This window comes from Cibotium barometz, chromosome 52 (assembly GCF_041138505.1).
Source record: "Cibotium barometz isolate CiBa-2024 chromosome 52, ASM4113850v1, whole genome shotgun sequence".
In the NCBI taxonomy this organism is placed as follows: Eukaryota; Viridiplantae; Streptophyta; class Polypodiopsida; order Cyatheales; family Cibotiaceae; genus Cibotium; species Cibotium barometz.
Window position 1 is genome coordinate 39,354,811 of NC_141097.1, and position 144,179 is coordinate 39,498,989.

General features: G+C 45.5%; 1 protein-coding gene across 1 annotated transcript; it reads right to left on the reverse strand.

Annotated features, from left to right (window-relative positions):
* Positions 1 to 6,864: 6,864 nt before the first annotated feature.
* LOC147609100 (cleavage and polyadenylation specificity factor subunit 3-I-like) lies at positions 6,865 to 109,862 on the reverse strand. Its single transcript, XM_086788249.1, has 5 exons — positions 109,663 to 109,862; positions 74,270 to 74,367; positions 9,363 to 9,408; positions 9,135 to 9,284; positions 6,865 to 8,970 (listed from the first exon to the last, which is right to left on the reverse strand). Exons 1-5 carry the CDS (start codon positions 109,813 to 109,815, stop codon positions 7,342 to 7,344), a joined length of 2,076 nt encoding a protein of 691 aa, XP_086644375.1. The 5' UTR covers positions 109,816 to 109,862; the 3' UTR covers positions 6,865 to 7,341.
* Between the last annotated feature and the right edge of the window lie 34,317 nt (positions 109,863 to 144,179).

Sequence of the window (144,179 nt, forward strand, 5' to 3'; positions counted from 1 at the left end):
ATTTTCTAGCTTATGCTCTCGAGCTCCACGGCCTTTTTCAATTAAACTTCATGATGTCAGTAGATCTCCCACCTACAAGCTCAAAAAAAACTATCATTCATGCTGCTCTCAAACTTCAAAACTTTTTAGATTTCTTGGACACATCAACTTCAAAGGCACACTCACATATGCATATGCCATTGCAAATTTAAGCGCATCATTTTCCTTAATGAATCATGATACATGTTTTATAAGAATATTTAAAGACCAAGACAAGTAGACGATATAAAAAATTTTGGAGAGATTATTGGCTAACTATTCGACAAATAAAAAACCACGTAATCTATTTCACATTAGCTTTAAATGTATTGCCTTGACACGCCAACCCCTCTCCCCCTCCCCTCCCCGCATGCCTCTCTCCCTTCTTTCCTTCCCCTCCTCACAACACACACACACACACATGCGCACACCCAGAGAATTTTACCATTCAATATATAATAATAAGTATTGAATAGCTATTTTGACCATTTTCAAATACAAAAAAGGAATGATAACAAAACAAATAAGTGAAGTTATTTGAGTAAGATTTTGTTTTTTCGATTCATAAAATAACGTTCATAGCTATTTTATTGTTTTTATTTTATCACTTATAGATGTCTATTTCCTTTGTTACACAACTGCCTTACAAAATATGTGCCAACTTGTCTTTCTTTTATAGTACAAATAATAGTTTGCTTACAACTTGTCACACTTTACGAACTGTAGGCTTCTCAAAAAAGGACCATACACAAGATTCTTTTTTATTGAAAGAAATGCAAACATGCTAAGACTCTCATTATATCTAAAGTTTGTAGATAAGATAAGCATTTGAAGCTAATTTCTAAGATCTCAATGCATACAAGTATTAAACAAATATAAAGGTGTCATCAATGTCATGATGAAGAGAAAATTCTTCACCCTTTATAGCATATTCATAATGGAAATGTATTGGATGATTTTTTATTTTCTCTTTCTTATCATGATTTAAATGAGTGGATCCCATGATTACCATTCAAAGCACTAAAATTAAGTCACCTATATAATAGTTTTATGATTTTGGTTACTAAGATGCATATTTTCTTTATGATATCACATTCTTTACTCATCCTTCTTAGGGAAGGTGCACTCAAGGTGCATCATAAATAAAAGACAATTGTGATTTATTAACCGGGTTTCCAAAGCTTCACTTTGTGTGTTAAGCACTCATGGTATCCATTGAGAGAGAAAATAACTTTGTTTTTTGACAATCTTTAGGCTAAAAGAAACTCAATGCACATTTGAGGCTATAAGAGCCGTTCACATTGTAAAAACTATGCAACTTTTTTCCTTTTTAAAATATTGTAAGGTTTACATTTTGGTAGAATAAGTCTTCACATACAAAACTTCAACTTCAAATGCACACTCACATATGCATATGCCATTGCAAGTATAACCGCATCGTTTTTCTTAATGAATCACGATACATGTTTATAAGAATATTTAAAAACCAAGACAAATAGACTACATAAAAATTTTGAGAGATTATTGGGTAACTATTCGATAATAAAAAACCACATAATCTATTTCACATTAGCTTTAAATGCATTGCCTTGCCACGGATTAAACCCGCCTCCCTTCCCTGTGCCTACCTCTCTCCCTTCCTTCTTCTTTCCTCCCCCCTCCTCAGACGAGTCCTTAGAACACATGCACATGCACACACCCAGAGAGTTTTACTTATAAAGAGATTTGAAAAAGTTTCATGGCCTAAGCAATGCTAGAAAGCACTAATTTTTCATCAACATATATGTCATTGTGTGCTTATACCAACGTTAGGGATTCTTTTAGTTGTTTATAAAATGAAAACACGAATATACTCTCCAAAGCACGTTTGGCTAAAACACGATATACGAAGAAAATGTATTAATTAACAAAATCCCCAAAGGCCAAATACAAGTATGTTCATGTAAGCAAAAGTTTATGTATATAATCCAAAATTGCCATGAAGGTAAGTTATATAGATTAAGTCTCTTTATGTATCCAATTTATCTTGGTGTCTAATTGAACTTGAGTGCATCTTAATTAGCACACACTGATGATGATTTTTCTTCATTTTTATCCACCTTAGATTAGTGTTCAATGGTCATTAGTGTAGGATTAGTTTCAAATTGGATAGATGTCTTATCATCATGAGAGCTTCATCCATGATTGTTTACATGGTATCAGAGCTAGGGTGAGGCTCTCCATTAGCTCAGTTTTCATTTCAATAGTAAGGTGATTAGGGTTACCTTCTTGTTTAGTTAGGGTTTCTCAGTTTGCTTTTTCATTTCTCCACATTTAGGGTTCCATTTAGTGATCCTTGTGTTTCAAACCATACCCTCGATCATCTTCAATTCATAGGGATAAAACAAGCAACCATGATGGCTATCGCGATGCTGTAGCCTCAACATGGAAAATTTCAAGTACAAAGTAGAGGCTGGATAGGAGGCTTGGAGCAACTAGCAAAGCTCACAATCATAAATGGAAACTAGAAGAATGGCTCAAAAAATAAAGGTAGCACAATGAAGCACAAGCCAAACATTAAGAAGGGGACACAGGTTGTGAAGCCATTGTGGCCGCAATAGAAGCCCTCAGAAAAGCCCAAGTCTGAAGGAGATTGGATATGGCCTTGTGAAGCAGTGCAAAAGAAACTAATATTTCATCTTATAAGCACACTCATAACAGTGTGCAAAGAGAAGAACAAATGGCTCCGAGTAGCAAATGCTAACTACGGATCAGCAGGGCAGGTAAGCTATAGACATAGCAAATAGGAAAATGAATAGGCAATTCTATGTTTTTGGAAGCACACTTTACCACCTAAGAGAAGCTAGAGAGTACTTAGGGGAATTGATGCAAATGTAAACACTCCTGACCACTTGAGACTAGCTAGTCAAGCACCCATGGGGGGAGATGTTCCATGTCCAACTCTAAATGTCAATCCACCTACCACCTACATTCAAGGGGTGTGAAGTATTTATAAACCTCACATCTTACCACCTTGCAATAACCTTAAAAAAAAGCACCAAGGGGGGGTGTTGAGAAATGTGGTGCCATTGAGCACAAGAAAGAGGTAGAGAGTGAGTAAGACTCAAACATCTAGCAAGTAGCCACATAGGCAAAGAAAGAATAATCCCACATATGAAAGTGCATGCACCCAACTTCAATAAAAGAGAGCCATTTTCAAGCAATGAACATATCACTTGCACTTATCTCAAGTCTCTATATGTATCCAAGCTAATTTATCTTAGTGTCTAATTATACTTGAGTACATCTTAATTAGCACACACTCATGATGAGTTTTCTTTATTTTTATCCACCTTATATTAGTTTGTCATTAGTGTAGGATTAATTTTTAATTAGCTAGATGTCTTATCATTAAGAGAGCTTGATTCATGATTTTCAACATAAACTTAAAGCATAGAGAGAACCATATAATAAAGTAAATACATGTAAAATATTTGAATACTTACAAATTGTTAAAGGAAGGATGATCTTTCACCCGATCCAAAATAGATTAAATTAAAGAGGAGTAAAATATACAGTTACAAAACATGCAATAAAGGAGGATTTTCCTCCCGACCCAAAGTGAGAAGCTCCTCACTTCCATAGTCTTGAATGCCAATGCTTGTTGTTGATGTGCACCTGGATGCTTCCTCACACAAAGCTCCACACGTGCCTTCACTTCTAGTGAGTAAACACAAGGCTTCTCTAAGTTGGATTTGGCTGCTCTCATAATGTTTGCTCTCCTATTAGAGAGCATAAGCTCCGTCCTATTCTTCATCCGATCATTCAAGAAGCCGAGACTCAAAAGAAACTCAATTTTAAGCACATCAATGACATATTGTTTTGATAACTCATCTTGTGCTTTCCATCTTTTCAAAGATTTTGTCAACTCTAGGTTCACAAGTACATGCATTCAGTTCATGGCCTACTTCCCTCTACTGTCCATGACAACCGACCCATCTACATCTATGCCATATGGTGAACCCTCCCTCTTGTGTTGGGAAGATCTTGTAGAAGCTTAGTGATGCTTCTCCCAAAGCAAAAGCACCCTGCTCCCCCACCACTACTATGTCTACACGTCGATGTGGTGAAGATGGACGTAAGGGAGCGGGAATTGGTCTAGCCGACGTGGGTCTACTAGATTGTGGTGTAAGCTCATCACATACATAGCATGATGGACTTGTAGCACCACTTGGGCATGCACCCTACAATGGAGTAAACTGGCCATGTGGAGTAGATTGACCAAATGGAGTAGACTGGGCCAATGGTATGTTGGCCTGCATATTCCAGTGCATGAAAAGACTTACTCAATGCATAAACACATAAATAGGAAAAAATATATAATTATTAATGAAAAAAAACATACATGTATATGCAAAAGTTATGTCCATGCTTGCTACCCATAACATTTGATGATAGCGAGCAGGTTCATGACATCTAGGTCCTAAGAAGGGTCCATGATTTCCTACATAATACATACATACATAGAAGCCTTATAAGACATGATTAGAGTACTTAAGCTGTTTAATAGCTGCATAAGCATATGTTTTATGCATGAGCATGAGCTTTACGGTTTATGCATAAGGCTTATGCTTATGCTTTATGCTTTTGACTCTTGCAATGCATTGTTTTTGTCTAGAAGCATGCAGGCCTTTGAAAAAAGATTTTGACGATGAGCAGCCTTTATCAAGTAATGGCTTGTCTTGCCCTAGTTTGCCATTTATTAAGCTTACGTTCATCATTATGGCAAAGACAATTTTCAGCTTGTTAACAGCTAATGTTCATCATTATTGAGCTATCTAGAATGGCTGATTTCACTGTACTCTTGTATTGCAATTTTTGCTTGTTCGATTTTGTCTTCCATTCTCTCCCATGTACCATCTACCATAGTTCTATGTCACAACTTGCATTTGTTGCACAAAGCTAAACCAAGCGAAATCTAACAGCATTTGTTTATACTTAGATTCAGTGAGAATCACCTTATAAAAACCTCTTACTGCATAGTAAACCCCTTCCACAATACATCCACCAAGCATGGCTTTTATCCATTCACCAACATCTACCGTCGCAAGCACTTTACCAGGGAAAAAGAGAATCACTGCTTTCTGAGATAGTCTTGTTACAGGGTCGAAGAGAACATGACCTGAGATTTTCAAACGAAAATTCGGCACATACACACCCCATGGATATCTGCAAAACCTTCCTCAAGAGTGTCACAAAATTGATGCACAAAACAAAATGCAATTGTTTGCATTTGGGATCAACAGACAATTCCCTTGTATGGTAAGTAGCTACAGATTGGGCCATGAAGAAAGAGAAAAAAACACAAGCAACAGATACAAGAAACACAAAAGACGAGTAGACACAAGCACACAAAACTAAAAGAGAAGACGGACACACACAAGAAGAAGAGAGAGCCGAAGTAAGCAAGAAAAAAAAAAGGCAAACACAGTCGGATGAGGAGAGGCAAAGAAGCTGACATGTGACAGAAGCACCCGGAATAAGGGAGGGCATACCAAATGAGGATTGACAAAACAATAGTGACAACAAGGGGCTAGATAGATGAGCAACGAGGCCAACAAAAAGCAACAGACACTTGCCAAGGCAACAACGACCAACAAGCCAACACTGCAAAAGCAGCAAAGGACAACAGGCGATGTTGCACGAGCGACTTACACTCGCAATCTCCTCACAACGGTGTTGCACCGACGGCTCTTGATCTCACAATCCATCACACACCCACACACGCATGCACACATCAATATGGAAATTTGTATCATCCATTGGTCTCGTATACCCTTTTGATTTTTTGAGGACATTAGTACAACTCCCTCGACCCCCCCGTCGGCCACGATCACCTCATCAGCTCCAGATACAGGACATACTCCACCGCTATCGAGCTACCTTTCCCCATGACATAGTTGAGGGAGACCTCTCAGCCATACTCATTAGCCCCATGCTTGATATTTTGGAGAGTGGTATACCATCTACTCGGAGCTGATGTTGCTCACATGTTTCTATGTTCTTAGTATTCCATGATGAGTTTCCATTGACAGTTTTTTATCACCCCAATGAGATAGCTATGTTTATGTTTTCTTTCTGTTTTATTTTCCATTCCATGAGATATGCCATGAACATTATCGTATCACTTTGATCTCATAGGCCCATTGGGTCTTTAGTAAACGCTTAATATCTCTCTCTCTCTCTCTCTCTCTCTCTCTCTCTCTCTCTCCACAAGGATTCCAAGATCACCTAGGACTGTTCATGACAATGAGATAGTTTAGTTAAATTTAAATGCTTTCAATCGACATTATTAGTATGTTAGTAGAGTTGAAAGTAGGATTAACTCGAATTACAGACCAAGCTACAAGTGAAGGTTAAAGTTGGGGGGCAGGGCCTCCCTCAGGTCGATTTCTGGTGTACGACGTGGGAAGTTTTTTCTTTTCATCAATCAATATCTCCAGTCTACTCGCTTCTCCTCAAAACTTTAAACGCTCAATTTTCATAGAACTGTCAACACACCCTCAATGGTCGCAGAGAAGAGCATATTTAAAGCATCTACAGTGAAATGAATGCGTGGCTTGGATGGTGCAATCAGGTGGATGTCTTATCTATAGAAGTGTAGGAAGATCAAAATGCTTGGTAGAACTCAAAGCTTGACTTACACAAAGTTGCCCAAATGAAGACATGTGCCTAAAATGGGTTTCTACTCAAATACCAGCCCACAAAAATGTTTATAGAGTCTAGACCTTGAAAAACTCTTCCATACTAGCTAAAAGCTTCTCTAGCTTTAGGTACAAATAGACTTCTCCACTTTTATTCGATATGATTAGAAACACGAAGCATGATTAGAACAAGCATTAACACATGTACAAACTTCTACAAAGCCAGATCTGCAATGTTCAAAAAAGTGAGTCCTTGGGTGAATTTCACAACGGAATTCCTGACTGGCATTGTACAGCATCAAAGCACAAAAGCTGTCTAGAGGAAGCAAACTCGCTCATACTTCCCAGTATCTCTGCCAAGTTCAAAAAGGACTCTTTAAAACACTTTCTGAACTTGCAAAGGCCTTTTGCATGAATAGTCAAAATTGCCGTTCCATGCTCATCAGTAGCCAAAGTTAGCAAAATAATCTATTGCTTCAAGCAAGCAATTCAATTTACCTAAATTCATGTGGATTGCAGAAGAAGCAAGATACAGAACTGAATACAGCCTGTGGCTCCTCAACAAACATATTCATATTGTGATTGAATAAAAAAGGCTTTCGATCTCAATCTTGCTATGAACAAGCCCATAGATCTTTTGTTACAGATTCAAAGGATGCAGTGCCGTTTGTATTCTTCCAAAAGATAGCTTAATACGCTCTTTCAGACTCTCATTATCACATTCAATGCCCTTTTTGGCATAGTCCACCGTTGCTGTTACTCCATCCACAGTCACTGTCAATTTCTGCTGCTCCTTGTCCAACTTCACATCCCCAAACAAAGAGATGAACAAGGAATGGACTATTTTCAAACCATTTTGGTCAGATACTTCCTCCTTGAGACCAACACCATTAGGCTCCAGTCCAGCTGTTGGACAAGAATTCAGCTTCAAGATCATCGCAACAATGGAGTCAGCTACCATGTCACTGATTGGATCTGAGATCCACTGCAAAACCACAAAATCTCCACCTTCTTGAGCCACAGTAACTTTATCGTGTACTTTTAGAGATGGAATTTCTGCCTCTGGCAACATCTCTACCCTCTCATACATCTGCTGTATCCGATGCCTAAGAACTGTCAAGGCTCCTTGATATGGAACTGACTGGCGCTGCATTACACTGCCTGTAGTCAACTGGGTGTACACATGCAGGTCTTCTGGAGCCATAAGCTGGTAAGTGAATCCCTTCCTTACTAATAAACCACTCACAGAGTCTCCTTCTGTTGGAAGCTTCTCTGCCAAACAGCCGATTGCCTTTGCTGTTTTCTCCCCTTTAAAAAACATTTCCACTGTTTGACAGTTTCTAGGAGACAAGACATTCACATTCTGCTCAGCAAACTGGGTCTGTAGCTTTGCTTTTAGGCGGCCCATCTCATTCGCCTCGCCATGAACTAGAATAATGTTGGGCGGCCTGAGCTCATTTAGAAACGTACTTGTCTGATTGAAGTCTGCATGTGCAGAAAAAGATATATAGCGAACACTCATATTAAGCGGAACCACCAGCCCACTCATCAATGTCACCTCCTTGGGTTCATTCATGATCGTCTTGGCAAGCGTACCCTCAACAACATATCCAGGTAGTACACAAGCATTTTTCTTGTCTTGGCACCATAAGTCAAAGAGTTGTCTCGACAATCCGCTTTGAAGACCTCCCGGGCTAGCCATAACCACGGACGGTCCAACATCGTCAAAGCTGTCAATATTCTTCAGAGGGTGTATGTGTGTGAAATTGAATGGATTAGAAATTCCATACTGAGTGCGTATTCTGTCATTCATGGCATTGATATATGTTTGATACACAGACATACATTTCTTGGCAAGCGGTGATGCATAATAAATTGGAATGTTATGCAGCTCTGGGTGGGACTTCCAGTATTCATCAAGAATCAAGAGGAGTTCCTGAGCCCTGCCAAGGGCAAAAGCAGGAATAAGGACACGTCCCCCTTGGGCAACAGTTTGATGTACTGTTTCAGTGAACCTTCTTTCACGCACAGCACGTGGTTGATGGACTTGAACACCATAGGTTGATTCAATAACACAGACATCAGGTGAAAACTGAGGCAGCTCAGCAGCTCTAAGATGGCGGTCTTCCTCACGGGAGTAGTCACCAGTGTATAGAACTCGGACACCAGCGATATCTACCATAAACATTGCGGCACCCAATACATGTCCAGCAGTGTAACACCAAAATCGAATACCATTGACCTCTACTGTCTGATGAAAATCTATGACCTGCAAATTTTATTTTATTTTTTAAACCATCACATATAACAAATGTACAGCTTTGACAGCTCTGAAAACGAAATTATGACGATACGGTCATTGACATTACAAAGTGTTTCCCTATTATTTTTATTTTCATTGTTCAGGACATGCATCATGAGGAAAAGATAAACCTCAATCTTATCCATCGTTCGAGATATATCGTGCTCATCATAAAGCATGTCTTCCACAGAGACCTTGCTAATCTTCACATAATCTGAGAGTAAGAGCTTATATATTGCCTTGGTGGCATGAGTCATGAACACCCGGCCTTTGAAGGTGGTCTGTAATAACACAGGGACACTTATCAAGCTGAGCAAGGACACAAAATACAAAACAAATTCTTGGAGAAGTAGTCCAACCTTCTCAATGAAATAAGGAAGAGAAGCGCAGTGATCCAAGTGAAAGCTGTACATGCCAAAAAAAACATATGGTTAATATGAGTGGACTGTCTTCACCAAAAGATGTAAATTTCTAGACAAGTTGCAAGCCCTCCCCAATTTCACATGAAAAGGAATTGACCCCTGTTATGTACTTGGACACTAATCTACGGATTATTAGGGACCTAATCCAGCAGGGTTAGGGGCCCCGACATTAGGGATTAGGATTTGTTAGCGTCAAAGTTGCATGGTTGTTGCATCTCAGAGAGATGGGAGAAGAGTGCTGATTTTATGTGTGTTGGGCTTGAAGCAAGTACCCAATTAAGCTGTGAGTTGGGGGAGAGCCCTAAGATTAGGGTGGCTGAAGGTGAGATGGCACACATGTCACGGGGGCTGGACAGACAAAGGCCCATGGCGACCCGCCTAAGGGCAGCCACGCAAGACTAGCCTAGGTGGGCTGCCTTGAGTAGCAGCCTGGCAAAGCCGGCAGCCAAAGCCAGCAGGCGTCTGCGCCCGCCCGCACCCCCCCCCCCCTTCCCCTTTTGGGTACTTCAGAGTTAGTTTGGAGTCTAGTCAAGTGTCCTTAAGTGGTGTGAACACCCTCTTATATAGGGTCAAAAGATAAGGCCTTGGTGCCTATAAAAGCATGTACTTAGGTCCTTCATTCAGATATATTGAGTAGCATTCAAGTTGTGCAAAATCTTCATATTTGAGCTCTACTACTTCTCTCCTAGAGGATCGAGATATGCCATGACAGCAGAGGATGAGAGTAGAGGCGAGGAAGAGGACACAAGGCCATTGGGAGAGTCACCATATGCAGCCCTTTCAGATGAGATCATACACTGCTCCAACCTAGGGGAAGTCCTCCTTATGGGGGACTTCAATGCACAGACAGAGCCGACAGTGCGACATTTATGATTTCGAGCACCCCGAGGTGATGCAAACACTAGAGGTGGAGGACACGGGAGGACATGGGGCCGGATAACACTAGATATGGTCATCACTTACTTGAGCTGGGAGCGCGACACCATCTCGTTATTTATAACGGGATGAGACGGTGGCAGGATTCATGAGCACTGACATGCTTTCCACGATCGGGAGGGGAGGGGGGGGCAGGAGCATAGTGGATTACATCATGGGGTCCATGGAGACCACACAAGCAGTGACATCTTTCACCATCCCCCCCTGTGCTATTGGTGCGGATCACACGTACCTCTTACTGTCATTGGCGAGCTCCACGCAGCCCACACAGGCATCGCATACAACTTTCTACTTCACCCATAACTTGGCAGACATATATGAGCATCATGTATATGACGGGCTATTCCAGATGGATCCCCTATCACCCACATAGCCCACACAGGCATCGCATACAACTTTCTACTTCACCCATGACTTGGCAGACATATATGAGCATCATGTATATGACTATTCCAGATGGATACCCTGTCACCTCTAGACACACTCACCACCCAGCTATCATCTCTACTACATACGGTGCCACCCGCAGCTTCCCCCATCATACACACATTGCAAACACGGATAGATATGGGAGCATGCCCCAGAATCGGTGGTATGATGATGAGTGCAAAGAGCTATATAGACACCTCCGTGCCCAAAGAGCACTGGGGACCATTACACAAAGACAGGCAAGCCGACAGATGAGGATCCTCACACGCAGTAAGAGGCGTGCATATGAGGAGGCACAATACTGGGATATATGCCACCTACACATATGCAAAGAGCTTCTACCATATCCCTTAGCTACCCATACCACAGCCACAGGAATCCTGCCCTACCACCTCTACTTTCTTTACCGCCTTGATGGTAGAGAGAGCTATCCGCCGGTTACAGCATGGGAGATCGGCTGACCACATTGGTATACACAGTGAGCATCTTATTTATGCAGCTGACACACTGGGACCCTTTGTTGCTCACCTCTTTAATAGGGCACTAGTGGACGGCCTACCAGCTGAGTGGACTATGCACACCATCGTGCCTCTCCACAAAGCGGGAGACATGCTAGACCCCATCAACTACAGGACTATCATGATTGGTCATACATTGGCCAAACTTTATGGCTCCGTGCTCGAGGTAGAGTTGAGCTCATACGCAGAGAAGGAGGGACTGCAGGCGCAGGAGAAGAGATTATACTGCTGCTTTGTGGATTTCCGCAAAGCATTTGACACGATGCCACAAGAGAGACTCTTCCAGCGCCTACAGTCATTGGGGATCCCATTAGAGATGGTTTGGAGCATCTATGCTTTATAGAGCAGGTCTTCCTACGCATACGATGCACCGAGGGGCTATCTGATGTTATTGCTAGCACCATAGGTGTGAAGCAAGGATGCCCACTCTCTCCTACACTATTTGGGCTATACATCGACGAGGTGGCTGACTTCATTGGTCACGGTGGTGGGGACGGGGTAGACGTCTTAGGTACCACAGTCCACATTATGCTATATGCAGATGATATTATTCTGGTCTCTGAGTCGCGGATGGAACTACAACACCATCTCCATGCACTCAATGACTTCTGCACACAGAGGGGGCTTACAGTGAACCTTGGGAAAACCAAGGCCATGATTTTCCACACCTCAGGGCCAGTTCGACGACAGGCCATCTTCACACTAGCAAGAGGACAAGTGAGGTGGTAGACTCATATGTGTACCTGGGGATTCCATTTACAACTCCGTTAGGAAGATTTACTATGGCACAGGCAGCCAGGGATAGACTCACACGAGAGTATGCAGATCTGGCCATACTAGAGAGACAGTGTCACCAGGCACACTTCCAGGAGCCCCGCATGAAGGGGTGGTTGTTTGACACACAAGTCACCCCTCCTTTGATGTATGCTGCAGCAGTATGGGCACCTGGGCTCGCCACCTCCACATGGTCTCAGATAGAGAGGCCTCAGATTCTCATGCTCTCACGGATGATCCGCAACAAACCCGCCGTCCCACATGACATTATCCGGACAGAGTTTGCTGCACCTCCTATGCTAGTAGAGGCCCTCTTCCAGACGATCTGCTTCATACAGAGGACCAGAGATATGCCATTAGATCGACTCTCACATAGAGCTTTTGAGGCGTCCAGGCAGCTCGCAGAGAGTGGAGATAGGAGATCATGGTATTCACAGATGATACAATGGCTCACTCAACATGGTCTTGACATAGATCACCTGCCACCTTTCCAGTACGCCCCTTAAGTGGGCTTCTTGCCACACATCTCTCAAGTTTTCAAGCTCTCAAGCTCTCAAGTTCCCTCGCACTTTTATTGTGCAAAGATCGAATTTTCTCTCCACTTGCCCTCTTCACAATGTCGACCCAAGAATCGGAGTTGGAGCCCCTTGTCGAACGCGAAGGCTTGCCGGCTATGGAAGATACAGATGCCGATCTTTTTGACGATTATGTGTCAAAATCAGATTTCCAAGAGTTCAAAGTTGCTCTCGAAGCTTCTTCTTCGGAACGTCAGGCACAAATCGCCGCTCAAATGCAAGCTTTGCAGAACTCCATCTCTCTCTTGACCACTACCCTCTCTACTCTTTCGGGTATGGATACCTTGGCCTCTACTTTAGGTCCCAACATTACTCCGGAACAGTTCGGAGGCGAGCAAAAACAGCGTACCAAGGAGATCGTGCACACATGGCAACATAAGTGGCAGGTCCATTTTCAGTTTCATCCATATGATGATGGAAAAAAGATCCAGTTAGCAGCAAGTTTGCTCTCAAGCAAAGCTTTGCTTTGGTGGAAGGAACTCAACCTTAAGCCAACAACTTGGGCACAATTCGAAGACGTCTTCAAGAAGGAATTCCTCAAGAAAGAGGATGATTATGATGTTGCCCGGTTTACAGCTTTGTCCATGACCTCGCAACACCTCACTTATGAGGTCTACCTCCAGAAGTTTAGTGACTTGCAAATGAAAGCTACAAAGATGGATCCCACTACTCTTTTGGGGTTCTTCGTAGCTGGTTTACCAGACTCATACCGTTTATAAGTTAAAAATAACAAATGCAAAACATTGGACGAGGCCATTCATTCAGCTCGTATCTATGATGATACAATGATCTCTTCCAAGTCTAAACCCGTTACCGAGCAGGGGAACAAGCATAAAAGAAAGTTCTCCACACCTATGGCTGACACGACTGAAGGAAAGTCTTCGGACCAACCTTCGAAGAATTCAAGTTCGACACCAGCAAAAAATAAACGACTCCTTAAGGCTTTAAAGCTCAAGAAAGAGGGACGTTGTTTTATCTGCGAAGAAAAAGGACACATGCGTAACGAGTGCTCGAAGCAAAAGGATACAAAGACCAACGCAGGACCCAAGCCAAAGACAGCTAATCAGTTGTCTTTGACAGGTACGTCAGTTACTGTACTTTCTCGCCCTAGTACATGTTCTGATTGTCTATTCAAAAGTATTTGGCTTGCATGATCTTCTCCGAGTTTATGGAGAAGTGAATGGCCATAGAATTCACATTCTTCTAGACCCTGGCAGCTCACACAATTTTGTTAACTACAAACTTGTGCAGAAATTGAGTCTTGATACGACACCCAGCGATCATACCTATGAGGTATGCCTACCTGCGGAAAGGCAGGTATGGGATCGAAAGGTGGAGATGCTTCCAATCCAGATTCAGGACTACAAAGATACTCTGGAATGCTATGTTATGCACCTAGAAAGTGTAGACTTGTTATTAGGGATTGCGTGGTTTAAGACTCTTCAAGTCCAGATAGATTGGTCCAGTCATATTTTTTCTTTTCAACATAAGGACACCCAGTATAGTATTTTAGGTGATTGTATACATCCCTCTCAGGGACCACTTGTAAATACAGTTGATTTTGGAAATATAATAGATTCTTCTTTGTATACGGCTTTCCATTGTGTATTGATTCCACTTTCTTCATTTCTCATCCCTTCCATGAAAGTCAATGAATTAAGTGTGTTTGAGAGCAAAGAATTACAGAAGATACTTGATTCGTTTCAGGATGTATTTCCTAAGGAACTGCCATCGGGTTTACAACCTGAAAGGGCAGTAGATCATCGTATTGACTTGATCCCTGGTGCCCATCCTGTCAGTATTCCACCTGACAGGATGAGCCAAGCTGAGGAAGATGAGTTGGTTAAACAACTCGAAGATTATTTGAGGATGGGCCAGATCCGTCCAAGTAAATCACCTTGGGGTGCACCTATGTTGCTTAGGAGAAAGAAGGACAACACCTGGAGAATGTGTATAGATTACAAGAGATTGAACAAGCTGACAATTAAGAACCGTTATCCTCTCCCTAGATCAGATGACCTGATTGACCGGTTAGCAGGAGCGAAATATTTCACGAAGATAGATTTACGTACTGGCTATCACCTGATACGTATTCATGAAAGGCATGTCGAAAGAACCGCCTTTCGGACTAGGTATGGCCATTATGAGTTTCTTGTATTATCTTTTGGGTTAACCAATGCTCAAGCCACTTTCCAACAAATGATGAAAGATCTTTTTCGTGAACATTTGAGAAAATTTGTGGTGGTGTTCCTAGATGATATTTTGATATATAGTCGTACTCTTGAGGATCATGTTAGACACCTCACGATTGTCTTATCTATTTTAAGACACAATCGACTATATGCTAAATTAAGTAAATGTGAGTTTTTTATGACACACATCGTTTACTTGGGACACAAGATCACTAGAGATGGATTGAGCATTGACTATGATCGAGTTCAGAAGGTTCTGGACTCGCCTATACCGCGAACAGTGAAACAACTTCGTTCTTTTCTCGGTTTTGTTGTTTTTCTTCGAAAATTTGTGCAGGAGTACTCTCAGCTCACACTACCAATGACCGACTTATTGAAAGGTCGTGGACGTAAGTCAAATCAGCCTATCACTTGGAATAACGATTTGGATATGGCCTTCAGACTTTTGAAAGATAAAGTCAAGGAAGCACCTATCTTAGCATTACCCGATCCTAGTCGGCCTTATGTTCTTGAAACTGATGCCAGTGACTATGCCATCGGGGCTGCTCTATTTCAAGATGGTAGACCGGTTGCTTTTGAAAGCAAAAAGTTAGACGACACTCAATCTCGTTGGCCAACCCTTGAGAAGGAGCTTTATGCTGTGATTCATGCTCTCAAGGTTTGGAGACATTATTTATATGGCTCCAAGTTTGTGGTATTGACTGATCATCAATCAATCAAGTATGTGTGTGATGCGGATGATTTGAGAGGAAGGAAAGCTCATTGGGTTGAGTTAATGCAAGATTTTGATTTTGAGATCCGTTATCAGAAAGGGTCCATGAATAGTATTGCAGATACGCTTAGTCGAATTAGAGAGGTGAATACTTTGTCGTTCACCGAGATTTCTACTGACGTATTTCACTCATTAAGAGGGCTTTGCAGGACTAATAGTTATTTTGGTCCATTTTGGCAGAAGATCCAGGACGGGAGCTCATTGATTGACCAAGACTCAATGACTGAGCAGTCTACCATTCAGGCTGCAGGAGGCCAGTGGATGATTCGGAATGGTTTACTATTCCGTAATGACAAAATTTGTGTACCACAGATCCCGAACATTAGGTCCAAGATTCTTAAGGAGTGTCACGACGCTCCTTCTGCTGGACACCCTGGGTACATAAGACACTATCATTAGTGAAACACACTTTTTATTGGCCAAAGATGAAAGAGTATGTAGAAGATTATGTTCTCAAGTGTCAAATTTGTCAGGCAAATAAAGCTGAATGCTTTAGACAAGCTGGGTTGTTGCATCCTTTGCAAATCCCATGTAATAAATGGGAAAGTATTTCCATGGATTTTATTACCGGATTGCCAAGAACACATCAAGGCCACGATTCTCTTTTTTTTTTTCCAAGAAAAGATCCTTTCATTAGTTATAAAAAACGCCCGTAGGGCTACAAAAGATCCTCTCCTGCTCACAAGAAAAACAGAGCAGAGAACAAAGCAAGGCAACCAGGGAGACTCTCCCTAGGTACTGAAAAGTACAAGTATCAATACAAAGAACTGAGGGGCTATATCATACAATAGGAGGGGGTAAAAGCCAAACAGGTGGCCTGTAGTGCCAACGGGGGGACCCCGCGTGTAGGGTATAGAAGGGGCCGCTGCGCCAGGTGGTGTGAAAGGCCTGGCGCCACAAGATCGCCTCATCCGAGTCGCCCTGGATGCGGTCATACTGTCCTCGCAAGGTGTGGATCAACTCCTGCCAAATCCCCTGAACAGTCTCTGCTGGTGGCTCCAGTCTCCCCTCAAAGGCCCTGAAACACCGGGCCCTCTAGGTGAACCAGATGGTGAGGCTGCTGAGGAGCTCCCATCGTAGATCCCTCTCCTGTGTCCAGCTGGCGGACGAGAAATCCGGTGAAGGAACAAGGCGAGGCTGGCCCCTAATGAATCTGATGGCCTGGCTGTCCTGCTCTGTGTTATAGCCCATAGCAGGCCCTGACGAAGTCGACCAAGCAGCGGCACCCCACGTATACATACCCTCTGGAGAGAGGGGGGCCAGAATACGCAACATCCGCAGCCAAATCTGCTGCGCCTGAGGGCAGTCCCATAGGCAATGTCTTTGTGTCTCCATAGGGTGGCCGCATCGGATGCAGGCCGCCGGAAGACCGCTGTAGACAAGCCAGGTGCCAACTGCTCAGTCCCTGTGGGCGACCAGCCACTGGAAAGTCGAGATCCTGCGGGTCAGTCGACTAGCCCAGAGCCGGGCCCAAAAATCCTCCACGAACTCCTATGAGAGTCCCTGTAGCCGCCAGTGCCCCGCTGCAGCCGGAGAGACCATCCTCCTCGCCGCCAAAATATGCCGCCCCAACCGAACAGTATACTGAAAAAAGGTGATCTCTGTGGCCTCAAGGGATGCATAAGGATCATGCCACTCGTACTCACCAGGGTCCCACTGGAGCCGGGCCAACGGGCGCGCTGCATATACCCATATGCGCCAATCCGGGAGCACATCTGCAAGGTCTGGGTCAATATGCCACTTCCGAGAAGCGACGGCCACTACCCGTATCCTCTGAAAGGTGCACTCTGCAACCAAAGGCGACTCCACCTCCACTCTCTGAAGTTTGCCCTCATCCTGAATCTCATAGTAGAGGCATCTGCCATCCTCAGTGCAAGCTCTGACAGCAATCAGGATCTCCAACTGTGTAATGGTCGCTAAAAGCACCTGATTTGCCACCACCACCCTCCCAGCCAAGGATAGCCGAGCTGTACTCCAATACAAAAGCTTCTTCTGAATGCTCAGAAGAAGCGAGGCAATCTGCTGCTCAGGTGACAAATCTAGTCCAATCTGGCATCCCAAATATCGCACTGCTGTGCCAAGAGGAATCCATCTAAAACCGGGGTCCGGACTCCATGCCGGAGTGGGAGCGCTACTGATCCAAAAGGCCACTGTCTTGCACCAATTGATCAATGCTCCCGAAGCTGCACTAAAAACCTGGAGCGACTGCTCTGCCCGAAGAAGATTGGCCTGCTGGCCATGCAAAAATAAGCCCGTGTCGTCAGCAAACTCAGCATCGAGCAGGTCCTCCCCCCGGACTGGGAGCTGGAGTCCTCTCAAACCAACCTCCTCTGCCGTCAAATACATGCTCATAGCCTCAGCAAAGAAGAGAAAAAGAAACGGGGCAAGAGGACACCCCTGACGGACTGATCTGGTCAGCTCAAAACTCGGCCCCCGTCCTCCTGCAATCAACACCTGGCTACGAGCTGTAGAATACAGAGCCGCCACCCCTCTAATCCAACCTGGCTCAAAGCCCAGGCGAAGCATAGTGCCCTCTAAGAAACCCCAATCGACTCTATCGTATGCCTTCTCAAAATCGAGAAGCATCACGACCAAGTCCTCACCAAGAAATCTAGCTCGCGCCGTCGCCTCCCAGTAGGTGAAAATGTTGTCAAGGATACTACGCTCCTTGACGAATCCTGTCTGGGTAGCATGAATCAACTCCCCCAGGAAGGGCTGGATCCTCAAACTCAAGGCCTTTGCTAAGACCTTGTAGACAGTATTGAGGATCGTAATAGGTCTCCAATGCCGAATATCATCTGATACTCTCTCCCCCTTGGGGATAAGAAAGATCAAGCCCTCTGAAAACCTCTGTGGCATCACCCCAGTGTCCAAAACATACTGAAAGCCCCTGCGGAGGCCTGGCCCCAAAACGTCCCAATAGCGCATAAAAAAGGCAGGCGTCAGTCCGTCCTCCCTTGGGCAACTATGGCGCGGCAGGACCCTCAAGGCCTCAGCAAGCTCAACCTCTGAAAGAGGCTCACCCAGAACTGTACGCATACGATCTGTGACCCTCCTCTGCACATGGGCCCACACAGTCTGTCTGCAAGCATCCCGAGCCTCAGTGGCTGGCTCCGCTGAAAGCAGGTCTCTATAGAACCCAGTGGCAATGGCTCTGATCTCCCCGGGCTCAGTAGCTACCGATCCGTCCGGCCTCCCAAGCTGACGGACTCCTGCTCGAGCATGGCGGGGTCCAGTCATCTCAAAAAACTCCCCAGTCACTCTATCACCAAGCTGTGTCCACTGAGAGGCCTGGCGACGATAGTAAAACTCATGTCTCTGCTCCTCTGCCTCTCTAACCTCCTGGCGTGCCTGGCTCAGCTGGGACGCCACCCACTCACATGCAGGCTGCTGCTCCTGAAGGCGCTGAAGCGGAGCAAGGCTGCGTCTCAGCCGATGCTCCCGCTCGCGAATCTCTCCCAGCCGTGTCAAAGCTGCAGCGTGCAGAAAAGAGCTAAGCTCGATGAGTCCCTGGGCACACTGGCCTGCTACATCCTGGTCAGAGCACTGACTATCATGCCAAATCCTCTCAATGTCCTCAACGAGACTAGGATCTGTAAGTACCCTCTCTGGGATCCTCAACTCCAAGCTAGGCTCCCGTGTCCTCTCCTCAAGTGTCAAAATAACTGGCGCATGGTCTGAAAATGAGGTGCCAGCGAGAATGCCAACAGAGCCCCCTCACTCCCCTAACCAGTCGCCCACATAAAAGCGATCAATCCGTGATAGATTAGTCCCTCCCTGCCGGCGATCCGACCGAGAGAAACTAAGACTGTCCTGAGAGCGGGAGAAGGCCCCATGCTGCCATGCATCACTGATCCTCAGTGACATGCAAAACCGCTCCCAAGCTGCAAGCTCCGTGCCGTGCACTGTAACATGACTGCCTGCCACCCTATCGGCCGGGTCCTCAAGCATGTTGAAGTCTCCCCCGACACACCAATGTGCGGCCTCTGGCAATGCATCTGTAACCTGGGTCCAAAACTCTGCTCTGGCACTAGCATGGTTGGGCGCATAGACGTTGAGCACGCCTAATAGCTCATCATGCATCCTCAGAATGACATACTGTGCTCTACCAGGCACAATGATCCCTCGATCCACAATGGCCTGCCGCCATACATCTACAATGACCATGCATACTCCTCCCTGTCCACCCAAAGGACCAAACCCTGCAGACCAAAAGGTGTCCCATCTACCAGGCATCACCGAACCATATCCCCGGATCCTGCTCTCACCCAAGTGGTGCTCCTGCATCATCAAAATATCAATGCTGCCACCAACCAGGCATCTCTGAAGCTCCTGCCTCAAGCAACCACGATAGCCTATATAATGTGCTCCGCCAAGGCCCTGTACATTCCATGAGATGATCCTCATGGATGACCTGCTGAGGTGGATGCTCTCTCAGTCGTACGGCGGACCTTCACAAGCGATTTGGATGGAGAGTAGTCCCCATCTGAGCGGCTACGAATCTGCCCACCCGGTGTGCTGCAAGAATCACGGATCAGGCGCCAGTGGCTGTGTCCCATGGCGACTGCCTCCCGCTCAGACAGAGCAACCTTGTGTATACATACATATCCAGGGTCGCGTGCTAAGTCTGCCACTATGCGAACGACCAAATGACGGATCCCTGAGGCATCCACACTCCCGGGATCCAAGAAAAAATGAGCCAACTCCCATAGTCGGCCTATCACATCTGTCACCTCCAGATCGCTCACATGGTGAGAAAACTCAACTGCATGAGTCTTCAAAGTGCTAAGAGCGAGCTCCAGAGCCCACTCCCGGTCGCATGGGCCACAGAGAGGGAACGAGAAGGCCACCGCTGAATCAAGTGCCTCTCCTCCCCGCGGGCCGGAGGTATCACTACATGAACTCTGAGGGGTGCTGGCTCATGGGGGCCCTCTGCTCCAAAAAGCCGTGTGAAGGAGTAATCAAAAGCCTCCGAGCGCTGTCTAGTGCCGAGGCGACTCAGCCGACTGCGGATAGATGATATCCGTGAAGCCCGAATCGGCATGGTAAGTCTCCTCTGCGGTGCTTGAGCAAGGTCGGTGCTCAGAGCCCTCCGGACTGCAGGTGAACCCTAGGGGACTGCCAGGGCCTCCCGGAGAGCTGAGGCGGGCGGGGGGGGAGGAGGGAGGGGCGAGGGGCGAGGGGGGTGGAGAAGGAGCCGCTGCCGAAACCGGAGCGGGGACGGGAGGAGGCGAAGGTGGAAGCGAGGCGGTAGGGGGGGACGGGGGTGGGGGGGGTGAAGGAGGGGGTGCTGGCATCTCCTGGTCCTCAGTCGTCGCAGGGGTCTCCACCTGGAGGGGAGCAAAGCTGTTCCTCACGGGAACCCAGTGATGTTGAAACTGTGGCTGCTGCTGCATCGGTCTCTGGGCGTGCTGCTGTGGCTGTATCCCTCGACGGCGCCCCTGTCCAAGCTGCCACTCCGAGGTCTCTGTGGCCTGAGAAGGTGTCCCGGAGGCTGCCTGCCGAGCCGCATTTGTGGGCGGGCCATCAGGGGCCTGCTGCTGCGGTGAAGGACGGTGTCTCCTGCGAGGGCAAGCCTTGGCCAGATGGCCGACCTGCTTGCAAATAAAGCACTGGTTCGGGAGCCCCGAGAATTCCACTCTCTGATCAATCCATCCCCCCCCCTATCCTAGGTACCTGAATGACCTTCGGAAGGGAGGAGGTGTCAGACACCAAAACTCTGACCGAAGGTAGCCCAGCTGCTCTGGCCACCACTGAAGCTGCTGTGGGGCCAGTCTCTAGTACCGAACCCACCAATGCTCCTAGCCTAGAAAGGAGCAGAAGGTACTCCCGGCGGAGTCCAGGGAAGCAAACTGTAACATGGAAAAGGCGCTCTCCCTGCTCGGCCGCTGCTGGGTCAAAGCAATGCTGCCAAGGTCTGAAGAAAGCACGAGCACCCCTGATGTCAAGGGGACTCATGGCTAGGACCTTGGCCACGCTCTGGGTTGTCTTGAACTCGATTTGGTAGTGTCCACGGCCCAGTAGCTGAACGTCCAGGATCTTGCCCACATCTGCAAGAAAGCGGGCCTAGAGAAGATCCCGGATCTACCCTCTACTGGGGCGAGTGCCGACTATACGGCAGATGGTGGAATGTGCCTGGAGGCGTTCCACCTCTGCGGCGAGGCTCGCTTCCTCTTCTGGCGAAAGAGATAGCCTGATGGGGGTGTCCTCAGGGGCGGGCGAGGGGGCTGCGGGGGAGTCCCTCTGAGGCGGGGCGGGAGGAGCCTCCATCAGTGTCTAAAGCTATGTCGAAGGCGGAGCGAATGCAGAGAGTCCTGCAAGAACCGAGCTGCACACAAAGGACGGAGGGGGAAGGCGGAAGGCAAAAAGAGAAGAAAACCCCAGGGGGGACGGAAAAATCAGAAAAGGAAAGGGGAGGGGGTAAGGCGACGAAGACAAAAAGCCCTAGGGGGAAGGCGGAAGCAGCGCGAAAAAGGGGGCGGGGGGGGAGAAAAGGCGACGGCGGCTAAAGGGGGGGGCGGGGCGCTGAAGAAAGACGGGGGGGGGGCGCGAAGGAGAGGAGCAAGAGCAGGGGACGGCAGCGCTACAGCACTGGGGCGCGCAGAACAGCCAGGCAGGGGAGGGGGGGCAAACGCGAGGGCAAGCGGGGGGGGGAGCAGACGCGAAGGCGGGAATGGGGGGAGGGCGTGCAGTCAGCGCGAGCAGGGGGGGGGGGGAGCGAGAGCTTCAGCGAGCCGATTGGTTTGGTTCCTTCTTCAGGTCAAGGCCACGATTCTATATGGGTATGTGGTAGATCGCTTGACAAAAATGGCTAGATTTTTACTGACCCGAAAGACTATTACAGCTACGCAATTAGCACAGCAGTTTATCGAGCAATTGTTTAGACTGTACGGAATACCGTAGGACATAGTCAGTGATAGGGACTCTAAGTTTACGAGTGATTTTTGGAAACTTATTTTTGAGAAGTTGGAAACAACTTTGAATTTGAGTTCCTCAGATCATCCTCAATCTGATGGCCAGACTGAAAGAGTGAATCAAATTTTGGAGGATATGCTTCGAGCATATGTATCCAAAAGACAGAGTTCATGGGAGGATTATCTTCCTATCTTACAATTTGCATATAACAGTACTAAGCATACGAGTACAGGTTTTAGTCCTTTCATGCTTATGTATGGTTTTCAACCTAGATCACCTGTTACAGTGGGATTCTCAGGACTTCAGTATGATGCAGCACGTAATTTTTTTGCAAGATACGCAAGAAATGTTACAAGTTGCGAAGGAATCTATTAGAAGTGCTCAAGACCGAGACAGATTTTATTCTAATAGACATCATTCACCCAGAGAGTTCTCTGAAGGAACGATGGTGTATTTGCGAGTTCCGAAAGATTCCGCGACTTCACGGACAGGTCGATCTCGGAAATTATCCCCTAGATACTGTGGACCAGTTCGTATTACACGAAGCATTGGTTCAGTTGCATATGAATTGGATTTGCCTTCTCATGTGAAAGTTCATCCTGTATTTCATGTCAGTAGACTTAAGGAAGTACTGGGTGGAACAGACCAGTTAGTTACTCCTCAAGAAATTATAGATATCGAGGACATGTCATTTGTTCCGCACGAACCTGAAAAGATTCTTGGATTTCGTGAAAGAAGATTGCGTAATACACTTATCACGGAATACAAGATCAAGTGGAAGGATCGTGTTGAGGAGGACGCTACATGGGAGACATTGACTCCTCTTCAGAGAGATTACCGTGGCTTTTTAGTGAGCTCAGGAGTGAGCTCTCCAACAGGAGGTGGAGACTGCTCCTTTCCATCGCCTTTCTCGTCATCCACCAGGTCATGTGCACAGTGTGTATCTATCGTGTGCTATACGCACACAAGACTAGCTTCGAGGTTTGGGGAAGCTTGGAGCTAGGCATGCTAATTGGCGAGCAGAGTTAGGGATAGACTAACCGGCGGGCACCCAAGTATGGACGGACGGGCGCCCAAGTGTGGACGCCCGATGACCGGCCAAGAGCCTATAAAAGGGTGGCCAAGGTTAGTCATTAGTCATATAGAGTCTCGCGTGATTTGTGAGAGCTCTATGGTCTGGAGCCTGGATCTAGTGCAGACGTGCACCTGCTTTATGCAGCCGAGGCCGGCAACAATCTCGAGGCCCACGAGGGTAGCTTCGTGGCAGTATGGGATGTCGCGAGGAGGAGATTGGTCGGTACGTGAACCTAGTTAGCTCAGCTCGTGGCTCGGTGGGGACAGCCAAGACTGTGGGATTGCCCACGGCTGTCGTGGTTGGGAGGTGAGTCAGGCCTGCACCCCCCTTGTTGTTTGTTTGTTTGCAGGTTTCGAGTCTCGTACTAGGAGCGTTCCACGAGGAGATCCGGTGGGGATTTGACAGACTCCATGGCAGATCATCTCACCAAAGTGAAAGATTTGCAGGAACAATTGCTCAACATTGATAAGGTTATCCCAGTCAGACAGCTGGTCACCAACACTCTTCATTCTTTACCACCTTCCTACTTAGGCTTTCACGCCTCTCTCAACCTCTCTATGAGAGGAGGTGGTGATCCCGTCACTTTTGAAGAGCCGGTGGGTTTACTCTTGCAGGAAGAGCAAACAAGAGCAAACTTATCTAGCAACCGTGGTGGAGACAAGGCATTGACAGCCAAGGATAAGGGTAAAGCAAAGAGCTTTAGGCATGGGGGACAACAGTCTAGCAAGGCTGGTCATGGACAGCCCTCCTCTGGTGGTGAAAAGTCTGACAAAGGGGATGCAAACAAGCCTAAAAAGAAGGGCAAATGTCACTACTGCCATAAGCCTGGACATTACATCAGTGAATGTAGAAAGCGGATTGCAAAAGAGAAAAGAAAAGAAGCAGGCAATGTAGTAGCAGACTCTTTTGATGACAAAGCACAACAATCCGCTAATGTAATTCAGGAAGAGTACACTTTTTTGGTCACATGCACTAGTGACACACCAAGTGCTTCAGACAATGATATGTCTTGCATTGCATCTGACAGACAGGATGTATCATGGTATTTTGATAGTGGTGCTTCGAGCCACATCACTTCATGCAAAGATGTATTTCAACACTTGGTTTATGCTTCAAATGGCCGCACTGTATCATGCGCAGATCATACCACATATCCAATAAAGGAAATTGGCAATGTCATACTTATTGCAGCCAATGGTGCCAATATATGTATGAAAAATGTATTGTATGTTCCAGGGATAAAGAAAAATCTGCTCTCCATCTCAACCATAAACGACCAAGGTTAAAAGGTTGAATTTGAAGATGGGAAGTGTTTGGTAAAAGACCCATCAAAGGGTTATGAAATAGTCACTTCTGGAATACGATACAAAGGCTTGTATAAGCTGGACAGCTATGACAAGTGTACTTATGATGCAAATACAGTGGCTGCCCACACTCTTGCTATGCATGATGCAGAGCTATGGCATGCTCGTTTTGGGCATGTAAATTTTTAGAGTTTGATGCTTTTGCAGAAGCATCATATGGTTGATAATATGCCGCCTCTTGAGTCTCCAACAAGACATGTATGTGAGGAGTGTATTTTGGGAAAGATGCAACGTAAACCATTCCCCAAAGATGGAGCTGTTAGAGCTGAAAGTAAATTACAACTCATACATAGTGATGTATGTGGTCAAATGCGCACACCATCCATAGGGAGGCATCTTTACTTCGTCACATTCATTGATGACTACTCCAGGTTTGCTTGGGTTTACCCCTTGAAAGCGAAAGCAGAGGTGTTTACATGCTTTCGACACTTTGTAGCAATGGCTGAAAAAATGTGTGGATGTAAAGTCCAAACACTCCGCTCAGATAGAGGTGGAGAATACATGTCAAATGCATTTAAGGATTATATGCTTTAAAAGGGCATCAAACACCAATGTACTCTGCCTTATACACCGCAACCGAATGGTGTAGCTCAGAGGAAAAATAGATCTCTCATAGAGATGGCAAGATGCATGATGAAAGCACAAAAGTTGCCTCACAATTTTTGGATGGAAGCTATAATGTGTGCAACTCATGTGTTGAATAGGTGTCCAACAAAAGCTTTAAAAACCATAACACCATTTGAGGCTTGGTATAGCCGAAAGCCAACAATGGATTATATGCGTACATTTGGGTGTTTGGCATATGCACATGTGCCAAAACAACTCCGAACAAAGCTAGATGATAAAGCAATGAAATGCATTTTTGTGGGCTATAGCAATGAGAGCAAAGGATACCGTCATTATAATCCAACAACAAGGATTTTTGCCAGTAGAGAGATATGGTATTTGCTGAAAATTCAGTACAACACATGTACAGCTGGTATAAAAGTAATGATACAAGCATACAGGACATGTTTGATGGGCTATTACCCATTGCAATTAGGGGGGATTCAGATCAGCCAGCCCCTACACAAGAAAATCCTCATGTAGAACATGTGGAACAGCCAGCCATTCAGTCCCCCCTTCTACGGGAGACGTAGAAGTCTTGTCAGGGAAGAGCAAACAACCATAGACACAGCCAAGTCGGTGCCAAGATGGTTGCTGAAAACTTTGCAAGAGAGCAAATTTGCAGCTCCACTCACAGGTAGAACAAGGGCTAGTTCCAGCCATGCATTGAATATGCATATCATGGGGAGTCTGCATTAGCCATGGGTGGTCTCTTTGATTCAGAAGAGCCTTCTTCTTATGAAGATGCACATGAGAATGAGCATTGGGTGCAAGCTATGCAAGATGAAATCTCTTCTATCATGAAGAACATTACTTGGGATCTTGTAGAATTGCCGAAAGGCAAGCATGTCATTGGAACAAAGTGGGTGTACAAAGTCAAACGGAAGTCTGATGGTACTATTGACAGGTACAAAGCAAGACTTGTGGCTAAAGGCTACTCCCAGAAAAAGGGAATAGATTATGAGGAGACTTTTGATCCTACTTCGAGAATGACTACAATAAGATCAATGATTGCATTGGCTGCACATAAAGGATGGAAAGTGCATCAATTGGACATCAAAACTGCATTCTTAAATGGGGATTTATTGGAGGAAGTATATGTATATCAGCCCATTGGTTTTGTAGTTACTGGTGAAGAACATAAAGTATGCAGGTTACACAAACCATTGTATGGGTTAAAGCAAGCTCCAAGAGCTTGGTATGATAAAATACATGCTCATCTAACTAGCCAAGGTTATGTGAATACTCCAGCTGAAAGCACATTGTATGTGAAGAAAACCGGTGCCGATATTCTCATAGTCATCTTGTATGTAGATGACATGCTCATTACAGGTACTAGCAAAGCACAAATTTCAGATTTCAAAGCTGATTTGAAAGCTGAATTTGATATGTCAATTTTGGGGCCTTCACACTAATATCTCGGCATACAGTTTATGCATACAGATGATGGCATTGTTATGCAGCAAACTAAGTACATAAAAAGTTCGCTAAAAAGGTTTCACATGGATGAATGTAAGCCCATTTCTACTCCAGTAGAACCAGGTGTACGGCTTACTATGCATGATATTGGAGAGCCTTTTGAGGCCGGCATTTACAGCCAGGCAGTGGGATGCCTCATTTACTTGTGTAACACGAGGCCTGACATATCTTTTGGGGTGTCTTTGTTGAGCAAATTCATGCACAATCCAGGCACAAAGCATTGGCAAGCAGTCAATCGCATTTTTCATTATCTTCAGGGTACCCTGGATCTTGGTTTGTTATATCCCAAGGGGAGCAGCTTGCAGCTTTATGCAAATTGGGCTGGTGATTATGATTCCATGCAATCCACCAATGGGAATTGGTTTTTTCTTGGCAGTTCATGCATATCTTGGTTGGGCAAAAAGCAACCCACTGTTGCCACATCTACTTGTGAGGCTGAGTATAGGGCAGTCTTCACAGCTACAGTAGATTGTGTATGGTTGAGGAGATTATTGGCTGATCTTCGTGAGTGTCAACAAACACCCACCACCATTCTCACTGATAGCCAGAGTGCTATGGCCGTGGCATGAAATTCCGTATTTCATGCACGTACCAAGCACATTGAGATTCATTATCACTATGTCAGAGAGAGGTTACATGCAGGGGAGATCGGTTTATCTTACTACCCTACACAGGATAATGTTGCAGATCTTTTCACAAAGGCTTTACCTCGAGAAAAGTTTGAAGCTTTCCGCAAAGCTTTAGGCTTACTCTCATACAGAGAGTGATCTGCTACCTTGTACAAGTTCACACTTTCACTACAGGGAGGATTTGTAGGCATATGCTCACTTATGGTAGTGCTGTGTGTGAACAGGGCTTAACCAAGGGCATTTTTTCCCATGTGGTTTTTCCCCTTGCATATCAAGTGTGAAAGAACGCTCTACATATAATATTTTGTACTTCTATATTATATGGATGTGACACACATGTAAGGGTTGACTTGCATTTTGTGGCTACCACACCGTTGTCTCTGTCTCTCTCTCTCTCTCTCTCTCTCTCTCTCTCTCTCTCTCTCTCATTTCTGTTTGAGCTTCTTTTTCCTGCACACATGTAAGGGTTGACTTGCATTTTGTGGCTACAACACCATTGTCTCTCTCTCTCTCTCTCTCTCTCTCTCTCTCTCTCTCTCTCATTTCTGTGTGAGCTTCTTCTTCCTGCACCTACCACACCATTCTCTCTCTCTCTCTCTCTCTATTCCCGTTTTGCCCTCCCCGCAACAACCATGGCCAACCTCATCGTATGTGCCTCAACCAACTCAACAATTCCAATTCCCACCCATTGTACCACTCACCTTCAAGTGACCTCACCACCTCTTTTGCCTTTAGCACCCTCACCTTCTTCTATTGTCGTGGCTCCCCTAACCTCTTCACAAAATCATGTTCCTACCCCTCATGCTCCATCACCGTATGTGACTTACCCTAATTCTACTTCTACCACTCCACCACCAGCACATCACAAGGGGGAGGATGGGTATGAAAGCACCGCGTCTAGTATTGGGGATTGGAAAAACATGATGACAAATTACATGAACCAACTTAATGAAAATGTGAAGGCTGTGACTCTTGATGTGAATTTTCTAAAGCGCCAACAAAACTTGTTGTCTACACATCACCCTGAGCCTAATCCCACACCAACATGGTGTGTCGAGCTTGTCATGTATCCGGCCATCTTTCCAAAGATTGCTCCACTATTATTTGCACTTATGAGAAATGTTTGGGTATGGGGCACACAGAGGATATGTGTTACATTAAGATCGCGAACGAACCTACTTGGAAAGGCGAAGAAGGAGTTCTTGAAGAGACGACCCACTTTAAAGAATACAGGCATTTTTCTTGGTGATGATCTTACTCTTTCACAGCTTGCACATATGAAGGAAGTTATGCCAGAGATTAGAGCGGCAAGAGAAAAGGTAAAGATAGCATTTTATAGAGAAGGGAGGGTGGTCATCGTGGAGCGACGCTCTACATGACGGTGCGAGACCTATGGGACCAAATTAAAGCTGGCAGCCTGGAACTGCAATGGATCCCTCAGACTTGATGTAGGTGCCTTTGAGGACAGCTTTAGAGATAGAGATATAGTCTTCTACTCGGAGACTCACCAGGCTCCTGGTCAGATGATGCCACAGGTGACAGGATACAGATGGGAGACAGCTTGCAGAGTAGGTACGAGATCGGTACACAGTAGTAGAGGATCAGGAGGGGTGGCAGTTCTTTTCAGGGAGGAGCTGCAACCGCTTCTACACATCGTTCGGAGAGATGATCAGGCCAGATATATGTGGGTGAGACTGAGGGCCGACACAGGCAGATTCCTGTATATTGCCATATGCTATTTTGCTCCTAGTACATCGACATATGCAGCACCTAGAGGGCAGTCTCCTTTCTCTGTGCTAGATGATGACATATGGGAGTTCTCTAGGGATGGAGACATCATCCTGTTAGGGGACTTTAATGCCCGGACGGGCAACCGCCAGACAGCCTTTTATGATACCTCGGAGGAGATGCTGAGAGAGCTGGACACTCAGCTGGATTTACTTGCTTTCCACATAGACATGGTGCTAGCACAGTGGATTATGTTATGGCTATGCCCAGCTTTGTTTCATGCATTGAGGACTTCACAGTTGGATCTCGGCCCATTGGGGTAGTAGTGGATCATGCATTGTTGACATTGACTATCTCTTTTCACTTTACCACAGCTCAGAGGACACGAGGGGCAAATCACACTCGATATACTTTTACCTCAGAGACTGATGCTGTCTACACAGATGGGATTTATAAACGTCTGTACACAGAGGAGCCAGGGAGACCTTTGGAGGAGTTGACCCATATACTGACAGAGACTTTACATGATGCAGCGAGAGAGGCATATCCACATACTCAGCCTGGACAGAGACAGCGTTCTAGATGTATGCCCCAGAACAGCTGGTATGATGAGGAGTGCAGAGAGACCAGAGCCCGACTGCAGCGGGAGGTTGCTTTGGGAGTCACTACTCACCGACAGTCACGTATTGCCTTCCGACGTCTTGTGCGAAGGAAGAAGCGGGCCGGCCTTGCTCAGCTAGAGCAAGAATTATACCAGCTGTTCTTGAGCCAAGACTCGAGGGAGGCTTGGCGTCTGTTTCATGAGTCCTCCCCTGCTTTGGCCATCACTTCTACAGAGGTCTGGGGTAGTTATGCAGCATCTCTATATACAGTTCCTGGACAGACACCTTTTCCTGACCCGCCAGCACCATGCCCACAGACATGTACTTTCTTTACCGCAGAGATGGTAAGGAAGGCCATTGATAGGATGAAGACTGGGAGAGCATATGATCATGATGGATTGGTCGCTGAGCACTTTATTCATGCGAGAGACATGCTGGCAGAGCTTCTAGCAGTGATGTTCAATCGTGCTATGTGCAAAGGCTTACCCGAGACTTGGAGTAGGTCCACCATCGTGCCTATCTTCAAGTCAGGGGACCCTATGGAGCCAGGGAATTATCGCACTATTATGATTGGTCACACACTAGCACGATTGTATGCATCCATTCTTGAGCAGCAGTTGAGTAGATGGGCAGAGAGAGTTGGCATTCGAGCAGAAGGACAGGCAGGGTTCAGGAGAGGTTTCTCTACTCTTGACCACATCTTGACTCTCCGGGCCATTATTGAGGAGGGCAGGTCGCATGGGCGACGGATTTATTGTAGCTTTGTGGACTTCCGCAAAGCATTTGATACAGTGCCCAGAGCCAGATTGATGAGGCAATTACAGGAGATGGGGGTACCCACAGAGCTCATATGGGGGATTATGGCTTTATATAGATCAGTTGCAGGACAGGTACGCACCCCAGAGGGGGTCTCTACTTTGGTTCACTCCACTATAGGAGTGAAGCAAGGTTGCCCGTTATCTCCTTCACTGTTTGGTATGTATGTGGATGAGGCTTCTGACTACATTGAGAGATTGGGGGACAGAGGAGCCCAGCTAGCAGGTACATGGATCCCACTATTGTTATATGCTGATGATATTGTGTTGATCTCTGATTCCCCTGAGGGTATGCAGCGTCATCTGGATGCTTTACATGAGTTTGCACATGATAGTGGATTGTCTGTCAACCTTGGCAAAACCAAGGTTATGGTGTTTAACACCACGCCACAGTGGGTTAGGCGATCAGCTTCCACATTTACATATGGGCAAGAGATTGTGGAGTATACAGATGCATATACATATCTTGGGGTAGTATTCAGTGGGCCAGTGTTTTCGATGAGGAGAGCAGCAGAGACTAGATTGACTAGAGCACATGCAGCCCTGGGTGGTTTGGAGAGGATGTGTTCGCAGGTTCAGTTTCAGGAACCTCGAACGAAACTTTGGCTTTTTGACACTCTAGTGACATCAGCTATGCTTTATGGAGTGCAGATATGGGGACCTTCAGTGGGCCATCATAGCGCAGGCGGGTGGAGAGGTATGGAGAGGCCTTTGGTATCTATGATTGCTAGGATTATAAGAGCCAAGGCCGTGGTACCTCATGAGATTATTCGAGCAGAGCTGGCGGCTGCCCCTCTGGTGATTGAGGCTCTTACGAGATCAGTCTCCTACATACATGGCTTGTGGGATCTCCCCCGAGACAGATATGCACGCCTCGCCCTGGAGTCCTCCCGACAGTTAGCTTTACAGGGAGACACGGCTTGTTGGTATGGACAGATGACATCTTGGTTCCAGGCACATGGTTTTAGCATGGACAAATTGCCTCCCTTCCAGTATTCTCTCGAGGCACCCTCTCTCACTCTCACACGGACAGAGATTACCAGACTCATCCGTCAGGATTTAGTTCAGCTGGACATTAGGAGAACATGGATACAGCCGACTGAGGAGCTGGGCACGAAGATGGCTTTCTACAGAGAGCATTTTCTTCAACTCACAGCAGATGGTTTTGTGATCAGACCCAGTTACATGGATGTACACTTGTCTCATGCAGTACGATGTGCTATTGGTCAGATTCGCACATCCTCACACCAGCTTGAGACTGAGATTGGCCGATATAGAGGTATACCAGCTGAGGCCAGGATATGCCGAGTATGCCATGGGGAGCCAGAGACAGAGCTGCATTATATATGCCATTGTACTGCATACTATGAGATACGTGGTCGTTTCCACTGTTTATTCAGAGAGGGTTTTGGACCACTTTCCAGAGTCATGGGGTACCAGGACCAGAGGTGTTTGGGATTGTTCTTGCTTGAGCTGCGGAGACATAGAGATAGCCTGCTTAGGCACACAGAGAGAGCCAGACTCAGAGGCACATTACAGATTTCTTTAGTCCAGCCATCACTGTGCCAGATGGACCACAGCAGCAGCAGGACATGGATACTGCCCACACCAGGGGTACACTGATTGATCATGCGATTGAGCTTGGGTGGTCCAGACGCCCACGACTACGGAGGGGGGCATCCCAGCATAGACGGAGGTTGCAGTGGCAGATTCGGATTATTCTTGCGAGGCATGCGGGACACCCAGTCAGGGTGCTGACCACAGAGGATATTGAGGAGATCCGCCAGTGTCCGATGCGGCACATACTATGAGATGGAGGCACCTCCATAGTGTACCCCTCCGTCCCACATGATATTGTATCCCTTCACTATATTCCACTCACCTCCATAGCGTACCCCCCCCCTCGCTATATTCCAGTTCCAGTTTCATTTTCTAGGTACCAGTAGTATCATCTTTATTTTTCATTTTTCTGGGTTTTTTTATCCAGACATTGTATCAGATCCACCATGATGTAACTTTTGGTCTCATAGGTCATTATGGCCTTTTGAAGACGTTAATATTTCATTTCATTTCATTTCATTTCATCTCTCATCTCTCATCTCTCTCTCTCTCTCTCTCTCTCTCTCTCTCTCTCTCTCTCTCTCTCATCTCTCTCTCTCTCTCTCTCTCTCTCTCTCTCAACACCAACAAGGGAATCCTCCTCAATTTTTAGCTTCTATTTTATGTTGAGTCTTGGATTCTCTGCCCAGGTAGTCCCCCAAAATCTGAGTTATATATTTTGAATCCTTTTGGATTTTGGAACGCCTTGTTTCTATAAAAGGTTGCTCTCCATCATTCCCTTTTGGCCCTGCTTTAGGTGAGGGGGGGTTGTTTTGGTATGCCAATGTAGGCTGTCTTTGTCCCCCTGGCATGACTTTACCTTTGAGTCTTTCACAAATACCATGCTTGTTAAGCCTCTAAACCTTGCTTGTTGAGCCTCTGAGCCTTTTGAGCCTGGCCTCAGAGCCATGCTTACTAGCCTTTGAAGCCGGTACCATGTCTTGTTGCTTTGCTTGTGTTGACTATTGAAGGTTATGCATGTCACTCCACCATCACTCCCAAGGGGGGTTTGTTGGGTATTTTAGAGTTAGACTAGAGTCTAGTCAAGTGTCCTTAAGGGCAGTGAACACTCTCTTATTTAGGGTCAAAGATAAGGCTTTGGTTCCTATAAAAGCATGTACATGGGTCCTTCATTTAGATACTATGAGTACCATTCAAGTTGTGCAATATCTCTCATACACTCGCTCTACTCTCTCTCTCTCTCTCTCTCTCTCTCTCTCTCTCTCCCCCCACCATGATGATAATATTTCATCCTCCATAGCTCCATGTGTGATCTCTTGTGATATCCCCCCCAAACCCAAAAACACCCACCCCAAAGGGCACATCAAAGGCAGGCAGCAAAACCCTGGTGCATAGAACAACAGCATCTTGCTAGCCAGGGCAGCATGCACAAAAAGAGAAAACAGGGTACCTAAGAAAAAGTAGGCCGCCAGATTTAGAAGAAAAGTACTCTCGTTTTTTTTAGTGTCGAAAGCAAACATTGTTGTCACTATGAACATTCGATGGCTTTTTTTAAAGGGAGTGGAAAATATAAGTCAAGTAAAAGCACATGATGTTTTTTTTAAAATAAAACTAAATAGCACATTAGTTTTTTTTTATAACAAAAGCAAGAGATCGCTTTGAACTTAGGTATAAAAATGGGGACTTGTTTGTTAATTCTCCACATCAAAAGTGGGAATCCTTGAAAGAACTCAGCTAAGAACGGGATTTGTACTTGAGTTCATGGGAGAACGAAATTTTTGCAGCACTTCATCTCTACACTTGACACCCAAGATTTACCTTGAGCAGCAGGTTATCATTGCTAATGCTGGCTCGGAGCCCCATTGCCCTCCGCTCATCCCGGGCGTTCCTTGCGCGATGGACTCACGGTTTCGACCCCGCTTCTGACCCACTAGCAGGCGCGACAGGTTTCCCCATCACTATCTACTTTCCTGGACTCTGCAGGGAGTACTTGCCCCTCTTGTCATCCATTGGCAAGGCGTTCGGACAGGTGGTGGAGACGCCTCAGACAGCGGCTTCAGTGATAGCTCAGGCAGCAGGACTCCCGGCCATTCATGTTGTGGTTCCGTCACCGGAGGCCCTCCCGAAGACGATCCTCCTCCCTTGTCTTTCTGGAGGACATCTGATACAGCGCGTGGAGTATTCGGGTCTCCCCGGCCAGTGCTACATCTGTCGGGAGATGGGCCACCTCGCACGCGCCTGTCCCCGCAAGGGGGTTCATCCTTCACGCTCTGCCGCCTCTGGACCCCCTTCAGGAGGCCCGAGGGGTGGCCATCCACCTCAGAGACCGGACATCCCTGGCTCGTCTCAGCAGGCGCCATCATCTGACGAGCAGGCCCGGCGAAGGATGCCGCGCAGACCCAGGAGGCTGGCGGATGGCAGGAGGTTCGCCGGCGGAAACGCCCGACCCGCAGGGACCGTCGCAGACGCCAGCAAGCAGCACAGGCTGGCGGACAGGCGACTCCGGCTGGCCTCCAGGCACCTACCCGCACTTATGCTCCAGTCAGGGATAGGCGGCCAGCAGGTCCCACTCCGATGGACGAGGATTCAGACTCAGTGCCCGTTGAGGCCGCCTGTGGAGCCCCCCACGTGGAGACCCCGCTCCCGCCTCCCCCCGCGGGGGGCCCCGCCCCCTCCATGGAGCAGATTCCTGAGGATCCCGGGCCGCACTCTGCGACCCTCGGCTCCTCTTCCCCTCACTCGGAGAGCACTCCTTCCACCCCCCCTCTCCCCCCCAGACCCCCCCCTCCCACCTCCCCCGCCGGCCCCCCTGACACCTCTCCTCTGGCAGATGCCTCTCCATCCTCTCCTCGATCTCCCCCCTCCTCTCCGCGAGCCACCATCCCTCCCTCGGCCTCTCCAAGATACTCCTCCAGACCACCCACTGCCCCGGGGCAGCGCAGCTGGGTAGGCCAGAGTTCAGTCCAGCGGCTGTTCCATCGCCACTCCGGGCCAGTGGAGATGGCGATCCTAGCTTCGCCCGCCACAGAGTTCTCTCCAGCCTCCCCTGGGGGGCCCCCCCCGAGTGATGGGACTCCCAGTGGATTACGGTTTTTTCAGGTGTCTCCAGCTGGATGCTGGCCCATTCGAGACACTGGTCGCGCCCTTGCGAGTTTGCGTGGTGTGCCATCCGTCTCGTTCTCCTTTTGTGGTGAGCAGCATGGTGGCCTTCTCCTTTCCTCTCAGTGTTGCCCCAAACATAGCATGGGATTGCAACTCTGTAGAGGAAGTTTTGCGTGATCAGATACTGGAAAATACTAACCACTTCAGTGACTTGGGGCTCACGGACCTATTGCAGACCCGATTACACTCAGCCCACATGAGCTTGTTTGGTATAGGAGATTGGCGGGCGGATCCGGTCCACACCTCAGTTGAGGCGGTGCTACTGATTCTCCTCCATGCCGCCCCGAGGGTGCAGCCTACCTTTACCTCTTTTTGGAGAGACTCCGCACCCGGACAGACAATGACTATTCTCCCTCCAAGCCGGCGCCCAAGACTCACAGAGTGGAGGGCAGATCATCCGGGCCGGCTGAGAGGGGTGAGCCAGTGGCGGCTGCTTCACTTGCCATAGCTCATCCATGAGGATCCTCTCATGGAACATCCAGGACATCGCTGCTACATTGGTCGGGGAAGACTTCGCCAGGAGATCCAGAGGGCTCTCATTGGAGGACCCATAGATATCCTTTTCATCCGTGAACACCACCTTTCTGCCGGGCGTACCCGCACCTGCGGGAAGATCTTGCCACGCAGGAGTCACACTTTTTGGTCACCGGCATATGGCTCCCAGGGGAACCAGGGTGGAGTATGCATCTCAGTCAGCGAGCAGCTTCTATCCGAGGTTGTGGATTCTGGCACTCTAGTCCAGGGTCGAGCGCAGTGGATCATCCTTCAGGTTGGGGAAGCCCGCATTGGCTTCCTCAACTTCTACGCCCCTAATGGGGCGAACGGGAGAGCCGAGTTCTGGAGCACCATTAGGCAGTCCCTCCCCATGGCAGACCATTGGTGCCTAGGGGGGGATTGCAACATGCTGGAGGATGCAGAGGACAGGATGGGGGGCAGCCAGGAGACCATTCATGGGCCGGAGCTCGCTGCCTGGGAGGAACTAGTGCTGCAGGTGAGAGGCCAGGATCCATTTACTAGCGACTGAAGGAAAAGATGCATCTTGTGAATTTTTTGACCATTGAGATTGTGGAAGTCCATTTACCACATGCCTTGATCTCATGACGCAGTAGTATCGGGGACCCAAACCCAAAGCTTCGATAACCATGGCCAAGCGGACATTGTTACGAAAGTGCTGCTGACCCCAGGGTGTTACCCTAGTTATGTCTTGATAGGTCCGCCGTTTGGTCTGAGCTACAGAAGTTCCCAAGTGAGGGAAAAGTGAGCGCTCATACTGTTCTATAAAATCCTTCTTCATAGACTCACTTGCGTCTTGAAGGTGAGGAATCATTATGGATAAAACTAATTCTTGTTGCCAAGCCATGAAGGAGATTAAGAAAGAAAGGAGATCGATGGGAGTAAGATTACTGTGAACGACAAGTAAAAGTTACTACTCTCTCGGAGTTTGGCAGGTTGCAGGGGAGTTTATCTTTCTCGCGCTCGGATAGACGGGCCACAGGAGTTAACCTTTCCCGCATCGACAGGTTTTACATTGATGAGTGGGCTTGCGATAGAGGTGGCACTGTGGGTATACTTGCAGGCTCCTCGTTTTCAGACCACTTTCCAGTGCTTCTCCAGATCGAGGACCCTACGAGAGGAGAGCGAGGCCAGAGCGTCCGGATTCTAGATTGTCTCATAGAGGAGCCCGAGATTGCGACTCGAGTTGAGCAGGTCTGGCAGGAGCTTCAGTTCAGGAGAGGATCGGCAGCCAGCGATCTTGACAAGAGTTTGCAGGAGATCAGTAGGATGCTCAGACAGGCTGCCCTGGACCGTCTGGAGGCTTTCAGAGAGCAGGAGAGGAGCCTGCAGAGGAGTCTAGCTTCCCTTCAGAGACTCCAGGAGAGGGATCCTACGAGCCCTTGGATTTCAGAGCAGATGGAGTCCGCTCGCACAGAGATCAGATCCATCGAGGAGATCCGATTCCATGCTCGGGCTTCTTTTTGGACACAGGCTGGAGACAGAGTGACTCGAGATTTCTTTGAGGCGACAGGGCCTCGCTTCAGACGAGAGGGTCTCAGCGTCTTCGGCAGGCTGATAGCCAGGTAGTGGTGGATCCCCCCAGGGTGCGGGCGATAGCCACAGATTTTTACAGGGATCTGCTCTATGCTGAGCCAGCAGATGACAGGGTGAGAGAGGCTCGGGCGGCAGTCTGGAGCTTCACGAGACCGGTTGTGCCGGCCCATTTGCAGCACTCCCTTCTCTCCCCCTTCTCGGATACGGAACTGGAGGAGGCTCTTCAGGCACTTCCTCGGGGCAAATGCCCAGGAGAGGACGGTCTCTCAGTGGCTTTCTTCCAGAGGTATGTGTGGGAGAAACAGGAATTAGGGTTAGGTTAATTCATGTGTGAGACATACACAGAGAAACAAGGGAGAGAGAGAGAGAGAGAGTTGTGAGGATAAGTCAACTCATGAGGCATGAGTGTGTGACTCCCCTATCACACATGTATATTGCACTAGTACACATAGTGCACTTAGTACATTAAAAGTACTAAGTGTACTATGTACTATAACTTATGGGCTTGTACACACTATAAGGGTGGGCATAGTGCCTTTACCCCAACAACCTCCCACTTAAAGGCAAAGTGCCCTTAAATGAAGGAAAAGAAAAATCAGCATGTACATGATAATATACAAGGCCATATCGAGGCTGAAATTGGCCTCATCCAATGCCCATCAAGTGTCTGCAATGAGCAAACCGCTCCGGAGGCAAACTCTTTGTCAACAGATCAGCCGGGTTGTCATCCGTGTGAATCTTAACAAGCTGAATTTGCTTGTTCTCTATCACCTCTCTGATGAAGTGATACTTCACATCCACATGCTTCGTCTTTGCATGAAAAACAGGGTTCTTTGCCAACTGGATGGCACTCTGACTGTCACAATGCAACAATGGAATATCCCCTGTATAACCCAAATCAACCACTAACCGAGATAGCCATAATGCCTCCTTGCAAGCCTCAGTGGCTGCAATATACTCGGCCTCTGTAGTAGATAAGGCTGTGCACTTCTGCATCCTGGATATCCATGACACAGCACCTCCTGTGAATGTAAACACATAACCGGTAGTAGACTTCCGGTTATCTGGATGACCGGCATAATCCGAATCCGTGTAACCATGCACTAATGCATCCTGTTTGCCAAAGCAAATGCACATATCCTGTGTGCCCTTCAGGTATCTCATGACACCTTTCACTGCTTCCCAATGCTTCTTGCCAGGGTTGGCCATGTATCTAGAAACCACTCCCACTGTAAATGCAATGTCCGGCCTAGTAGCAACCATGGCATACATGAGACTGCCACAAGCTGAAGCATACGGAATCTTGGCCATATCAGCCCTGATTCTATCTGACTGTGGGCTGTCCATAGCACTGAGTTTCACATATGGAGGCAAAGGAGTACTAGTCTTCTTCCCCCCGTCCATATTGAACCTCTGCAAGACTTTGCCAATGTATTCCTTCTGAGACAAATACAACACATGCTGATTTCTGTCCCGAAGTATCCGCATACCCAAGATGTGATTTGCATCACCCAAATCCTTCATATCAAAGGTTTGATGCAGCCTCTGCTTCAAGGTATCCATCTCCTTACGAGATTTCCCGGCAATCAACATATCATCAACATACAAGATGAGGATCAATAGACTGCCATCCAAAGCTTTCTTGGTGTACAAGCAGTGATCTATGTCACTTCTCCTGAATTTCTGGGATTTCATGAATGTATCAAATTTATGATACCATTCCCTTGGTGCCTGTTTGAGCCCATAAAGACTCTTTTTCAGCTTGCATACAAGCTTCTCCTTTCCACTCACTGCATAACCCTCTGGCTGCTGCATATATATCTCCTCATGGAGATCACCGTGAAGAAAAACAGTCTTCACATCCATCTGAATCAAGTCCAGATCATCATGCGCAACCAAAGCCAAGACAGCTCTAAGTGTGGTCATTTTGACCACTGGAGAGAAGATCTCATCAAAGTCCACACCATATTCCTGCTTGAAGCCCTTAGCCACTAACCTGGCTTTGTATCTTGGCTTTGCATCTGATGCAACTTTGAGCCTGTATACCCACTTGCATGGCAAAACCTTCTTGCCTGCAGGCAAATGCACCAACTTCCAAGTTCCATTTTTATGCAGAGAATCCATCTCTGACTTCATGGCACGCTCCCATAGAGCTTTGTCTGCCCTCTGTAAAGCCTCCTTATAACATGAGGGCTCCCCACAGTCAGTGAGCATCAAGTAGTCAACCCCTGGAACAAACCTGTCAGGGGCTCTGGAGGGTCTTGTGGACCTCCGTACCCAATGACCATCATTTGCAGGTTGCTGTCCAGCCTGCATATCACCCATTGGTGGCTCCTGTTCCATGCCATAAGGCTGAAAAATCATGCCCGGTATCTCCTCTAACTGTGGTATATCCATAGGGATATCTTCTGCCATCTCTGGCTGTCCATTTGGACCATTTTCAGCACCATTTAAGGGCTGGTTTTCCTGCTGTAATGGCTGATTTACAGCCCTTGGTTGTTGTCCATGATGTCCATCATCATCAAAGATGACTCTGCCAGGCTCCTGTTGCCTTGCAGGCTCCTTATACATGCATGTTTCATCAAAAATGACATCATTGCTGTGTATAATCTTTCTATTCATGGGATCCCAAAGTCTATACCCCATTTCACCTCTGTCACCATATCCTAGGAATATGCATTTGTGAGACTTAGGATCAAGTTTGGTGCGCATTTCCCTGCGTATGTGCACGTACGCAACGCAACCAAACACTCTCAAGTGCTTGTATGACGGAGGCTTCCCTGTCCATACTTCTTCTGGCACTTTCCCACCAAGCCTCGTGTTAGGTGACCTATTTATAAGGTGAACGGCTGTCATAACAGCTTCAGCCCAAAAACCATGAGGTAATGCAGCATGTGACAACATAGAACGGACCTTCTCCTGAATGGTCCTGTTCATCCTCTCTGCTGTCCCGTTTTGTGGAGGATCATAAGGAGTAGAGAGCTCCCTCTTGATGCCTTTAGCATCACAAAAGTCCTGAAACTGTTTGGACATATACTCTCCACCATTGTCGGAACGCAAAGCCTTCAGTGTTTTGCCAGTTTGATTCTCAACAAGAGCAACAAACTTCTCAAACACTGAGAATGTATCACTCTTCAAACGAAGAGGATAAACCCACACCTTGCGTGTGGCATCATCTATAAAAGACACAAAGTATTTTGCCCCTCCCAAAGAAAGCTGAGGCATCTCACATACATCTGTATGCACAAGCTCTAATTGAGCATCTTTCTGTCCAAGAGCTTTCTTGTGGGGGCACTGCAGTTGCCTGCCATATATACAATGCTCACAAAACTGAAAACTTGAAAACTTTAGAGAAGGCAAGTAACCCAAACGAGACAATTGCTCCATTCCCTTGACACTCATGTGTCCCAACCGGCTATGCCACATAGAGATTTCCGGCAGCTCGGTTGCATTTACATTAGCATGGTGACAAACACCTGCATGTATGAAATAAAGAGTGTCCACCTTAGAGCCTCTGGCAACAACCAGTGAGCCCTTACTAATTTTCCACTTTCCACTACCAAATGTGGTAACATAATCAGCATCATCAAGCTGTCCAGTAGAAAGCAGATTCTTCTTGATCTCAGGCACATGCCTGACATCATGGAGCATAAGCTGTGAGCCATCTGAAAACACAAGCCTCACATCACCTCTGCCAAGAATTTTGCATGCATGGTTATCACCCAAATAAACCACTCCTTCATTGCCAGCAGTATACCTGACAAACAAGTCTCTGCAACCTGTGACATGAAAGGAGGCACCTGAATCAATGATCCATGAGTGCATACCATGACCACCTGTAAGAAGTGAATGGGCATCAAGTGAAGAAGTAAATAGGACCTCATCCTCACTGCCACCTGCATGTGACACATTGATTTCTTCAATCTTGACTCCACTTTTGCCCTTTGGCTTTACATCTTTGGCTTCATCTTTCTCTTTGTCTTTGCCTTTTCCCTTTTCCTTTTGATCATTTTTCCATTTGTAGCATTGCTTTTTAATGTGTCCCTTCTTGCCACAATAATGGCATTCCAAATCCTTTTTGGAGCGAGACTTGCTCCTTCCCCGTTCTTGGCTTTTTCCCCTTTGTTGGGATCTCCCACGTGCATTCATTGCATTGGACTTTCCAACAGAGTTGTTTTTCCTGTTCATCTCTTCTTGAAGAAGAGCACCCTCAACATCTGCATATGACAGCATAGCATGCGAATTGCTAGTGGCTGTCCTGAATGTGTCCCAACTCTCTGGCAAAGTGCATAACAAAAAAGTGGCTTTGAACTCATCGTCCATTGCCAACTTTTGATTAATGACCTGGCTGACAATACCATTAAACTCATTTAGATGGGCTGTCATAGACGCCCCTTCCTTCATCTGAAGACCTATGAGTTTCTTCAACCAATACACTTTGCTTGAGGCACTTTGTTGGGCATACAAGTCCTGCAATCTCTGCCACATTCCCCAAGCTGTCTTCTCTTCACGAATGCTGAAAAGTAATGAGTCTGACACAGACAACATGATAGTAGATCTTGCCAGCTCATCCATATCTTCCCACTCTTCAGCAGTAAGAGAAGCGGGCATAACACCCCTTTCTTTTATAGGCTTGTGCTGCTTCTTCTGGAGCAACACATTGTAGCACCGGGTTTGCCAAATATCATAATTATGCGAGCCTTCAAGCTTCTTGATATGAAGCAATGAAGAGCTCTCACCTGTGGTTGCCATAGCAAAATGCAACCTGTCAATGCCTGACTCCCTGCAAAATGTGCAAACACTGCACCAAAAGCACACAAAGTGCTCACAGTTTTTCTCCCAAGCTTTATCTCCCACTGCGGAAGCACAAATGCAACTTTTCTCCCACTTTATGTGATGAAATCACCAAAATCTGGTTGCTGCAGATTTAGGACAGCACCTTAAATGTGCTCTGTTGCCCTTCCAAAGTACTGTACAGCAGTACTAAGTGCTCACCAATGATGTACCAAACCTGTACCGGCAAGTATAGCAACTGAAATTGAACCTTTTCCTTACTCAAATCAGTGTACAGCCATGCCAAAACTTGCACAAAGCTGTGCCAAATCTGTACCAGCAGGTACAATAGCAATAAATGCTCTCCTGGCTATCCAAATGAGTGAAAATCAGACTTTTACAGTCCTGTACACTGCATACAACAGTCCCGAACAGAAATTGGGCAAAAGCCCCTTGACTGCAAGCTGATTTTTGAGGATTCAAGGCATAAATGTCTTGCCTGCTGCTTTGCCAAGCTCAACAAGCATACGAACTTGAAAAGCCCCTTGATTTAAGATCAATTGCTGATCATACATGGTACATTGACGCACATAAAGACATCCAGAGTGTTCACGATGCTTTCCCCTGGCCACATATACATCCAATACATGAAAGCCCCTTGATTTACAGGCACATTGAGTGCTTGTAAGGCATCAACACATTATCCACAGCATCAACTGCGATTGCCTGCATGCAAATCAACTCAATCGGCACAAAAGCCCCTTGATTTGCACTGCAATTTGCTGCAATTCGCTGCAATTTGCTGCAATTTTGCCCAAATGTGCGATTTTTCACATCATACAGCATGTATGAGTGCTTAATTGCACAATTACATCAAAAGCCCCAAATTTTGACATTCAATTTCCTGCAAATTGATCCTGATTGTGACCAATTTCCTGCAAATTGATCCTGATTGTGACCAATGTCACCCAATTTTGCCAATTTTGCTCAAAATTGAGCAATTCGACACCTGTACCTGCTCAATTGTTGATTGTACTTGCTCAATTGCAAATCCCAAAAAAAAATTGAGGCAAATACCTTGTAATTTTCTGATTTTTCTTCAATTTGCTGGCTGAATTTCTGTTGATGCTGTTGCAGAAAAGGAGGCGTCGATTTTTGCTGTTGATGCTGCTGTAGCTGTAGCTGATGTACGGATGGCTGCTTTTGTTGATGGAGAAGCGCCTGCTGTGCTGCAGTTTGACGTAGATACCAGGCAATCGTGAAGAGCCTTTGTGCCTTCTAGTCGCCTGTGCGCCTGTGCGCCTCTTACGCCTTGCCTGCTGTGCGCTTCACTCGCCTAGCACCAGTATACATGACGGGCTGTTGGCTACCTATAGCCTATGTATGGGCGTGTCGAGCTTGCCTTCTCTCCACGTCACCTAATTTTGAGCGCCGCCCGCCTTGTGGACCAGCCGACTCCTACCGCTGAAGGGCCAGTGATTACGCCTTCGCTCAACGCTTCTCGCCCACGCCTGGCGCTGCTTTCGCTTCAATGGCTCGAGTTGTGTGAGAGCTTTCTTGTACGCAGCCTTCTACGAACGCTCACAGTAGGCAGCCTGAGCTTCTTACTCGCTCGTGCATTCGCCTAGGTACGCTGCCTGGTTCTTGTACGCAGCCTTCTACGAACGCTCCCAGTAGGCAGCCTGAGCTTCTTACTCGTTCCAAATTTTGCCACCATAGCCTCTGCGCCTGGTCTTCGCTACAAGCTTGCCTTCACGATTGCTGGCTCGACTGTGTGCTCCAGTTGATGGCTCTGATACCAGTTGTGTGGGAGAAACAAGAATTAGGGTTAGGTTAATTCATGTGTGAGACATACACAGAGAAACAAGGGAGAGAGAGAGAGAGAGAGAGTTGTGGGGATAAGTCAACTCATGAGGCATGAGTGTGTGACTCCCCTATCACACATGTATATTGCACTAGTACACATAGTGCACTTAGTACATTAAAAGTACTAAGTGTACTATGTACTATAACTTATGGGCTTGTACACACTATAAGGGTGGGCATAGTGCCTTTACCCCAACAAGGTACTGGGGTCTCTTGCATAAGGGTTTCAGATTGGCATTCCAGGAGATTATGGAGTCGGGAGACATGCCGGACAACATGGCAGAGGGGTTGATTCACTTGATCCCCAAAGAGGGAGGAGACAGACTGGAGATTAGACAGTGGAGACCGATCACCTTACTAGGCACGGCCTACAAGGTCCTAGCTAAGGCGATCAACAGGCGGCTTCAACCTCACCTTCCGGACATCATCCACTCCACGCAGACAGGCTTCATCCAAGATAGGAGCATCCTAGATAACATCTTCTCTTTCTGGGAGGCTACGGCTTTGGCTAGATTTCGGCAGGAGGATCTAGCAGTGCTCCTTCTCGACTTCGAGAAGGCATATGATCGGGTGGACTGGGCCTTCTTGGAAGGCACTATGGAGTGGATGGGCTTCCCCCCTCAATGGATCCGTGGGGTCTCTGCACTCTACACATCGGCTCATAGCCAGGTGCTGATACAGGGCGTGCGCGGAGAGAGGTTCCAGCTCTCGCGCTCGGTGCGGCAGGGGTGCCCCTTGGCGCCCTTTCTTTTTCTTTTTGTGGCGGAGGCCATGAGCACTTTCTTGACGGCACAGAATACAGGTTTGCGGGGCCTCCAGCTCCCCATCCGCACCTCGGAGGAGCTCCTAGACTCGGAGTTTGCGGATGACACTGCTGTCTATCTTCAGGGAGGGGAGGAGAACCTTCGCCGCTTCGCCTCAGCCATGGACAGGTTTTGCAGAGCTTCGGGCGCTTTGATCAACTGGCACAAGTCGTGTAGGTTGTGGGTCAGTTCTGTGCCCCCCCGACTTGGAGGCCAGTTGATGGGTTTCCGTGGCTGCCCCCCGGCACTACAGTGCGCTATTTGGGATGCTATGTGGGCATTGACATATCTCCGGAGCAGCAGATAGCCCCCCTTCTTCTGAGCATTCGGAAGAAGCTTCTGTATTGGAGTACCGCTCGTTTATCTCTGGCTGGCCGAGTGGTTGTGGCCAACCAGGTTCTGCTTGCTACCATGTGGTACATCACTTCTTGCTGGGCCTTCTCTCGGGCGTGCATTGGCCAAGTGCAGAGGCTCATCAGGAACTTTCTTTGGTCCGGTGGCGACGGGCGGCCCGCCAAGGCCCAGGTGGCATGGGCTGTGATCACTCAGCCGAGGGAGAGAGGCGGCCTGGGCATAGTTGATCCTATTTGGCAGAGCCGAGCTTTGCTTGGCAAGTTGGTGGTTCGTGGCCTCCTACCAGGCGTCGCTGAGCCGTGGAAGGAGTTTCTTGTTTCCAGGATTCTCAGCCGCACTCCTTCTCTTAGTGGCCCCTGGACCCCCAGCATCAGGTGGATCTCTACAGAGCAGCGATCCAGAGGAGTGGGCCTTCGCTTCGAGGAGCGTTTTGCAGCTAGCCTTCTGAGGGCCTGGGAGCATCTAAGGCCGTCACTCTTCCAGACTCCCCCGGGCACCGATGAGGAGCGCCTGAGGCAGCCATTGATCTGGAACCCCTTGATCCGACCTCCCAGTGGTCATATGGTTGGATCGCGATCTCACGTGTCGTGGGGCCCGTTGAGCTCCGGCCCAGCCCAGTCCCTGGACGACTGGATATGTTTTCAGCAGCTGCCTCTAGAGGTTCAGGAGAGGAGACTCAGCGGGATGAGGGGCAGAGAGTTGATTGATGAGGCAGGACATTGAGGCGGCCATCCCCCGGGAGTGGCGGACTCCAGTACAGGACCCTCCACCTCCACAGTGGATGGGCGTCTTTACTCGGCATGAGATCCTTCTAGCGGTCTGCGGCTCAGCAGAGAGAGTCGCCCCACTCACCTTCGAGGTGGGAGAGGGAGGCCAGCTTCAGAGGACCCAACTAGATTTGGATGAGGTCCAGGGTTGCATCTTTCAGAGTGTGCGGGTGGTCGGCTTTCATCAGAGATAGTGGCATGTAGACCCATCACCGGCCTCGATAGGGGAGGACTATTCTTGGAGATTATGGGCTTGGGACAGCAGGCCTCTTATTCGCCTTCAGTGGGATCCAGGCGAGTGGCTTTGGCGAGATCCCTACTCGGCCCCTACCAGCCCAGGCACCCCCTTTTTTCAGTACAAAGCGAGGCTGGGGCGGCGAATCCAGAGGCACAGGATAGCGGGCACCCCGGCGGCGGCCGAGCATTGGCGGCGAGGGCTCTCCCCTGCCTTCCTTAGGGACTTTTGGCAGCGCCTTTGGGCCAGCTTCCGGCCCCGGAAGGTGACGCTTTTTCTCTGGCTTACAGCGCATAGAGGACTGGCTGTGGGGGCTTGGCTAGCTTTTGGCAGAAACCCAGCGTCCTGCCCTCGGTGCGGCACTGCTTATGGGATTGCCCACAGGCACAGCAGGTCTGGCAGCGCGCTCTCAGGATGGTTTTTGCAGGCTCACCAGGTGAGATGATGGTGACGTGGGGTGCGGTGGCTTGGGCCACGGACAGCGGCCCGGCCCTTGGATACGAGGACGTCCCTGGCAGTGTGACCATCCAGGTCTCTGACAGGGCAATGGCGGTGGTTCCAACGCCAGACTTCTCTTCGGCAGTCTCCCAGGAGGGGGACGGGCACAGATGGGAGATGATCAGCAGCATGACGGCTTGGCACATATGGAGAGCCCGATGCAGGGAGGCCATAGACCGCCAGGCGACTCCACCGGCGGAGGTCATTCAGGCCCTCTGGGTGGACATCATTCACACCTTGAGAGGACACTGGGGAAAACTTCAGGGCGACTCGGATCGCATGAGAGGTCGCCGCAAGGCGTTCCTCCGCACTTGGCAGCCTGGCCCTTTCCTCATCGCGAGGTGCGAGGATGTCACTTGGCACTACAGGCCTCCAGTTTGGCTCTTCTCACCTCCCGCATGTACTACTAGGTAGCCCCCCCCAAAGAGCGGCCAGCCACGGGGGTGGAGCTCCGGTGTTCACTGTGTTTATTATCCCTCCTTGTGAGGTGAGCTTTGTAGCCTTATGGCGTTTTCTCATTAACTAATAGAAGGATCGTTTTTCCAAAAAAAAAAGAAAGGGACACTGGCCAAGTTTTAAAAATTTATGGAATCTCCTTGCCCTAGCCTCCCGCCAATGCCCCTAGCCCCCTCGCCCTCACCACCCGCCTATCGCCCTTTTCCCTCCCCTCCTTCCTCTTGCCCTCGTTGTCTTCCACACCCCCCCCCTTCTTGCCTCGGCATTTTCTTTTCCCCCCTCTTTTTCCGCCACGCATTGCCACAACCACCCTCGCCTCACCTTGCCCAGCTATCCAAGCTCCCCTAGCTTCTTCCCCCCCCCCCACCCCCCCCGCCTTTCCCTCTTCCCCGTCGAGTGATACTTGCTTTTGCAGTTTTTTTTTCCTTGCGGCAAGTCTCGGCATCTTTTGGTCTCAAACCCCTAGGAGGACTCCATGGCAGCCGCTCCGTCATCCCCGACCAAGGCCACCATCCCTTGCCTTTTATTTTTAGAAGAGGATCTCCAGCTCCTCACTTCAACAGTTGCCTTTTGGAGGCCTCCACCTCAGTATGCAAGATTGTGAGCCGCCCAGCCTACGGACAATTCAGGAATCTATTTCACGCAAGCTTTCTCCGCACGCCTGGAAAGATCAGAGACATTCATCCTTTTGGGCATGGTTACTACTAGGTTGAGTTCGATTCGCCTGGAGCCTTTACTAGAGTCATGCAACAGAGCCCCGTCGCACTGCATACAAACCAAGCCTTCTTTGCAAGCTGGTAGCACGACTTCAACCCGACGTCCGATCCTTTAGCTGGCGTCTCAGGCTTTCCTGTGATAGTTTGCTCCTTCCTCTCCTCCCAGTGATAGGTGGTGCTATCAAGAGGGTGATGGAATCCCCCCCCCCAACTGCCGCTTCAATTCTTGCGCAGACGGCTGGGATTTCATCCCTTCGTATCTACATCGCCTCCCCTTACTTAGTGCCTCACATCATTTCGCTCCCTAGCTAGTTTGCCCCCGGCGGGCGGGGAACACGATTTTGTAGAGAGTTGAGTACTCTAGCCTCCCAGGCCAATGTTTCATCTGTCACCAAATGGGATGCCTCGCTAGAGTCTACCGTCGTCAGCAGTCCAAGGACCCCCCCCCCCAAAAAAAAAAAAAAAATCAGACCCTCCACAAGGGGGCGAGCGAGACTCAAGTCCCCATGTACCAGAGCACCAGGTCCTGGCTGAGGCAAAAGCCCAGGACCGCTGGCCTGAGGTGGGACCGCCGACCGACATCGAGCGAGCGACTTCAGCAGGCACGCTAGGCTGGCAGGATCAAGAGGATACAGTTTTGTCAGAGAACTGTTTTGAGCATTCATCTCAGCAGCCCCCTGACGGTGATGGGTCCCCCACATTTCCCTTGCCCTTCTGGAGACTGTTACCTCGTGGGGACCCCCCTCTAGGTTTTCAACCCATGGAAAGCGTTGCAACACCCCCCCGCCCCCCCCACCCACCCCCCCCAGAGCGCAGGTGAACCCTTCTCCCTCCAACCCTTGTCCCTTCCCTGCAGTCTGCCTCGACTCTCCCCCCTCCAGCTCCCTCTTCTCCGATTGTTCCAGATCCTCCTCCCCCCCAAGCCTCTCTAGAGCACTCCCGCCACCCTCCGGGAGCGACAACAGCTGGCCAACTCTGTCCGCCGCTTGATTCATCATTTTTCGGAGCCGGTAGAGATGACCATTGCTGCCTCCCCCCCCAATCCAGGCTCTCCTTCCAGAGTCGCCAAGCACCCCCCAAGGTGTTGCCACAGCCAGTCAACTACAGTTTTTTTCCAATGCCTTCCCGTTGATGGAGCTGGCATGTTTGAGGAGACGATAGCTCCCATCCACGTATGTGTCGTATTATACAGCTCAGGGCCATCCACCCCAAAGAGTTGAGCAATGACCTTCTCCTTCCCCCCAAGTACAGCACAAGGGACGAACTAGAGCATGGAGTCAGTATCCACCGCTACACAAGGGCAAGCCATAGAGCTTTCGCATCACACATGTGCTTGGTGGGGGCTTCACACCCCCCCCCCTGCAAATACATGGAGGGCAAGGAAGGATATGACACAGGAGTGGCCCCTCATACACAGATTCCCTGCCACCAGCAAACAGACCTTAGACAGACGGGCTGCCCTCAAGGGCACGCAGGTGTACATGAGAGATGATCTCACCCCAACACAAGTAACAAACCGGCATGAGACGATGGTATCAATGCATGAGGCCCGTACAACAAGCAAGTGGGCTGTCTACAGAGATGGCAGCCGATATTACTAAACGTCGTCCCAAATAGGGACGCGGGGTCTATGAGACCCAAACACCCGAGGTTAGTAGTATGGAAATGCAATGGTGCCTTGTGGTCAAATCCGGGAATTTTGAGCGAGACTCTCACAAGCACGGATGCCATTTTCTATACAGAGGCTCATCAAAGCCCTAAGAGGGATTGGATTTACCATACATCCTTGGGTTCGAGTGGGAGTAAGCTTTCCAAGGTGAGACCCACACATCGAGAGGAGTAAGTGGCTCGGGAGTGGTAGCTCTGCATACAGCTCTCTCTATCGATATGACATCTGACTTGTGTACCATCAAGCTTCTTGCTTTCAAATGCCACAAGTCAGCCATCTTGGAACAATGTCGCGCCTATCGCGAAATCACTAGCATCAACCTCCACCAAATATGGTCTGCTAGGATCCAGCAAGTACTTCCTTCACCTTAAGCTTAAGAGCTCAAAAAGTCTCATCAAGCTTCTTGTTCCAAGAGATCGGGTTGTTGGATTTATGACCTCTTTCCTTAAGGAGGTCTATGAAAGGCACGGTTAACTGCGAACAATCCCTCACCGACTTCTTGAGAACTACGGTGAATTCCAAAAATGACCGAAGTTGCCTTACAGTGTGAGAAACCAGCCAATTCCAAAACCTTGTGTGTCTGCTCAAGATCTATGCTCATCCCATCTCGAGAAATCCGATGTCCTAAATATATGAGTTCTATTTTGAAAAACTCACACTTTGTATACTTTGGCATACAGCTTCTCCCGTCTCAAAATCCTCAAGACAATCTGGAGATATGACATTTTCCTCCAGAGTACGAATGTATATCAAGATATCATCTAGAAACACAACCACAAATTTCGCTAAATAATCTCTAAAGAGATCATTCATCATCCACTAGAAAGTAGCAAGAGCATTTGTGAGCCCAAAAGGTAACACGAGAACCTCGTAATGGCCATAACATTACGAGAACCTCGTAATGGCCATACCGTGTGCAGAATCCTGTCTTAAACACATCTTCCTCAGCTATCTGTATTTCGTGATAACCAATATGAAAGTTAATCTTCATAAAATAGAAAGGTCCCTACAACCTATCAATTAAATCATCCGTTGTGGTAAGTGGATATCTATTCTTGATCGTAATTTTATTATCCTTTTTATAGGTGACACTTCTTGTGCTTCACGAGTACCTGTGTCCCGCAAAGAGATTCACTCTTACGACTCTGTCCCATCTTGAGATATTCCGACAACTGTCGGGCAATTTGATCCTCTTCCAAGTGGCTCATCTTGTAAGGCGCAATGCTCACAGAGGGTGAGACCCTGGAACTAAGTCTTATGATCAAACGACCGACCGGGCAGAAAACCATGAGATATTCATTAGTTATATAAAAACGCCCATAGGGCTACAAAAGATCCTCTCCTGCTCATAAGAAAAACAGAGCAGTGAACAAAGCAAGGCAGCCTGGGAGACTCTCCCTAGGTGCTGCAAAATACAAGCATCAGTACAAAGAACTGAGGGGCTAAATCATACAATAGGAGGGGGGAAAAGCCAAACAGGTGGCCTGTAATGCCAACGGGGGGATCCCGCGTGTAGGGAATATAAGGGGCCGCTGCGCCAGGTGGTGTGAAAGGCCTGGCGCCGCAAGATCGCCTCATCCGAGTCGCCCCGGATGCGGTCATACTGTCCTCGCAGGGTGTGGATCAATTCCTGCCAAATCCCCCGTACAGTCTCTGCTGGAGGCTCCAGTCTTCCTAGAGCTGGTAGGGTGTTTGGGCTTTCGTTTGTGGCCCTGAACAATCTCCCAGAGTCCCTTGTGTGTGAACCAGACCTTCATCCGTAGCTTCCAGTGATCATAGTTTGAACCACTGAGCTTGTCCTCCTTGCTCGTGCAGGGGGGACCCATGTCTGCCTCAAAGAAGCTATGTCTCAAAAAACCTCTGTAGCTAAGCAATCCACGTGCTCTCTCAAGCACCTTTCCACACGATCCAACTAGGGACTAGTAGCCCCTTCTGAAGATGCAGGCTGGACAGCAGCAAAAGAAACCCAAAACACACCACCGGGAACCTCCTACCAGAAGGGGGAAGGGATCTTGGAGGGAGAAGAGATGATGTCACACTTGTCTGATGCACTTACTGAATTTGAAGCTAGAACTCCTCCACTTGCCTCTGTAGAAGAAAACACAGCCTGGGGGCTGGCCGACAGCAGTAGGAGGGCTTGTAGGTCAAGAAAACGCAGCTAAGAAAGAAAACGCAGCCACTGTTTGAAGGATCTACAACCTGGAGAATCTAGGGAAGCAGAAAACGTAGAGAAGCAGATTGTGCAACAGCCAGAGCCTAAGCGTATGATACCATGAAAGAATGTGCACAAGCGGCAGCAAATAAACATGAGAGAGAGAAAGATTGCAAGCAAGAACAAGAGCTTTATTAGCTTGAGGTTACATAGTACAAGAGCCAGCAAATAGGGCAATGTAAGATGATTGAATGAATAAAAGAGAGAGACTCTTATATACTCGTGCATGAAGCAAGTCGGCTGTAGAAACAAGCCGACAGGACCTCCACGACAGCATTAAGAAGATGCAATATTTTAACAATTACATGGCAAATTAGAGAGATCAGAGCACCCCTTGGAGGATTTCAGAGGGTGCACCTTGCAGAGGGTAAGGGTGATTGGTTTTTGGACACGTGCATGGCACAAAGATCCAGCACCGACCAAGGTGGCCAGAGATAGATTTTGGCAGTTATGGATTTGGGAGTGCCGACCTCTTACCCGGTTGCAGTGGGACCTTGGAGAGTGGACGTGGCATGATCCCACAGCTCGGGTGGAGACTCCGGATGCCCCTTTCTTTGCATACACAGCCCGCAAGATCTAGATGTCGGAGATAGATGACACACCGGCAATAGCAGCACACTGGCAATCACAGGGCCTATCACAGCGCTTCCTTTCAGATTTCTGGAAGAGGCTTTGGGACAGCTTTCGGCCGAGGAAGATCACTCTCTTCCTCTGGTTGACGGCACACAGGAGTCTGGCAGTGGGTACTTGGCTGGCAGTCAGAGGGCGGTCAGCAGCTTGCCTGAGGTGCGGCCACCCCCAGGAGTCTAAACAACATTGCCTTTGGGATTGCCCAAACGCTCAACAGATTTGGCAGCGGATTCTCCGCATCTTTGCTATGGACAGGGCATCAACCCGGATTATCGCTTGGGGTACTGTCGCTTGGGCCACCGAGGCTAGAGCGGTCAAGACTTATGAGGAGGATGGGGGATGCCATGCCCTTCAGGTCTCCCACCATCATATTGCAGTAGTACCAATCACAGCCCCACCTGCAGGTGTTTGGCATCCAGGCTCGTGTCAACACTGGGAGATTTGCAATAGCATAGCAGCCTAGCACATCTGGCGTGCTAGATGTAGCGAGGCGATCGAGGATACCCACACGCCGCCGGCTGAGACCATCACGAGCACATGGCTCGACATCATTCACACCCTCTGCGAAAAGTGGGGGAAGCTACAAGGAGGTTCTCACCGCATAAGAAAGAGGCGGAAAGCCTTCCTGAGACTTTGGAGGCCTGGCCCTTTCCTCACAGATCGAGGCGGTGACCCCATTTGGCACTACAGACCACCTGTGTGGTTGTTTCCCCCCGTCCCCCTTATGAGATAGCCTTCTCCTCATAGAGCGGCCAGCCGCCGGAGAAGAAGCATCTTCCCCCTTATGATCACTTGTTTCCCGCCCTTATATGAGACGAGTTTGTATTCAGCCCTTCGTGGTTGTACTTAGCTCTTTGTGGTTGTTTTCTCTTTAACTAATTGAAGGATCTTTTTCCCAGCAAAAACCATATATACATGCCATAATTATATGCTTTAAAAAATTAATGAATAATAAACTTATTTTAAAAACTTCCCCAAAAATAAAAAACGTTTTTAAAAGTATCAAACTCATATAATACTTCCCGTTTTAAAAACGTCTGGCAACTATGCTCCATTGTGATCGATGGAGTTCGGAGTATGCATACTCTCGCGCTTGGACAAAGTAGTGTCACATGGAGGACAGGATCCGTGCCCACTTGGCATGCCCTTGTTGTCCCAAGACGGATTGTGATTATTCCCCAACTAAACCACCCAAGACTCTTGGAGTGGAGGGCAGTTTCGCTAGTTCCGCCTCGCACAAAGATTGATATGAGGATAGTCTCATGGAACATTCAGGGTTTAGGGGGACCTCAGTGCTTTCAAAGAAGAGGCATCCTCAGAGGAGAGCTTTAGAGAGCTACGGTTGGGGGACCTATTGACATTCTTTTCCTTCAAGAGTATCACTTTTTTGAGGGGCGCACCCGCCAATGCGGGAAGATTTTACCAGGCAGGAATCACACTTTTTGGTCTCCATCCTTCAGCCCTTCAAGGATGTAGGGAGGAGTTTATAATATTTATGCCAATGAGTAGTTTTTGTCGACAATGAGAGAGACTCATGAGTCATAGTTTTTGGCCAGAAAATAGTGGGTTACCATTTTGATTGGAGGGGATTGCGTTGGCTTCCTCAATGTCTATGCCCCAAATGCAGCTACAGGTAGAGCCCTCTTTTGGAGCACAGTCCGACACCAAACCCTTCTCCAAGGCTGACTTTTGGTGCATGGGTGGAGACTTTAACATGATAGAGGCAGCAAAGGACAGACTTGGAGGAGGCACGGCCACAGTCTCAGGAGCAGAGTACTCTACCCAGGAGGAGATGATACTGGCACTTAGGGGACAGGACCCTTGGCATCTTCCAGAGTTTGGACGCAACGTTGGGAGCTTTAGCTTCTCGCGATCGGATAGGAGCACCGGCCACAACCTCTCTAGACTTGACAGGTTTTATGTTGATGAGTGGGCTTGCAGTCGTGGGGGCATGATCGGTATCTTGGCGGGCACTACTTTTTCTAGAGGCAGGACAAGCATGCGAGCTCTAGCATTCTGGACAACCTCATTCAGGACCCCCTGCAACAAGATAGAGCAGATATGGGCGGGACTGGACTTTATTTCAGGCTCTGATGTGTGCACATTGGATGTGGGCCTGGGGAGATCAGCAGTTTCTTACACGAGGCAGCCCATAGCAGATCGGAGGCATTTCGAGAGCTAGAGAGGAGTCAGAGGAGCGGTCAAGCTTCCTTACAGCGGCTCCAGGAGAGTTTCCCAGATAACTCGTGGATTAAGAATCAGCTTGTTGCCGCCCACACGGAGATTAGATCCATAGAGGAGAGGAGGGTGGAGTACAAGTACCATGCTAGAGCTTCATTCTGGACCTAGGCCGACAACAGAGTCACATGGGCTTTCTTTGAGATAGCCGGCCCCCACAAGAGGAGAGACGACATTCGCAGGTTGTGTGGCCAGGATGGAGCTATTGTTTCAGATCCCCCCATGTGAAAGCCCACGGATTTTTTCCGCTCTCTTCTCACTCGTGCCCCATTATCCCCACAGGTGATGGACGCACGCGAGAGGGTCTAGCGGCACATGAGAGAGGTGGTTTCCCCCCTCTTCGGTCCTTTGTATTGACTCCATTTATTGCTGAGGAGCTGGAGAAGGCATTCACAACACTTCCCAGGGGCAAATTCCCGAGCGCAAACAAGCACCCAATCTATTTCTTCTTTCGTCACTTGGACCTCATGGAAGGCCACCTTCGAGCTGCCTTCAATGAATTATGCTCACAGGTGCCATGCCAGAAAGGCTCTCAAAGAGTTTGATACACTTGATTCCTGAGGAAGGTGGTGACAGATTGGAGATCCGACAGTGAAGACCCATCGCTCTTCTAGGGACCGCCCATAAGATCTTGGCCAAGGCCATCAGCAAGAGACTTCAACCTTTCCTCCTTGACTTGATTCATGACACTCATATCGGCTTTGTTCAAGATCGGAGCATTCTAGACAACATCTTCACCTTCTGGGAGGCGACAGCTTCGGCCAGGATGCGGCAAAACAGGACCTCGTAGTGCTACTCCTAGACATTGAAAAAGCTTATGATAGGGTGGATTGGAGCTTCTGGAGAGCACGATGAGCCGGATGGAGTGGATTCATGGGATTTCAGGACTACTCAACCTCGCACAGCCAGGTTCTCGTTCAAGGAGTCCGTGGCGAGAGATTACCCCTTTCTACCTCGGTACAGCAGGGCTGTCCTCTACCACCTAACCTCTTCCTATTCGTCGTCGAGGCCATGAGTAGTTTTCTCTCAACCTAGGAGACCAAGCTTCAGAGGCTGCGTCTCCTCCTCCGCACTCAGGAGGACCTGCTTGACTCAAAGTTCGCAAATGACACAGCACCTTACCTTTCAAGAGATGTGGGGAATATCCAAAGATTCGCACAGGCGATCGAGATCTTTTGTCGTGCATCAGGAGCACAGATCAACTGGCACAAGTCGTGTGGTTTTTGGGTAGGCCCTGCACCCGCCTCGACCTAGCGCCCAGTTGAGGCTTTCCAATGGATCTCGAGGGGCACTCCAGTTCACTATCTTGGATGCCATGTGGGCATTGATATCCCTCCAGAGCAGCAGCTCGCCCCTCTTCTTCTGAGTATTCGAAAGAAGCTTTTATCTTGGAGTTTTGTGAGGCTCTCCCTTGCAGGTAGAGTGGTGGTGGCAAACCAGGTTCTTCTTGCCACCATGTGGTACATCACTTCGCACTGGGCCTTCTCTCGAGCATGTATTGGCCAAGTACAACGGTTGATCCGGAACTTCTTATGGACCAGTAGTGATGGGAGGCTTGCTAGGGCCAAGGTGGCATGGAGAGTGATCATTCAACCACGACATAGGAGGGGGGCTAGGCCTCATTGAGCCCGCTATTCAGAGCCGTGCCCTGACCGGCAAGCTGATTGTTAGAGGACTCCTTCCCAGTGGTGAGCCTTGGAAGGACTTAGGCAAATAGCTCCAATAGCCTCAAAGGAGCAACTTCGACAGCCATTGGTCTAGAACCCCTTGATCCGTTTAGCCAGTAGCCACATGATGGGGGCCCGACCTCATGTATCATGGGGTGCGTTGAGCATAGGACCTACTACAAGGCCCCTTGGAGATTGGATCGCACACAAACAGTTAAACTCGGAGGTGCAGGAGAGACCTAACAAGGATCCGGGGTAGAGATAGGCTCCACGTTGATATCGACTCACCTATTCCTCAGGAGTGGCTAACTCCTATCCCAGACCTGACTCCCCCTGTGTGGCTAGGCATGTTTACCAGGCATGTTATTCTTGTGGCAGTCCATGGAGTGGATGAGGATACTGGTCTGCTCACTTTTTCTATTGGATCCCATGGCAGATTAGAGAGATCCGAGCTCCCCTTAGAGGATTTCAGCGGCTGCACCTTACAGAGGGTGAGGGTGATTGGATTTCAGGCACGGGAGTGGCACATAGACCTACCACCGGCCAAGGTGGCTAGGGAGAGATTCTAGCGGCTATGGATATGGGAGTGCCGACCTCTCACACGCCTTCAGTGGGACTCGGGCGAGTGGACTTGGCATGACCCCACTGATCAGGAGGAGACTCTGGATGCCCCCTTCTTTGCATATACAACGCGGCTAGGTTGCAAGATCCAGATGCCAAAGATTGATGGCACCCTGGCAGGAACAGCACATTGGCAATCACAAGGCCTCTCACAGCGTTTCCTCTCAGATTTTTGGAAGAGGCTTTGGGACAGTTTTCAGCCTAGAAAGATCATCCTCTTTCTTTGGCCGATGGCGCACAGGAGCTTGGCAGTTGGCACTTGGTTGGCAGTTGGAGGCCGGCCGACCGGCAACTTGCACGAGGTGCGGCCACCCTCAGGAGTCTCAACGACATTGTCTTTGGGATTGCCCAAAGGCTCAACAGGTTTGGCAGCGGATTCTCTGCATCTTCACTATGGACACGACATCGACCCAGATCATTACATGGGGCACTATCGCTTGGGCCACAGAGGCTGAGGTGGTCATGGCTACAAGGAGGACGGGGGAGGGCTAGCCCTTTAGGTCTCTCACCACCGCATTTTGGCAATTTTAGTCACATCCCCACCTACAGATCACTAGCGACCAAGCTCATGCCAAAGATGGGAGATTTACACTAACATTGCAGCCTGGCACATATGGCGAGCTTAATGCAGCGAAGCCAGTGAGGGTACCCACACGCCGCCAACAGAGTTTATTAAGAGCATTTGGCTCGATATCATACATACCCTCCGCGGTCAGTGGGGCAAGCTGCAGGGTGAATCTGACTACATGCGAAAGCGGCGGGAAGCTTTGTTGAGGCTCTGACAGCCTGGCCTTTTTATCACTGGCGGAGGTGACCCCACTTGGCATTACAGACCACTTGTGTGGTTGTTCCCCCGCCCCCCCCCCCCCCCCCCCCCCCCCCCCCCCTTGAGACAGCCTTCTCCTCATAGAGCCGCCAGTCGGAGGAGAAGCGTCTCTTTCCCCTCCTTTGAAGGCATGCCACTTGTGCAAGCATGTCGTGCAAACAAGGACTCGACAGAGGAGAGACCTCTCCTTCTCAAGTATAAGATATGTGTCACCACTTCTCTGGTAGACCTCTAGAATGATGTCATGATTGAATACATGTGGAAGGGCTTAAAGTGTGGGCGGACACACTTATAATTTTATAAGTGAGTTCACATCAGGCTGGACTATTTTTAATGAACCAAGGCCAATGATGAGAGATGAGCACCCGGGCACTCCCAAATAGCTCCACGAGTTGCTATTCTGGGTGTGGGAGGGCCAAAGTGGGCAAGCCTTGACTTGTAGAGCACTCATCTGAAAAACGTGGGCTGTTAGGAGCTGTTTGGACAGGAAAAACAGCAAGTTTACTCATTTGCATGAGCTACAGGTGGAGTACATGCCAAGAGCAAGAGTCCCAGGGTTGGCTGGCTGCTATTTCTCTCTCTCTCTCTCTCTCTCTCTCTCTCTACAGGGCTGGCCGACTGCATCTACATGGCTGCAGGCTGTTAGATTTGTTTCCAAAAGCTGGCGCATGGCTGTTGGGACTGTTTTTGTGCTACTCTGCTGAGAACAGAGCTTGGAGGGAGTGAACAGAGCCTCAACAGGAGCTGGCCGACTATTATAAGGGCCATTATTGGCTGTTTTTACAGGTTTGCAGGAGGTTTCTCGCGACGAAACTTGAGCAAACATGTTCCTAGACAAGTACCAAGCCTGGGGATGTGATCTGGTGGAACTTGTGGGTGGCCAATGAGCCAAAACCATGGCTGGTTACTGTTTTGCAAGTTTGGGACAGCACTTTGTTAGAGGGTTGGTGACCGCTCTACCAAAGTATAGGAGTGGTTGGTGATCACTCTACCCTGGTTGGTGGCTGAGGGTATTTCTCCAGGAGCGTTTGGTGATCGCTCAACCTTGGTTGCTGACCGAGGGTGTTGCAACAAGAGTGGTTGGTGACCACTCAACCTTGGTTGGTGACCGAGGAGTAGCAGGAAATGTGTTTACCTATGTTTTCACAGTTGGATAAATTTGGTGTCGGCTGGATGAGGTGCACTCTCCGGGCACCCGCATCTTGTACATATAAATACTTCTGTTGGTAATAAAGATACCTCGCGGGGGGGGGGGGGCGCTGGCCCAACTTCAGCCCCTAGTGCTGTGTCACATGCAAGTTGGTTTATGTTTGCAGGATGTATATGCTCATGTAATGTTTCACAATGATGGTAATCATGTATATGCCAGGAATGGTTGATGTATGTATGCTGTTTTGGTAGTGAATTGGTTCCTTATACACGTGCCCGTTTGTGACAATATGGAGTCCCACCTTGCCTTCCTCAAGGAGTGAGCAACCCTTAGGGGCTTGAAGATCTATTTTGGGGATGATCTTACAGCCCTAAAGGTGGAACAAAGGAAAGTCAACATGGTGCAAGTGAACGCCACCAGGGATGCTAGGAAATGGGTTGTCTATAGGAACAAAAGAGCCCGATACAATAATGATAAAAAATGTGAAAGGAGAGGAAGATCCCCCTCTCAATATGCGGAGGGTGATGGTGAAGGGCCGATGCCGATCCGGTCGCAAAGACGCTCGAGGATGGCCCGGTTGACGGACTTTGTAAGGATGTCTCCATGGTTGTCCGCCGTAGGAATGTACTGGAGTCAGACGGTACCAAGCTCAACCTGTTCCTTGGTAAAATGAAAATGGACACCCACATGCTTGGTACGATTCGAAAAACTAGGATTGCCAACAAGGGCAATCGCACTCTGACTGTCGACGAAGATGATAGAAGCGGTGACAATGGGAACGCACATCTCCGTAAGAAGCTGTCAAAGATACATAGCCTCTGTTGTGGCGTCATAGAGGGCCCAGTATTCGGCCTCAATGGAAGAACCTGCAACGATATCCTGCTTTCTGCTAGACCAAGAGAAAGGGGCAGATCCGAGGGAGTACAAATAACCACCATGAGAACGTCAGGAATCGAAATCACCAGCCCAATCACAGTTTGTGTAACCATGCAAGGTGTCCCCACAACTGTAGTAAAGTCCATACAAATAGGTACCTGCTAGATAGCGAACAACCCTCATTGTTGAACTCCAATGTGGCCCCTTAGGAGCATTGAAATACTGACTTAAAATGGATGTGCAATAGGAGATATCAAGACAAGAATTTGTGAGCCAAATAAGTTCCCCAACCACTTGGCGGTAGGCTCGCTCTTCATGTGGAGGTAAGTCCACTTCCTTTGATAGTTTGATGGTGGGATCCAATGGAGTAGCCACAGGGATAGCACCATCAAGAAAGTAGGAAGTAATGAGTTGGAGACAGTACTTCTGTTGGGACACAAAAATACCATCAGGATGTTGGACCACCTCCATGCCAAGAAAATATGAGAGAAGACCGAGATCAGTCATCTCAAAAGTTCGTCTGAGCTGTGCCATGATATTAACCATTTTGGCTTGATGTGAACCAGAAATAATGAGGTCATCGACATACAGCACTAGGTAGCAAACCATCCCCTAATCAGTGTAAATTTAGATATTGGGGTCACAGTGAGATGGTTGTAAACCTTGGCTGCGAAAAAATTTATCGATGTGATGATACCACGCTCGGGGGGGCTTGCTTATGCCCATAAAGAGCTTTACGCAAGCGAAAGAATTTGTCCTCGAACCCGGAGAGCGGGAAGCCCGGAGGTTGGTCAATGTAGACCTCCTCTTCGAGAATGCCATTTAAAAAAGCACTCTTAACATCCATCTGATAGACTGGCCTTTGTGGTGAGCAACTAGATTGAGTAAAAGACGGATTGTCCTCATTCGAGCAGTGGGTGCAGGTCTCGTCGAAATCAATGCCTTCTTTCTGGCGAAAGCCTTGCACAACAAGCCGAGCTTTGTATTTGTCCAAGGGACCATCGGCTTTAAATTTGGTGCAGAAGATCCATTTGGTTTCAATGACATTATTATTATGAGGGCGATCCACAAGGGACCACGTGCCATTACGGTCAATGCTTTCGAGTTCTAGTTCCATAGCCCGTTTCAAGGATGGAAGTTTGATGGCATCTTTCCACGATGTTGGCTCATCATGCGCCACATAGTATGCGGAAAAGACAGAGGCAAATGAGGCAGGAGGAGCAAGCCTAGTGGACCGACGAGGACCATACAAAGGGCTATCATGGGGAAGCATGCCAAAATCACATATGGTCTATTGGTACCAACGAGGTAAAGGATCCCTGGGTGGCTGTCGGGAGGAGGAAGCCTCCTCGAGAGACGAAGTTGTAGGTGACTGATGGGGTTCATGTGGCACACTCTAAGATTCTTGTTTGGTTGGTATGGGCAGCGGAAGGTGAAGTAAATCTCACTCATCAAAGACAACGTCTCGACGAACGAAAACTTTGTTTGAACTTGGATCAAAAATTTTGTAAGCCTTTGATTCAGAAGAGTAGCCCACAAAAATGAGCAACTCACTCCTTGGCTCAAGCTTGCCCCTTGTGTCATTCGGAGTGTGAGTGTATGCACGACACCCAAAGACACGGAAATGGAAAACGGTTGGTTTTTCGCCCAAAAATGCCTCAAACGGGGTCCTATGGGGAACAGCGACCATGGGGCAACGGTTCAGAAGGTACACCGCAGTGTTGACCGATTTTGACCAAAGGCGTTCAGGCAGCTCAACTGCAAAAAGCATGGAGCATGCCATATCCATCACAGTTCGGTTCTTGCGCTCGACCACTCCATTTTGTGAGGGAGAGATGGTGGAGGTGAGTTGGCATTGAATGCCCAAGTCTTGCAAGAACTTAGTAAATTGATGGGAGATAAACTCACCACCATTGTCATTGCGAGCAATTCCAATTGAGACGCCCATTTGATTAGTGACTAACCGAACCCACGTGGAAAAGTATTGGAAGGCGTTGGATTTATGCGTTCGAAAATATACCCACATCATACATGTACCTTGAATAATCATCAACAATTAGCATGTAGTAGAGAGATCCATTGAAGGAAGGGGTTGGGGATTGGCCACTCAAATCGAAATGAATCAACTTGAGGATTCCCGGAGCACGATGAGTAGCATGTTGTGGGAATAGTGAGCGATGCTCCTTATCCATTTGACATGGCTGGCAGACATCCTTTGTCAGTTTGAGGTTGGGTATGCCTTCAACTAACTGGTCTCGAGATAACTCGTGGAGTGTGTCATAGGGTAGATGACCATAGCAAAAGTGCCATAGTCGTTCAATGTCAGATGGAGCTCAAGTCACATAGGCACGAACCCGATGAAACTCCGAACTATCGGAAGATGGCTCAGATTAAAAAAGTAGACATCCGGTACAAACCCTCCTTCTAAGCGTGACCTCTAGCAACAACAAGACCAGCAGTCTCATCAATTACCTCGACAACTCGCTCGTTGAAGTAAACTCCACGATCGAGTTGGGTCAGCTGGGATACAGAAAGTAAGTTGAGGCCTAAATTAGGACAAGATATACATTGTCCAAGGTAGCCTAGTTGGGGCCTGTGTTAGTGTCAAATAAGACAGTGCCAACAGATTTGATGGGCATCATTGTGTTGTTGCCACATCGAACTTCTCCCTTAGCAGGATGCTCAGAGATGAAAATGTCAGCATTGCGTGCCATATGGTGTGTAGCTCCATTGTCAACTACCCAAGTGACCGGATGACCTCACGGAATAGTTGGGTGGGCCTCAATGATGGGCACAAGAGGATTGTCAAGTAACTGACAAATCTAAATAAAGGCAGAGCCTTTCACACACATATGGCCTCGTCTAGGCCTTTGTTTCTTCTTCCTTCTGGAGGAGTGGCCAGAGTCAACCTTAAATGTGACCTGAGCGATTTTGGCCGAGGGGCCGGGATGAGGTCTAAGGGAAGACCAATCAGACATCCCTTTTGGGGTGGTGAAAGAAACTGACTCGGAAGGGGGGGGAGGGAGGGGGGGGGGGGGGGGGGGGGGGGGGGGGGGCTTGATGTAATATGCGGAAAGCTTCGGAGAAGGATCGGTACTTCAAAACTCAGAAAACAGCACTCTTTTCGCGACGGAATTAACGCACAAAACTGAAAGACGATGTGCAGAAAATAGAGAGAGAAGGGGGAGATGGAGAAGGACACAGTATTGGGTCCCAATTACCCTCTGTAGGGCCCCCACCACGGATGGTGTATTTGCTTTATTAGAATGATGTAAATCTGAAACAAATACAAAGTACTTGACCTTTTCTTGGCTGGAAAACCTGCCCTTGACCTTCAGTCCTTCACCCCTTAGCTTTAGCAAACCCTTGGCTGTCCTGGCCCTTGAATGCTTGGAGCTCTTGGTGAAATATGAGATGGATGAAATGAATTATGACTTGGGCTTTTATACCCCTCCTATCATCCAGTCGGCCTGCTCATAACAGCCCCACGACTGAGTCTTGTAATAAAATGTGTTCACACTTTTAATAAAGTGTTTTTCACACCTGTCCAGCCTGCGCATGACTCTGGGACAGCCCCTGGCTGCTGGGCATGCTGCGCATAGGTGTGGGACTGCCCCCCACACCTGGCCGCCTGCTGTTCTAGGGTTTTTACCCTCTGTCGGCTGCCTGTCCAGAGGCTCTGGAGCTGGCCGCCTGCCCCTCCAGCCCTTGCCTTGGCTGGTGGGCAAAGTCTTGGGCCCCTCCTGGCCCCTTGGGGGTGGTTCTACACCTCCCCCATGCCCATCTAAGTATGCACATGCAAACCCTTGTCTGGGTAGCCCTATGGGCTGACCCCATCTCTACATGCAAACTACATGCCTACAGATGTCTGGCATCCAGTTGCAAACCAGATACACAGCACATCCGACATCATTCCAGAGGGAGACTCACAGCGCGGACTGGCACTGCTTCATGTGCAGGACAATGCACACCTGACCTTGGACTCATGTGCAGGACAATGCACACCTGACCTCGGACGACTGAGATGGATCCCTGGCTGACTCGTCCCGGACTGGGCTCACATGGGACCAGTTCACCATCCCAGGTCCTGCACCTTCTGTACAGAATGTCTACGTGGCATCCAAGTGCGGGATGCACGTGACATCCCCTTCTGCTTAACTTGACGGAAGCTGCATAGCCTCCAAATAATCCGTCAATAAAGCCGGATAGTCTTCAAAGAATTCTTTGTCGAGCCATACCGCTTCATGAGTTCCTCGGTCCTGAAACTTCGTGAGGAACTGTCGTAGTCTTCGGCCTGAGCCATGCTTGAAACGGTGCAGAAGGATCTGTTCTGGAACCATTACCTCAGCTTCATCAATGATGTCTGGTTCCGCTTCGTCTTTGACCTCTGAAGGGGGTGGACCTGCATATGGCTTTAACCAACTAACATGAAATACATCGTGCATAGTCCAACTCGGAGGTAGCTTTAACTGCATAGACACCTCATTAATCTTTTTCCGGATGGGGAATGGTCCGAAGCTCCTGAAAGACAACTTTGGGCATCGCTTGCCCACCTGCTTTAATCTTTGCTTCATAATCCGAAGATATACCCAATCTCCTTCCGAAAACTTCATGTCCCTTCGGTCTTTATTGGCCTGTCGAGTGTAGGCCTCTTGCGCTTTAGCCAATCTGTCTTTGACGGACTCTAAGATCTCCTGGTAAGACTCCGTCACTCTGTTCGCCTCCGGTACTGAAGACGACGTCCTGGTTAACAACGACTGGAAAGGCCTTCCAAACGCTGCCTCATATGGAGTCCTGCCAATAGCTGAAGAAAAAGAGTCATTTAAAACAGCTTGAACTAAAGGCAAAAACGATTCCCACTTACCTTGCTGATCGTGGACATAACACTTCAGCACATCAAAGGCCAACTGGTTGTATATCTCTGTCTGGCCATCTGTCTGTGGGTGGAATGCACTGGAAAAATTCAACTTAGTACCAAAATTATCAAACAATGCCCTCCAAAAATGACTGGTAAACTTGGCATCTCGGTCTGACACTATGGTTCTAGGAATCCCACCAATCGGGTACCAATGCCGAATGAATAGCTGGGCAACATCCTCGGCGGTCACATTGGCCCTGCAAGGAATAAGCATCACAAATTTGCTGAACCTGTCAACAATAGTCAAACACTGTGTATTACGCTTACTCGGACTGGGAGGCAGATTTGTGACAAAGTCCATCGAAATGTCTTGGAAAGGACCCTCAGGAATTGGCAAAGGCTGTAACAACCCTATCTTCTTTCCACGAGGAGCTTTCACCTTTTGACAAATGTCACAGCGTTGTACATAAGTAAACACATCACGCCTCATCTTTGGCCAATAGTATTGCCGTTCTAACTTCTCCAGAGTCGAATTCATGCCCCTATGACCACCTGTAATGGCGTCATGGGCATCATGGAGAAGAGCTGCCCGGAATGATTTCATGACACACAGTCGGCCTTTGTAGTAAAGCCAACCATCGCGTATCAGAAAATGGCATGGTCCTGTGGCATCCAATGCCTGTTCCCACTGAGTACCGAATTCCTCGGAATCCGCGTACGTGTGCTTCATGTCTTCTAGTCCTGTACCAACAAGGTCCAGTCTAGTGGTCTGAATCGCCGATACTTGTCCCTTCCTGCTCAAAGCATCGGCCACTGGATTGGCCTTTCCTGGAAGATACTCAATCATACCACCGAACTGCTGGAATATCTGACTCCAGCGGTGCTGTCGATCACTCCACTGTGCACTGGGCATCGTCTGAATCCAGCGCAATGCCTGATGGTCAGTGCGAACCTCGAAGTCACGGCCATACAAGAAATGTTTCCAATGTTTCAAGGCCTGAATGACTGCTAGGAGTTCACGATCGTAGACTGAGTAATTCTTTTCGGCGGGCAGTAACTTACGAGACATGTAAGCTACTGGATGACCATTCTGTTGCAATACACCTCCAATTGCGATGTTACTCGCATCGGTGATCACCTGAAATGGTTCGTCCCACGAGGCAAGGGCTAAACAAGGCGCTTCTGACAAAGCCACCTTGAGGTTCTGGAATGCCTCCAACGCTCGTGGAGTCATTCGAATCTTTTGCCTCCTTGTTTTCACTCCCTTTAGCAGATCGGTGAGGTCTGCCGAGAGATCGGAAAACTTGTCAATGTGGGTGGAATATGCCTGGCATATACCCACAAATGATCTAATGTCATAAGCAGTCTGAGGTACTTCCCAGTTAACAATCTCGGCCACTTTAGCCGGATCAAGTCGAATGCCTTCGGCACTGATTATATATCCCAAGTAATGTACCTGGAACAGATAAAATTCTGACTTCTTTTCATTGATATAGAGCTCGTTGCTTTCCAGCAACTTAAGGACTTTCTCCACATCAATGTCATGCTGCTCAACTGTAGCTGAAAATATGAGTATGTCGTCCAGAAATATGAACACACACACTCCGATCAACTCCCGGAAAATACGCATCATCATGCGGTTAAATGTAGCTGGGGCGTTCGTCAAACCAAATGGCATGACCACAAATTCATAGTGGGCCCGTTCTGTACGGAAAGCTGTCTTGGGGATGTCCCCCTCAACAATCCGAACCTGGTGGTACCCACTCTTTAAATCCAATTTAGAGAACACCTTAGCTCCATTCAGCCTCTCGAGAATGTAGTCAATTCGAGGCATCGGGAATCGGCTCTTGATAGTCAGCTTGTTGAGTGCACGATAATCGACACACAACCGAGAAGACCCATCTTTCTTCTTGACAAATAAGATCGGTGCTGCAAACGGCGACACGCTGGGGCGGATGAAGCCAGCTTGCAACAATTCTTGGAGTTGGCGGTCCAACTCCGATTCCATTGCCTTCGAAAGGCGATATGGAAACTTGCTCAGGGGTTCCGAGCCTGGGAGGAGGTCAATCTTGTGATCCTCCGGTCTGGACGGGGGAAGCTGGGGAGGGAGACTGTCCCGAAGAAAAATCTTCTGGAACTTTTCATGGAGAACCGAGTACTTCTCGGAAGCACTGGCCACCGTCTGGGCTGTCTGGACGTAAATCATCGCACACTGTGCGCCTTTCCTGACTGCTCGCTTAGCCTGCAAGTGGCTTATGAGCGGAAAGTTTGGAATACCTGGCTCACACTTAATGGTCACAGGGGTGTTTGACACATTCCGATCAATCTGGAACGTGTGCTTGTCCCACTTGACATCAGGAAGGAACTTGTGAAACCACTGGATACCCAAAATTATGTCTGCTCCTACAAGAGGGGCAACCATAAAATCACGCACAAACTCTATGCCCTGAATGACTAATTTAGCACCTAGAGCTTCATACTTGACGCTCGTAGTCATACCTGTGCTAAAACCCTCAACTTGTTTGTCCACCGGAGTGAGCTCGAAACGGGCACGCCTAGCGGCCTCTTCCGTGATCACATCCTCCGTGCTGCCGCTGTCAAACAAGACAACGACTCTCTGGCCACCTATGTAGCCAAAGGACTTGAGCAATTCGTTGCGCTCATACTCCTGGTCATGGGCGCCCTTCTGCTTATCTTCGAGCTCCCGGCTAATAATTGCTCCAACTGAAGCACCGGGGGTTGAAGAACTAGGGGTAGCCACTGGGGTCTGTGTGGGAGCTGTGCTCACCACGGAAGCTGTGGAGGCGGCGGCGGGCTTTCGAGGCTTCTTCGGACAATCCCGAGAAGTATGTCCTTTTGTGTGACAAAAGTAACATCTACCCTCCTTCCTGCACTGAGCAAGCTCCTCAGCACTCAACTTGCCACCTGTCTTGCCTGCCTCCGCTTTCTAGTCTGGAGTAAGCTTAGACGCATTGTTCGAGTTCTTGGAGCCAGAGGCTCCCGGGCTCTGTCCTGGGGAAGACCCCGTCTGGTTCTAGCTTTTGCCCCCCGAGGTGTTAGCCTTGGGAGAAGCCGACTGGGAAGTCTTGGGCTTGCCACCATTGTGTTTCATTTCTGCACTCTGCGCAAGCGAGAGTGCGTCCTCAAAGGTGGCTGGTCTAAACATACGCACCTCCCATTGGATGTGCGTGTCCAAGCCATACAAAAACTGCCCTTTCTTGTCCGCATCAGATAAGCCTAATTGTAGACACAAGGTCGAAATTCTATTGGCAAACTGAAGGACTGGTTGCGCATTCTGACGCGCACCCCTGAACTCGTCTTCGAGTCGCTCAAGGTAGTGGGGCGGTAAAAACCGCTGCTTAAGGTCACGGACGAACTCGTCCCACCCATAAGCTGCCATACCTGATCTGGTGTGGGCGTGAGCCCACTGAGTCCACCAAGGAATGGCCTCACCTTCCAAATACCAACTGGCTAATATCACTTTGTCAATATCTGATTTCCTAACTGCGGCAAAGTAAGCTTCAAATTGATGTAACCATGAATACAGAGTAGTGGGATCGAGTTTACCATTATACTTACTGAAGTTCATTTTCTCGGGAAAATGATTCGAGGGCGCCGCCGGTGTCAATCTGGCGTCCAAAGCTCGGAGGTAACGCTCGTGTTCCACTCGTCGCATGGCTTCGTCTTCTCGTTGTCGAATCTCCAATGCCCGTATCTGCATCTCAAGCAAGGAGCTTGACTGCGGCTGTGACCCCTCGAGAGGGTCCCTGTGACGAGGATCTGGTATCTGGGGTACGGAAGGAGAGGGAGGAGGAGATGGGAGACTTCCGGAGGCTTCCGGAGGCTAAAAACCAACCGTCCTTCGAGGGACAGGAGTCACTCCGAAAGGGGTAGTCCACCGGTGTCTAAAAACCAACCACACGAGCGAAAAAATTTTCTGGTTTTCTTTGTTGAATCTTCGTCCTTGAAGTAGGCTCTGATACCACTGTAATATGCGAAAAGCTTCGGAGAAGGATCGGTACTTCAAAACTCAGAAAACAGCACTCTTTTCGCGACGGAATTAACGCACAAAACTGAAAGACGATGTGCAGAAAATAGAGAGAGAAGGGGGAGATGGAGAAGGACACAGTATTGGGTCCCAATTACCCTCTGTAGGGCCCCCACCACGGATGGTGTATTTGCTTTATTAGAATGATGTAAATCTGAAACAAATACAAAGTACTTGACCTTTTCTTGGCTGGAAAACCTGCCCTTGACCTTCAGTCCTTCACCCCTTAGCTTTAGCAAACCCTTGGCTGTCCTGGCCCTTGAATGCTTGGAGCTCTTGGTGAAATATGAGATGGATGAAATGAATTATGACTTGGGCTTTTATACCCCTCCTATCATCCAGTCGGCCTGCTCATAACAGCCCCACGACTGAGTCTTGTAATAAAATGTGTTCACACTTTAATAAAGTGTTTTTCACACCTGTCCAGCCTGCGCATGACTCTGGGACAGCCCCTGGCTGCTGGGCATGCTGCGCATAGGTGTGGGACTGCCCCCCACACCTGGCCGCCTGCTGTTCTAGGGTTTTTACCCTCTGTCGGCTGCCTGTCCAGAGGCTCTGGAGCTGGCCGACTGCCCCTCCAGCCCTTGCCTTGGCTGGTGGGCAAAGTCTTGGGCCCTCCTGGCCCCTTGGGGGTGGTTCTACACCTCCCCCATGCCCATCTAAGTATGCACATGCAAACCCTTGTCCTGGGGTAGCCCTATGGGCTGACCCCATCTCTACATGCAAACTACATGCCTACAGATGTCTGGCATCCAGTTGCAAACCAGATACACAGCACATCCGACATCATTCCAGAGGGAGACTCACACAAGGACTGGCACTGCTTCATGTGCAGGACAATGCACACCTGACCTTGGACTCATGTGCAGGACAATGCACACCTGACCTCGGACGACTGAGATGGATCCCTGGCTGACTCGTCCCGGACTGGGCTCACATGGGACCAGTTCACCATCCCAGGTCCTGCACCTTCTGTACAGAATGTCTACGTGGCATCCAAGTGCGGGATGCACGTGACACTTGAGCAACCTGCGATATTGGCCGAGGGGCCGAGATGAGGTGTAAGGGAAGACCAATCAAACATCTCTTCTGGGGTGGTGAAAGAAACTAACTGGGAGGGGGGGGGGGGGGGGGGCGCTTGAGCAACCTGACCAGTGGATCGCCACTCAGAGGATCTCCGCCAAGTCGAACCATTGCCTTGTTGCTGGGTCCTTGGCGGGGAGCCCTGCAGAGTAGGTGTTGGATTATTACCCCCTCTTGATCTCCAATTTGAGGCATTGCTACCACCTTGGTTGTTTTGGCGGTTCGAGTTAGTGGTGTTGGAGGTGTTGCCTCTATTTTCCTTGGCTTTAAAAACACACTCATCATCAATATGTCCAGGCATTTGGCAATGAGTGCAAAATCTATTCTTTTTGGGAATATTTTGTCAGTGGGGAATGGGTGTTGAGGCAGGGTTTCCGGAATCAATATTGTTGCCGGGAGGTTAGCCCTAACTACCTGAGTTGCTGTTCCCCTTCCCTTGCTGTCCTTTTTGAGTAGAGGTGGTATTGGACACAAGGGCCCCCTCTTGAGTAGAGGAGGAAGAGGATGACTTCTTGGGATGAAATTGGTCATGCAACCGAGCGAAGCGCAGGAGTTGGCACTCACACTCATATAGGTTAGGCATAGGTTCTAAACGAATGGTCTGTGTGACAAAAGTAAAGAAATTGGGCCGCAACTTGTTTAGTAAAGTGATAACCTGGTCTTCCTGTGACTTGGGAGAACCAGTGGTGGCATACTCGGCGTTAAGGCGCCGGTATTCAGCAACTTTGACGGTCAAGTCATCCCCTTCTTTGATAGAGAAAATTTGAATTTAATGCTTGAGATCAATGCGACGCGTGCGGTCACGTGCGGCATCTCTCTCTGCAAGGTGTGCCCATCTGTCAGAGACATAGGGGAACTGCTAGAGTTGAGAATGAAACTCCAACAGAAGGCCTTGCATGAGCTCCACTATGGCAATGGCATTTCTAGCTTCCCAATGCCTGATGACTTCAAGAGGTGCTAGGGAAGGGTGGGGTTTTGGTTCAAATCCCTTTACTAGATTCCGGGAACCTTGGGAAGTAAAAACCTGTTCCATGAGATTAGCCCAGGTGGTATAATTAGACCCGTTAAAACGATTCTTTTCTGTGAAAGCATTTCTAGACATAGAAACATGAAAGGAAGATGGTGGGGGAGTCCAAGATGGCTAGTGCCTATATTCGAAGTGTAAGGTTTGAGGAGGAAAACCCAAAAATCCACCAAGACCGTCTTAGGTGAAGAACCTATCGAGAGTACTCCATAAGATGGAATATAAGTTTTGGCACTCGGCATAGGTGGAATACCTAGCTGAGGCACAAATCCTTGAGAGGGCAAATAATTAGGAAAAACATTAGCGCCAGAGATGTGTTGGTAAACCACCTGATACCCCGGAATGCTAGGTGGCACCGCAGTGCCAGAGGGCATAGTGCTGAAAGATACCTGGGATGGGTAAAACCCATACGCAAGACCCAAAGGAGGTGCAGTCGGTCATGACTGCACACCAACACTAGTAGGAAAAGACATGGGTTGGGTGGGAGGGTTTTGTGCTTGAAGTTGAGCAGTATTCCAAAACACATTAGGAGCAAGAACAGAAAGTGAATCAGAGGAGAAAACAGTATTACCTCCTTGAATACCAGAAGTCTGAGAGTGAATTGTACTCCTAGACCCTCCTCTATTTGGGTTCACAAAATGCCAAAGATCGAGGGCAGTTGATGGTACCATATGTTGAACTTGTGCTACAGAAGAAGATACCCAAGTAGAGTTAGGAACATACGTACTAAAAGGCACATACGAACCTGACGTGGTCACCGACAGGGTTGATGATGATGGATCTCCGAACGACCGAGGAGGTACGCGTCCTTCCTGAGAAAAAGTCCCATACCGAAGTCCAAGCTGTCGGCTAGAATGAGAAGCAGGGCTCTCCAAATGAGGCTAAAAACCTAGGACCAATGCTGGCACACTGGTTGTAGGCATGTATCCTCCTTTGGAAGTAACGGCTGATGAGCTCGGAGAAGAAAGACCATATGCCAAGGGTGTAAAAGGTGAGTAGGTAAAAATAGGTTGGTCGTCTCCCAATGAAAGACCTCGAATGGGGCTCTCCAGTGAATAAGGAGTCCCATCCTCCGTGTGATCTATATCTAAATAAGGAGAATTAACATCCGGTAAAAAAGGCTGATCCTCCAGAATCATGGGTAGACGATCCATGCTGTGTGCTCTCAAGGTCTTCAATCCTTTTGCTCACGATAGCTCTGATACCATGTGAGGGCAAAAGAGACCAAAGGACCAAATATACAAGAGATCAGAGCAAATCATACAGCATGCAATGGGGATATATATATGTGTGAGATAAAATCCAGTACAGGAGCTCTATGTAAGACTCTGAAGGAGCAGAGAGGGCTGCTGTCCCAAAAACGCAGATAACAGTGCTGAAGCAAGCCTGATGTAAGCGCCGATATACACCTGATGTAAGGCTGACGTGAGCTCAGATGATAAATGCTGAGGTAAGCCTGATGGTGTGCTGAAGTAAACGCTGAAGTACTCCTGATGATGAAACGCTGAGATCAGCCTGATGGTGTGCTGAAGTAAACACAGAAGTACACCTGATGATGAAACGCTGAGATCAGCCCTGATGTAGGCGATGGGAAAACACTGAAGACAGCCCTGGTGTAGGTGACCAATCGAGCAGCAGAAAAACACTGAAAACAGCCCTGGTGTAGGCAGCCAAACCTGCAGCAGAAAAACACTGAAAGTACACCTGATGTAGGTAGCCAGTCCAGCAGAAGAGAATGCAGGGTTTGCACCTGACGTAGGCGGCCTGCACCAGCAGCAGCAACCCAATAGGTAAACGCTGATAGTAGCCCTGATGTAGGTGACCAGCAGAGGAAGTGCTTGTTGTTGTGCTGGCTGCATAAAGATGCGCTTCATATATATAGGTAGAGTGGGTGCTGGTCGGTCAGGAGAGGCAACACGTCGGCCAGCAGATAAAGTTGAATTAAGATGACAAAATAGCCCTTTTAGGCTGGGTAAAATACCCTTTTGGGTATATTTTCACACAAGACTTCAATGCCTGGAAAGCTAGTGTGCAGATAGACCCAAGGGATCTGGGTATTCGAAGCACAGTGAATACATCACTCGATATGGTAGGACCATGCAAGATCTAGCCATTTACAATGGCATGTCTCAGTGAGCTCGGTCCAAGGGCCTCACATGTTTCTCCTACAAAGGAGGGTCAAGCACAATGGAGGTTACTCACATTCAGCTGAGTCCACTTTCATCATGACCTCAACCACATTTACGAGGCTCACCTCAACCAGCCCATTTCCACGCTTGACCTCTCAGCACCCTTTGCCAACCCTCACCTCTCAACTCACATCTCTCCTCCATAAGTCGGCACAAGCCTGATGCCCATCCACAGTCTGTTCCTTGGCTACAGCACCAGTTGGCTTCACAAAGGACAAGCTAGAGACTATGTGGACCTCCGCACCGAGCACTGGGCAAATGGATGGAGATCCTTGACTCCTATCCTAACTCATCTCTTTAATAGGGCTCCTTGTGAAGGTCTTCCCCCTTCCCTGACCAGCCTTACCATAGTCCATATCCATAAAGTAGGAGACCCCCTAGATGCAATTAACTACTGGACAATCATGATTGGCCACACTATATGGGGCAGTTTTGGAGGCTCATGTTAGCTCATGGGTGAAGGGACACCAATTGAGAGCCACCAACCAGGCAGGCTTCAAGAGGAACTATATCACATTTTCACCTCTGGGCAATCATTCAAGAGCCATGAGCACGCAGGCAGCAAGTCTATTGTTCTTTTGTGGACTTCAAGGACACCTTTGACTCAGTTCAACGTCCACGGCTAGTTGCTCGCCTACAAAAGTTGCAGTTGCCCCTGAACAAGGACAAAGGGAAGAAGGTGGCAATTTCTCGCTGCACTTAGCACCCCACGAAAAGGAGGAGAAGAAAAAAAGTGACCATGATGGGGTTCAAGACGGCCTACAGTAGTACTTCAAGCAGCAGAACAAAACACCAGGACAAGCATGTAGTTCAAGAGTAAGGTAGGTAAAACACTTGCCTTCTGCTAATTTGAACTTAGGAATCAGTACCAAACCACCCTTCATTGAAAAAGAGAAAGATTCACTCACAAAAAATATTTGCAATACAAAGAATTATAGTTTTAAGAGAAGATTTTCTCATACACAATATGTGCAATACAAAGGCTTAAAGTTTTAAGGGACTCTGTAAAGAAAACCTGCTATGTTGCTTCAGCCTTTAATAAGTCCAACACGTAGAGGGTAGAAGAACTAGTTGAGATATTAGTGATAAAGCATAAATCACTTACTGAGTAACTAAAAGCACATCAATGGTCGATGGATCAATTTCATCAAAGTAAGGCAATGCAGCCATCCCAGAATATCCCGGATGGATTCCGCAGTCAAACTGGAAATATCACACAGACAATACAGTTAATGCAAATCAACAAGCTGAAATTTATAAAAAAAAGGATGGTCATTAGAATAGACTTCACATTATCTCATAGTTATAACCCAAGAATGTGGGTAAAATAACAATGAGTTGAAGTGAATGCTCCCGGCCTCTAACATAAAAAAATAGCTTTTCTTGAACATCTCCCAATCAAGGTCAACCTTTTGATTTTTCTACTTATCACGTATGTAATTTTTCATTATACAAACACATTAAAAATTCAAGAAAGCCTTTCAACATTGATGACCATGACAACCAACAATCTGGTTCCCTCTGATGAGACCTTAAGACATTTCTTCTTTTTTTTCCAAGAAAAGATCCTTCATTAGTCAAAAGAAAACATGTGTGTAATGCACACTGCAACCTTCGAGAGGAAACTAAGTACAATGGACCCTCATGTAAGATCTAAAAACCAGTGAACACAAAGGAGGGGGAGCTTCCTCTCCATCTGGCCACACTCCGAGGGAGGCTCCTTTGGGAGAAGGGGCAGATAAAGCCAGAGAGTGAAGAAAGAGCCCAGGCTCCAAGTGTGCAAAAAGGTTGTGTGACGCTACTGCATTTGATCCAAGTCACTGAGGAGGTGCTCTCATCGCCCACAAAGGGTGTGGATGATGTCTGTCTGAATGAAGTGGATAGTCTCCACCGGCAAGAAGGTGACAAATCCATGCTGCATCAAGCATGCCAAATGTGCCAAGCCACCATGCTGCTGATAAATTCATGTCTCTGGCTCAACGGGCTTTTTTGATCCACTGCAGCATCGAAACCGAGGAGGCAGGGATGGCCAAGATCTGAGAGTGAGCTCGAGGGCAAGACCCGTGCTATCCTTGTGAGTAGAGCTGCCCCCACCTCTATAACCCAAGAAATCACAACCCACATAACGAAACAGGGAGTGAACCCTCCACCAAACCTGCCTTCATGCAATCCCAAAGGCAGTTGCGCTATGGCTCCCAAAGGGCACCACACCAGTGTCATGCAGCTGGACAATCGCCAATGGCTAACCATATGCCCGCCGCACCGCTGAAATGAGCAAGCAGCCATGGAAGAGGGTAATTTCTGAGGCTGAAAACTATCCTAGAGGCCGATGCCAAAAGTCCAAGAGAAACGAGAGTAGATGCCCTTGGCCTGCCTATAGGAGCAGCTGCTGAGGTGCCATCTATCTCTTACGACAAAATGCGGTGGCTAAACCTCACTGAGTACTGAAAGAAGTAGACGCCAAAAAGCCTATGGCCAAATGGTTGGGCCCTGCCATAACCACTCCCTTGACACTGAAGTTGGGCAAGGGGGCAATTCTCCCAAGACCATAGACACCACGACATATCCTCAGCCACCTCATAAGGGGAGGGATCAATGTGCCATCTGCGATCGAGGAGAGCCATATCCTTGCCTGCTTAGAACAGGAGGGATGATTCTCCAAGAGAGATCCAAGCTAGGCTATAACCAGCTCTAGTTGCAAACTACAAAGGCCATGTGTTGTTTTTGGGGCTTGGGGGTTGGGTTGTTGTTGTTGTTGTTGGGGGGGGTGGGGGGGGTGGGCGGGGGTTGTCTCCTCTCCCTTGGCACAGGTTGCCAAGGGGATGCCATGTCAAGAGAGGCGACGGGGGTTTGTCTCCTCTCCCTTGGCACGGGTTGCCAAGGGGATGCCATGTCAAGAGAGAGGAGACCCCTGTCAGATCCGGAGGCAATGTCAAGGCTATCAATGAGCACCCCACTGAAGGCCTACAAGCCTCTCTTGATCTAAGGGAGGAGGTGTCAAAATGCGCAGCGGAATACTAACGCACGTAGGAGACGCATCACCATCAAGCTCCACGAACACCCCCAACGGGCACTGCAGCATCCCTCCACTGGGCTCCCATCTCCCGGTGAGCTACCTCCCAAAACACTGGCCGGAGGAGATGATTATAACAAGGTGCCACTCTAGCCTATATATGGCTCTTCAACTTCCCATGCTTCCACTTATGGGATAATCCAAGGCACCTTCTGGCCATAGATCACACGCTCGAAATCGCCAACCTTCCAACACCCTCCCTCGATTCGAGCTCCGCAAGCCACCGAGGCGCGAGGGGGTCGCCCAGGACCACACACGCCTGAGCCGCCCAGGACCACACATGCCCGGGCTCTGATACCATGTCAGAATGCGCAGTGGAATACTAACGCATGTAGGAGACGCATCACCATCGAGCTCCACGAACACCCCCAACGGGCCCTGCAGCATCCCTCCACTAGGCTCCCATCTCCCGGTGAGCTGCCTCCCAAAACGCCGGCCGGAGGAGATGATTATGACAAGGTGCCACTCTAGCCTATATATGGCTCTTCAACTTCCCATGCTTCCACTTATGGGATAATCCAAGGCACCTTCTAGCCATAGATCACATGCTCAAAATCACCAACCTTCCAACAGGAGGGACCTCGTGGAATGAATTGTAGCCATGAGCCTAACGTATGGGCCAGACCCGGGCAGAAAAGGCCCCAAGAGATGTGTGAACGGGCTCTCAAATAGTAACCTCAAGGAAGAAGGGTGAGCATACTCCACATCAAAGACCGGCGAACACACTCCTCATCAAGGAAGGAGGGCAACTAGAAGAGAGCCGACCAAAGAGCCTTCCAAGTGCCGAAGCAGCAAGCCACAAACTTGTCCTCGAATGAGCTACTCGGTTTGCGGATAGAAGCAACACAGAAGATCCATCTGGTGCCAAAGGGCCAACGTCAACCACGAGCGGGGGTGCAGGCCAACCTGTGCACAAGAAGAAAATCCTTCCTCGGCTCTATCTTGAGATGAAGGCCACGGACAATAAGCTTGCCGAGCAAAGTGCTACTCGGTACTGCCACAACCCCCCTTTGTAAAGGGTTGGACAATGTCTCTCCACCCCACCTGGGTCCACGCGACTCAACCGCCACTGCAAGCCCCAAAAAAGTTTTGGATGAGGCCAATGTATGATCCTGAAAAAGCCCAACAAGAAGTGATGTGCTCTATTGGATAGTCATTGGCAGGTGCTGTGGTGGTGGCCAACTGGGTTCTTTTGGCCACCATGTGGTGCCCTCCGAATGCTGAAGAGGAGGGTTGCAATCTTCTGCTCTAGTGTAATGTCAATGCCCACCTCGCATCCAAAATATCAAAGCCATTGTGCCCCCTGGGAATCCACTTGAAGGCATCAACTGGTCGGTGATTCGGTGTAAGGGAATGTCCCATCTAGAAACAATACAACTTGTACCAGTTGTTGATGCGAGCAATCGGAGCATGGCTTCAAGGGCAACCACAAAAGAAGCAAGGAGCTGGAGGTCCTCCATAGAAAATTGACAGCTGATAGCGACCTCGAATAAGATAGATGGAGCAGCTCTTCAAAGATAAAAAGCCAAAGGGCCAACCAATTGCCTAAAAGTAGAGATCTTGTGCCTATGTGCAACAGGACAATATGTTACAACTGAATTTCAAGCACAAAAGGCGACTGAAAATGTAGACCACGATTCTCAGCCCAATGTTCTGCTGTAGTTTCTCCTTGACCAGCCCATGCTTCAAAGGATCGCTCTGTAAGGCTCCAACACTTGAGAGTTTGCAGATGGAAATGATGAAATTCCTACGTATTATATATAGCACCTCCACGTGCTGGTCTGCCTGTTTCTAGTGTTGTTGGCTTGCTGAGGACCTGCACACCATTCATTATATATAAATGCTGGTCGAGACTTGCTATCCAGTGGCTAACTTCCACATGGCACCTACGCTGACAGTTTGCTACCCACAGCCGTGCACTTTGCCCAGCTACCGATTAATGTTGCTGCAGGCTGCTACACGCTTTGGCGAACAAAACTGCTTGCTGGATTCGATAGCAGTACGGTGGAACCTGAGTTGAGTGCTCTGCCGGATGAGGATGAACCAGAGTTGGTGGATGACGGAGGGTTATTGGAAGTCTTGGTACTAGAGCAGGTGGTTTTGCACCAGTACAAGTGACGATGCTTATCAGCTTCTCGAACTTGTTTTGCTTGTGCCTTTTGCATTTCTTCCCGAACTTGTTCCAACATCTCATCCAAGCCCTGAACCACCTAATCTTGACCATAGTTCCTTGTGGAAGATTCAAGAGCTAAGGTCATCTGATTGATGACCAGACGACCATATACCACCTCAAAGGGAGTCTTCTTTGTCAATGTCTACACTGTACTATATCATTGATGGCATGCTCCATCAATGGCAAGAACTCCGTTTGATGCTCCTCACAATAACACCGCAACATCTTAATCATATACCTTCATAAGGTCAGAAAAATCTGAACTTACGAATTGAGAAATTTGAGAAAGAAATAATAGTGAAGAAGGACAAAGACAAAAACAAAGCATTTGAAAGATCAAAAATAAATAAACTAACAAACCTAGCTACTAAGGAGAGGAAATCAAAAGATAATATCAAACGAAGACTTTTAATTAAGACTAAACATCTTGATCATAGTCTTTTTCATGCTCTTGGTCTGGCTCTTTTTGGAGATGGAACACAGTACTGAACTGTAACTTCGTCCCTGAACCATAGAACAAGGCTCTCCACAAAGCTCCAATGAACTTTGGATCCCTCTCCAAGACGATCCTCTTTGGAAGTCCATGTAAGCAAAACACCTCCTGGATGAAAAGCTAAGCCACCTCTTGAGCATCTGCACTTGGCTTGCAAGAAATAAGGTAGGTTTGCTTACTCATCGAACCACCAACGACTGTAAGGACACAATCATTCTGAAACCTCCGGCACTTCGGCAATCCAACCACAAAGTCCATAGAAATGGCTTCCCATGGCAACTCTGAAACTGGCAATGCATGAAGCTTTCTATCAGCTTTCTTGGAGGCTTTGACTTCTGACAAACCTCGCAGAACCGTAAATACCCATGCACATCTTGCTTCGTGCAAGGCCAAAAGAATGTGGTAGCCGACTTGCTTCCAGCATCAAGAGAACGCAACGTCCTGAAATGGGAACATCATGTGCTTATCATGCAAAAGCACTTGGCAAAAATCATATTCCTTGACGACACAAAAGTCAATCCTCATAGCACAACCACCCATCCCAAATGGCGTACTCTCAAGCAATGCCAACGCATTTGCTCTAGGCTCCTAGAAGTCTAGGTTGTCCACATTCATTGCCCTCATCGGCACGAAATAGTCACTATGGCAACTCTCAACAGTATGCATGGGATGTGGCCTTCGACTTAGCGCGTCGGCTACCACAATCTCTTACCTTGCACATAATTAATATGAAAGGGAAACTAAGAAAGAAAGTGCCACCACTGAAGCTGGTGGGGAGACAAATCGATCTGAGTGATTGGTGATCAGTACAGATCCGAAACTCCGACTCAATCAAATAGTGACGCTACTTCCGAAGGGTACTTCCGAAGGGTGTGCACCACTTCGAGGAACTCCTTGTCATACGTGGAACATCGTAACTCAGCACCACAAAGCTTCCAGCTCTCATAGTGTAACGGGAGGCGGACGCGTGTATTGGAGTCGTATAAATGTGAACAAGATTCTGAGCACTTAACACTTGAGCATTACAACCACAAAGCTGAAAATGACAGTACACCACATAAAGGGGCCGATGACAGGCTGACCCCTCCCCCCTTTAGGTTATATTACCAAAAGAGTCTGCAAAGTACAAGATTACGGGTGCCTGGGGATTCACCACCAGCCTGCACCTGATTCTTCCAAATACATTATGAATGAATACATTTCAAACAAGAGAATTTGTAGGTACATCCGCCCTACACACAGGTACATCCGCCCTGCACAAGCCTCTTCACAGGTACATCCGCCCTGCACAAGAGTATCACAATCCTCATAGGTACTCCGCCCTGCACAAGATGTAAATGGATCTTTAGGCCCTGTTTCCACGCGAGAAACTGATCCAAAAACCTGTGTTCTCCGCGAGCAAGTGTCCCCAATGTTTGCCCTAAGCACCTGCTATACCAGGAATCCTTTAGACACATCCATGCTCACATATTCCATTGCTGTCCAACCTGTTTTGTGCAATAACCAGTCCAAAACAGCAACTTTCTGTCGCGAGAAATCCACCTATAAAGGGTCCTACAACCCTGTGGAGGTCCCTAGAGCTGTCCTGTACTGTCCAAGTTGACTTTGGACACCTGTAACCAGCCCAAAACTCGCAATAACCAGAAATTGCAGGTCTGAAATTTACCAACCAGCCCTTTAGAAGAGTGTGGGGATCGTTGTCCAAGCTTGTGTGAGTCCGGGAAGCAAGCAACCAGCCCTGTAGCAACTCCCAAAGCTCCAACCAGCTCTCCAATATGTTGAATAATCAGTAAAACAGCCCAAAAGGGCCTCTTGAGGGAGGCGCCTTTTTCAGGTGCCACACATGCTGGCTGACATGTGTCCCCATAAGGTGTCCAGGTAGGTGTCCAGTCCATAGTGCTCCATTTGTCCTGTTTCTATAAGTTTAGGTCCAACCAAATGGGAAATGGCCATAAGCTGTCCGGACTTCATTAATTTTCGTCCAACCAAATGCGAACGCATTATAAGTTGTCTGGCCACTTATTAACAAGTGTGGACCTGCAAACCAATAAACCTTAGTAGTAAATGAAGTAAGCTGTAAATTGAGTGTGGACGCACTTACCACCTGCAAAACCCATAAGCCCACAGTTTTAGGCCCAAACAGGAGTGCACACACGTGTCCACAAGGTGCCCGGGCATCCCCGGTCCCTCGGACTTCACAAGCCAAAATAACAAGCATTGTCCAGGCAGCAAGACAATGTCACACAAAGTAAAATAAAGTTATGGCATGCATCATTTATGCATTGTGCACATGTAAACTTGGAGAACCACCTATCATCATTCTTGTACTTGAAAATATTCCGCCTGCCATCATAACACACCATGTGTGCATGGCCGGAATCCACACGGGCACCGCCCGAAAGTCCACAAATGTCCTGCCATGTCCTTGGACTCATATGCATCCACTCATATGATCCATACACATGCCCAGGTATATACCATACATGCATCCGCATGTTTCTAGGCCTGACACGCATCCGCATGTCCCTAGAATATAGGGGTTTGTGACATTCCCCCCGGCTTCTAATCAGTTGACCGCAACTGAAAAGCCTCCAGATAGGCCTTCAAAAGATCTGGGTAATCCTCGAAGTAGGCCTCATCCATCCATTTCGTATCCAAAGCTGAATAATTCTTGAACTTCACAAGGTACCTACGAACAAGTTTGCCTCCCGCAAGCTTTCGTTCCTTGTGAAAAACAATCTGTTCAAGTTGAAGAATCTCTTCCAGCTCATCCACCTCGGGTGGGTCTTCCAAAACCGGCTCAAACGGTGTCGGTCCCACATAAGGCCTCAATAGGCTCACATGAAAAGCATTGTGCATGTTCCAATGATCTGGGAGTACAAGCCGAAATGCAACATCATTGATCTTCTCCAAGATCTGAAAAGGTCCATAGTACCTGTTGGAAAGCTTAGGATACTTTCCCTCTTTCCCTGACCTCTTCCAAAGGCGTGCTTTTTCAGACCCAATCACCTTGTTTGAATTGTACATCCCTTCTATGCTTATCAGCTGCCTTTTTATTCTTGGTTTGAGACCTCTCTATGGCTGTCCGTACCTGTGCAAATGCAGTATCCAAGTCTCTGACATACTCATCTGCTGCAAAAATCTCATCCTTTGTACGAAGGATGGGTGGTAGTACCACCTTGCCATAGATAATCTCAAAGGGCGCCTTGCCCGTAGAAGTATGTACCGTATTGTTGTAGGCAAACTCCATAAGTGGTAAATACTTCTCCCAATCTGATTTGCGGTCGGATACATAAGATTTCAGCAAGTCGAGGACGGCTGAATTTGCTATTTCACTTTGCCCATCTGACTGTGGATGGTAAGCTGATGAGAAGTTCAGCTTTGTACCCATATTGTCCAACAATGCGCGCCAAAATAAGCTTGTGGTTCTAGGATCTCTATCCCCCACAATAGATTTAGGCATGCCATGGTGTTTGAATATCTGTGCCAAAAACATCCTAGCCATATGATCTGGCTTTATTGTCTTGCGCACGGGAATGAAATGTGCCTGCTTGCTAAACCTATCAATGATGGTCCAAATAGCATCATTTCCCTGTGGCGTCCTTGGCAAATCCATAATGAAATCCATAGCAACGCTTTCCCATGGTTCATTTGGTATAGGCAAAGGCTGAAGCAATCCAGGTGCTTTATGTCGGTCAAACTTGACCTTTTGACATACCATACATTCACGTACATATGCTTCAATATCCTTGCGAATATCTGGCCAAAAGAAATACCTCTCCAAAGCTTGTGCTGTGGCCAAAATGCCTCTATGACCTGCATATGAGGAGCATGGCAGTCATCCATAACCTTATGGCGAAGGTTCTTTACCACACACATACGATTTTGCGTCATGAGATATCCATCTCTTATGACATAAGATGGGGCAGCAATACCCTCTTGCAAATCAGCCCATACATGTGCAAAATCCTCATCCAGATGATAAGTATTACGCATATCCGATAAGTCCTCATGGTATGCAACTGTAATAGCATGAACCTGTGGTCGTCTAGATAAGGCATCTGCCACCACATTCTTTTTCCCTGTAGTGTGTAAAATCTGAAAATGAAACATTGAGAGGAAATTTGCCCATCTCATATGCTTCTCTGAGAGCTTACTTTGAGTCAAAAAGTATCTCAAACCTTGATGATCAGTTTTGACCATAAAATCAGCCCCTAAAAGATAGTGTTTCCAAATAGTAAGGGCATGAATTACAGCCAACAACTCCTTCTCATAAACCTGTAAGTGAAGCTCTGCATGTTGCAAGTGTCTGCTCTCATAGGCAATGGCATGTCCTTGGTTCAAAACAGCCCCTATGCAGTCCCCACATGCATCACATTCCACCACAAAAGGTTTGTGCAAATCCGGAATAATGAGTACCGGTCCCGAGATGATTGCACTCTTCAACTTTTGAAAGGCATCTCTCTCTTCTTGTGTCCATTTAAAGATTGCTTTGTTCTTCGTTAACTCATGTAACGGAGCAGCAATGAAAGCAAAATGCTTGACGAACCTCCTGTAGTAAGCACATAAACCAAGGAAGCTCCTCACTTCATGGACTGATTTCAGCTCTGGCCATTCTTGCATGGCTTGTATCTTTGCGGGATCCATGCGCACACCATCCTTTGATACAATGTGACCAAGATAGTGAATCTCTGGGAGGAAGAATTCACTCTTTTTTGCATTTATGTAGAGCTGATTTTCCTTGAGCTCTTTAAACACAATAGCCAGGTGCTCACGATGTTGGGCTTCATTCTTTGAGAATACAATAATGTCATCAAAGAATATACCCGTGAACTTTCTATGCTTTCTGAACACCCTGTCCATCATCCTGTTGAAGGTAGCGGGTGCATTTGTAAGGCCAAAAGGCACCACCAAAAACTCATAAAGACCAAAGGCTGTCCTAAATGCAGTCTTGTGTACATCTTGAGGTGCCACTCTCACTTGTTGATACCCACTCTTGAGGTCTATTCGGCTGAAACATGCCGAACCTTCAAGCTTGTCCAAGATGTCATCAATGCGCGGAATCGGAAACTGATTCTTGATGGTTATCTTATTGAGGGCACGGTAATCAACACACATCCTGTAAGTACCATCCTTCTTTTGAACAAGAAGTACCGGCGAGCAATATGGCGAGGAACTAGGCCGAATCAAACCCTTTTCCAAAAGTTCATTCACCTGTGCCATAATCTCTTCTTGTTGACTAGCACTCACCCTGTATGGTGGCCTATTAGGTGGAGAGCTACCGGGAATTAGATCTATGCAATGATCTTCCAGCCTCTCGGATGGCAACCTTGCTGGCAAAGCATTCGCAAAACAATCTTTGAACTCATTCAAAAAGTTAAGCTTGTCTTGATCTAATGTACTAACATCAACACTAGAATGTTCAATGGTATCACGTACAAAAACCAAGTAAGAACAGGCTGATTTCTTTATTGCCTTATTAATTTGTACATGACTTACAAGAGGTATGGTACTTCCAGTAGTACCAGCATCTATAGAGTGCTCACAGCCTCTATGTACAAAGCTGATTTTCTTCTCTTTGTAAGCCTTAATAGGCTCTAAACGGTGATGCCAGGGCATTCCCAACAAAACATCACAACCTGTAAGAGGAGCCACTAAAAAGCTCTCATGGTCGAGGTAGTCCTGTATATGTACACGGAGCTTACCAATGACCGGAATTACATCAACCTGTTTGCCCTCAAAGGCGGCATCTGCATTCATTTGCATTCCCATAAAAAGAAACAAAGCGGGCTGATCCTTCAATTTACCCCAAGCCTTGCATATAACTCTACTCTTGGGCTCATGCCCTGTATTACCCTGCACATCGGGTACAACATTCACAAGAGGCTTTTCCACATTAGGCTCAGCATTCTTAGGATTCTGTGGGCATTTAGGATATATATGATCTTTACTGCCACACTTAAAGCATTTTCCAGCCTTCCTGTACTCCTCCAATTGCTGTTTTGAGAGCCCAAAATTGTGGTGTTTACCCCCCGGCCTCTTTTCGGAGTCATCCTTTGCATCTCGGCCATCTTTGGGAGCATTCTTAGGTGGCTGTCCACCCTTTTTCTGGTCATAACCAGCCCTGAATTTGCTCTTGTTTTGACCTGCAAATGGCTTATTTGTGGGTGCTTTCATGTGCAAGTTCTCCGCAATCATGGCTGAGTGTATAAGCTCTTGTATGGTCTTATTTGGGTACACTCCCAAGCTTTGTTGGATGATGTGATGGAGCCCCGATTCAAACTTTCTCTTCTTCTCGTCCTCTCCAATCTTCATGAAGGGAGTAACCTTGAGAAGGACTTTCCAAAACTTTGCTATGTATGAAGCAACGGACTCTCCCTCATCTTGGGACAGCCAATCCCACTCCTTGCGTACATCCTTTGCAAAGTTTGGTGGTAAGAATTGATCATAAAACTGAATTTTGAAAGAAGACCAAGTTGGGGCAGCACTTCCATCAAGTATTTTTGCAAGCCACCAATCACTTGCCGTATCCTTGAGATGCATTCCCACATGCCTGAGCATAGACTTTTCCGTTTTCAAACTTTACATCCTTGTCACCGGACTTGAACTCTCGAGGCTTCTTCCTTCTATGTGCATCCCTATCTACATCCTGTTCATCTCCATGGTGATGATGCCGCGATGAAGATTCACGATCCCTCTTCGTTCTCTCTTGAGCCACACTCTCCGAATGAGTGGAAAGCTCAACACGAGAACGGATATGTCTTCTTGGAGCAAAGCGGGAATGAGTAGAGGATCCCTCATCCTTACTCTTCTCTTGACCTGCATCAAGCCTAGCACCACGGACTCTTGTCCTTTCAGCATTTGGCACTTGCTGTGCTCTTCCTACTTGTTGTGCATCATGTGCACCACCACGGGCAGCCATGAGGGGTGGCTTCTTGAAAGCCAATCTACCATCTGCTTCGGTGTATACATCACCCTTAACCATTAGGTATGCAAGTGCAAGCTCTCGGGGTTTCTCAACATCCATTTCCTTTGCAATTGCTTCAAAAGTGACTTCATGGACCGAAGCCTTCGCCTTCACAGCCAACACCTTTTGTACATCCCGGTCATTTTTCAATGACCTGAGCTCTTCGGTTTCAGCCCTATAGCATCGCACTTGACGCCTCAAAGATTCCAAATCAGAATGCATAGTGTCATGAGTACCTCCATCTCCATAGACATCATTGCCTGCAGCATCTCTTGCATCCCTTGTACCATGAAATTCACGATCCTGTGTGTTCTCCACACTGTCAGAAATGTGGCTGTCCATGACACTCAAATCAGGTCACCAGTAATGATTCCAAGCCTCAGACCGTTTTTCCAATGAGGGGAAAAACTAAGCTCTGATACCAATGTAACGGGAGGCGGACGCGTGTATTGGAATCGTATAAATGTGAACAAGATTCTAAGCACTTAACACTTGAGCATTACAACCACAAAGCTGAAAATGACAGTACACCACATAAAGGGGCCGATGATAGGCTGACCCCCCCCCCTCTTTAGGTTATATTACCAAAAGAGTCTGCAAAGTACAAGATTACAGGTGCCTGGGGATTCACCACCAGCCTGCACCTGATTCTTCCAAATACATTATGAATGAATACATTTCAAACAAGAGAATCTGTAGGTACATCCGCCCTACACACAGGTACATCCGCCCTGCACAAGCCTCTTCACAGGTACATCCGCCCTGCACAAGAGTATCACAATCCTCACTGGTACTCCGCCCTACACAAGATGTAAATGGATCTTTAGGCCCTGTTTCCACGCGAGAAACTGATCCAGAAACCTGTGTTCTCCGCGAGCAAGTGTCCCTAATGCTTGCCCTAAGCACCTGCTATACCAGGAATCCTTGAGACACATCCATGCTCACATATTCCATTGCTGTCCGGCCTGTTTTGTGCAATAACCAGTCCAAAACAGCAACTTTCTGTCGCGAGAAATCCACCTATAAAGGGTCCTACAACCCTGTGGAGGTCCCTAGAGCTGTCTTGTACTGTCCAAGTTGACTTTGGACACCTGTAACCAGCCCAAAACTCGCAATAACCAGAAATTGCAGGTCTGAAATTTACCAACCAGCCCTTTAGAAGAGTGTGGGGATCGTTGTCCAAGCTTGTGTGAGTCCGGGAAGCAAGCAACCAGCCCTGTAGCAACTCCCAAAGCTCCAACCAGCTCTCCAATATGTTGAATAATCAGTAAAACAGCCCAAAAGGGCCTCTTCAGGGAGGCGCCTTTTTCAGGTGCCACCTCAGGGGCCTGCTGGGTTCACATGCTGGCTGACATGTGTCCCCATAAGGTGTCTAGGTAGGTGTCCAGTCCATAGTGCTCCATTTGTCCTGTTTCTATAAGTTTAGGTCCAACCAAATGGGAAATGGCCATAAGCTGTCCGGACTTCATTAATTTTGGTCCAACCAAATGCAAACGCATTATAAGTTGTCCGGCCACTTATTAACGAGTGTGGACCTGCAAACCAATAAACCATAGTAGTAAATGAAGTAAGCTGTAAATTGAGTGTGGACGCACTTACCACCTGCAAAACCCATAAGCCCACAGTTTTAGGCCCAAACAGGAGTGCACACACGTGTCCACAAGGTGCCCGGGCATCCCCGGTCCCTCGGACTTCACAAGCCAAAATAACAAGCATTGTCGAGGCAGCAAAACAATGTCACACAAAGTAAAATAAAGTTATGGCATGCATCATTTATGCATTGTGCACATGTAAACTTGGAGAACCACCTATCATCATTCTTGTACTTGAAAATATTCCGCCTGCCATCATAACACACCATGTGTGCATGGCCGGAATCCACACGGGCACCGCCCGAAAGCCCACAAATGTCCTGCCATGTCCTTGGACTCATATGCATCCACTCATATGATCCATACACATGCCCAGGTATATACCATACATGCATCCGCATGTTTCTAGGCCTGACACGCATCCGCATGTCCCTAGAATATAGGGGTTTGTGACACATAGCCACACTGCGTCAAGGTTGCCTCCACTAGCGTCACTAGAAAATATTCAAGGTTCATCCAAATCTGACAAAGCTTCTAGCTCTCATAGGCAAACAAGATGTCAATGTTGATTATGACATCTGGACTTAAGAGACTGTTTTGTCTCGCCCCTATATTTGGGACATGATTATGATATCTAGACTTATGGGATTGATTTGTCTCGCCCATTTTGGGACATGATTATGACGTCTAGACTTATGGAATTGTTCTGTCTCGTCCATTTATTTGGGACATGATTATGATATCTAGACTTATGGGATTGTTTTGTGACTAGTCTCACCCATTTATTTCGAACATGATTACAATATCTAGACTTATGAGAATGTTTTGCCTCACCCATTTATTTGGGACATGATTATGGTATATGGACTTAAGGGACCGTTTTGTCATGCTTGCAACATGATTTTGATATTGGTATTATGGAGACTTATTTAGTCTCGCCCATTTATTTGGGACAAGGAATTTTTTAGTTATATTGGATTTTTGAGATTATCCCACTTGATGGGACATGATTATATCTTGGATTTTGTCTTGAAGATTAAAGTTGCAAACAACTTTTAAGAAGCTCGAGAGGATGTCACTAGCCTCGACATTTCCCAGTATGAAAGGGGGTCTCGTGGACTCCAAGACGCCTAAATATTTAGAAAGTACAAGCTTTGGAGATGGGAGATTATTTATTGTGGAATACAAAGGATCACACTCCTAAAATTTAGGAGAGTTGCTATTTTTGATCCGACTCCGATGGAAATTCTATTCTCGTCATTACGTATGGAATTGAGCAAACACCAAGAGTTGCCGAAGTACCTATGACGAATGGTCTACCAGTTGGGATATTTTTAAAGGTAAAAATTATGGCAAGACCCATCTCTTAGATTGAAACATGTGGCAAGAAAGTGGATCAAAGTGAGACAAGTGGCCTCACACTTGTTAGAAAGTGGATCAAAGTGAGACAAAAGAACTCACACTTGTCACCTCAACTATTGTGTGGCTCTCCACTTGTCATTATAGCCTTCTCTTGCCATTTTAGCTCATCGGAGGCACAAATCTATAAATTGGAGCCCTTTCTCTTCATTTTGGAGGAGGCTCTACTGCTGCAAGCTAGCCTCTACCATGTTGGCAAGTCCTCTCTATTCTTGGTGGTTCTCTACTCCAAGGTTATGGCTCTCTGCCACCGTTACAAGCTGCCCTAATGCAGGATGCTCTCTTTCTCTCGCTTGAAGGTTGCCCATGAAGTATACAGGCTGTTGGGGACTACTTTGAAGGCTTCCATCACGAAGAAATACTGAAGACAATAATATTTAATCACTATATTATGATTTCCAGCCACTATACTTGCTATACCAACCCTTGTACTTGTTGTACCAGCTCTACTTTGAAGGCTTCCATCACGAAGAAATACTGAAGACAATAATATTTAATCACTATATTATGATTTCCAGCCACTATACTTGCTATACCAACCCTTGTACTTGTTGTACCAGCCATTATACCTACTGTACCAGCTCTATTGCATGAAGACTCATGGTTTTTGGGGAAGAATCAGTACCCACATGGAGGTATATGGATTATATTGTTGTCTAGGCATTTCTACAACTTGTGTCCGGCTGAATTTTATGGTTGCTGTGTTATGGCATTTGTATTTGGATAATCCGGCATCTCTCGTGGGGAAATTAAGGCCCTCAAAGCTTGTACATGAAATTTTCTCCTTGCGTAATAAAATACTCCAAAGGGAGGGTCGGCCCACTCCGGCCTCTATGCAGTGTCAGTTGTGCACATCTCTTTTACAATTTTGTGGATTAAGTGGCATATGGTTTAAGGTTGTGGCCAATTTTAGTGTTTAATTGCATTAATGGTCAAGTGTTTTGTGAAACCCCCGAGCCCTCCCGGAAGTTATAGCCATAGCCCTCTCTGACTGTCAGTGAGTATGGTGGTGGGTGTCTACACACACTCCCAGAGATCTGCAAATAACCTCCTGAGCCATACACACTACCATAGTAGTGAAAGTTGCCATGTACTCGGCTTCACAGGTAGAAGTGGTAACAGCGGGCTATTGCTTACTCAACCAAGATATGCATGAGTTTCCAAGAAAAAAACAATTCCCACAGATAGATTGTGGAGTATCATAATCTCCAGCCTAGTCTGAATCACTGTAAGCATATAATTGCAAGCTGCCTCCCCTTGCATAAAACAATCCAGGATTCCAAGTGCCCTAAAGATAGTGAAAGCTATGCTTCACTACTTTCCAATGCTTACTACCTGGACTATGCATAACTTTGTTGACTTGGGATACACCAAATTGAACATCTAGTCTTGTGTTGAACAAGTAGATAAGACACCCAACAGCCAATGAGGTGGTAGCTCAAGTGGTGAAGTGTTTGTCTTGGGACCGGGAGGTCCTCGGTTCAAATCCCCACTAAGTGCTCCCTCGACGGCATCACCTACGGGCAAAAAAAAGCACCTACGAGCGATGAAATGCGCCTATGGGCAAAGAAATGCAATAACTATGGGAGGATCTTGGACCTAAGGCTAGTCAGGGCGGGGCGGGGTGCTGTCAAAATATGCAGCAGAGATGAAGACAAGATCTAAAAACACAAGAGCAAGTGCACTGCAGAAAAACACAGCAATAGAGAGGGAGAGAGAGAGAGAGAGGCGTGTAACTTTGCTATATACACAAGGAAATCCCGAAATACTGAATACAATGTGTGGGGGGCCAAGGGACCATTTTATATGGCCCCTATCAGCCAGTCGGCCAGCAGAAAGACAACCAACAGCACTCAAAAGGTCCACGACCCGCTCCTCCAACAGTCGGCTAGCACACAGAGAAGGTCGGGGAGCAGTAGAGCCAGTTGGCCATCATCTAGATGAGCCAACAGCCACAGGACAGCCTCCCACACCTAAGGAAAAATAGGGAAAAAATAGGGAAAAATATGGAGAGTGGGGAAAAATGAGAAAACACCTAAATCGGGCGGGCACACACACAACAGAGGCCTTGGTGTAGATATACAGACAGGAGATGACTGCTAACACCCCCGCTCAGCTCCTGGATGTGGAACAAACCCCAGTGCGCTAGAGTACCGCCAGAGCATAACTTAAGGTAGAGACTTCATGAAGAGGTCCACCGCACGATCCTCCGTCGAACAGAACTCTAGCAAGATGTCATCAGCAACAATCTTTTCACGAACAAAATGCCTCTTGATGACCGCAGGTTCCACCAGTGGAAACCCAATCCCGCCAAGTAACCTCTGCAACCTCACCACCTCGCAAGCAGCACCACAAGCAGCCCGCTACTCTGCCTCTGTCGATGACAAGGCAATAGTTGGCTGCCTCTTACTGCTCCATGAAACTGCTCCTAAGCCAAGGGAAAAATTGTAGCCTGATGTCAAGGTCCTCGTGTCTGGCTCTCCTCCCCAAACTGAGTCACTCCATCCTTGGAGTCTGACTCCATCCATCAATCCCCCTCCTATGTAAAAGAGTCCAAGATCCTTCGCATGCTGCAGAAACCACAAGATACGCAATCCTGCCTCCCATAGAGTCATCTGCAAACATGAGCTCAACAGCCTCATCAAGAAGCTCCCGTCCAATCCAGTATTCAGCAGCCAGATCAATGATCCATTCTGCTTCCGAGTCAAGGAGGCATCATACTACTCACAAGGATCAACAACTGTTACGGTGGGATGCCAAGTCCTGGAAACCTGTTGAAGACCACTCAAGGCCTTCGAAAACCTATAAACCACCCCCTTTGAATCCGGAACCACAAAGCCTGGAGAATGTGCAACATCCACCTCCTTCTGCAAGTAATCAATTGTCACTTGTCTGGCCTTCCAATAGGTCCCCGTGGAAAGAACTTCCTCATCTACACGAGTTTCTTTGTCCCGAATACTACTAGACATCAAAGCGTAGGTTATATATAAAGTTTCCTCTGACTAACAAACACAAGAACTACCATCATCTGTACTGGGAAGTTCTTGCCAACTGCTACCATCATCTGGCAACCATCCACCATCTGGTCCGGGAAAGCCTGCAATGTATCCACACTGAAGTGGCCATTACCAGACTGCCACTCATCACAAAACTGAGGACCTTGGAGAGAGAGTGTGGAAAGTCTGTAAACTCCATTCTCCACTCCGCCTTCCCAAACTACCTGGCCTGTTGTCTTGTCCCGAAGAGCAACAAAATGCTCATCAAACTCCACCCGTATGCCAGTCTTGCAAACCTGATGCACTGACAACAGATGAAAACCAAGTGATGGAACATACAACACCTGGGAGGAATGCTTCCCCCCTCTGCCATCGAGAACTATCTCCAACCTGCCCTCACCGTGAACTGGGATAGTGGATGTATCCCCAGTAAGGATGTGACCAGAATACCTACAAAGATCCTGAAAAGCCGAACGGGAAGGAGTCATGTGCCTGGAAGCACCACTGTCTAGAATCCACTCCCGAGTATCCGTAGCGGAGAGTCCTCCAACCTCCTCCCTGCACGAAGAAAATGAAACATCGATGTCCATAACCTCCTGGTGCACAAAAGCTGGAGTCTTCACGATTGCTACTGAGGATTCTGCACCCTTCTCGGTGCTCCGCTTGGGACACTGCCTCCAATAGTGACCTTTCTCGCCACAATCATTACAGGTCCTCTCTCCCTTCAGTTTCTCGCGGTCTGAGTCGGACTTCTTCTCAAAAGACGTCTCCGGTGAAGCCTTCCCTTTGCCCTTGTTATTACGGCCTTTCAACCGTTGGCCAATTAAGGCCTGCGAACCTCTGCCCTGTGGAGGATTCGTGAATCTTTCCTCCTGGTCCAAGACCATGGGCACAAGCTCCTCCCATGTGATGGTGAGGAGCCTGCCACTAGTAATCAACGAAGAGTAAAATGTTGAGTCCTGAGAGGGCAAATGTGACAGCAACGTTATGGCCATATCCTCCGATGATACCTCTTTCCCAACCTGGAGAACTTCTTGCTGAAGGGCCAGCAGCTTGTTGATGTGCTCCCGCATCGTCGACGACTTTGCAGGATTCATCACCCGCATCTGAACTTCCAATGAGATCCTCTTCATGGGCGATACCCTGTTGTAGAGAGAAACCAAATGCTACCATATACCTCTAGCCAGCGTCATATGCTTGATATGATTGATTACCTGTGGTGTGCAATTGAAGAAAATGAAAAAACGGACCCTGGCATTGACACGATCCTATAACTGTGCCTGTGCCTCACGTTCCTTCTGAATAGAGGGTAACTCCCCTTCCTCTAACTCCGACCATGGAACCCCAACAACAATGAAATCATCAAGGTCGTAAGACTCCAAAACATATTCCATCATTACCTTCCATATGCCGCAGTTGTTCATGTCCAACTGACGGTCCACTGGGAACGTGGGGAGTGTCGGGATCTTCACGTGCTTCTCAGCCATCTCAAGTAAATCTGCCATTGCAGGGGTGTAACTGAAAAGGGTGGGTGCATGGAAAAAATGAAGAACTAAACCTGCAAGTGGCTATCCAGCAAATCAGCCCGCCTTCCTCTTGCTCCTCCTCTTCCCGTACGGTCCAAAACAGTCCACCAATCAGCAACAAAACAGCCCCCCTCTTGCTCACACAGTTCCCAAGATCTTCCAAGAGCCTAGAGCTCTGATACCATGTTAGAATATGTAGCGGAGATGAAGAAAAGATCTAAAAACACGAGAGCAAGTGCAGTCCAAAAAAACACAGCAATAGAGAGGGAGAGAGAGAGGCATTTAACTCTACTATATACACAAGGAAATCCCGAAATACTGAATACAATGTGTGGTGAGCCAAGGTGCCATTTTATATGGCCCCTATCAGCCAGTCGGCCAGTAGAAAGACAGCCGACAGCACTCAAAAGGTCCACGACCTGCTCCTCCAACAGTCGGCCAGCACACAGAGAAGGTCGGGGAGCAGTAGAACCAGTCGGCCATTATCTGGATGAGCCAACAGCCACAAGACAGCCACGGGCACACCCACAACAGAGGCCCTAGTGTAAATATACAGATAGGAGATGACTGCTAACAAGAGCCCGGGGGGGGGGGGGGGGGGGGGGGGGAGACACCCAACAACCTGACTGTACAAACTCATGTCGAAGGGCTCACCAGCATGGAGTAGAAATAGGCTTGCAATCCTAAAACCCAAATTTATGCAACAATTTCTGAATGCACTTGGATTGAAGCATAAAGATGCCCTCATTGGTCTGCACAAATTGGATGCCTAAATAATAGTGCAATAGACCCAAATCCAACATTTCAAATGATGTTCTCAATTCAAATTTAAAAGATGAAATTGCATCCTCATTATTTCCAATCAATAACATAGAGTACGAGCACAATGAAAATCCCATGATCCTCTTTAACATAGAGTGTGCTCTCAATTGTACTATTCCTGAAGCCGTCACCAATCAAATAGGAATGAATCTTCTCATACCAAGCTCTAGGAGCTTGTTACACACTTTACTTTCTTGGCCAAGCATCACAAAACCAATGGGTGACTCACATAAACCTCTTCTTGCAAGCCCCAATTGAGAAAGGTTGTCTTGATATACAACTTGTGCACCTTCCATCTATGATAGGCAACCAAAGCAACAACACATCTAATAGTGGACATGCGAGAAGTAGATGCAAAAGTCTCATCATAATCTATGCCCTTTTGGTGGGTATAGCCTTTGGCAACAAGTCTAGCCTTGTACCTGTCAATGGTACCATCATGCTTTCTCTTAACTATATAGACTTATTTTGTACCAATTGCCTTCACATACATCTAGCCATCTCCATTAAAGACCTCTTCTTTCTTTTCGCAACACCATTCTGCTATGGTGTGTATGGCATAGTGCATTGATGCTTGATGCCTTTTTCAACCAAGTATGCTTTAATAGCATATTACTTATCCCCTCCAACTGTACATAGGGCCTCATAATAGTGAACAACTCAGATTTTGCTTTAAGAGGATACACCTAAGAAAATCTAGAGTAGTCATCAATGAAAGTCACAAAGTAAAGATGCTTTCCAAGCGATGGTGTCCTCATAGGACCACACACATCACTATGTACGAGCTGTGATTTCCAAGTAGCCCTTATTGAACTATCTTTTGGAAAAGCATTACAATGCATTATAACAAAAATACATCCCTCACATACATGTCTAGGAGGTAGCTCAACATGTGGCATATCATGTACCATTTTATGCCTCTACAAAAGCATCAAACTGTCACCATTTGGCCACCCAACTGGTCCACCCGTCCTTTCTCATTATGTATATACATTGGACAAACATCCATGGCAGTTACATATGCCAGGGATTGATGCCACTCGTGTGATACTATGGACTTGGCTTTTCGTTGGGACTTGTGCCTATGAGTACATGCCTGGAAATGCCTAGAGGATTGGTGTTCCATTGGGTCTGGTACATCATGTACTTGCCTGGAACATGTCTATTTTAGTAGTCTCATGAACGGGCATACCAATGTTGTATTGCATAGCATCTTTATGTGCTTGCCTCCAAATTGAATTTACATACTGTTTTCATGCCTGCTTGACTAATATGTAGTTTAAGGTATGGGAACGCCGGCCCGTGAACCGTACATGTGAAACTGTCTGTTGACATGGTTATGTGGGATGTGACAGGTGGTAGGAACTAGCATTGATTTAGAAGTGAGTATGTACACACTTCATTAAGTTTTGGGCAACCAAAACTCACTTATAAATTATAACCAGCCTTGTGTTCTCTCACACTGATGTCCCAAGGTGGATAAAGCTCAATGCCCACCGCCCAAACCTTATCCCCTTTGTTCAAAGAGAGCAAACCAGCCATGTGTCCATCCCACATTGCACCACAAGTCACTTGTCCTCTCTACATAACACCCAGCATGGACATCTCATCATTTCTCTTCCTTCTCTCTCTAGAAGTTGGCAGTCTCCTTCATGAGTGTCACATGCATCCCGCACTTGGACGCCACGTAGACATTTCTGTACAGAAGGTGCAGGACCTGGGATGGTGAACTGGTCCCATGTGAGCCCACTCCGGGACGAGTCAACCAGGGATCCATCTCAGTCGTCCGAGGTCACGTGTGCATTGTCCTGCACATGAGTCCAAGGTCAGGTGTGCACTGCCTTGCACATGAAACAGTGCCAGTCCGCGCTGTGAGTCTCTCCCTCTAGAATGATGTCAGTTATTCTGTGTATCTGGTATGGTACCGGATGCCAGATCACTGAGTAGTTAGTGTTTAGAACAAGGGGCCAGCCCATAGGGCTACCCTGGATCTTAGTGTGGGCATGGGAATGGTGTGGAACCACCCCCATGAGGGCCAGGAAGGCCCAGGCTGAACCCACCAGCCATGGGGCAGCCCATACAAGCTGCCCAGCCCTTGGAATGTGGGCAAAGGCTGTGCCCAGCACTCTGGAAGCAGGCGCTTCACCTCCAAGCCAGTTAGTAATAATGCGCAACATTTTATGGATTTAATTCAGCATTTATTGCTGTATTTTCAGCAGTCGTGGGACATTTAAGGCTGGCCACCTGGGTTTATGCCGGCCGACTGCTCATGAGGAGTAGTATAAATAGCCTAGCCCACAATCCCATTCAATCATCTCATTATTCACCAAGAGCTCAAGCAAATCAAGGGCTAGACAAGCCAAGGGAGTTGCTAAGCAAAGGGGTGGAGTACTGAAGGTCAAGGGTAGGGATTTCCCAGCCAAGAAAGGTCAAGAATTCTGTATTTTCTTTTCAGATTCACATCATTCTAATAAAGCAAATACACCATCCGTGGTGGGGGCCCTATAGAGGGTAATTGGGACCCGATACTGTGTCATCTCCATCTCTCCCTCTATTTTCTGCACATCTCCTTTCAGTTTGTGCGTTAATTTCCGTCGCGAAAAGAGTGTTGAATTCTGAGTATTGAAGTTACCGATTCTTCTCCGAGGCTTCCGCATGTTACAGTGGTATCAGAGCCTACTTCAAGTACAAAGATTCAGCAAAGAAACCAGAATTTTTTCTCGCTCGTGTGGTTGGTTTTTAGACGCCGGTGGACTACCCCTTTCGGAGTGACTCCTGTCCCTCGAAGGACGGTTGGTTTTTAGCCTCCGGACGTCTCCCACACAGATAGTGGATGGTCAAATTGCGTTCCGGAAAGGAAGTGCATTTTCCTGCTATGGCAAGCTTCGACGACGAGAGAGACCAAGAACCATGGGACCAGAGTGCACCAGGCATCCCAACTAGGGCACCAGTCTTGAGTGTCACAGACATGTTCCAGCAAGCCAATGGGAGGTGCGTATGTTTAGGCCAGCCACTTTTGAAGACGCACTCTCGCCTGCGCAGAGTGCAGAAATGAAACACAATGGTGGCAAGCCCAAGACTTCCCAACCGGCTTCTCCCAGGGCTACCGCCTCAGGGGGCAAAAGCCAGAACCAGACGGGGTCTTCCCCAGGTCAGAGCCCGGGAGCCTTTGGCTCCAAGAACTCGAACAGTGCGTCTAAGCTTACTCCAGACCAGAAAGCGGAGGCAAGCAAGACAGGTTGCAAGTTGAGTGCTGAGGAGCTTTCTCAGTACAAGAAGGAAGGTAGATGTTTCTTTTGTCATACAAAAGGACATACTTCTCGGGATTGTCCGAAGAAGCCTCCAAAGCCCGCCGCCGCCGCCTCCACAGCTTCCGTGGTGAGCTTTGCTCCCACGCAGACCCCAGCGGCTACCCCTAGTTCTTCAAACCCCGATGCTTCAGTTGGAGCAATTATTAGCCGGGAGCTCGAAGATAAGCAGAAGGACGCCCATGACCAGGAGTATGAGCGCAACGAATTGCTCAAGTCCTTTGGCTACATAGGTGGCCAGACAGTTGTCGTCTTGTTTGACAGCAACAGCACGGAGGATGTGGTCACGGAACAGGCCGCTAGGCGTGCCCGTTTCGAGCTAACTTCGGTGGACAAACAGGTTGAGGGTTTTAGCACAGGCATGACAACGAGTGTCAAGTATAAAGCTCTAGGTGCTAAGTTAGTGATTCAGGTAGAGTTTGTGCGTGACTTTATGGTTGCCCCTCTTGTAGGAGCAATGGTTTCACAAGTTTCTTCTTGATGTCAAGTGGGACAAGCACACGTTCCAGATCAATTGGAATGTGTCAAACGCCTCGGTGACCATTAAGTGTGAGCCAGGAATTCCAAACTTTTCGCTCATAAGCCACTTGCAGGCTAAGCGAGCAGTTCCCGCACTTGGATGCCACGTAGACATTTCTGTACAGAAGGTGCAGGACCTGGGATGGTGAGCTGGTCCCATGTGAGCCCAGTCCGGGACGAGTCAACCAGGGATCCATCTCAGTCATCCGAGGTCAGGTGTGCATTGTCCTACACATGAGTCCAAGGTCAAGTGTGCACTGTCCTGCACATGAAACAGTGCCAGTCCGCGCTGTGAGTCTCCCTCTAGAATGATGTCAGTGATTCTGTGTATCTGGTATGGTACCAGATGCCAGATCACTGAGTAGTTAGTGTTTAGAACAAGGGGCCAGCCCATAGGGCTACCCCGGATCTTAGTGTGGGCATGGGAATGGTGTGGAACCACCCCCATGAGGGCCAGGAAAGCCCAGGCTGAACCCACCAGCCATGGAGGGGCTGTAGGACAGCCCTAGGGCAAGAATAAGGCAGATTCCACGAGTTTACAGCCTTTACATGGCTGTAGGGCAAGTATGGGGCAGCCCATACAGGCTGCCCAGCCCTTGGAATGTGGGCAAAGGCTGTGCCCAGCACTCTGGAAGTAGGCGCTTCACCTCCCAGCCAGTTAGGAATAATGCGCAACATTTTATGGATTTCATTCAGCATTTATTGCTGTATTTTCAGCAGTCATGGGACATTTAAGGCTGGCCGCCTGGGTTTATGCTGGCCGACTGCTCATGAGGAGTAGTATAAATAGCCTAGCCCACAATCCCATTCAATCATCTCATTATTCACCAAGAGCTCAAGCAAATCAAGGGCTAGACAAGCCAAGGGAGTTGCTAAGCAAAGGGGTGGAGTACTGAAGGTCAAGGGCAAGGATTTCCCAGCCAAGAAAGGTCAAGAATTCTGTATTTTCTTTTCAGATTCACATCATTCTAATAAAGCAAATACACCATCTGTGGTGGGGGCCCTACAGAGGGGTTTCAGTTTGTGCGTTAATTTCCGTCACGAAAAGAGTGCTGAATTCTGAGTATTGAAGTTACTGATTCTTCTCCAAGGCTTCCGCATGTTACAATGAGCCTCTTTGGCTGTGTATTTTCTTCACTTTCTCCTTCCCAATTCCATATCCAAGCTTGCTAGGGTGTCTTCCAAGCTTCCAAGAGTGTTTCCATGTGGTATTCACTCTCCTACACACTCCCAATGACTGAAATTCAACAAAACAGCTCTTATTTTTGCTGTAATTTTTGGTCTTTTGACTGAAAACCCGAATTTCAACCTTCCTTTCTTAAGTTGACCCATTGGGGAAGCTCTCCCCGGATTTCCTTCATCCTCTTGAAGACGCTTTTGTCGCAAACGATCGCGACAGATTGAAGTTTTCAACACTCCAGATGCTTCCATCGCGAAGACTTCCGTTGTCATCGACTCTACTTGCAATTGGTAAGCTTTAATGCTCGATTATGGAAGCAAGTAGCAAGAGGGAGGAGTAGGACTCCATGTTCACATACCCTGTGTAGTGTTTGTTCTCTTGTCTTACCTGCTCTCTTGCACATTGTTTCAACCATGTGTTGGTAAAAAATGCAATTCGAAATTGGTCTGAATTGAGATCGATGCATAAGATCCGTAGTTTTCTTGGATTATGCTCTTACTATGGCAAGTTCATTCAGCACTTTGCATAGACTGATGTAGAGAGATACATTCCTCAAATTAAAAGATGCAACTACACGTGGTCCAGTGTTCATCATTCTGGATTTGCAAAAGCCACTCAATGTGAAATGTGAATTGCATAGAAACTATCCTAAATCAAGAGAGACATGTCGTGGCTTATGAGAGCCGTAGATTGCATGATGCAAAGCTCTCTCTTGGCATTTATGAGAAAGATCTCTTGGTTGTAATTCATATACTAACTATATGAAAATATTATCTTCTTGGAGCTGATTTCACTCTGAAGACAGATCACCACAGTTTGAGGTATTTTCTTACCCAAACTAAATTATCTAAGAAGCATATGAGGATGGCCGATTTCCTCTCTATGTTTCATTTTCAAATCTTACACACCTAAGAAAGAAGAATGAAATGGCAAATGCATTGTCACGAAAGCCGTATGTAACAGCTATCTCGATTGCCTCTTATGGAGATTTGTCTGCCATGAGTGATTTGTATCATACGGATGCTAATTTTGCCACTATTTGGGTTCATTTGATGGTTGGTTATGCACATGCCTCATTTGCGATCAAAGAGAGTTATCTTATGAAAGATAATTGCCTATGTGTGGTGTCTGACACGAGGCAAAAAGTTTTGGATGAGTACCATGCTCCTCCATATGTTGGTCATAGAGGCATAATGCCTACTACTCACATAATTGAGCGGTGTTTCTTTTGGCCAGGTATGCAAAAGGACATAGCGGCACATGTACGTGTATGTATCACCTCTCAGAAGGTGAAATTTAATAGGCAAAAAGCACCAGGTTTACTTCAGCCATTGCCTATTCCCACGCAACCATGGGAAAGTATAACAATGGATTTTATTATGGACTTGCCACGGTCCCAACACGATAATGATGCTATTTGGACAATTGTGGACAGGCAAGCTCACATCTTGTCGGTCAAGAAGACCATCAAAGCTAAGCATATGGTTAAAATATATCTTACATAAGTGTTCAAGCATCATGGAATGCCGAAGTCCATTGTAGGGGATAGAGATCCCAAGAATACAAGTCTCTTTTGGCGGGGCCTTGTTTGATAATATGGGCACCAAATTAGACTTCTCATCAGCTTATCACCCTAAAACAGATGGGCAAAGTGAGGCTGCAAATTCAATCGTGTTGGATCTCTTGAAATGTTATGTAGCAGATCAAAAGTCTTCTTGGGAGAAGTATTTTCCGCTTGTAGAATTTGCATACAACACGATGCATGCATCAACGAGAAAGGCCCCGTTTGAGATTGTTTATGGTAAGGTGGTTTTTCCACCCATCATTCACACAAAGGATGAGATGTTTGCAACTGATGAGTATGTAAGAGACTTGGAGATTGGCTTTGCTCAGCCGTTGTAAGGTCACAAGACAAACATATAAAGACTGTCGATAAGAATAGAAGGCAATTTCATGTCAAAGAGAATGATTGGGTATTGCTAAAAGTCGAGAAAGTAAGACTTGCAAAGAGGCCTGGCAAAGAGGATGCATACCCTAAGCGTGCAATCAAGTACTATGGGTCTTTTCGAGTGATCAAGAAGATCAATGAAATGGCTTTCAGGTTGGCATTGCCGATTCATTGGCATATACACAATGCTTTTCATGTGAGTCTCCTTGGCAAGTATGCAAGGCCGGAGTCCACTGAACCGATCATTGAGGATCCACCAGAAGTGGATGAGCTTAAGGAGATTTTGCAGCCAGAACATATTGTGTATCACAAGGAACACAAGCTTGCAGCCTACAAGCAAAGTTGTCGGGTGTTACCTTATGAAGTTTAAGAATTATCGTCCCATTGATGCTAAATGGGAAGATGACGTTCTTTAGAGATTGCCCGCACGTGCTTCAGTCATACTTGGATGCTTTTCAGCTGCTGCAGACAACTGTTTAGAAGCCGGGGGTTTTATATCACCATTTGGCTACCCAGCTGGTTCACCTCCATGCTTTCTCATTATGTATATACATTGGACTCGCGTACATGGCAATTGCATGTGCCAGGGATTGATGCCACTCATGTAATATTGTGGACTTGGATTTCCGTTGAGACTTGTGCTTGTGAGTACATGCCCAAAAATGCCTAGAGGATTGGTGTTCCATTGGGTCTAGTATCTTGTGTACTTGCTTGAAACACGCCTATTTTAGTATATACCAATGCAACATTATGCAACATTGCATAGCATCTTTATGTGCTTGCCTGCAAATTGAATTTGCATGCTGTTTTTATGCCTACTTAACTAATGTGTAGTTTAGGATAAGGGGATGCCCGCCCATGAACCATGCGTGTGAAACTATCTCCTGACATGATTATGTGGCATGTGACGTGGTGAGCATTGGTCAAAAACCTAGCCTTAGGAATTAGCATTAATTTATGAGTGTAAACACACTTCATTAAGTTTTGGCATAATCACAAGGGACGGAGGGGACGGACCCTTGGAACGGGGGGACACCGTCCCGGGAACACTGTGGGACGGGGACGGACGGACGTCCCCAGCTGGGCGTCCCTCACAAGGGACGGCGTTCCGGGGACGGATCCAGGAGGGGACGGTTGTGGGGGACGGCTGCATGGGAACGCCGCAGGTTACTGTTTGGGCAATGGTCACATTTTTGACCTTTTTTTTGGCTGTTTGGGAGGGGTTTTTCATGGGCCTTTAGCCTTGGCCCATAGGCCTTGAGCCTTTGAGGCTTTGGCCTCTCTCTTGCCTCCCTCCCTATAAGAAGACACACACACACACACACTCCCTCTCACACTTCAAGCTTTAGCTTCACACACACGCACACACTCTCTCTCCCTCAAGCGGAAAGCCTCAAGAGCCAAGGTCTCAAGTTTCAAGCTCTCACACAAGCAAAATGTAGCCTCTCAAGACACTCTCTCCCCCTCACACACACACTCTCTCAAGCTTCACACACACACACACACACACACCCACCCTCACACTCAACTTCTCAAGTTCTCCCTCAACTTTCAAGGCTCAAGCCTCACTCCCTCTCTCTCTCTCTCAAGCTATCAAGTGACAATCATCCATGGCATCCTCCTTGTGGTAGTGGCTCTTCAAGTTCCAACTACCCGTAGAAGGACGATGGGACGGACGTGGTGGGATGAGGTCAATCACACCCCATCCCCTCATGGAGGTGGTGCAAAGCCATGGGCATGCAAGCTTTGCCCGTATAGGCGAGTGGGTGGTACTGACAAAGTAATTTTTAAGTGCTACCCTCGTCCCCGTTCCCTACATATGGTCCCGTTCCCGTCCCCCGTCCCGTTCCCATCCCCCGTTACCGTCCCCCGTCCCCCGTTACCGTCCCCCGTCCCCCGTTACCGTCCCCGTCCCTTGTGACTATGAGTTTTGGGCCGCCAAAACTCGCTTATAAATTATGACCAGTCCTGTGTTCGCACAAGCTGATGTCCCGAGGTGAACAAAGCTCAATGCCCACCGCCCAAACCTTATCCCCTTTGTTCACAGAGAGCAACCAACCCTGTTTTCCATCCCACATTACACCACAAGTCACTTGTTCTCTCTACCTAACACCCAGGGTGGACATCTCATCATCTCTTTCTTCTCTCTCTATTCTACACTTTCTCCTTCCCAACTTCATATCCAAGCTTGCTCGTGTGTTTTCCAGTGTCTCCACATGGTATTCACTGTCCTACACACTCCCAATGACTAAAATTCAACAAAACAGCTCTTATATCTGCTGTAATTTCTGGTCTTTTGGCTGAAAACCCAAATTTCAGCCTTGCTTTCTCAAGTTGAACCATAGGGGAAGCTCTCCCAACGTTCCCTTCATCCTCTTGAAGACTCTTGTCACGAAGGATCGCGACAGATTGAAAATTTCAACCCTCTCGACGCTTCCATCGCGAAGACTTCCGTTGTCATCGACTCTACTTGCAATTGGTAAGCTTTAATGCTCAATTATGGAAGCACGTAGCAGGAGGGAGGAGCAAGACTCCATGTTCACATACCATGTGTAGTGTTCTCTTGTCCTACGTGCTCTCTTGTAGATTGTTTCAACCATGTGTTGGTGGAATAATAGAGAGCAGATGGTAGGAAACATGGACACTACATTGCAAATTTTCATCAACAACCATATTGTTAGCAATCATGTATTCATATGCATTGGTATGGAAATTTGGTCAGAAATACCCATGGCACTCTGTACTTGATTCTCCCAAGATTAATATACACTATTTGAAGGAGGGGTTGGCCAATTCCAATTTCTGACTAATTGTACGTCTCTTGTCAATTCAACAAATTAAATACTTGTATTGTGCTTGTTGTCCATTAAATCTTGGTGTATTTAAGTGTATTGATTAGCATTGTGTTCATCAAAGCATTCCACACCGAGCGGTGGAATTACACAGACTGCCATAATTTACATGCCCAAATCTAGTATGCCATAACTCTGCCTCTTACATGGCAAAAGTGGTACTAGAAACCATCCATACATCATGTACTCTCTTCTCAAATGAGTCTAGCTAATACAAGCCCTGGTATAATGTCCCAAAAGTGACTATCTAATAGTCTTTTCTATATTTTATTGTGCACTTGGCATCCTCAAAGTGGACTCCATAGGCTCTTTTAGCAAAAGAGGAGACTCGACAACAAATTCTTCTTTATGCCTTGTACATAGAGTAGATTAATACTGCATATATCTGAACCATCTATGGCTGTGAGTATGATCTCACCAATCCCTTTGATAGGATAAGAAGAATTATTAGCAAATGTGACCTTCTTTCCTTCTGGGGCAACCTTCAAAGACATTAAAAAATTCCTCAGAGATGATATGCGCAGCTCCACTATCAAAATACCAAATGACATGTTTCTCATTCACATTGAGAGACATCCTCCTGTGATGCATCATAACTGCAAACCAAAAAAGCCCAATCATCTTGCACAAAATTAGCCGAATCATCAACTTTGCTTGCAAGGGCATTACACTACCAAACCAAGTTCTTTCTTTTTGTCTTTGGCTGTTAGAAGTCATCTCCTGTCCAGTTTCATACACCAGGGCCTTTGTTGTGGGTGTGCCCGCCCTTATCAGGTGTTTTATCATTTTTCCTCACTCCCCGCATTTTTCCCCTATTTTTTCCCATTTTTTCTGAGGCTTGGGAGGCAACCTGAGGCGGCTGGAGGATCAGTAGCTGGCCGACTGCCTGGACATCAGTCGTGGACCTCTGGGATGCTGGCCAACTGGATGTATGCAGTCGTGGGCTTGATCTGCTGCTGGCCGACTGTTGATGCAGTCGTGGAGGCCTCTTCAGCAGGCCGATTGCCTATCTGGGGGCATATAAATAGGCCCCCAGTCCCCATACCTTATTTGTATCATATTCGGGATCTTCTCGTGTATATCAGAGCAGAGTTACACGCCTACATCTCTCTTTCTCTTGTGCTGTTTTTTTGCCTGCGTTTTTGCTCGTGTTCCCAGATCTGGTCATCATCTCCGCTGTGTATTCTGACATGGTATCAGAGCCCTAGGCTCTAGATAGTTCTTGGGATTTGTGTGAGCAAGAGGGGGACTGTTTTGTGGCTGATTGGTGGACTGTTTTGGGCTGATCGGGAAGAGGAGAAGCAAGAGGAAGGCAGGCTGATTTGCTGGAAAGCCACTTGCAGGTTTTAGTTCTTCTTTGTTCCCACCCACCCACCCTTTTCAGAGTACATCCCCGCAATGGTAGATCTGTTTGAGATGGCCGAGAGGCATGTGAAGATCCCGACACTCCCCACGTTCCCGGTGGACCGTCAGTTGGACAGGAGCAACTACGGCATATGGAAGGTTATGATGGAATCTGTTCTCGAGTCTTACGACCTCGCTGATTTCGTCATTGTTGGTGTTCCACGGCCGGAAGTTGAGGAAGGGGAGTTACCGTCAACCCGAAAGGACCGGGAGGCTCAGACACACATGTGGGATCGTGTCAACACCAAGGTCCGTTCGTTTATTTTCCTCAACTGCACACCACAGGTAATCAATCATGTAAAGCATATGACGCTAGCCAGAGGTATATGGCAGCATTTGGCTTCTCTTTACAACAGGGTATCACCCATGAAGAGGATTTCCTTGGAAGTACAGATGCGGGTTATGAGCCCTGCAAAGTCGTCGACGATGCGGGAGTATATTAACAAGCTGCAGGCTCTTCAGCAGGAAGTTCTTCAGGCTGGGAAGGAGATATCGTCAGAGGACATGGCCATAACATTGCTGTCGCACTTGCCCTCTTCGTACTCAGCATTTTACTCCTCTTTGATTACCAGTGGCAGGCTCAGCACCATCACGTGGGAGGAGCTTGTGCCCATGGTCCTGGACCAGGAGGAACGATTCACGAACCCTCCTCAGGGTGGAGGTTCGGAGGCCTTAACTGGCCAACGGTCGAAAGGCCGTAACTCGGGCAAAGGGAAGGCTTCATCGGAGAAGTCTTCTGAGAAGAAGTCCGACGCTGACCGCGAGAAACTGAAGGCAAAGAGGACCTGTAATGATTGTGGCGAGAAAGGCCACTATTAGAGGCAGTGTCCCAAGCGGAAGACCGAGAAGGTGAAGATTCCTCAGCAGCAATCATGAAGACTCCGGCTTTTGTGCACCTGGAGGTGATGGACACCGATGTTTCATTTTCTTCAGGCGGGGAGGAGATTGGAGGACTCTCCGCAACGGATACTCGGAGAGTGGATTCTCGATAGTGGTGCTTCAAGGCACATGACTCCTTCCCGTTCCGGTTTACAGGATCTCTGCAGGCTTTCTGGTCATATCCTTACTGGTGATACATCCACTATCCCAGTTCACAGTGAGGGCAGGATGGAGATAGTTCCGGATGGCAGAGGGGGGAAGCATTCCTCCCAAGTGTTGTATGTTCCGGCACTTGGTTTTCATCTGTTGTCAGTGCATTAGGTTTGCAAGACTGGCATACGGGTGGAGTTTGATGAGCATTTTGTTGCTCTCCGGGACAAAGCAACAGGCCAAGTGGTTTGGGAAGGCGGAGTGGAGAATGGAGTTTAAGGCTTTCAGCACTTTCTCTCCCAGGTCCTCAGGATTGTGATGAGTGGCAGTCTGGTAATGGCTACTCAAGTGTGGATACGCTGCAGGAGCGGGCTTTCCGAGACCATGTGGTGGATAGCTTGCCAGTAGATGGCAGCAGTTGGCAGGAACTTTCCAGGACTGATGTTGGTAGTTCTTGTGTTCGTCAGTCAGAGGAAGCTGAACAGGTCACTTATGCTCTGATGTCTCGTCGTGTTCGGGACATAGAACCTCCAGTAGATGAGGATGTTCTTTCCACGGGGACCTTTCGGAAAGCCAGGCAGGTGGCAGGTGCTTACTTGCAGAAGGAGGTGGTTTCTCCAGGCTTAGTGGTTCCAGATTCAGAGGGGGTGGTTGACAGGTTTCATCAGGCTTCCAGGACTTGTTTGTGCATCGTAACAGGTGTTGATCCTGGTGAGCAGTGTGATGTCTCTGTGACTCAGAAGCTAAGAAGCTGTATGGTTCATTGATCTGGTTGATGGACACCAGATTGGACGGGAGCTTCTTCATGAGGCGGTTGAGCTCACGGTTGCGGATGACTCTTTGGGAGGCAGGATTGCGTTTCCTGTGGTTTCTGCGGCATGCGAAGGATCATAGACTCTTGTACACAGGAGGGGGATTGTTGGATGGAGTCCGACTCCACAGTTGGAGTGACTCGGTTTGGGGAGGAGATCCGGACACGAGGAGATCTACTTATGGCCCAGGAGCAGTTTTACGGAGCAGCAGGAGGTTACATTGCAGGTTTGGGCTTCCACTGGAGGAGCCCATGGTCATCCAGAGGCACTTTGTTCGTGAACAGATCGTTGCTGATGACATCTTGCTGGAGTTCTGTTCAACGGAGGACAATACTGTGGACCTCTTCACGAAGTCGCTCTCTCAGGATTTGCTCAGGCGGCACCCCAACTCCCAGTGGTTGGTTACACAGCCAGGAGTTGAGAGGGGGTGTTAGAAGTCATCTCCTGTCCAGTTTCATACACCACGGCCTTTGTTGTGGGTGTGCCTGCCCTTATCAGGTGTTTTATCATTTTTCCTCACTCCCCACATTTTTCACCTATTTTTTTCCATTTTTTCTGAGGCTTGGGAGGCAGTCTTGAGGCGGCTGGAGGATCAGTAGCTGGCCGACTGCCTGGACATCGGTCGTGGACCTCTAGGATGCTGGCCGACTGGATGTATGCAGTCGTGGGGTTGATCTACTCAGCTGGCCGACTGTTGATGCAGTCGTGGAGGCCTCTTCAGCAGGCCAACTACCTATCTGGGGGCATATAAATAGGCCCCCAGCCCCCATACCTTATTTGTATCATATTCGGGATCTTCTTGTGTATATCAGAGCAAAGTTACACGCCTACATCTCTCTTTCTCTTGTGCTGTTTTTCTGCCTGCGTTTTTGCTCTTGTGTTCCCAGATCTGGTCATCATCTCCGCTGCGTATTCTGACATTGGCCTATCTCTTTTTTGCACCCAATAATCTAGTGCCTTGGCTTTTTACAATAATGACACTTGCCCTTCCTCTTGGATTGATTTGCATCACTTTTTCCTTTATTTGATAGCTATCTAGAATCAACCTTAGACTAAGATAACCACCTTTTGCTTTGCCCTTGCCTTTGCCATGAGCTGCAAAGGCCTGATCACTGGCATGAACAATGAAAGACTTATTTTTCCCAATTTGCTCTTCTTGCAAAAGCAAACTCACAAGTCACCAAGAGTCACCAACTCCTCAAACTTTACAGGCTCTCGATTAGCCCTCATAGACAATATAAGAGAAGTTTGGAAAGTCAAATAAGATTGTGGCAATAACTACGAAGTCTTGGATATGAGTTCATTCTCAAGAATGACCTCATTTATATTGCATAGCTGCTCCCAAAGATCTTGGATCTTTGTAAGATGATCAGCCATACTATCACCATCACTCATGTCCAAGATCTCAGCTTACAAAGACCTCTCCTCAACCCTCATCTTACCAAGACCTCTCCTCAACCCTCCCCTTTGGAAACCATACAATTCTTGGCAAAGTGCCCAAACGTCCCACACTGGAAACAAGCACTAGCAAAGGAGCCAAAGGAGAGTTTCACCTCTACAACTCCAAGGGAGTCCAGATTGACCATCATTGATTCGGGTGTTTACTTAAAAGTATTCCACAAAATACAAACACGCACCTTATTAGATACCCTGGAACATAAAGAGGCCTACCCAGCTAGGTAACTAGCAAGTTCCCCAATTGCAAGCCAAATTCATCAACCCACATTGGACAGGATTCTATGAAGCTCTTATTGACATCAAACATTGGGTCCCATGGCAACACATGTATAAAGTTTTTCAGCATGAACAAAGGTGCTTTTAGCCAAAAGCTTGGAAGCCCAAGAGGGTTCCACCATCAAAACATTATAGAATCCCTTCCCTCGATAGAAAATCTAAGAGACTAACCTGGACTGTAATACCTCCTTTTCAACCCAATATATTAGGTCACCTTCCTAGTATAGAATAAGATCAAACTACAAGAAGCAAAGAGCCCAATCTTTTCTTTAACAGATTCTTGTGACAACCCGACTCTTGTGCACAACATTTACATTTATGTCCCTCCTCCTCCACCAGTTGTTGGCATCTAGCTCTGGAGCTCTCTACTACTCGACCCTTAGCCCAGGCCACATGCTCACTTGCCACCGGATCCTCTCCTGCTCGGATTCGCTTGACCGGAATGGCCTCCCGCTCCTCCCTCAAATGAACACTTAACTTCGTGGAGGAGTTATACTGAAAATGACTAGGGACTCTGTAGGACAACTATACGTTCCCATAATATGCGTACAGTTTCTCTTTAGGTAGCTCGGCGAACCCCACCGACCCCGAAAACAAGAATCATGTGATTCAGCGTGGGCAGGGCTTTTGCAAGACTACGGGAGAATTTACCAGCACCGTTTTGCCTTTGTATGTCATATATACGCAGGAACGCCCGACTTCATTGCCGGCCCCCAGTGGCGTAATGTCCAGCTTGTCGCCTGTTGTTGTCGTCATGGACTCCTTCCTTTTCAGTTGATTCGCAGCAACGCTCATGGCGCTCATCCTCCCTCTCTCTCTCTCGCAAACTTTACAGTGGGTTAGGTTTTGGCCGTTGCTCTTTTTACTTGTTCTTTAATTAATTAATACTAGAATATGCCAGCATAAAATATGCACCCCAAACCTTTTGTGGGTTTGCATTAATTAATTATTGAATTTCAACCTTTTTACTTGTTCTTTAATTAATTAATACTAGAATATGCCAGCATAAAATATGCACCCCAAACCTTTTGTGGGTTTGCATTAATTAATTATTGAATTTCAACCTTAATGAAAACCTTTTGCATACGAACACTTGTAAGTCCTTTGGTTTGCATGTGTTTTGTTCTGTTTGCTCGTCGTCGTCTGTCTTTCCCGTCTTCTGGAAGCAATGCATGCTTCATGGCCGACTTCCACGATGGTATGGCCGACTATCACCGAATCTGCGATGGTATGGGATGCAATACACGTGTTTTGTTCTATTTGCTCGTCGTCGTCTATCTTTCCCGTCTTCTAGAACCTGTGCTCGCGTTTGTTGCTGTTCGATATGCTTCGCGGCCAACTTCTACGAAGGTATGACCAACTTCTGCGATCTTATTTACTGATTCTGGCATGGTATGGGATGGTCACGTGCTGTTTATGGATGGAGTTGTGGAGCGAGTCGTCAGGTGGTTCATTACATTGCTCTTCTGGAGAGTTCATCGACGTTTTTCCTGGTTGTGGCTCTTCTCGAATGCTATAGCCAACTGTTTTTCTTCACGTCCTTATGGACTGGCAGGTTACATTTCTTCTGCCTATTTAATAAACTGTCTGTTAGTCTTTTCGCTGCATCTGTTTCCTAGCTATTTAATGAACGCTCTATCAGTCTTTTTCGTGCATCTGTTTCCTATCACTGTTTTTCTGTTCGATTTTCTTAATTATATTCTGTAAAATGGCTCCTAAAAGGAAACCCATGAATGATATAACAAACTATATGTGTGTTGATCGTCGTCCGTCCCCCATCACGTTTTTCTGTTCGATTTTCTTAATTCTACTCTGTAAAATGGCTCCTAAAAGGAAACCCATGAATGATATAACAAACTATATGTGTGTTGATCGTCGTCCGTCCCCCATCACGTTTTCAAAACAACAACAAGAAGACTACAAAACATCATTTCTTTGTGTATGGGAAAGGACTGCAAACTTCAAGAGATCTATTGTGGAAGGGCATAATTTTGTACCTCTATCACGTGAAGTATGTAAATATGTGGGCCTCAGTGAAGAAGATGGTTGTTTTCTATAGGTTTTTGATAGAAAGGCACTTCTATAATATCAAATGTACAGTGTCCCTTTTGTAAATTATCCTTTCCGTTTGATGTATCGTCCGAGTAATGTTTTTCTCTAAAATGTACATCTCTCTTTTCTTTATAATGTATATAGTTTACTTGTATCAAATTTGTATATATAAAAATCTTTTTTTTCTACTGTTTAAAATTTACGTTAAAAATTAATTGTTCTAAAAATTAATACCCTTACTCAAATACATCTAAGGTTCCTCTTTTTAATTTTCCCTCCCGCCTAAACCTTTTAGCCTTAATACATCTTTAAATTTTTAGACCGAAAATTGAAGCACCACCAACAAAAAAAATAATTAATAGTGAAAGAGTGAATAAGCACCACTAATAATACTAGAATATGCCAGCATAATAAGTAACTTTTGAAAGGTTTTTGGGCGCCTTTTTCTCTAATCGGATCATCCAATTTTGCTACTTTCCTGGGTTCATTATAGGGTCTCTCTCTCTTTCTCTCTCTCTCTCTCTCTCTCTCTCTCTCTCTCTCTCTCTCTCTCTCTCTCTCTCTCTCTCTCTCTCTCTCTCTCTCTCTCTCTCTCTCTCTACGTAGTAGATTGGCTCATCTATGTCTCTGTAATGTGCACAATGCTGAATTGTCGTTGCTTCGGAAGCCAATTCCCTGAGGTTTGGGGGTAGGTCCTTCTTCCTCCTTTGAAGCCGACTTCCATGGCGCAACTAGGTTGGGTGTTGAGTTATCATTGCTTTGGCATCTAGTTCCTCGTGTTTGGGGGGTAAGTCTACTTCTCCTCCTTCGATGCTAACTCCCATGTCACACGACAAGTGTCTCTGAAGTATCCAAAGTTTTATGGCCAAAAAAAAAAAAGAACGACCTTAACATGTGGCCAATTTTGAAAATATATGGCTAGCCAATGGCATGCCATCGAACGCCCACACCGTTCAAAAGCGTAATGCTTTTCCTAGAACCTTTGATGGGCATGCAACGAATTGGCATGCACAATATGGGCCCAACCACTTCCCCACGTATCTTGCTATGCGGGACGCTTTCCTCCATCACTTTCGGAAGGATAAAACCTCTTCCCAAATGCTAGACAAAAATAGGAGCTTAAAATAGAAAGATTTATCTGAGGAATATTATACGGTAAAATTTCAGACGCTTCAAGTCCAAGTGGACCACACAAACCCAGTATTAGAGGCCATGCGTGGTTTGCTCAAGGCCTCGAAAGAGTTTGAAATCAGCAAGTTGCCTCAATAGATGTAGCAACTAGTGGTTTTGATGGATTGGTGGAAGCTGCTCGAAGGTCGAAACGAAGTTTAACAATAAAGAAGTTTAAGAAACATAAGAAAAATGAAGATTTTGATGGATCGGTTGAAGCCTCCCAAAGTTTGAAGTGTAAGAAACATAAGAAACAAAAAGTTCCTCCAATTCAAACCAAGAGGATGTTGATTCCTCCAAAACATAAGAAAAAGAAAGATGATGGTTCCTCTTATTTAGACCAAGAGGATGATTGTTTGGATGGATGAAGAAGACATGGATTCAGATTTGATTTGGGACTCCAAGCACAAGAGCGGAAAGAAGAAAAGCGAGAAGCCCGAAGAAATAGTCGAGGATTAACCATCATAATGGCTAAAATCCTTGGTGGGTCTATTGAACCAATACTTGATTATAATGCAGCCCGGAGGTTATAGTGAAGATTAAACGCCACCACATAGTGCTCGGGTATTATTGGATAGAGAGTCATGAGTAAATATCTTGTATGAATCAATGGCCAAAATACTTAGTATTACAAATATTCGGCCTACACCAATTGCAATAAAAATGGTAAATTAGTGGATGGTGGAGGGGCAATAGATAAATGTGGTAGGAAGTGACTCTTCGATGGTATTTGTAGTGTTTAAAATGGAAGAGATTACTGAATTATATCCCATGTTACTGGGTTAATCATGGCTCCCGGCACAACAAGATCAAACAAAATTGGAAAACAGATTAGATCACAATCTAGAAGGGGAAGAAGAAATTCAAAGTGTATGTAGTAGCTGCCAAGAGATGGTTAGATCTATCTGCCCATCCTCTATATGGTGAAGGTCTTAACTGGTTAGAGGGCATGGAGGAAGACGAAGAAGAGTAGATACTCAAAGATAATGTCCATGTTTGATGTAGATGTGAGCTGCATCATCTCCTTGTATGAACCATCAATATTGACAATCCAGTTAGAAGATTTTGACAAAACTTCAGTTGTAACCGAATCTGAATAAATGAAAGCTTTAATTGACACTAAAGAGGTTCATGAGAAGTCCATATAAAAGAGAAGTTGGGTAAAGGAGGATGAGCTTTAAGACATGAATTTGGGTGGTGAGCAGACTCCCGAGATGGTGTGAGTAAGTGTTGAGCTTATGGAGAATGGCGATAAAGGCTACATTAACTTTCCACTTGCAAGAATGTGTTTGTTTGGAGCTATACAAATAGATATACAAGGAATTGACCCAAGTTTCTATCAGCATAAGATTAATTTAAAGGAGGATGCAATCCCAGTCCGGCAACAACATTACCAAATGAGAAATCCAAATTCTACCCAGAAGATCAAGGAAGAATTAGACAAGTTGTTTTAATAGTGTGGGGTTTATTTATATGGTGGATAAGGCCAACTGGTCTCACTAATTGTTATAGTGCTAAAATATAATGAGAAGCTCCGAGTATGTGTGAATCTCGAAGCTCAAATCAACCATTGTTTATAGAGTCGTTCCCATTACACTTCATTGACTCATTACTAAAGAGAATACGGGAGAGAGGGAGAGCTTGAGTTCCTTGTAAGCAAACACATACACACAAGAGAGAGCAAGACACAAGAGAGAGATGGATGGTTAAAATTATTTTCGTATATCTTCTTCTTCTCTCAATCTAGCATATCCGAAAGATAAGAGTACATACTATAAGGGAAAGTACTCTACTGCGAAAATATACAAGGTGTGAACCCAACTGTATAAGTTGGCACTATAACTATGCCATACTCTAGTAATCCAAATGTGGCTATCGCACAGCCATCTATTGGTGACATATCCTTAGACAAAGGCACTAATTCTGATGTCACATTTGTATCTAATTTTATCATCTCCTCATCTATGGCATCTTCCCATTTCTGATTTCAAAGTGCATGCTCAAAATAAGTAGACTATTTCTCCTATATATGCTTTAACCATGGGCTATATATTCATCATCATTGAAAAGGTATTCTCCTCCACCATTGGATCTCATGAATTTTAAATACATACCTTTTTTTCTTATAAAGCAAGGCTTTAAATCTTTAAAAGTGATCAAACACCTCAATTTTCTTCTTCATGAAATAAACCCACACTTTTTTAGTGTGGGCATCAATGAATGTAACATAGTACCTACAGTTTATAATTGTTGCTGTCTTAGTTGGTCTCCATAGATCATAATGTACAACATCTAATGGCCTTGCACTGACGCACTTTTCATGATACGGGAAAGCGTGTTTGGCCTGCTTACCAAGTTGGCATGCTTCACATACTTTGTGCATATCATCAACCTTAAACTTCACAAACTTGCAATAATATTTTGAGCCCGCATAGGCTTCAATTGCTGTATATTAACATGACCAATGCACTTGTGCCATATGTCAATATCTACAATGACACTTACTCTATGTACAAACATGGCTACTTTAACCTCAAGCATGTTAACATCCAAAGTAGATATCCTGCCATTTCTGATACCCTTTGCAACTAAGCGACAATGATTTTTGAAGTCTTTCATAAAACTTCTTTTAGGGAAAAAACTCACTTGCATACCTTGCTTAACCATTTGTCCAACTAAGTTCTCCATAATATTTGGAGAACTTAGGGAAAAAACTCACTTGCATACCTTGCTTAACCATTTGTCCAACTAAGTTCTCCATAATATTTGGAACATGAAGTATATCTACCACAAGTACTTCATTTTACTATTCTGCATAAACAAATGGCACTTTACTAACATGTGTAATGGGAGGTGTGCAATATCATCAACTATTTCTACATAACTTAGTGTTAACCACTCCGTTGGTTAACATGGTTTCGCCTGCTTGACCTACTAACCCACGTGAATGGGCACTTATCTTTTGTAAAATGGTGTTGGAACATATAAAATAGCTTTACCATGAGCCTAATGTCAAATAGGAAAAGTTTACGAATTTAACGTGCTTAGTTGCTTTTACTATTCTACATAGACAATGGAACTTTACTAACATGTGTAATGGGAGGTGTGCAATATCATCACCTGTTTCTACATAACTTAGTGTTAACCACTCCGTTGGTTAACATGGTTTTGCCCGCTTGACCTACCGTAAGATGTTTTGCCATCTTACCCACGTGAATGGGCACTTATCTTTTGTAAAATGGTGTTGGAACATATAAAATAGCTTTACCATGAGCCTAATTTCAAATAGGAAAAGTCTACGGATTTAATGTACTTAGTTGCTTAAGACTAGTAATAAAGGGTAGGCTATTTTTAAGTTTGGTTGGCCTAGTGTGAAAACTAGTTACTTGTATATAAGTTATTTTTTACAGTAAGCAATATATAATCATTCCCTTGTAGTAGTTTACTTGTGAGCTCTTTTTCTTCCTTCTTCTTCCTTGCTTGTATGCTTTTCTGTTCTTACTTGCTTGATGGGTGCTTATTTGGATAGGTGTGATTATAAGTCTCCCTCTTGCATTAGCTTCTTCTCTTCCCACTTTTGTGAAAGAGAACCATCGTAATGATTATCTCTTCTTACCTCCATCTAAGCATTGAGATCCATCCCTTCACCCCTTTGGCAAAGGATTCGATGTGACAATGGAGTGAGGATGCGATGAACAAGCTAGCACATGGAAAGTTGGGTAAGACCCAACAATGGAGTGAGGATGCAATGAACGAGCTAGCACATGGAAAGTTGTATTTGGGTAAGACCCAATAACACATAGCGGCGGCGGCAATGCTAATGCAAGCTCTTGACTTGAACATATTTGGTGCCACTACCCTAGGGCTTAGCTCCATTTTTTTGTCCATTTCAAGCTATTGGGACCACCTAATCCTAATCAACAATTATGATACAGCTAATTAAGTGATTTTTAATTATTTTTAAATTATTTAGCATGCTTCTATACTATTAATTCCATAATGCATAAATAATTTCTCTCTAATTCAACCTAATAGAGCTTAATGCTCTTGTTTTCGGAGTGGAATCCACTTCTAATCACATTTGCTAAGCTAATACTTGGATCAAAGCAATGAAATCTAAGCCTCTTGACTTTATTTTCATGTAAATAACTTAAAAATAAGGTTTTTCCCTACTAACACCCTAATCACAAAAACCATAAAAAAAAACTAGGCCAAACTAGCTCTTGGGGGATGTGAGTCCACAATCTTGTGCAAAAAGACGTGATTCTAGACACGTGATCTGTGAGTTGTGAGTCTAGACATGTGAGCCATGAGATGTTAACTTAAGTTTGGAGCCATGAGCTTAGACACGCGAGCAATAAGCCTGGAGGTAGGTATATCTCATATGGTATGGACCAATTGTTACAGCCATGAAAACCCACACAAAGACACCTACCCATGTCCTTGAAAGATATTCTTATCATATAATCTGTACTAGCTACAATTTCTAAGGAAAATTATTGTCCTTTGCAATTATTGGGAAATTAAGTACACATAGACAAGAAAGACTCGTCCCATATGGGCCATATGGGACGAGAAAGACTCGTCCCTAAGGAAAATTATTATCCTTTACAATTATTAGGAAATTAAGTACACAGAGACAAGAAAGACTCGTCCCATATGGGCCAAGGCGTTCTCACCAATGAGTCTGACATAATTGTCCAAACTGTTTTAATCAACATCTGTAAATGTTGCAACAAGTTGTTAGTGGATAGTAAAGATGTGAACCATGATTATGAACTTCTCCTAGATCCTAACGACTCTAAGAAATGGGTCCATGTCTTTGTAACCATGGACACTCTTCCACAAAATCTTAGAACAAGGTTTGCACAAGTAGATGGGATGGAAATCACCTCCTTGTTCATGCTTAGTGTGACATCCCTCTTGGTAGCCAACATCAATTTTGAGCCTAGAGTAGCTAGTGATTCATCTAGCAAGGACTCTTGCACATAAGAACCAAATTTTACATCACCCACAATCACATGGCCAAGAAAAAGGAAACCACATAGAAAGCCTAAGAAGTATCTCCTCCCCATGTAGACGGATATTCACTAGCTTTGCTATCTTAAGGCCATGGATTCACATGAAACCTACACTTGACATTGGAAAGCTGACTTAAACAAGGTCAATATTCATACCAAGATAGTGGTCTATAAAAGTGATGAGGAGTCCATGAGCTCTGAGCAAGCCAAGCTCTGTCGATGAGTTGGAGATACAAACTCAATAAGGCTAAGGCGAGGGAAAGAAGGAAGCAAAACTCAAAGATCTTGTTGAGCCTTAAAAGGAAGATCTGATGCAAGCACCCAAGTATTTCAAGTCCTACAACAATGGGGATAGAACAATGAAAAGGCTTAAAATACCCCAGGCGGAGAGCCACATGTCTCATATGAGCCCCACTGAGGTCAAGGAAATAAATTGTTGGCCTAGGCAAAGAACCTAAGCCAATGTTCATTACTAAGGGCCTCATCCTTGAGTAAGAAGGAGAATTGATTGCCTTGCTCAAGGATTTTTAGGATGTGTTCGCATGGAAATACATAAACATGAAAGGAAATCCTCCAAAAGTGGTGAAGCACACCATCTCTTTACATGAAGGTGCAAAACCATCCAAACATAGACCCTACCACATGAATCACAAGTATGGTCAAATGGTCCAAGAAGAGCTAGACAAGCTCATTGATGTAGAATTTATGTACGAGATTGAGCACACCGAGTAGGTGGCACCAAGTTGTCACCGCGTGATAGTGATCATTATCAAAAAGAATGGAAAGCTTAGAGTGTGTGTTAACCTTAAAAAGGTTAATGCCATGCATAGTTCACGATTACTACCCCTTGCCCTACACAGACCATTTGTTGAAAGAGTCACCAAAGCAAAAGCTTAAAGCTTCTTAGATGGCTTCTCAAGCTAACCAAGTGATGAGTCGATTGACCAAATCGACTAATACAAGATAGTTTTCTATGGAATAGGGAACCTACACGTATTATGTCATTTGGCCTTACCAATGCCCCCATCACCTATCATGTCATGCCATTCGGCCTTACCAATGCCCGTGCCACCTTCCAATGCTTGATGTATACAGTTTTTAAGGATCTCCTTTGGAAGATCCTAGAGATATTCATTGACGATCTATGTATACACTCCGAGTAAAAGAAGCATCTTGCTCATCTTCAGCTAGTATTTGAGAGGTGCAGACTCTACCACATCTTGTTAAACCCACTAAAATCTCAAGTTTGGGTTAAACATGGTGTCATTCTTGGACATATCATCTCCATTGATGAAAACAAGATCAGCATAATGATCTTAAAGCTGCCACCACCTATAAACTACAAGGGGGTGTAAAGATTCATGGGGCATGGAGGGTATTGCACAAGATTTCTCTTCCTATATGCTAGACCTTTATATAAGCTATTGTGATGATTGTCTTTGAACGGACAACAGAGACAAATACTAATAGGCATATAAGAAAATGAATAAATCATTAGTAAGCGCTCCAACTGGGATCTAGTCTTCCATGTGCATGTAAACGTTTTAGCCTTTGCTATTAGATGCCTGTGCTAGCACAACTACAAGCACAACACATGGACTTCCCTGTGACTTTTGCTTGGCTATCAACTTAATGATGTTGAGTGCAACTACACCACCACTAAAAGCCTTACACCACTAAAAGCCTTACACCAGAGGGGGTGCAACCTTAGTCTTCTTTTGGAGTTCAATTTCACCATCACGGTGTGAAAGGGATCTGTGCATGTCCATGCTGACCACTTTTCTAGAATTTTTAAGGGAGAACCCCCTCTAGGGCTGGAAGATGGTCTTCCTGATGCTCCACTATTCAACATTGACCACATACCAGAATGGAGTGAAGACATCGCCCAATTCTTAGCCAATGGATTTCCCATTGACTACCTTATAAAAAAGGATAGAGCTAGATGCCTCATTAGAAAGGCGATCCCCTATCAATTGAGAGTGGGAATGCTTTACAAGAAGGGTCAAGAGGCATCATGAGGAAACACATCCATGAAGATGAATTTATTGTTGTTCTTGAACAAGCCCATTCTAACACAGATGGAGGACACTTTGTTGGGGGGACATGACTTCCCACGCAAGGTTCTTGAGGATGGACATTGGTGGCCTACACTCTTTGGAGATGTGGCTGAGTTTGTTAAGTGCTATGATGAATGCCAAAGGTTTGGCATAGTCCACGCGAGAAAGACCGAATGCCCCTAGCCCCACTGTGAAACAAACCTTTAGAATATGATCTTTAGATCCCATTAACCCTGTTACTAAGGGAACCCATGTGCATTTTATCTTGTCACAGACTATTTCACAAAATAGGTTGAGGCAAAGCAATGTAAAAAGCTGACGCAAGAGCTTCTACCAAGTTTCTCTAGGAGAATGTGATTACACATTTTGGTTATCCACTAAAAATATTGAGTGATCATGGTACACATTTTATCAATGAAGTGGTGGAGTTTTTGCTCAAGGAGTTCCTTGACACCTTACTACCCACAAGCAAATGGCCAAGTCGAAAGCATAAACAAGACTTTGTGCACTATTCTCACCACCAAGATCGTAGAAGCATCCAAGAGCGATTGGGAGGACAAGCTACACTCGGCTCTATGGGCCTACTACACAGCATACAAGGTGGCTATCAATAGCACAACTTTCTAGGTCGCATCATTAAGACTTGATGTAATCATGCCAATGGAACACTTGGTTCCAAGCCTTCTAATTGTGGGCCATCAGACATAATCTTAAGGGAAACTCTCTCGTGGAGAGGTTAGCTACCTTAGGGCAACTTAGTAAGCAAAGAGACTATGATCCACTTATTTACGGATTGATGGTTAAAAAACTAAGGTGCAAGTAGTGGTTTGAGGACCAACTTGAGGATAAGTGTATGGAGGTAGGAGACATGTTGCTAATGTATAGTGTTAAAAACACAAAACAAAAACTTAAGTATAGAGGCCTAGGTCGCTATAGAGATTTCTCCTCAAGGTGCAATAAAGATAGAGACCTTGGATGGGATTCAGATGGAAGGATACTTTAATGGTAGGTAGCAAGTTGAAATGCTACTATAGAATTCTCACCTAGGACATGCTCTTTCAAATCCATAAGAAAAAACGGGAGAAGTGAGAGGCTGATAACAAAAAATGAAGAACATGCCTCAAGGCAGTCGTTTGATTAAAAAAGCCCTAAAGAGACTGTAGACCCCCAAGCATACAAATCTCTTTACAAGTAACCGATCATAATGTGGCTGAAATAGAAACACTTGTGGAACCTACTCACCTTGGGCTCTAGTTCCCCCAAGAAGACCATCTAGTGGCATGGCCTACCTTAGTTGACACCGCTGATAGCCATGATATTTTATCCTAGGAGACATGGACCTCACTAGGCCATCCACCCCTCACACCTTTTATTGTAGTCATTGCTGCAATAAATAACTCCCAATCCATGACTGTCTCGTAGGTATGATGATTGTTTTGAAGCGGAGTTTCTAATTGGACGTAAACATGCATCGTGCAAGTTTTTTGTGACCCCCACAGGTACATTAAAAGAGAGCATCATCCTCTCACGAGGGGATTACATCGTTAATGTACCTGTGACCCCCATAGGTACATTAAAAGAAAGCATCATCCTCGTCTCGGGAGGGGATGGATCATGGCCATGGATTACAACATTAGTTGGTGAAGAAGGACTACGACTTTAGAGCTCCCCTTCGGAATGATTATTGTACCCTTGGTGGATGAGGGAACCCCAAACCTATCAACATCCCAAGTGTCGTCCCCTCCACTCACAAACCACAATCTTAGATAACCACTAACACTAGGCAACCCTCACACCTCACTATCATGTCGACCACCCCCCTCAAACCATTATGGAGATCCAAAACCTCACTGCGGGGTGAAGATGAATACCACCTTCCAAACCTTAACCTTAGCAACCCTCAAGTAGGTGACTAAGACGACATGGGTACCCAAGAGTACCCTGGCTAGCCAAGGAAAGTATGATGCCTATGCAAGGATGTGGCACCCACTATTTGGCCCATAGTCCAACTACGAGTAGAGATCTACCAAGTGAAGTAACAAAGTTTTACCTACACCTTGAGCCTCACTGTGGATCCCCATTAAATAGCTAGAATCTCAAGGCTTCTATGAAGGGAACCTGTCTATTTGGGTCCCAAAAACCTTGCAACACAAACCTGAAAGCCAAAAAGATCTAGGAAATTGCCTTAGTACCGAGTACCACCTCAAAAGTCGATGCTTTGTACAAAGGCAATAGCCTTAGTACCTAGTACCACCTCATAAGTCAACACTTTGTTGGATCTTGGTAAATTTCTTGATGCATAAGGATTCTATGAAGGAAACCCGCACATCTAGTTATCGAGAACAAAGAAACTCGTGTCCTAGGTCCTCGTATAGATACACCCTCAAACGTCAAATCCAAGTGGATGTGGAGATGTAAAACCATGTCTCTGATGCCAACTCCAAAGCTTAAGTAGGAATGGAAAGAAGTGGCTTACATTCAAAGAAGTCGAAAGAGCTCGTGGACCTTGAGCAGTGTGAGGCAACACCTTGCACATGGCACGAGCCTTACCCATCCTTGTTCCCATCGAAGAAGAGATGCACATGGTGTCAAACCCTTGAGAAAAATGTGCACACACTTCTATGGTAGTGTCAAGCAACCTTGTGGCTTAAAAAGATCACAACGACTCCACAACACCTATGCACACCATGCCACAACATCAACTCACTACGAAGGCTAAAGTTCAAGCAAACATACCAGCTAAGCCAACCATGGTTGCATCCATGCTATTATTGTGGATGGGCAAGCGACTCTTTGCCCTCGCCCCTATTAAGCACATGCGTGGTAAAACCATTGAACCCCAACTCATGTGTACGGGTGGTTGCAAGATCAGGGTGCCTAGTTTTGTCCACTCGGGCACCCTGTAAACAGTAAAAAAACAGGCATTTGTTTACCTTTAGTGGCTAATCTCTCCTAGTAAATAAAGGAATTTCGTTTCAAGTTCTTTTGTTGGAACATCATATTCAAAGTTGAAAATATAGTTGCATAATTTGATTAAGCATTAGATAGTCAAAAGTCCTCATTTTCTTAGGTACAAAGTCAATGTATACACCCTGTCCCAAATTTGAACTGATTCCATAAAATGCTAATATCTTTTACATATAAACTCATATGAGATTTCCACTTTGTACCTTAGATCTTCACATAATATGGAGCTTAACTTGATTTTTCGAGAAAATTTTAAGATATCTGTCTATTTTCTTTAAATATTTCAAGGTCTTTTAGTAGAATGTGGTGGTTAGTAAAAATTACAAATCCAATGGCTGGATTTTTAATGATCTCTTTTTCAAAATTCTTCCAGACTATCAGAAGGCCTGTAAATATTAATAATCTAATTAGTAAAATTACATTTTTAATGTGAATCATCTAAAACCTATAGGGACTAGTGTACTTGTAATGGTGCATCTATGGAAAAATAAATTGGATCACTCTAAGTATGGAAAGATCATTTGTTTATCATTTCATCATATTTTTGATTAATTTTGATTAATTACTCTAATTTATATTAATTTAAGTTATATTGGGTTAATTTAAGGGCAAACGTATTTTCTATTATTTGCTTGATCTCATTTTAAGTACCTTGTCCCCCAAAATTTGCTCTCCAAGCATTGTCCCAGTCCAGCAGAAACTGGATAAAACTGGACACCCTGATCTTGCAACAACCCGTACGTGTACATATGTAACATAATCTTAGTGTACACTCGCTACCTTCATCGAGACTGATAAAAAACATAAAAACCCATCCAAAAAAAGGATTGACAATCTCAAAAGTTTGATTGTCTAATCGATGTTCTAAAGTTGGATTGTCTAATCGATGTTCTAAAGTTGGATCTACATGGGTCAGATCATGGTGATTTGAGGGGTTTTGTAGTTTGTAAAGCCAACTAGCAATTTGAGAAAAAGAATCGTTGATCCAAGACGCACGATTAGTAAAGTGCCACGAACTAGGAATTGGCGATCATAGAAGTTAAATTGTTTGAAGATGTTGGATCATCTGGGAGTTGGATCGCCAAGGTCCCAAGAACCGGTAATCACAGAAGTGGAATCATCTAGGAGTCGGGATCGCTTACATCTAGAGGGAGAAAGTCAGATTGCTCACCTCTAGAGAGAGAAAGTTTGATGTATAGAGAGACATACATCCAGTGGAAGTGGGTAGATTGCTCCCCACGGAGAGTAGAGCTAGTACAACTGGGATTGTTTGCAAGTACATTATCACCCAATCATTAATCTACTTTTGCCCACAAACCTGAAGGAAAATCCCACTACCATCAAACCCAAACCTACTTCCACTTCTGACCAAACCCTTGCAAGTTTTCGGTTTGTAGTCAATCCACTTCACTCACATTGCCACCACTAGTACTTAAGAACGTAGGACCAGACCATCCTTCCTGCCTTGCAGTCAATCCTCTTCACTCACATCCATTTTCACCACCCACCGACACTTAAGCACAGAGGACACAACCATCCTTCCTACCTTGTGGTTCACTCAGCACCCATTCATGCACCCATGCCTTTAATCGATCGCATCCATGGTCTATATTGCACCTTTTCAAGGCACTCCCACATGGATCTCCCACTCTTGTACACATTATCTATGGCCCATGCCAACATTTTACATGCTTGCCTTTGAACTGGTTGTGTCTTGCCTTGTCTTCTTTACGATAGCTTCTTCTTCTTCCCCCACTTTGTATGAGAGAGGACCATCATACAACAAAGGACCATCTTTATTTTCCTCCATCTAGGTAAAGAGAGCTCTATCTTCACCACATTGGCATAAGCATTCTGGTGTAACAATTGAGTGAGGATGTGACACATGATGACCTAGCACACCCATATAGGGAATTTGCATTTGTGACTCGAAGGCAAGGATCAACAACTACACATGATTGAGCAAGTCTAAGGAAAGCTCTTGACTTGGACATATTTAGTGCCACCAACGGCGGGGACTAGCCTAGGGGTTATAGCTCCGCTCATCGGTCCGTTCCAAGCTGTTGGGATTACCCAATATTGCTTGATATTGATTAGAAGCCTTGTTGTGTTTAGTTTGTTGGTTTTTATTTTGATTTAAGCTTGTTCTATTAGGGCATTCTATTTTTAGTCTCTTGGAAGGGAAAAATCTTGGTTTCTTGGTGATTTACATGATTGTGATAGCCAAAAGGCTTAGATCTCATTACATTGAGTCAAGGAATAGCTTAAGAGTGGGATCCTCTCCGAAAACATAAGTATTAAGCTCTATTAGGTGTGGATTAGAGTGGGGGGATAGCTAACTATCGTCATGCATTTTATAAATATTTCATACACTATTGAATTAGTAGCTTAAAAGCATGCAAATCCAAAAAAAAAGTCAAACAATACTTAATTACTTATAGAACAACCCTTAAACTAAGATTAGGACTCTTAATCACCCCCATCAAGTCCAAAAAATCTCAAAGACTCTAAAAACTAGGCTAAACTAGCTCTCGAGGGTAACGGACATGAGTCCACAGTTTTGCAAAAAAAGACATGAATCTAGAGACGTAAGCTTGGACACGTGAGGCTATAGACGTGCACTTAGACATGTAAACATGAGCCTGGACATGTAAGCTTAGAGTTGTGTACCTAGAGACATGAGCCCATTTAAAAAAAGGTTCATAAAACAAAAAAAACTTAAAAGATTTTTTTTTTGGTGTTACAAAAAAAAGTTTTTTGTAGCTTGAGTAGAGGATGTGTCTGAAATCAAATTCAGGACCTACTTCAGGAGAAGCACTAGAGACCATTTCACCTAACCAAAAAAGGTTCAAAACTTAAAAAATTATTATTTTTTGTGTTATAGTAGAAAAGTTTTTTGGTAGCTTGAGCACAACAAATGTGTGTGAAATTAATTTCAGACGTGCTTTAGGAAGCATTAGAGACCGTTTCACCCAGAGTAAAATGGCCTTTAGTGCTTTACTAGAGTGACACCCTTGATGCAAACCTGATATAGACTAGTTGTTAGAAACAACAATATATGCTTTACTAGAGTGAAACTCTTGATGTAAACCTGATATAGACTAATTTTTAGAAACGACAATATATTCGACTACATTGCACCAAACCACACTTCCTCAAACCCACCCAGTCTTTGGTTCCAGTAAACAACTAGTACTCAATAGAATGCTTCCTTGTTTAAGAAGGCGAACTCTTTTGGATCCACCTCTAGAGAGAGTTTTGGGATAAAATGAGCAAACTAAACACAAACATGAGTGAAGGAGTAACGAAACACCTATAAATAGGAGCCATCGTGGTCCTTTGAGCCCGAAATTCACCAATTGGGTCTATAAATAGAGCCATAAAAGGTAATTAAACTGATCTTTCTTTAGGTGAAGCTCCACTGAAGGGACCAAGAACCTCAAGGTTTTCTCCCTCAGTAAGTGGTCAAACCTTGTTGATGCCACTAATAAAAACAAACATTTGGTGTAGATCTTGAGCTGGGTTCGCCCCACCACGACCAACAATAAATAGCCCAATTATCACTATTTTTATAGCAATTGAGACATGTCTCCTTTGTTTTACCATTAGGGATGAGTGTTCCATAAAACACCTAACAACAAGTATAGACTGCAAGCACGAGTCCCACCTTATCAAGTAGCCCACTATAGAAGCTTCCAACCCTTCCAGTTCTTCTTCGTTTAGATAAGGAACAATGAAATGGGGAAGGGTAAAGAGCCAATGTTCGAGACTCTCTCAAACCAAAGGGATCCTCTGGGCATTCACATGACATGTGAATGTCTAGGACTACCTCAAACTAAAGGGATCCATAAAGGTTTTTACATAACATGTTCTTAAGTCACAAATCCAGTAAAAATGGGGAAGGGTAAAGAGCCAATATCTAAGACTACCTTAAACTAAAGAGATCCACAAGGGCATTCACATAATGTGGCCTTATGCTACAAAGCTAGGAGGCCGAAGGAGAAGAATGCCATTGGAAACTACATAGCCCTCTAACCCCATGGGGCAAGAAATCCTAAACCCTTAAACAAAGGATTTCATGGAACCACTCTCTTACTTTTCATCACCTTGTGAAAATGAAGAAGACATTCTTAGGATAACATTTAAAATGGGAAGGAGGGTTGCCACAAACATAATACTTAGAGACTCAAAGTTGGGCAAAACAAAGCTAACCCACATCTTAAGAATGATGACCAAATTTGATAATTAGAGATCCCATTTAGTATATCTAAAGATGTTTGATTAAGTTTGTGAGGCCATGGGAAAAGAATTGATGATCCCACTAAGATCTGTTCATTTGTATGTTGTCTTGAAGGTAAAGAAGGCCCATGGTTTAGGTCTCAAACCACATGAAAAGGTTAGCCATGAAAACCATTAAAGCATGGAGTGTCCACTCCTAACGCTTGGACAACAATAGTATTATGGGAACCATGATACAACCCATTATTTTGGTACTAAGGAAACCCTACACCACAACTTATGCTCCCAACACCAAAGTAACCTATAGCTCTACCGCCTTCAATTGGCACATAATACAGTGCCCATTTATCAGAACCCTATACCAAGAGGTATGTATGAATGCCATACCCACCTCTAACAGTATCATCTCAACCAGTTCCTCTTGGAACTACACTAGTACAACAATACTCAGTAAGTTTGCCAATAGATCTCATAGTCCAAAATAAGAAAGCTACAAGTTATATAGGAGTACGATTCATATGGATTATTAGAACAACCCTCATCCATTGACTATGTCTCTTTTCTTGAAGCTTTGGTGCAATGAAGAGCGAGAGACTTCATGTCGCGTAGGCCACGTGGCCTCTTTAAATATTTCCATTGCAAGGGCTAAGTGTCCTCGTAGAGCCGTCGCACAAAGTATCCCAACTCCATCCCTAACTCTAGTGCCAAATCCCAATGTCATTCCTTATGGAGGCACATATGTTGTAAGTGTGGATTTGAATACACTTTCAAGGATTATCCCAAACATAGTGATACCCCAGTATGGCCCTCATGTAATAGAGTCTTACCCAAAAGTCATGGGTAAAACTCTATTAGAAGCCCTAGCTTGGCTTCTATGGTAAAAATTATGTCAAGATGTTAGAAGCTCAAGGCTTCTATGATAAAAACTCTTCTATTTAGGTTCTAAAAACATCGTGGGGTGTACCCCAATCTCCAAATCCAAAGAGAGTGAGGCAGCAACCTTAAACACTAGTTTGAGAGAATCTAATTATATGAGAGAATGACCTCTCTCTTAGTCTAGTTAGGGACGATCCTAGTTCATTGGGGCAATTCTTCATTTGATGATGCTATTGTTGGCAACTAAACATCTATTTTCTATAATAATAAAAAGTTCTTTAGAGAGGGCACATCTATGAGATAAATGCTTGAAAAAACCCATCCTCTCTGATTTAGTTATCCTTGATTCCCGATTTTGACTTTTTTATGGTTCATTCTTCCTCTTAGTAGACATGAATGTTCTAGATGTACTGCTTGAGATTGTGGACCCTTTTGGGTAGTTGGAGCCACTTCCCTTTCAAGGTAGACCCTTAAATTTTTTTTGACCCTTTTTCTTTCTTTCGATCCTCAATCCATTTTTAGTTCAATAAGTAATATTTATGAGGTTTATACAAACTTGAAAAAGAGATTGAATCTCAAGTATCAATTAACTTGAAACTAATTTAAAGAGAAATTTAAAACTTAATCCTTTTCTTATCATTTACCACATAAGACTACCATGCATGTAAAACCCATAATCATCAACTACTTATTATGGTTTGTCATTTATTTCTTAATAATTTTCTTTACTTCCAAGGTACTGAGGATCACCTGTCATAGCATTTGGGATACCAACACCCAATGTACTTGGAAATTGCACATTCGAGGGTACAACATCTCCTGGGAGTTACACATCTAGTTTCAGATCCACATTTGTGAGTGATGGGGTTAGGATCCCAGATCACTGCCTCTATATATCAACTATTCAAACTTGTGTTAGTACCTTACATAGGTCTCTTCCTAATGGAGATACTACTATTTCGCATAACCGTATTTAATAATTTATAGCATATAAAACAATGAGACCTAGAAAATCTTAGTTTGACACTTGATGTGTTCACAAAAAGAAACCATGCTCTGATACCACCTAAGAGACCCTACCCTATATATACACAATAATATGGCACCAGAAACTAAACTAAGGGTAGAGTGATTCACTCGGGGGCTCATATCATAATGTCCCAATTCTTGGCTATCCCAACAGATCACTAATGTTTGACTGAAATAATTCTTACAAAAGGAATTGTGTATGATTCCACTAGTTGTTTCCCTTTATAATTCTCACAAGAAGGCCCCATCATGCAGCTCTAAATAGATTCTTAACCTAGCTTTTCTACCCTAATTTTTGTTCATTCTTGAATATAATTTGGTCTTAGTTTGGAAAGTACCTACAAACTCACGTCCACCTTACCACCCACTTTCGAGTGTTTGATCCTTTTCTACTTAGAACAATTTTATAGGCTCAACCTAGCCATGTCTAGTCCCATGGATCTAGCCCTTCGCCCTCCATCACTGGGCCTATGGAGTTAGTGTGAACTCACATACCCATAATTGAAATTCCCTTTTTCATTACTTACACATGTAAAAGAAAAACAAGGTTCACCCACATGCACTCCATGCAAACAATCTATTTTAGAATATAAACCATAATGGAATGATTAAAAATTCAATACATAATATGTATGCATGTATTAACATATAATCATTGGAGCACTCTGCAAAATTCATCAATATCTCCACACACCATGAATGTGATCCTCAGACCAAGAAGGTATGCACTATTGAGCTCGAACACTCTTGGACCACTATGTGGATTGGAGGAGCCCACAAGTCTCATATTCAAATCCAATAATCATGCTAAAATCTAGGGAGTTGCTTCTAATAGCCAAACTACTCCCCCAAAGCAAGAACACTCTAGAACACTCTAGATAACAACCAGCCACATGAGGTTGATACACATGTCCATTCCCTAGACTTGCTGTGCCCAATACACCCGAAGCCACTTCTTGTCCATCACATTGATCGCATTGGAAACACACTCATGTCTGAACAAGATGGGTTAAGGTCTTGGTTGATCATCTTTGTGATAAGACTCACCTCTCGTGTGACATCTACATCTCTAATGAATACAATGTCAGACAAATAAAACATGATAAAACAATCATGCATCACACATGCATTCCAAAATTGATAAATCTTTACAAGTTCGACGACACATCCACTGTCTTAAGTCACAACTCCGATTGTAGATCCTCAAATTGTGTAGTCTAGGTGAGATCTCCACTATACCACAAGCAAATTTTGATATCTTAAGATTTCCCTTATCTTTCTTAATCCTGTTAAAGAGTCCTTAAGAGTGAAGAATTCTCTACTTTTCCTAAGGTTAAGGCCATATTTTAGATTTTGTGGCCTCTTCTTAATGTCCCTTACTTCATTTTATTTTTCATTGGCTCCATTTAAATTTTGTACACACCAATTTTGTCCAGTTTTTTTAATAAAAATAATCCCATATATTTATTCAACATTATTTCTCAGGCTTGTTGTATCTAAATCAATATTCTCATGGGTGTTCCTCTTATGACCCTTGCTCTTTATTCTTTTCCTCTTAAAATGATGATGAAAATAAATATACTTTATTTAATTCTTGAAATAATAGGAGGCATCTTACATCCTCCCATTCCTTAAAAAATTTGAGATGTTCTTCTTGTCTTGAGTTCTTTGCAACCTACGGCAGGCGGGTGACATTCACGTGGTATATTTCTCTATCAATAGAATATATAATTTCACTTTTTTTAGGGAAACAAAAAATCTCTTTATTCTATCATTATTTATATATAAGGAAGAGCTCTAATGGTAGAAGCTTCGATTTTCTTTTCTTTTATTACATTGGGAAACAATACCAATCTTGAAAGTGGTTGATTATATATATATATATATATATATATATATATATATATATATATATATATATATATAATGGATCCATATATATATATATATATGGATCCACCCCTTTAAGTTTTTCCCTCCCAAGCTTGGGGAGAGGTCCTTGGTTAATCTAGGTAATCTTTCCTTAGATGGCCCTACTAATGGCATACTTGAAACATTTATCTTTGTCAAAAAGCTAGCTATGTCAGTCCTCATGTCTACCCTTTGGAGGGTACTTGTTGGGGGAGAAATTTTCTCTTCAATTTAGTTATATGAGAGAATGGCCTCTCTCTCAGTTTAGTCATGGAGGATTCTAATTGGTTGGGGCAATTCTTCATCTCATGATCTTGTTATTGGCATTTAAAATATTTGTTTTCTCTAAAAAAATTTTGGTGTTATTTAGGAGTTAGAGAGCGCACATCTATGATAGAATCTTGAAAAAAAATCATCCTCTTTGAATCTGGTAGTTTGATTCCTGATTTTGACTTTGTTTTGGTTCACTATTCCCCGTAGTCTCACGAATGTCTAGACATATTACTTGAGATAGTGGACCCTTTTGGGTACTTGAGTCACCAACCTTCAAAAATATTTGACCCTCATTCCTTCTTTGGATTCTCAATCTATTTTTGTCTAAGTAAAATTTAAGAGGATTATACAAACTTTAAAAAGAGATTAAATCTCAAGTATCAATTAATTTGTTAATAATTTAAAGAAAAAAAAAATCAAAACTTAATCCTTTTCTTATCATTTACCACCATTAGACTACCATGCATGTAAATCCTGAAACCATTAACTACTAATTATTATTTTTCATTTATTTTTTAAGCAATTCTTTCACTTCCAAAGTACCGAGAATTACCTGTCATCATCTGGGATACCAACAACCAATATACTTAGGAATTACACATCTGAGAGTACAATATCTCCTGGGAAGTACACATCCAATTTCAAACCCATGTTCATTGGGATCCATGTTAGGATCCCAAACGACTGCCCTAGTGTGAAGCATTCAACGAATATCAACTATTCAAACTTGTGTTGATACCTTAGACATGTCTCTCCCTAAGGGAGCTACCATTATTTCACATAACCTTATTTAATAATTTACAGCATACAAAATAATGAGATATGTCCTAAAAAAACTCTAAACAACGATTCAATTCATCCTTCTAGTTTATGTCAGTGATTTCCTAATATGACCATCTTATTTATTTCTCAAAAGGTTACCCCCAATCTTATTTCTCAGATGTGTTATACGAATATCTTACGTGTGCACCCACCACAAGAAGATACATGCACAATTTCTTAGGATGACTATCTTAACATGTGAGGATATTTGAACTACATCTATGGCCAATAGAGATGATTGATTTGTCCTCGTATGATAAGAAATCACTTATTTAAACTTTATGATTTATAAACTACCAAAATAGGAGTATTTGACCTCTTGATTCTTTCTTTATTCTACCACATCACTGCTTATAATAGTTTGGTACATTCTTGAAAAAGTTAGGTTTAGCCATTATTTGATTGAATAGTAACCTTTTTCTCTTGGGGAGGCACTTCAAAAATATCTTATTCCAGGTAAGACCTAGAAAACCTTGGTTTGACACTTGATGTGTTCATAAATGGAAACCATGCTTTGTTACCACTTGAGAGACTAATACCCCTTCATATACAAAATAATATGGCAACAAAAACTAAACTAAGGGTAGAGCGAGTCACTCAAGGCCTCATATTACAATGCCCCAATGCTTGGCTATCCAAGCACATCACTAATGTTTGACTGAATTAATCTATATTATGCAAGGAAATGTGTATGATTCTAATAGTTATTTCCCTTCAATTATTTCCCTTCATAATTCTCACCAATAGGCCCCATTGTATGATTCTAATAGTTATTTTCCTTCAATTATTTTCCTTCATAATTCTCACCAATAGGCCCCATTATGTAGTTCTCTCATTGTCGAGGCTCAAAACGACATCCCGACTCCTCGATTATGAAGGCAACTTCTCTATTCTCTTTTTAAATTGATTCTTAACCTAGCTTTTCTATCCCTAATTTTTTTCATTCTTGAATATAATTTGATCTCAGTTTAGAAAGTACCTGTAAACTCGAGTTCACCTCGTCACCCATTTTCTAGTGTTGATCCTTTTTTACTTAGATCAGTTGCATAGGCTTAGCCTAGCATTGTCTAGTCCCATGAGTCTACCTTCTATCCTCCTACCATTGGGCTTATGGAGACAGTGTGTGAACTCACGCACCTATAATTTAATTTCCCTTTTTCATTACTCACACACCCATAATTGCAATAGAAAAATAGGGTTCTGTTATGTGCACATTATATGTGTCTATACTAGGAGGCTAACCCACATTAGTCTTGTGAGCATGGGAGCATGGGAACATTATATGTGTATATACTAGGAGGCTAACCCACATTAGTCTTGTGAGCATGGGAGCATGGGAACAAGCTCTAGTGGAGTATGGGTTAGAACTAACCTTAAGGGTTAAGGTTAGGGTCAGACATCCAAGGGGGGTCACACATGGGAAATGGAGAGTCAAGAGTCACTTGAGGACCCTCCTATATAATAGGGGCATGGGGCATACTCAAGGGATGTTCTCTGGTGTAGAGGATTGTATCTACATTCTTGCCATTTCACAATAGAGCTGAGTGCTGTTGGATTGGAGCCATACCTCTTGGTGGTATGGGACACCAAGGTTAAGGTGTGTGGTACTCCATTATATTTCATGTGTGCAACCCTTGGGCGGCTCGGGGGTGGTTGGGTGTGGTAGAGTTTATGCCTGATTTATGCATGTTTATGTATTTAGAGAGATCTTAGGGTTTTAACAGGTTCACACACATGCACTCCAAAACAATCTATTTCAGAATACAAACCATAATGGAACTACTGAAAAATCAATCAATAATATGTCTACACATATCAACATATAATCATTACAACACTCTACAAAATCCATCAATTTCTCCACACATCACGATCGTGATGCTCAGACTAGGAAGGTATGCACTATTGAGTCGAACACTCTTGGGCCACTATGCTGACTGGAGGAGCCCATGAGTCTCACATATAAATCCAATAATCGTGCCAAAATCCAGGGAGCTGCTTCTAATAGCCATAGCACTCCTAAAGCAAGAACACTCTAGATAACCACCACAAGGCTAGGTTACATTCTTTGGTGGGCATGTATGTTGAAAAGATGGTTTAAACTAAGAGGTTTAAGGAAGGGGACCTACTTCTACTAAAAAGAAAGTGATGAAAAGATGGTTCAAACTAAAAGGTTTAAGGAAGGGTACCTACTTCTACTCTATAACCTCAAGAAAAACAAAAAAAACTCAAGCTTAGGGGAAAGGGTGCTTTCAAGATTTAAGAAATCACCACAAGAGGAGGTGTTTGCTTAGAAACATTGGATGAAGTCCAAATGGGAGAAAACTTAGAAAGTTTTATAGACCTCTTTCCTATGAATAACTTGAGCCCATTCACCAAACTGAGGAAACTAAAAAAAAGGAGACCAAATAAAGAAACAAGCTCAATGCAAAGCCAAGGCTTGTGAAGAAAAAGCAAAACTGAGGAGAGGCATCCTGCCTATCCACATGGCTAAAGTTGACAATGATGCCGGAGAAGAAGAAGTGAAACCTCTAAGGATTTTCTTGGACTTCAAAACAAAAGAAAAGAGTATAGCCAAACTTGCTTTGTTAGATTTAGGAGTAGGTAGAAACTTGCTTTATTAGATATAGGAGTAGGTAGAAACTTGCTTTATCAGATATAGGAGTAACTTGCTTTATTAGATATAGGAGTAACTTGCTTTAGGAGCAAGTAGAAACTTGATGTCCTATGAGACCTGTCCTTGAGCTTACAAAGGCCTTAGTGCAAACTATTTCAAGAGTATACAATGAATGTGAAGGATTTATAAAAGCTTGACTTCCATATAAACTCTTATCCCATGGAAAATAATTTCTTCATTATATAACTACAAGAACTATGCTAGAAGAAATCATCCTTGGAAGAGGATGAATTATCAAACATGATTGCAATATTGACTAGAGGGAAATGATAACGGACATCAACTTTGAGCAACAAACTAGAAATGTTCTTCTTGCAAAAGGAGCACAAAGATAAATCATCTCAGATCAACAAATTACTCACTCTACCTATAAACAAATCCTATTAAGCCTAGTAAGTTTAATTATCTGCAAGCTCCAAGCCTTGTCACCAACCCTTCCCACGCTTATCAAGAACCAAGGCCAACAAGCCAAATGTTACACCTCACAAGGAGATGCCCAAGCCAAAACCAAGGAGGAACCATAGGAAAAACAAAAGAATAACCAAGGCCACTCATATCCATGTTACCTCCACTTCACAAAAGATCCCCAATTATAAAATACGATAAGAGGCAGTACCAAAGGCCTCACCAAACCCAGAAACTATACCCTTAACCTATCCACCAAAAACCAAGGTCAAAAAGCCAAAGCAAGTGTGGATCCTAAAAGCCAATATTCCAAGCCTACAACAAGTTGGTATGGATCCCAAAGAAAGGGAGAAGTTGCAAACTAAAGAATGAGCCATCCATGCAAGTTTGGATATCCACATGATGCTCCTTAAAATCCCAAGGTTACTACCAAGGACAAAGATTAATTTGGGTATCAAAGATGAAGCCAACTCAAGGGTGCCACCAACAGAGTACGAGAACAAGAATACAAAAAAATCATAATTGTGCTCAAAGAGACTAGCAAGTCGCACACCAAAGATGCCTAAAAAGTTTGACAAAGGTAAGACCAAGGTAGAGGAGTAAAGGACCAAGGGAGAAAGGGAATCACTCCAAAATCAGATCCAAGACCTTGCATAGCTACCTTTTGCCTCAAAGAGATTCTTTTGGACCAGATCCCTAGTAACCCCCTACTTCCACATCAATAATAGAAGTAAAAATTACTTGCTAAAAAAAGTAAACATCATTTATAGGAAGCCCCAAGATACTCAAGTATTTAATTATTACATTGGCTAAAGCTCTATTGATAAATCATTACTATCAACTACATGTCGAAATCATGGGACAATAGATGATGTTGCTCACCTAATAGCAACATAATGCAAAAGGGAAAGACAGATGTGTGACTCATTCACTATGTCAAGTTGCCAAAGGCCAAAACATGCCAAAGGAATAAGAGTCAAGAGCTGGGTTGCAAAAGGCCAAAAAGAGCCTGTGTGAATCTTAAGCACATCACATGGTGTCTTTCACAATATATTCAAAGTCAAGTCATTTTTATGCTTGAGAGGCAAGCATAATTGTCAAGTGTGGTAGTAGGCAAAAGAGTCAATTACATGTCCGAGTTGAGGGAGTGAAGGGCGATATGTCCCACTCACGCAATATTCATAGAAAGCCTTTAAGCAAAACCTCAACTCCGAGTGCCTCTCTCAGATATATTTATGGATTGGGGGAACTAGCGAGATGATGAAAGGGAAACCTTTCTCTGCTTGGCCTAGTGTATAACCCAATGCCTAAGAATTATTCAAATTTACCTGAGAATTCCTTGATTGATTCTTTCTTGCATTGCATGACTACACCATTACTTTTACTAGGCATCGGGATAAAAAGCCTTATCACTGACATCCCATGGACTCCCACTGATGGAGCGTACTTGCATCTATGCATTCAATTGCATAGTATGTACAATGCATTCAAATGCATATCTAGGTGTGCCTATATTTCACACACAAGCATTAGGCACCTTGAAATTGTTGGGTCCCCATGCATAGAGACCTTGGTAAGAGAGAAAAAACCACAAAAAAAGAAGATCTTGTACAACTAGAGTATGGGTCGTCAATCCAAAGTCTTGATCGCTTATCCTAAACTTCAAATCGCCATCATTTTTGGATCACCGATCCCAAGCCTTGGATCGCTACCATTTTTTAGTTGGCCGATCATAAAATTAATAGTTTCGATTGTTATCGATCCCAAAAGTAATTCCTTCAATCTGCTGATCAAAAAATTATGAAATCGCTAACACTTTTAGATCGTTGTCTCGATCCCAAAAATACCAGTTTGCTTCTAACACTCTTGGATTGCGGATTTCATTTTTAGATCATCTAGCGTTTGGATTGCCAATCCCAAAATTGTCAGTTTAGAATCTAGATCATTGAGTTTTCGGATTATCACATTTGGGATCATTGAAATTATAGATTGCCTATCCAACAACTTGCCACGTCGATGATTCGACTAAGTTTTTTATAAATCATAAACAGCAGATTTTCCAGTTCGTTTCACCGACGATCTGAATCTATGAAGTAATGCCTGCATGCTGCCACATTTTCCCTTGAGCATCCAAATCACCATCGACCCACATAAGCACACATCAAGGAATTACATCGTGCTCCTAGCAATTTGCATCTGCCTTCAGAGTGTGCCCATCTACATCAAAAATCCAAATCATTCAAGGTATTTGCTCTTATGTTAAAAATTGGAATTTTGGCATAGCTCCCATGAATAGCATGGGTGAAGATGATGCCATGCATGCATAAGCTTGTGCAAGTCATGTACATGTGATTGCATATTCTACAAAGTTGACATAGGGTTAGTCCCACTACAAGAACTCTACCAAAACTTTTCCAAAAGCCTATAAGCCATGACGTTTCAAAGTTGTTGCTTGCTATATGCATTTGCTTTGGCAGTATTTGTATGTTTGATTTGGCCAAAAGCACATATATTGCGAGGTAGCCATTCAGACTTCATACATCTCATGTTCACATGCCTAAAATTCACATTTCATGGATGTAATCTCCTTGAGCTCCAAAAACTTAATTCCCCTGCCTCATAGTGGAATCTCATAAAGCTTAGCTCAGAGAAGCAAAAAGCACTCTCACAACATGAGTACACACAGTGGTAAGTGCAAAAATAGTCAGGAAGTATGTATATTCACATCTGTGAATCCATACTTCTCCAAAGATAGTGCCTAGGTTGTTCATGCGCACCATGGAGACTTTGGTTTTATTGGTGGAATGCCCCTAGAATTTGGGCCATGATAAATAACACCTTGTTGTGCATGCTAATATCCACAAGGTTATGGTCCCAAGGATAACATATATTGATCCTCCCCTTATACATTACATGCCTAATCGAATGAAGCTATGGACCTAAGAGCTAGGCAGTCGTTAATGGCCTATGATTACCTTGACTCCACCTGTGTCCACTGTGTGCACTTAACCGTCTTCCCAACCGTGTCTAGAATTACACACGTCATAGCTTGGAGAGTTTCCATAATTGTTTTACATGAAGTGCATTACTCGATATAAAAATATGGCTTGAAGAAGTTGTCGTGCATGGAGTAATGTTAGCCAATGTGGTTAACATACCCCCTCCCTAATCATAGTTCCATCCTCAAAATTAGCAATGATGCTAGCAGTAGAAGATGCTAAGTTCCAATGAAGCCAAAGGGACTTCGCGTACTGGGTGGTGCATGATGGAATGCTTTATAGGATGTCCAAAAGGCGGTTTCAAACATATCTTTGAAAGTGAGCATACGGGAGCCTTACATCCATGTAGTAGCCGAGTATTTGGTGAAGTGTTGTTGATGTCAAAGGCAATGTCCTATTGACCTTTACCAAATGTATGCGAGTCGAGAAATTCCACCAAAAGGACAATGATGAGCCTAAAAAAGTAGATGCTAGCGACCATCATATCTGGGTTCGGCATAGCATCATAATCCTAGATAAACTTGCACGTGGTGTGAAACAACCATTCTTCATGTAGGATGAGGGGTGGTCGAGGTGGAGGAAAAGTTGAATTATAGCTTCAAGTCCTTCTCCAGCTCATGCTCGAGGGGTGCACTACTAGAAAACCCTAGGTATCACGTGCAAACCCCTTAACTAAAACTTTTCCTCCAATAAAACAACCTCTCTTTACTTATGAGCTAACGGATTTTTTTTCTAAAGTTGAATTAAAAAACCCCTCCTGTTAATGTAATCCTGTTAAATTTTCTCAATGTATCTAATTAAAAAACCCCTCTTGCTGAACTCACGTGGTACACTAAAGTTTTTTTGAGGTGAAACCCTCGAAAGCTCATGCTCACCAAAAGGTCCTAGGCACATTTGTGTTCTATCAAAAAGTAAAGGGGGATGATCTTAAGATGCTATGGAGCATAGTAGTACTTCTTCCAACACTTGGCCTTCAGAAGATATGAACACCACCACACATCTCTTGTGGAGAGCTAGGGTCCTCAACCTTTCCTCCTTTGTTATCACACCACAAAGAAACTTTGCAAATAAATGGGGGGAAAAGAGAGAGAGAGAGAGAGAGAGAGAGAGAGAGAGAGAGCTATGGAAAGCTCAACCTCTTCTTCAATGCCATGGTCTGTGTTGAAAGAATGAGAGAGCAGATAAGAGAAGGATAGAGGGAGAAGAGAGCATATATTAATACCATCACTTACCCACATAATCCCTAAGCATGCATGCAATAAGAAGAAGAAGAGAAAAGCACACAAGCTACTTCTATCACAAGAGCAAGAAGATTCAAACTCAAATTTGTGAGAATGGAAAAGATGTTCACAAGAGAGAACACTCAAGCCTTGCAAGATAGAGAGAAGGAGAGGAAATGTAAGGGTCATACTAGTTTTCAGCTCAAGATACTTTTGGTAGACTAACTTTCTCTTATGGAGAGAGCGAGGGTCCTCAACCTTGCCTCGTTTGTTGTCACCACAAAGGTGCTTTGCCAAATGGGTGGGGAGCAAAGAGAGAGAGAGCTATCGGCTCAACCTCTTCTTCGATGCCACAATGAGTGAAAGCATGAGAAAGCTCAACGCCATCACTCATCCACTCAATCCCTAAGCATGCATGCAATAAGAAGAAGAAGAGAAAAGCACACAAGCTAATTCTATCACAACCAAGAAGACTCAAAGTCAATTGTAAGAATATGATTATGTCTTTTCTCATTAGTCAAAATGTCTTATATACAATACTTATTTGCACAATGCCCGGTCTCGAGCTAATGTTCGGGGGCCCAATAAGCTATTCTAGGCTACTTTCCTAGCCTAAATATATATCACCGGCATTACACAAAGCGTAAGCTCGGTGTTTTACTATTTTTTGAAATTACACATGTCATAAGCTCAAAGATTTCTTACAATCATTTTACATGAAGCACATTATGTGGTATAAAAATATAGATTAAAGAAGTTGCCATGCGTAGCCAATGTGGTTAATATACCCCCTCTCTAATCACGGTTTTGTCCTCAAAATTGGCAGTGAGGATTTATGGGAGGCTAGTGGTTGGTAAAAGCCACTGAAGTTTGAGTAGAAGTCAAAGGGGGACTTCGTGTATTAGGTGGTGCTATGAAAAGCTTTGTAGGATGTCTAAAAGGTGGTTTTGAACATATCTTTGAAAGTGAGCATATGACAGCCTTGCATCCACTATTCTTGCTTGTAGTAGCTGAGTATTTGGTGAAGAGTGAGGCCCTTGTTGATGTCCTCTTGCTGTCAAAGACCATGCCCTATTGACCTTCATCAAATGCAAGTCAAGACATTCCACCAAAAAGATGTGCTTGAAAAATCAGATATGCTGGTGGGAACCATATTTGGGTCCAACATAGCATTGTAATCCTTTGATGAGCTTACGCATGATGCAAAGTAGCCATTCTTCATGTAGGACGAGGGGTTCAAGGTGGAGGTATCCAAGGAAAGTTGAATTACAATTTCCCACCTGCATTCTATTGAAAAGTGCCACATAGGTTGTTCCCCCATGAGATCATACATAATTGGGGCTATAATGAAGCAAATATATATGCACATGCACATGTATGGGTTTGAGCCTAGGCACATGGACATTGGGTCCCTTGAGCATAGATTTGGGGCATGGACATATTGATTAGCCAGTTAAAATAGCCAGGTACTATATAAGTGACCTTGGTCTAGGCTATTATATTACCTTTTACATCTTTTTGACTACCCTCTTGATATCTTCTTGATATAGACATCTTGTCTTCTTTGAACTTATGCCCAAGCTTTCATGGCTAATTCATTGTAGTGTTTCCATGTTGAGGTGCTACTCCGTAGGATGAGTGGGATATATGTACTCCATGCTAATGAGTACAATCCCTTAGGTCCCTCCATTGCATTGGTATCAGAGCCATGGATCTCTTCATTGCATTGGTATCAGAGATCTTGGCTTAGATCTTGATATTTTGATTAGGGAGTGATTAGTACTTAATATATTTTTGGATTAGTGCTTTTATTTAGTTTTCAAATTTTCTTTTGATTCTATTTTTGGATTACCAATGGGTTTAATAGTAATTATTTTTGAGTATATGCTAATCACAGATTTCAAAAACCCTAATTCTTATATAGATTTGAGAGAATCTTGATTTTTGAATTAAGATTTTTAGCCATTTTCAGGGTGATTTTCTTGGAACTTCCTTGCTAAATCCTCTTGATGATTAGTGCTTTCTTTCATCAAATCTATTCACTCATAAACCTTGGTTTCCTTCTATATTTACCTAGTTCTGGGGAATCTTGGTAGTTTTGGAGGATATTGAAGGTTAGTGTGTAGATTCTGGTGCAATTCTTATCAAGATTTGGCATAGATTGAAGATTTCAGTGTAGATTATAGTTCGATCTTATCTTGAAGCCCTCAGAGGACAACTTGAAGATATGGCCTCATTTTTTCGAGCTTAGGCTATGAGTGGCCTTGGGGATTGCTAACCTCACAGTAATGCTAAGAATCAAGAATAGAGATAGCAAACCATTCTCATTCGAAGCAAAGGAGTGGAAAGGGGGCAAGAAATATTAGTTGTTTTTTTTTTCCAGTTATTGTAGTGGGCAGCTTGGTCCTTACAAAATGCTGAATGCATAACCAATCTTTTTTTTTTTTTGGCAAACGCTAGGGGGTTAAACTTTTTCCATTAGAGGCTACACTATCAACCTAGAACTCCAGGCTTTGTGCTACTAAAGCTTTGCCTATGTGAAATAGTAGTTCTCCTTGGGTGATATACTATGGGTAGTCTTTGCAGCGAGGCTTACAATTTACAGCTTGGGGTACGGCTACATCGCAGTGTGGTCTCTCTCTCTCTCTCTCTCTCTCTCTCTCTCTGGCTACATCGATGGCACTGTGCTTTCAAGCTTTCTGTGTCTCTCTCTCTCTACACTTACTTTTCGGATTCAGACACATAAGTGAGGTTTGGAAACTCAGGATTATCTTGACAATCTTCAAAATAGACTGCAAAAGCATGAGCTCCACAAATACTAGGAACACATACATCGTCCTCCAGGCGAACAGAAACCTTTCAGAGACTATGGTCCAAACGCTATTAATATTCAGAGCCTAATTATGAAAACCTCAAGAGAACCTAGTGTTCGAAGCATGCATGCCTTTGTCTTTGTTCTTTGTGAAGGCAAACTAGCTAGCCATGTGCAGGCGAAGGTGGCACACGACAGCAGTAGCGGCGGGCACAACAGCTTCAAAGGCCGTGACGGCCAACGTGAGTGACCTTGAGACAGCTGCGCAGTCCCATGAGGCAGTCGCTTCATTGCCTTTAAAGGCTAAGTGTGTGTGTGTGTGTGTGTTTTTTTTTTTTTGACAACCTTGTGGAGCTCGTCACAGCCAAGTTTGACGAAATGCTGCACTAAGACAAGCTGCTTTGGGGAGATTTTTTACAAATGACCATACAAGTCAACCTTTGCTAATGTACCCTTAGTCTTAGTCAATTCCTTTTCTAATGTGCATGCTCCTCCCCTTGCTCTACTTAGGTTTCACCCTCACACATTGCTCATTAGGGAAAATTAGGACTTATTTTGGGGCCTTGTAAGATAATCCACGTCACTCTATTTTTGTGGCCCAAAAATTGAAAAAAAGGAAGGATTTTCGACCCTTTTGTGTATTTTTGTAGAGAGAGATAATCAACATGGTGTTCCAAAACTTCTTAAATGCTCAAGAACAAAGAGAATATACTGTCGTCCTATGGGTGCATAATAAACATCGAAGGAATAAAGGTGCAATATGTATCTATAGGTAAATGAGCTCTCATTAATGCACTTTCTGAGCGTGTTTATTTCCTCTTTGGCGAAGGATTTGCCTTCTAGTGACTTTTCCTTCCTATTTTTGACATTCAAGTGCATTTCTTGTGAACTCATTGCTATTGTGAGCCCATCATTGTGCTACATTGTGACTTAGCTGCATCACGTTGATATGGGAGAGAAGAGGAAGTCATATCATATGCATATTGATCTTGAAGAAGAATATGCACCTTGGAAGAAAAGAAATCAGCCCCAGCTTTTAATCAATGGAAGAGAGAAGGAAGAGATGAGAGCTTTAGGCTCAAAACATATAGACCTATGGTGTGATGGATCTATGTATCCGAATAATCCTCTAACCTCAAGCACACCCTCATTCTCAAATCCAACCTCATTGATTAGATATGTTGGCGATGGTCACCAAGGACTACTTGGCTATTGCAATGCACTAAGCCAATCGAATAGAGTTCTAAAAGACTTGAATTGTGCAGCACAATTGGAGTATAGTCATTTGCAACAAATGTACACCTCTCTACAAGAAAGAAGTTCACAGCTCTTGTGAAAAATAGAGTCTCAATCTAAAACAATACATGAGCTTGACAAGAAATTACAAGGTGCACGTGTAAAAGCAACAAACATTGGCATGAGAGAAGGAAAAAGGAATTTGAGGAGCATAGAGCAACTTAATCCAAGTGGTAGAGGAGTCAAGAAAAGAATACAAGCTGTAAGGTATGAACTCTTTTATTAAAGAAATTTAATCCAAGTGGTAATAAACTTCTACATTTCTATGATACAACACTTAGTGCATGTAACTTGTAAATTTATAACAAGACGAATTCATTTCAAGCGTCTCCTACATCCAAATAGAAAACATGGGATTGGATTCAGCAGAGCCAGACAATATTCCATGCTTTTATCTTCAAAGATGGTAGGCTAGATGCTCAAGGAGAAGAAGTATAAGAAAGTACAACGAACATTTATAGAGTAGTTTACAAAGAAAATCTAGGTGTCAGCTCTTGATATACAAAAATGTCTTGATGATGTTGGCATAGGGAGAAAGGGGTTTTTCGAGATTTTCAAGCTAATACACTCAAAACACAAAGAAAACGGAATTCGGGCCACACTTCTTCCAAAACCATATCATGTTAGGAGAGAATGTGTGACCCTCAATGAGCGAATCAGAACTTGGCTTGGTCAGCCTTTTCCAATCGAAGACGCTTACCTTAATAACGATGAAGAAATAAGATATGATAAGACCAACAATATTTTCTTTGATTTGAAAATATTACAAAAGGCAATGGTCCAGATTTTTGGAATGACCTTGGTAGAGACTAGAGGAGTCCTTAAGTTTGTTATCAAACTTGATGAATGTGAAGTTGTGAAGAAAAGGAAAACAGAGAGAATAACAACACATTAATGAATAGGGCATTGGAGAACACAATACAAAAAAAAGATCCCATATATTTTAGTATGCAATCAGAGAACAATATTGGTAGCTTGGGTCATTTGAGGTATGAATTTATTCTTTTTATTTTTGGTTTCATGAACTCTTTTATTAAAGAAATCTCGCTTTCAATTTTATCATGTAGGTTGTGACGGAGGACCATGATACCCTCCATTGGGTGTTCCATAATACAGACATACCTAACATAATGAGGAGGCAAAACTAAGGAGAAACGCTTCATGTAGAAGATATAGGAATTTTCACTGTGGAATGGCATATGGCAGGTATGGCTTGGCATTCCCAAATAATTCTTCTAAATAGGAAGCATTTATTAACAATTATTTTGCTTTTATATTTTAGGAGACTTGAAAACACTCAAGTGCATGTACAATATTTCATAGGTTGGAAATGTAACGTGCC

What these genes read in the sequence shown, in the direction of transcription:
- LOC147609100 (XM_086788249.1), bottom strand. Translation starts at nt 109,815, where the DNA reads ATGAGCGCCATGAGCGTTGCTGCGAATCAACTGAAAAGGAAGGAGTCC. An exon ending in ACAAAGGCAAAACGGTGCTG is followed by an intron (nt 74,368 to 109,662) that starts GTAAATTCTCCC and finishes TGATATTTCCAG; the next exon opens with TTTGACTGCGGAATCCATCC. An exon ending in GAACGATGGATAAGATTGAG is followed by an intron (nt 8,971 to 9,134) that starts GTTTATCTTTTC and finishes TAAAATTTGCAG; the next exon opens with GTCATAGATTTTCATCAGAC.